This window comes from Lepisosteus platostomus, chromosome 3 (assembly GCF_059453375.1).
Source record: "Lepisosteus platostomus isolate fLepPlt1 chromosome 3, fLepPlt1.hap1, whole genome shotgun sequence".
Lineage (NCBI taxonomy): Eukaryota > Metazoa > Chordata > Actinopteri > Semionotiformes > Lepisosteidae > Lepisosteus > Lepisosteus platostomus.
Window position 1 is genome coordinate 61,432,997 of NC_142613.1, and position 144,179 is coordinate 61,577,175.

Below are 144,179 nucleotides of genomic sequence, written 5' to 3' on the forward strand. Positions count from 1 at the left end.
CACTTTTGGGATGAAATCAACGAATGGGGCAACATACTGAAAGGTGGCCAAAAGTGTCCGAAAACTAAAAGTGCAGATAGGAGCAAATTATCACTCATCCTAAAGATAACTGGGGGCCCGGAATGCAGCACTGACAGTAAAAAACATCTACGTAGTGTGGGATCGCTAACCCTAACCCTAGCTAGGGTTCAAAAGTGTACATTCCTGCATGGTGTCTCAGATGCCCTCCAATCATGAGATTTGATTTTTTTTCTCAAACCCAAAAATCTGAGTCTCAAACAACCCAAACGGTTTCCAAAACCTCTTGGAAATGTATCTTCTTTAACAATCTGTCTTCTTTAGGCAAATTTTCATTGAGGTGAAAAATGCTGTCAAATGGTACATACATCGGCATGCTTTTAATGCCTGGCTAGGGTTAGGGTTAAAAGAACCATAGAATTTTGCCCAAAGTTACACTTCTCGCTGCACTTTAAATGACAAAATGAAGAGAGTTTACCCCTTAGAACAGGTATTCTTCACACTTTTCATCTGGCTCACTTTTGGGATGAAATCAACGAATGGGGGAACATACTGAAAGGTGGCCAAAAGTGTCCGAAAACTAAAAGTGCAGATAGGAGCAAATTATCACTCATCCTAAAGATAACTGGGGGCCCGGAATGCAGCACGGACAGTAAAAAACATCTACGTAGTGTGGGATCGCTAACCCTAACCCTAGCTAGGGTTGAAAAGTGTACATTCCTGCATGGTGTCTCAGATGCCCTCCAATCATGAGATTTGATTTTTTTCCTCAAACCAAAAAATCTGAGTCTCAAACAACCCAAACGGTTTCCAAAACCTCTTGGAAATGTATCTTCTTTAACAATCTGTCTTCTTTAGGCAAATTTTCATTGAGGTGAAAAATGCTGTCAAATGGTACATACTGTACATCGGCATGCTTTTAATGCCTGGCTAGGGTTAGGGTTAAAAGAACCATAGAATTTTGCCCAAAGTTACACTTCTCGCTGCACTTTAAATGACAAAATGAAGAGAGTTTACCCCTTAGAACAGGTATTCTTCACACTTTTCATCTGGCTCACTTTTGGGATGAAATCAACGAATGGGGCAACATACTGAAAGGTGGCCAAAAGTGTCAGAAAACTAAAAGTGCAGATAGGAGCAAATTATCACTCATCCTAAAGATAACTGGGGGCCCGGAATACAGTACTGACAGTAAAAAACTTCTACGTAGTGTGGAATCGCTAACCCTAACCCTAGCTAGGGTTGAAAAGTGTACATTCCTGCAGGGTGTCTCAGATGCCCTCCAATCATGAGATTTGAATTTTCTACTCAAACCAAAAAATCTGAGTCTCAATCAACCCAAACGGTTTCCAAAACCTCTTGGAAATGTATCTTCTTTAACAATCTGTCTTCTTTAGGCAAATTTTCATTGAGGTGAAAAATGCTGTCAAATGGTATATACATCGGCATGCTTTTAATGCCTGGCTAGGGTTAGGGTTAAAAGAACCATAGAATTCTGCCCAAAGTTACACTTCTCACTGCACTTTAAATGACAAAATGAAGAGAGTTTACCACTTAGAACAGGTATTCTTCACACTTTTCATCTGGCTCACTTTTGGGATGAAATCAACGAATGGGGCAACATACTGAAAGGTGGCCAAAAGTGTCAGAAAACTAAAAGTGCAGATAGGAGCAAATTATCACTCATCCTAAAGATAACTGGGGGCCCGGAATACAGTACTGACAATAAAAAACATCTACGTAGTGTGGGATCGCTAACCCTAACCCTAGCTAGGGATGAAAAGTATACATTCCTGCAGGGGGTCTCTGAAGCCCTCCAATCATGAGATTTGAATTTCCTCCTCAACCAAAAAATATGAGTCTCAAACAACCCAAACGGTTTCCAAAACCTCTTGGAAATGTATCTTCTTTAACAATCTGTCTTCTTTAGGCAAATTTTCATTGAGGTGAAAAATGCTGTCAAATGGTACATACATCGGCATGCTTTTAATGCCTGGCTAGGGTTAGGGTTAAAAGAACCATAGAATTTTGCCCAAATTACATTTCTCGCTGAACTTTAAATGACAACATGAAGAGAGTTTACCCCTTAGAACAGGTATTCTTCACACTTTTCATCTGGCTCACTTTTGGGATGAAATCAACGAATGGGGCAACATACTGAAAAGTGGCCAAAAGTGTCTGAAAACTAAATGTGCAGATAGGAGCAAATTATCACTCATCCTAAAGATAACTGGGGGCCCGGAATGCAGCACTGACAGTAAAAAACATCTACGTAGTGTGGGATGGCTAACCCTAACCCTAGCTAGGGTTGAAAAGTGTACATTCCTGCATGGTGTCTCAGATGCCCTCCAATCATGAGATTTGATTTTTTTCCTCAAACCAAAAAATCTGAGTCTCAAACAACCCAAACGGTTTCCAAAACCTCTTGGAAATGTATCTTCTTTAACAATCTGTCTTCGTTAGGCAAATTTTCATTGAGGTGAAAAATGCTGTCAAATGGTACATACTGTACATCGGCATGCTTTTAATGCCTGGCTAGGGTTAGGGTTAAAAGAACCATAGAATTTTGTCCAAAGTTACACTTTTCGCTGCACTTTAAATGACAAAATGAAGAGAGTTTACCACTTAGAACAGGTATTCTTCACACTTTTCATCTGGCTCACTTTTGGGATGAAATCAACGAATGGGGCAACATACTGAAAGGTGGCCAAAAGTGTCCGAAAACTAAAAGTGCAGATAGGAGCAAATTATCACTCATCCTAAAGATAACTGGGGGCCCGGAATGCAGCACTGACAGTAAAAAACATCTACGTAGTGTGGGATCGCTAACCCTAACCCTAGCTAGGGATGAAAAGTATACATTCCTGCAGGGGGTCTCTGAAGCCCTCCAATCATGATATTTGAATTTCCTCCTCAACCAAAAAATATGAGTCTCAAACAACCCAAACGGTTTCCAAAACCTCTTGGAAATGTATCTTCTTTAACAATCTGTCTTCTTTAGGCAAATTTTCATTGAGGTGAAAAATTCTGTCAAATGGTACATACATCGGCATGCTTTTAATGTCTGGCTAGGGTTAGGGTTAAAAGAACCATAGAATTTTGCCCAAAGTTACATTTCTCGCTGAACTTTAAATGACAAAATGAAGAGAGTTTACCCCTTAGAACAGGTATTCTTCACACTTTTCATCTGGCTCACTTTTGGGATGAAATCAACGAATGGGGCAACATACTGAAAGGTGGCCAAAAGTGTCCGAAAACTAAAAGTGCAGATAGGAGCAAATTATCACTCATCCTAAAGATAACTGGGGGCCCGGAATGCAGCACTGACAGTAAAAAACATCTACGTAGTGTGGGATCGCTAACCCTAACCCTAGCTAGGGTTGAAAAGTGTACATTCCTGCATGGTGTCTCAGATGCCCTCCAATCATGAGATTTGATTTTTTTCCTCAAACCAAAAAATCTGAGTCTCAAACAACCCAAACGGTTTCCAAAACCTCTTGGAAATGTATCTTCTTTAACAATCTGTCTTCTTTAGGCAAATTTTCATTGAGGTGAAAAATGCTGTCAAATGGTACATACTGTACATCGGCATGCTTTTAATGCCTGGCTAGGGTTATAGTTAAAAGAACCATAGAATTTTGCCCAAAGTTACACTTCTCGCTGCACTTTAAATGACAAAATGAGGAGAGTTTACCCCTTAGAACAGGTATTCTTCACACTTTTCATCTGGCTCACTTTTGGGATGAAATCAACGAATGGGGCAACATACTGAAAGGTGGCCAAAAGTGTCAGAAAACTAAAAGTGCAGATAGGAGCAAATTATCACTCATCCTAAAGATAACTGGGGGCCCGGAATACAGTACTGACAATAAAAAACTTCTACGTAGTGTGGGATCGCTAACCCTAACCCTAGCTAGGGTTGAAAAGTGTACATTCCTGAAGGGTGTCTCAGATGCCCTCCAATCATGAGATTTGAATTTTCTCCTCAAACCAAAAAATATGATTCTCAAACAACCCAAACGGTTTCCAAAACCTCTTGGAAATGTATCTTCTTTAACAATCTGTCTTCTTTAGGCAAATTTTCATTGAGGTGAAAAATGCTGTCAAATGATACATACATCGGCATGCTTTTAATGCCTGGCTAGGGTTAGGGTTAAAAGAACCATAGAATTTTGCCCAAAGTTACACTTCTCGCTGCACTTTAAATGACAAAATGAAGAGAGTTTACCACTTAGAACAGGTATTCTTCACACTTTTCATCTGGCTCACTTTTGGGATGAAATCAACGAATGGGGCAACATACTGAAAGGTACCAAAAGTGTCCGAAAACTATAAGTGATGATAGAATTAAATTATCACTCATCCTAAAGATAACTGGGGGCCCGGAATACAGTACTGACAGTAGACAACATCTACGTAGTGTGGGATCACTAACCCTAACCCTAGCTAGGGTTGAAAGGGTGTCTCAGATGCCCTCCAATCACGAGATTTGAATTTTCTCCTCAAACCAAAAAATATGAGTCTCAAACAACCCAAACGGTTTCCAAAACCTCTTGGAAATGTATCTTCTTTAACAATCTGTATTCTTTAGGCAAATTTTCATTGAGGCGAAAAATGCTGTCAAATGGTACATACATCGGCATGCTTTTAATGCCTGGCTAGGTTAGGGTTAAAAGAACCATAGAATTTTACCCAAAGTTACATTTCTCGCTGCACTTTAAATGACAACATGAAGAGAGTTTACCCCTTAGAACAGGTATTCTTCACACTTTTCATCTGGCTCACTTTTGGGATGAAATCAACGAATGGAGCAACATACTGAAAGGTGGCCAAAAGTGACCGAAAACTAAAAGTGCAGATAGGAGCAAATTATCACTCATCCTAAAGATAACTGGGGGCCCGGGATACAGTACTGACAGTAAAAAACTGACAGTAAAAAACATCTACGTAGTGTGGGATCGCTAACCCTAACCCTAGCTAGGGTTGAAAAGTGTACATTCCTGCAGGGTGTCTCAGATGCCCTCCAATCATGAGATTTGAATTTTTTCCTCAAACCAAAAATCTGAGTCTCAAACAACCCAAACGGTTTCCAAAACCTCTTGGAAATGCATCTTCTTTAACAATCTGTCTTCTTTAGGCAAATTTTCATGAGGTGAAGAATGCTGTCAAATGGTACATACATCGGCATGCTTTTAATGCCTGGCTAGGGTTAGGGTTAAAAGAACCATAGAATTTTGGTCAAAGTTACACTTCTCGCTGCACTTTAAATGACAAAATGAAGAGAGTTTACCCCTTAGAACAGGTATTCTTCACACTTTTCATCTGGCTCACTTTTGGGATGAAATCAACGAATAAGGCAATATATTGAAAGGTAGCCAAAAGTGTCCGAAAACTAAAAGTGCAGATAGGAGCAAATTATCACTCATCCTAAAGATAACTGGGGGCCCGGAATACAGTACTGACAGTAAAAAACATCTACGTAGTGTGGGATCGCTAACCCTAACCCTAGCTAGGGTTGAAAAGTGTACATTCCTGCATGGTGTCTCAGATGCCCTCCAATCATGAGATTTGATTTTTTTCCTCAAACCAAAAAATCTGAGTCTCAAACAACCCAAACGGTTTCCAAAACCTCTTGGAAATGTATCTTCTTTAACAATCTGTCTTCTTTAGGCAAATTTTCATTGAGGTGAAAAATGCTGTCAAATGGTACATACTGTACATCGGCATGCTTTTAATGCCTGGCTAGGGTTAGGGTTAAAAGAACCATAGAATTTTGCCCAAAGTTACACTTCTCGTTGCACTTTAAATGACAAAATGAAGAGAGTTTACCCCTTAGAACAGGTATTCTTCACACTTTTCATCTACCTCACTTTTGGGATGAAATCAACGAATGGGGCAACATACTGAAAGGTGGCCAAAAGTGTCCGAAAACTAAAAGTGCAGATAGGAGCAAATTATCACTCATCCTAAAGATAACTGGGGGCCCGGAATGCAGCACTGACAGTAAAAAGCATCTACGTAGTGTGGGATCGCTAACCCTAACCCTAGCTAGGGTTGAAAAGTATACATTCCTGCATGGTGTCTCAGATGCCCTCCAATCATGAGATTTGATTTTTTTCCTCAAACCAAAAAATCTGAGTCTCAAACAACCCAAACGGTTTCCAAAACCTCTTGGAAATGTATCTTCTTTAACAATCTGTCTTCTTTAGGCAAATTTTCATTGAGGTGAAAAATGCTGTCAAATGGTACATACTGTACATCGGCATGCTTTTAATGCCTGGCTAGAGTTAGGGTTAAAAGAACCATAGAATTTTGCCCAAAGTTACATTTCTCGCTGAACTTTAAATGACAAAATGAAGAGAGTTTACCCTCTTAAACAGGTATACTTCACACTTTTCATCTAGCTCACTTTTGGGATGAAATCAACGAATGGGGCAACATACTGAAAAGTGGCCAAAAGTGTCTGAAAACTAAAAGTGCAGATAGGAGCAAATTATCACTCATCCTAAAGATAACTGGGGGCCCGGAATACAGTACTGACAATAAAAAACATCTACGTAGTGTGGGATCGCTAACCCTAACCCTAGCTAGAGATGAAAAGTATACATTCCTGCAGGGTGTCCCAGAAGCCCTCAAATCATGAGATTTGAATTTTCTCCTCAAACTAAAAATATGAATCTCAAACAACCCACACGGTTTCCAAAACCTCTTGGAAATGTATCTTCTTTAACAATCTGTCTTCTTTAGGCAACTTTTCATTGAGGTGAAAAATGCTGTCAAATGGTACATACATCGGAATGCTTTTAATGCCTGGCTAGGGTTAGGGTTAAAAGAACCATAGAATTTTGCCCAAAGTTACATTTCTCGCTGAACTTTAAATGACAAAATGAAGAGAGTTTACCCCTTAGAACAGGTATTCTTCACACTTATCATCTGGCTCACTTTTGGGATGAAATCAACGAATGGGGCAACATACTGAAAGGTGGCCAAAAGTGTCCAAAAAATAAAAGTGCAGATAGGAGCAAATTATCACTCACCCTAAAGATAACTGGGGGCCCGGAATGCAGCACTGACAGTAAAAAACATCTACGTAGTGTGGGATCGCTAACCCTAACCCTAGCTAGGGTTGAAAAGTGTACATTCCTCCATGGTGTCTCAGATGCCCTCCAATCATGAGATTTGATTTTTTTCCTCAAAACAAAAAATCTGAGTCTCAAACAACCCAAACGGTTTCCAAAACCTCTTGGAAATGTATCTTCTTTAACAATCTGTCTTCTTTAGGCAAATTTTCATTGAGGTGAAAAATGCTGTCAAATGGTACATACTGTACATCGGCATGCTTTTAATGCCTGGCTAGGGTTAGGGTTAAAAGAGCCATAGAATTTTGCCCAAAGATACACTTCTCGCTGCACTTTAAATGACAAAATGAAGAGAGTTTACCCCTTAGAACAGGTATTCTTCACACTTTTCATCTGGCTCACTTTTGGGATGAAATCAACGAATGGGGGAACATACTGAAAGGTGGCCAAAAGTGTCCGAAAACTAAAAGTGCAGATAGGAGCAAATTATCACTCATCCTAAAGATAACTGGGGGCCCGGAATGCAGCACGGACAGTAAAAAACATCTACGTAGTGTGGGATCGCTAACCCTAACCCTAGCTAGGGTTGAAAAGTGTACATTCCTGCATGGTGTCTCAGATGCCCTCCAATCATGAGATTTGATTTTTTTCCTCAAACCAAAAAATCTGAGTCTCAAACAACCCAAACGGTTTCCAAAACCTCTTGGAAATGTATCTTCTTTAACAATCTGTCTTCTTTAGGCAAATTTTCATTGAGGTAAAAAATGCTGTCAAATGGTACATACTGTACATCGGCATGCTTTTAATGCCTGGCTAGGGTTAGGGTTAAAAGAACCATAGAATTTTGCCCAAAGTTACACTTCTCGCTGCACTTTAAATGACAAAATGAAGAGAGTTTACCCCTTAGAACAGGTATTCTTCACACTTTTCATCTGGCTCACTTTTGGGATGAAATCAACGAATGGGGCAACATACTGAAAGGTGGCCAAAAGTGTCAGAAAACTAAAAGTGCAGATAGGAGCAAATTATCACTCATCCTAAAGATAACTGGGGGCCCGGAATACAGTACTGACAGTAAAAAACTTCTACGTAGTGTGGAATCGCTAACCCTAACCCTAGCTAGGGTTGAAAAGTGTACATTCCTGCAGGGTGTCTCAGATGCCCTCCAATCATGAGATTTGAATTTTCTACTCAAACTAAAAATATAAGTCTCAATCAACCCAAACGGTTTCCAAAACCTCTTGGAAATGTATCTTCTTTAACAATCTGTCTTCTTTAGGCAAATTTTCATTGAGGTGAAAAATGCTGTCAAATGGTATATACATCGGCATGCTTTTAATGCCTGGCTAGGGTTAGGGTTAAAAGAACCATAGAATTCTGCCCAAAGTTACACTTCTCACTGCACTTTAAATGACAAAATGAAGAGAGTTTACCACTTAGAACAGGTATTCTTCACACTTTTCATCTGGCTCACTTTTGGGATGAAATCAACGAATGGGGCAACATACTGAAAGGTGGCCAAAAGTGTCAGAAAACTAAAAGTGCAGATAGGAGCAAATTATCACTCATCCTAAAGATAACTGGGGGCCCGGAATACAGTACTGACAATAAAAAACATCTACGTAGTGTGGGATCGCTAACCCTAACCCTAGCTAGGGATGAAAAGTATACATTCCTGCAGGGGGTCTCTGAAGCCCTCCAATCATGAGATTTGCATTTCCTCCTCAACCAAAAAATATGAGTCTCAAACAACCCAAACGGTTTCCAAAACCTCTTGGAAATGTATCTTCTTTAACAATCTGTCTTCTTTAGGCAAATTTTCATTGAGGTGAAAAATGCTGTCAAATGGTACATACATCGGCATGCTTTTAATGCCTGGCTAGGGTTAGGGTTAAAAGAACCATAGAATTTTGCCCAAATTACATTTCTCGCTGAACTTTAAATGACAACATGAAGAGAGTTTACCCCTTAGAACAGGTATTCTTCACACTTTTCATCTGGCTCACTTTTGGGATGAAATCAACGAATGGGGCAACATACTGAAAAGTGGCCAAAAGTGTCTGAAAACTAAATGTGCAGATAGGAGCAAATTATCACTCATCCTAAAGATAACTGGGGGCCCGGAATGCAGCACTGACAGTAAAAAACATCTACGTAGTGTGGGATCGCTAACCCTAACCCTAGCTAGGGTTGAAAAGTGTACATTCCTGCATGGTGTCTCAGATGCCCTCCAATCATGAGATTTGATTTTTTTCCTCAAACCAAAAAATCTGAGTCTCAAACAACCCAAACGGTTTCCAAAACCTCTTGGAAATGTATCTTCTTTAACAATCTGTCTTCGTTAGGCAAATTTTCATTGAGGTGAAAAATACTGTCAAATGGTACATACTGTACATCGGCATGCTTTTAATGCCTGGCTAGGGTTATAGTTAAAAGAACCATAGAATTTTGCCCAAAGTTACACTTCTCGCTGCACTTTAAATGACAAAATGAGGAGAGTTTACCCCTTAGAACAGGTATTCTTCACACTTTTCATCTGGCTCACTTTTGGGATGAAATCAACGAATGGGGCAACATACTGAAAGGTGGCCAAAAGTGTCAGAAAACTAAAAGTGCAGATAGGAGCAAATTATCACTCATCCTAAAGATAACTGGGGGCCCGGAATACAGTACTGACAATAAAAAACTTCTACGTAGTGTGGGATCGCTAACCCTAACCCTAGCTAGGGTTGAAAAGTGGACATTCCTGAAGGGTGTCTCAGATGCCCTCCAATCATGAGATTTGAATTTTCTCCTCAAACCAAAAAATATGATTCTCAAACAACCCAAACGGTTTCCAAAACCTCTTGGAAATGTATCTTCTTTAACAATCTGTCTTCTTTAGGCAAATTTTCATTGAGGTGAAAAATGCTGTCAAATGATACATACATCGGCATGCTTTTAATGCCTGGCTAGGGTTAGGGTTAAAAGAACCATAGAATTTTGCCCAAAGTTACACTTCTCGCTGCACTTTAAATGACAAAATGAAGAGAGTTTACCACTTAGAACAGGTATTCTTCACACTTTTCATCTGGCTCACTTTTGGGATGAAATCAACGAATGGGGCAACATACTGAAAGGTACCAAAAGTGTCCGAAAACTATAAGTGATGATAGAATTAAATTATCACTCATCCTAAAGATAACTGGGGGCCCGGAATACAGTACTGACAGTAGACAACATCTACGTAGTGTGGGATCACTAACCCTAACCCTAGCTAGGGTTGAAAGGGTGTCTCAGATGCCCTCCAATCACGAGATTTGAATTTTCTCCTCAAACCAAAAAATATGAGTCTCAAACAACCCAAACGGTTTCCAAAACCTCTTGGAAATGTATCTTCTTTAACAATCTGTATTCTTTAGGCAAATTTTCATTGAGGCGAAAAATGCTGTCAAATGGTACATACATCGGCATGCTTTTAATGCCTGGCTAGGTTAGGGTTAAAAGAACCATAGAATTTTACCCAAAGTTACATTTCTCGCTGCACTTTAAATGACAACATGAAGAGAGTTTACCCCTTAGAACAGGTATTTTTCACACTTTTCATCTGGCTCACTTTTGGGATGAAATCAACGAATGGAGCAACATACTGAAAGGTGGCCAAAAGTGACCGAAAACTAAAAGTGCAGATAGGAGCAAATTATCACTCATCCTAAAGATAACTGGGGGCCCGGAATACAGTACTGACAGTAAAAAAATGACAGTAAAAAACATCTACGTAGTGTGGGATCGCTAACCCTAACCCTAGCTAGGGTTGAAAAGTGTACATTCCTGCAGGGTGTCTCAGATGCCCTCCAATCATGAGATTTGAATTTTTTCCTCAAACCAAAAATCTGAGTCTCAAACAACCCAAACGGTTTCCAAAACCTCTTGGAAATGCATCTTCTTTAACAATCTGTCTTCTTTAGGCAAATTTTCATGAGGTGAAGAATGCTGTCAAATGGTACATACATTGGCATGCTTTTAATGCCTGGCTAGGGTTAGGGTTAAAAGAACCATAGAATTTTGGTCAAAGTTACACTTCTCGCTGCACTTTAAATGACAAAATGAAGAGAGTTTACCCCTTAGAACAGGTATTCTTCACACTTTTCATCTGGCTCACTTTTGGGATGAAATCAACGAATAAGGCAATATATTGAAAGGTAGCCAAAAGTGTCCGAAAACTAAAAGTGCAGATAGGAGCAAATTATCACTCACCCTAAAGATAACTGGGGGCCCGGAATACAGTACTGACAGTAAAAAACATCTACGTAGTGTGGGATCGCTAACCCTAACCCTAGCTAGGGTTGAAAAGTGTACATTCCTGCATGGTGTCTCAGATGCCCTCCAATCATGAGATTTGATTTTTTTCCTCAAACCAAAAAATCTGAGTCTCAAACAACCCAAACGGTTTCCAAAACCTCTTGGAAATGTATCTTCTTTAACAATCTGTCTTCTTTAGGCAAATTTTCATTGAGGTGAAAAATGCTGTCAAATGGTACATACTGTACATCGGCATGCTTTTAATGCCTGGCTAGGGTTAGGGTTAAAAGAACCATAGAATTTTGCCCAAAGTTACATTTCTCGCTGAACTTTAAATGACAAAATGAAGAGAGTTTACCCCTTTAAACAGGTATACTTCACACTTTTCATCTAGCTCACTTTTGGGATGAAATCAACGAATGGGGCAACATACTGAAAAGTGGCCAAAAGTGTCTGAAAACTAAAAGTGCAGGTAGGAGCAAATTATCACTCATCCTAAAGATAACTGGGGTCCGGAATACAGTACTGACAGTAAAAAACTTCTACGTAGTGTGGGATCGCTAACTCTAACCCTAGCTAGGGTTGAAAAGTATACATTCCTGCAGGGTGTCTCAGATGCCCTCCAATCATGAGATTTGAATTTTCTCCTCAACCTAAAAATATGAGTCTCAAACAACCCAAACGGTTTCCAAAACCTCTTGGAAATGTATCTTCTTTAACAATCTGTCTTCTTTCGGCAAATTTTCATTGAGGTGAAAAATGCTGTCAAATGGTACATACATCGGCATGCTTTTAATGCCTGGCTAGGGTTAGGGTTAAAAGAACCATAGAATTGTGCATAAAGTTACACTTCTCACTGCACTTTAAATGACAAAATGAAGAGAGTTTACCCCCTTAGAACAGGTATTCTTCACACTTTTCATCTGGCTCACTTTTGGGATGAAATCAACGAATGGGGCAACATACTGAAAGGTGGCCAAAAGTGTCTGGAAACTAAAAGTGCAGATAGGAGCAAATTATCACTCATCCTAAAGATAACTGGGGGCCCGGAATTCAGCACTGACAGTAAAAAACATCTACGTAGTGTGGGATCGCTAAACCTAACCCTAGCTAGGGTTGAAAAGTGTACATTCCTGCATGGTGTCTCAGATGCCCTCCAATCATGAGATTTGAATTTTTTGCTCAAACAAAAAAACATGAGTCTCATACAACCCAAACGGTTTCCAAAACCTCTTGGAAATGTATCTTCTTTAATAATCTGTCTTCTTTAGGCAAATTTTCATTGAGGTGAAAAATGCTGTCAAATGGTACATACATTGGCATGCTTTTAATGCCTGGCTAGGGTTAGGGTTAAAAGAACCATAGAATTTTGCCCAAAGTTACACTTCTCGCTGCACTTTAAATGACAAAATGAAGAGAGTTTACCCCTTAGAACAGGTATTCTTCACACTTTTCATCTGGCTCACTTTTGGGATGAAATCAACGAATGGGGCAACATAATGAAAGGTGGCCAAAAGTGTCCGAAAACTAAAAGTGCAGATAGGAGCAAATTATCACTCATCCTAAAGATAACTGGGGGCCCGGAATACAGTACTGACAGTAAAAAACTTCTACGTAGTGTGGGATCGCTAACCCTAACCCTAGCTAGGTTTGAAAAGTGGACATTCCTGCAGGGTGTCTTAGATGCCCTCCAATCATGAGATTTGAATTTTTTCCTCAAACCAAAAATCTGAGTCTCAAACAACCCAAACGGTTTCCAAAACCTCTTGGAAATGCATCTTCTTTAACAATCTGTCTTCTTTAGGCAAATTTTCATGAGGTGAAGAATGCTGTCAAATGGTACATACATCGGCATGCTTTTAATGCCTGGCTAGGGTTAGGGTTAAAAGAACCATAGAATTTTGGTCAAAGTTACACTTCTCGCTGCACTTTAAATGACAAAATGAAGAGAGTTTACCCCTTAGAACAGGTATTCTTCACACTTTTCATCTGGCTCACTTTTGGGATGAAATCAACGAATAAGGCAATATATTGAAAGGTAGCCAAAAGTGTCCGAAAACTAAAAGTGCAGATAGGAGCAAATTATCACTCATCCTAAAGATAACTGGGGGCCCGGAATACAGTACTGACAGTAAAAAACTTCTACGTAGTGTGGGATCGCTAACCCTAACCCTAGCTAGGTTTGAAAAGTATACTTTCCTGCAGGGTGTCTCAGATGCCCTCCAATCACAAGATTTGAATTTTCTCCTCAAACCAAAAAATCTGAGTCTCAAACAACCCAAACGGTTTCCAAAACCTCTTGGAAATGTATCTTCTTTAACAATCTGTCTTCTTTAGGCAAATTTTCATCGAGGTGAAAAATGCTGTCAAATGGTACATACTGTACTTCGGCATCCTTTTAATGCCTGGCTAGGGTTAGGGTTAAAAGAACCATAGAATTGTGCCTAAAGTTACACTTCTCACTGCACTTTAAATGACAAAATGAAGAGAGTTTACCCCTTAGAACAGGTATTCTTCACACTTTTCATCTGGCTCACTTTTGGGATGAAATCAACGAATGGGGCAACATACTGAAAGGTGGCCAAAAGTGTCTGGAAACTAAAAGTGCAGATAGGAGCAAATTATCACTCATCCTAAAGATAACTGGGGGCCCGGAATTCAGCACTGACAGTAAAAAACATCTACGTAGTGTGGGATCGCTAAACCTAACCCTAGCTAGGGTTGAAAAGTGTACATTCCTGCAGGGTGTCTCAGATGCCCTCCAATCATGAGATTTGAATTTTTTCCTCAAACCTAAAATCTGAATCTCAAACAACCCAAACGGTTTCCAAAACCTCTTGGAAATGTACCTTCTTTAATAATCTGTCTTCTTTAGGCAAATTTTCATTGAGGTGAAAAATGCTGTCAAATGGTACATACATCGGAATGCTTTTAATGCCTGGCTAGGGTTAGGGTTAAAAGAACCATAGAATTTTGCCCAAAGTTACACTTCTCGCTGCACTTTAAATGACAAAATGAAGAGAGTTTACCCCTTAGAACAGGTATTCTTCACACTTTTCATCTGGCTCACTTTTGGGATGAAATCAACGAATGGGGCAACATACTGAAAGGTGGCCAAAAGTGTCCGAAAACTAAAAGTGCAGATAGGAGCAAATTATCACTCATCCTAAAGATAACTGGGGGCCCGGAATACAGTACTGACAGTAGAAAACATCTACGTAGTGTGGGATCGCTAACCCTAACCCTAGCTAGGGTTGAAAAGTGTACATTCCTGCAGGGTGTCTCAGAAGCCTTTCAATCATCAACGTCTTTACTGAAGATATTACTAATAGTATTTTTAATGAATGACCTTGGACAAGCTGCAATCTCAAAGTAATGCCCTACTCCACATTCTTTGTAAATGTCTTTGTAAACAAAAATATTTTATTTTTTCATTGACCGTCTTTGTAAAAGTAATACCACGGTATTTTGTTGATCCAATCACGCATTTGTTTCCAGTCATGCAAAGTACAGTAATTTTTGTGAATCTCCGATTAACCATGCCTTTCACATGCTCATAAAAGACATTGATTTAGGAATATAAACATATTACTGTATACAGTATGTATATGTATATTTAATGTCTTTACTGTGTACGTTTTAGTATTGAATAATTATATGGAATTTTCCACTGAAGGGAAATTTTAGTAGCATAAAAAGAATAGGAGCATAACGCGTATGAACGTCATATACGATATTAATTTTGGAACATAAACATACAGTATTATGTTAACTGTATATGGCTGGTCTCGGTACTTTAATGAAAAAATACACACCAGTGTTCCATTTCTCCCTAAACATTTTAAGCATCAAAGTCTTTAACTAACATGTGAAATAACATGTGTATAAAAAGTGGTAGTTTTAAGCTTTTCTGCGAATATGCTCGATACCGGAGTAAACAAGCATACTTTTAGAATTTGATTAATAGGGAATATAATATGGAATCACGTATCTAAAGAAATTAATAACGATATAATTATATTAATGTACTGCAGCACAAACTTGATACTGTATGTGTAGGGCTGTTTCACCTCTCATCACACATTTGTGTGAGTGGTGTGATGGTCTAAGTGCCTGACTTCTAAGTGAGAGGTTGGCTGTTCAAATCCAGCTAATGCCACTAATTTTCTTTTAACAAACATTTCTTTGAAAAACTAAAATAGCAATATTATGGACAATTAATTGACTTTTTATATTTCTAAATATCACAACATGTTCGAATCTAAGTCATTTTTTAATAACAACGAATACTTAGCACTGCCTTTCCCTCTGAATTGCTCCAGAAGCAGGAACCGGTATCGTGTGGGGATCCCTTTAGATCTCCCTACAGATTTAAAAGGTTATTAATAATATCTTTGGTGTCGCATCTTCCCAGTTTACACAGCTCCCTGGGTAAATGATCATACTTGACTGAGAAAGCTTTAGAGAACTTAACATTTTTATTATCAACAAATTGTAAATGCGATGTTTACATAGGCATTATTAATTTTTCACTTCAGTGTATGGAGGAGTGTCAGCTGTCAATGAGAGCAGACCCCCCCTCTTAGGCTCGCAAATGATTTTTTAATTTTGTTTTAAAGAAATGGAGGCTGTAAGTGTTGAAATATAAACATTTACTGTCAAACTTTAAATCAACAATTGCTTTAAAGACGATCTGTCAAAGTGCAATAAAAAACAATATTGTTGTTGTTATTGTTGTTTATGCTAACACCTAACTTTCTTAACACACGGCGTCCCCCCGGGTTCCAGTTAGTGCGTGATTATGCATCAATGAAAAACCGGAGGTTTAAAAAAAGAGAATTATTTTCGTGAAAAAGCTACAGGCGTGCCAATTGTAATCCTTATTATTTTTATATACATTTTAGCAAAGTCATCTATACAAAAAAGTTGCATTTAATACCACTCGACAGTGTCAAAAATAGATAAAAACCGGTTTTACAGCTCTAAAGCAAACTTGTGTTTTTGTTAACACAAGTTTATCAGTGAAAAGCCCACAGGCATTCTCAGAGCCCTCGTTAGTCTGGAGGCGTGGAAATTCTGACAACAATTGATTTGAAGACGATCTGTCAAAGTGCAGTGAAATACAATATTGTTGTTGTTATTGTTGTTTTTATCCCGTAAAGCGCTGCAAGGCCCTTTGGCTACAGCGAACGCGAATTCTGTCTGGCATTGCATGATTTTGAAAAAATAACGCTTTCAGAGAAAATGTTTCAAGTGCGAAGAACAGAGACCCCCAATGCAATTTTAACCAAACCTGTCCCCACACACCCTTGTCCCCACTGCGATTAGAATATACTGTACACAAAGCACTGAACTCTTTCGAGCAGATTATCAGGTGTTTCACAGACGTAGGCATAGTACGTAATTCAGGCTTTATGAACTCACACCTGGGATTCGATTAATTAGGGTTATTAATTGTTAGAGTTCATCAAGCCTGAACATGTTTTTATAGCTTTTAAAGTCGTGCAATGTCTAAGCAGGAACACATCATTATATCTTATATATGAAAAATACATAATATACAGTAGCACCCAAATGCAAACATGTTTGTAATAAAATGCTTTTATTTATTCATAATCTAACTCAAATAACTCACATTCCCAAATGCCCCCCACCCCGCTTAACAATTTTAGGAAGACTGAGGAAGGACTAAGGAAGTTGTCATCTGTTGTTGAAGCTCTGTGAGCTCAGTGACTTTGAGACCACTTGTTATCCCAAGTTATTTGAATCACCACAATTCAAATACAGAAAAAAGAGCTGACTGACAAGATTTAAGATGTGCCTCCATAAAAAAATGGAAAAAAAAAGTTTTTATGTGCCTGAAAGATTTTCATCATCACCATTTCACTGATTCCCAGTTTTAGGTGCTCTGGGATATGTTCAGACACAATCAAGTTAGTATGTGCCAGCAACCCAAAACTATTCTCTGAAGACATGTTGGCAGTGCACAAAATGTTGTAGCTAAAAATCATTTCTAGCACTCATGGGCTGAGAAGTATAACATGAAATAGGTGAGTGTTTAGATCTGCATTTGTTCTGAAAGTTAATGCTAATTGGCTAATTGGTTAATGCTAATTTAATAACATTTATTCCTTTGCGTTTTTAGAAGCATTTTCAGACACATTTAGTACGGACTCAGAAAACAAAAACTACTTTTAGTTGTACTTAAAATCAGCACTGTTCAGATTTTGTTCACACAGGGAATCTTCACAAGCGGAAATAGCTCTGTCTTCGCATGAATGTGAGTGTTTTGCGTCAGGGAAGACAAATACGAACCTATTTCCCTTTGAAATTCATCAAAAAAGGATACACTCACCAGAGCTTGCACAACTAAAACCTCTTCACTGTGTGAAAATACAACCTTTATAAGTTTATGCAGGTAAATAATTGCTATTAGGAATGATTTTTTAATCTATCAATGTTAGATTAAAAAAACACATTGCCCGATGTTAGAAAACATATTGCGTTACATTGCTTAAAAAATAATTTTATTTTGAGAAGCTGGATAAGTAATTCAAGTGTTTTTTAACTTCCTGAAAAACAAGCCAAGCATTCAGTCATCTTTACAAGACATGTTAAGAGAAGAAATAATGTTTTTGGATGTTGATGTAATGTGATTGGAAGACAGCAAGTATGTTTTTTTTACATTCTCTGGCGAGCCTTGTTTTGTCAAAGAAGCAGAGATCATCTTGCTTTCAAAGGACAGAACAGATAGACTTTCAAAAGACCGCAAAGATACTAGCAAAGGTTAATTGCACTATGCACTTTGCTTTCATTGAATTTCTTCATGAATCATTACAACGGGGAAATCAACTTGACTTTTTAGTGAACATTACAAGCATAGACTTTGTATATTATCTTTCAGCTTTGGGTGTCTTTAACAGCTGATGTGCACTCATCATCTGCTTGTTGAAGCAAAAGTGCTCTTGAAGGATTAGTGTAGATACAATGTCACATAGTAGCTTTACTTGCAGTTTCTTCATGTACGGATATTAAAATGGTAGAGAAAAAGAGGATTTGCAGCAGGATTGTAGATATCAATATCCAATGAACTATAAAAATAAGCCTATTGTGATAAAAAATCTGACTTTTTACAGTTTAATTCAATGTGAAAAAGAAAACCATAGTGAAGTCCTGATAAAGACTCATGTTTTGCCTTTATTTCTTGATAAATTTCTTACATTGCTTACAAATCAATTTGAAATAACTGAATGTTTTTTGTTAATCGGAAAAAAAAATCTCTAAAAGTACTAGTATTGACCTGTTCATGAAGGTCTGACTGTCACGATTGTAATCCCTCCTCTTAAGGATTCTCCCATTGTGGTGTTAAAATGCATATTTTTGCTACCTTCATGTAACATATTAAACTTATCCACATTAAATTTCATTTGCAAGAGTTAATTTTGCTCTTATTGAAAAATAAAATAAATGCATTTTATCCAGCCTTTTTCGAAGTGCTACTTCCAGTCTCGAGTTGCAGGGGACCAGGATGCAATCCTGGAAAGCAAAGGAGGAAGTCTATCACAGGGCAAACAGAAACACTGACAGAGTCAGTAATCACTATAAGGACTAATTTTCCTAGAATTCCATTAATCCATTAATCTGCCAGTATGTTTTTAGACTATGGGAGGTAACCGGAGTACCCAGAGGAAGCCTACATACACTAGGGAGAACATACACATTTCATATACTATAAGTCCAGCTCCAAAATTGAACCCAGGGTTGTAAAGCAGCAATTCTAACCACTGAGCTACAGTACCATGCCACCCTACTGCATTTTCAGTTAGAGTATATTTATATTTGTTTCATCTGAAAATCTGGCATGATATAGTTTATAAATAATTATAATCACCCCCTGTAGCACATCAAATAAGGTGTTAGACACTAGGTAAAAGTTCTGCAAAGTAAAGTACAAATATGTCAAAATATCGTTGAAAATATTCCTGAAAGTTCACTATAAGACTATATGTCTTCCTTGGGTGACAGAATAAAATACAAATAAATATAAAAAACACAGAGCAGTCGAATAAAAGTAAAGCTCTGCAGGCAGGATTACAGGTCTATGCAAATAACAAGAAAAGCACAACAAAAAACTGAAAGTGCAATCAAAAGATAAAGTAATAGGTATAATGATACCCTTTCATGTTTTTGGAAATGTGTGATGTCCAATTACTTGAAAGTTGTTTCCCTTCTTTATTCTTTTTATGAGTAATTCACTTTTCTTTGCATGAATCATTGACCTTTACAGTATTTTTAGCTTTTTTTCACTTATGTATCTTCCTTTCTCTTGTTTTATAATATTTTCTTTTTCTTTATACGTCTTACTATGTTCTGTATTTCTATGACAGTCTAATTTTGCTTTTAGATTTGTATGCTTCTGTATTATTATTAAAAGTATTGAATAACAGTGGTTCTCTATTCTTTTCCTACTATTTATTTCACATCCTTTTTCTAAATTGCTTACCTATACAGTATGCTTAGCATTAAAAGAAACATGTTACCATTATTAATGCAAATATGGTTTTAGAACAATACCATACACTATATGTGTATTGAATATTGATTGATTGAATGTTTCTGGCCTACATTTGATTGCATGAAAATGTGATTGTGATTTAATTTTAATCAGGTATTCATGACCGAACTTGATACTCTGGAGTGTTTTCGACTGTTGTATAGGCACTAAATCACCTTATCAGTGAGAGAGTGATTTAATTGGGCACAGGTGATGAGTATATTTAACATATTGAATGCCACATTTGGTGAAAATCTAACACAGAAAGGAACCAAAAAATGCCTTTGTGCTATTGGTATTGGAAGTTGGACCAGTCATTAGATATGATGCTTGTCATCTGGAATATTTTCAGAGGGTCAATTTCTAATGTGGCAATACATTACATCCCAACACAATGCTTTCATGATAGCCCATAATCTAGCAGACCATGAGTGCATGCCTAGTAGGTTTTAAGCATGTTTTGCTTCTGTAGAAGGTTAGTTTTAAATTCTAAATTCATATTTTAATTTTAAGTTCATTCCATGCTGATAGGTAAACAAAGAAATTCAACGTTTCAGCTGTGGAGCCTTCATCAGGTTTTCCTTTGCAAACTTGCATGCTGACACAGCTACCTACTCGATAGTTCCTTTATGTTACATAAGCAGTCATATAAAAGCAGATACCACCCCTTTTGTTTAACTCATATAGTGAGAAGTAACTGTATGCTGACTGAAAGAATTTGTTATATTCTAGAACAGCTGGGCATCCGAATGCACATTCTGTGTTGGTGTTTAAAATATTACTTTACCATTTGTGTATTTTTACATTCTGTGTTTAATTTTATGTTGTATTTTTGTCATAAACATGAAATTTATGGTAGCCAGGGCTGTGATTAAAAATTACTATTTTAGAGAAGTCGAAATTTCTTTTGTTTTGCTCTGTTGATGACCATTCAAATCAGCTTACTTCAAAACTGCACTGAACCTAACTGTGACCTTTTGCATCTTCCAATGGTAGCCACTGGAATTGCAAGATTGCTAGACTATGATTTTCATAACAGCCTAGATGGTGACAAATATTAATCAACCTAATGAAAATATTAATGTCATGTCTGTTGCAATTACATGTCAGTGCACCTGGTAAAAAAGACTGTCATTGTCCTATAAATCTCTATATTAATAATGTGAATTTGTTGTTGATGAAAGAGAAAGAGCTTTTTTTATGCTCCATACTGTATATTGAACCACTAAACATTAAATGGACAGTATATTAAGTATCTAGCCAAGCCTGTTAGTTCCAAGGGAATCCTAGCTATCTCTGCCTTACTCTTCTAAGACTGCTTCTTTTTGACCTGAAGTAGCAGGACCCAAGAGTTTGAAGTACGTAACTTCATTAAAACTAAATTTTCTTCATAACTCACATTGACAAATATCCTAAATTTAGTTTATTTTTAATTACATCACTTACAGATCTTAAGCTGCATCAGTAGCTCTGTTACAAAGCCAGAAACTCCAAAAGGCACAGAGACACATAGCTTACCCAAGACTTTGGTATTATATAATAATAATAATAATAATAATAATAATAATAATAATAATAAACTTTATTTTATATAGCGTCTTTAAAGGTGGCTTCTCAAAGCGCTTTACAGAATGTCAACAACAATAAATAAAAATAATACATAAGATAAAACAATTACAATATACAGAGGAGACTGAGGATGGTGGTACTAAGAAAAGCAGAGGGGTGAAGAATGGAGCAGTTAAGTAAAGGCTTTTCTAAAGAAGGTTTTGAGTCTGGATTTGAATGAGTTTAGAGAAGGTGATATCCTTGGGCAGAGAGTTCCAGAGCTTGGGAGCATAACAGGAGAAGGCCCTGTCACCCATACAATGTAGACATGCTTGGAGGACAGTAAGGAGACCAGAATTTGAAGAGCGAAGGTTGTGAGGTGGGGAGTAGGGCGATAATAGTAAAGACAGGTATTGAGGTGCCAAGCCAACCAGAGCCTTACAGGTGAGCATGCGGATTTTAAAGTCAACATGGAATTTGACAGGAAGCCAGTGCAAGGACTCCAGGATAGGAGTAATGTGATCACTTGCACTAGACCTGGTCAGGATTCTGGCTGCTGGATTTTGGACATACTGCAGTTTGTTCAAAGTAGATTTAGATACCCCAGCGAGTAGAGCATTACAGTAGTCAATTTGGGAAAACACAAATGTGTTAATCAGCTTTTCAGCCACAGTTAGTGATAGCATAGGTTGTAGTCGAGCAATATTTCTGAGGTGAAAAAAAGATGTTTTGACAATATGCTGCACATGTGGGTTGAATGTTAATCCAGAATCGAATATCACTCCAAGGTTTTTCAATTTAGACTGAAGCTCAAGTACAAGATTGGCTTTACGAAGTTGATGGCGGGTGCCAATAAGCATGACTTTAGTCTTGTCACAGTTAAGAAGAAGAACATTTTGAGTCATCCAAGTTTTTATGTCAGAGATGCAATTAGAATAGAGACAGCCACATCAGTGACAGGTTTGGTGTGGATGTATATTTGAGTATCATCAGCGTAGAAATGATAGCTGAGGCCATGTGATCCTAAGAGCTGACCAAGTGGAAACATGTAAATGCTGAAGAGCAAGGAGCCCAGCATTGAGCCCTGAGGAACACCAGACTTAACAAGACCAATTTCAGACCTATGACCATTAAGAGAGACATAGTGACAGCAATCAGTGAGGTAAGACTTGAACCATTTGAGAACAGTGTCAGAAACTCCAAACACAGTCTCAAGACGGGACTGCTCTGCAAAGTTCTTGTTAATATTCTTTTTGTCAACTAATAAATGTTGTGCATCATAAAAATACTTTTCTGTACAGTATTGCGGTATTGTGATCCTTTATCCAATCCAAAAATTAAAACAAATGCATTTTTACACACCCCACATATTGTATTTCTTCTCTTGTTCCCAGTGCTTTCTTCCCCACTGGAGTTTCCAATCAGGAATCCACAAATTTATATCAGACCGTCAGACAACAGAAGCTCATAAGAAGTCTTAGTTGTGCAACAGCAATCCAAGTCTCCACTGTTCCCCCACTGGCACATGAGTCCAAGCACCAGAAAGCTCCATATAAATGTTATCAATTAGAACAGGTTTCAATAAAGCCAGCAGAGGGAATGTGGAGGTACACATTACAACACCAGCATTTTTTTAGCTGCAATTACACCAGCCAACAAGATTGTTTTCTCTCACTGGGAGAAATCAAGATTAGAATCATCATCTAGCAAGAATCTGGGGAATATTTCTATTTAGAATAGTGGACAAACAAAAATGAATCTGTTTCTAGAATGTAACCACCTCTGTACTAGGAGCATATTCATATGATCTTATGTTCAGGGCAGTTGAATACTCTGTGCGAAGACAATATAAATTAACTATTTAATTATAACTACAAAAAAGGTTCAAAGAAATAGCTTCAGCTGTGCTATACAAGTTTTTGTTCCATATTATATTCCAGATATGTCTTTATTGTCACGATCGCAAACCCCTCCTCTTAAGGGTGCTCCAGCCCTTCCTTGTTTGCCTCATTCCCCACACCTGTTCCTTGTTCCAGCCCCTTTTCAGTTCCCCCTTAAAAGCCAGACGCAGACGCTAATCTGGGTTCTGCATTGGTTCCCGTATCATGCAAGCCTGGGTCCTGGATGCGTCTGGCTCCGTCATGGTTTTAAGTTTCTGTTCCTGTTCCCCCTGCTGGTCCCGATCCGGTTCTGGTTTTTAATCTTCTGTCTTGGATGGATCACCTGGCCATGGACTTTTGCCCTGTTTTAGGACTTCTCTTTGGACTCGTCCCTGGATTGTTCGCCTCGCTACACCTTCCTCGACCACCAGCACTCCTTGGACACACCCCCCCATTTTTATTCCCGTATCCTGCATGCTTTTCTCCCCAGTGTCTCCTCACTCAACCCCGGATAGTGTAGTCTGCATAGGGCCCGGAAAGAACTGTTCATTACATTTACAGTATACTGTATGGAGTCTGCAATCTTAAGACATACTGTAAATGGAGACATACTGTAAACTATCTCTTTGTTTTGCCCCTGAGGTCAGATACAGCTATTATGAAATGAGTCCACAGCTACCGTCAGTACCGAGGGGACTTCAGAGGAGGAAAGTATTGCAGAACGGCTACTTGAGTGCAGAGAGTCTGGTAACTAGAATTGTAGTTACAAGTGCCAAGAAAAGCAAAAACTATTCTCATTAGAAATACAGTATGTGCCACAAGGTCCTTTGCCTTCCTTCAAAGGAGAGAGGAGAATTGCATCTAAGATTGGAAAAGAGCAGAATGGGTTGTGTGCTAGTTGTGTGCTCCGTGTTTTCTTGAGTCTTTCAACTAAATGCCAAATCTTAATTATTTGTACAATTATGCTTTCAAAATACAATCTGCGGTGTCCAAGTGGTACCATAGTATAATCAAGTCTTGAAGTCTATACAGTGAGAAAAGACTCGTTGGTTTCCAAGATACAGAAGTGTCAGGGTTAAACTTAAACACAAAATGAACACAAGAAAGATGCAGAAGTAAAATTGAAACTGACAAATCCAGGACTCCCACCAATGTTTTGCACTTTATAATGGATAATTTTATATTTGGTATCTTCACTTTCCATGTGAATTTTTAAGTTCTAGAATGCATTCTATCAAAAGAGCCTTAGGCGGAGAAGGATTAATCGTAAACTGAAAACAATTCAGACAAGGAAGCAAAATGTATTTTTACTATGAGGATATGAGCCTGAAGACAATTGAGCAAATGTATCCATCTGACCAGTTGCATTCCCCCCACATACAAGATAAATTAATACTGATAAAAAGGGAATATAATCTAATAAGTTTAGTATTCATTTTACCCCTGACAATTTCTCTAACAGAAGCATCAGGGACTGATACTAGAGGATGGTGTTAACCTTGGGTCTCAGTAAGCTAACTCCTACTGCACAGACTTCATAACAGTATGTCTGTCTTTGCTGTAACATAAGGTATATTATCATATTGAACTGAAATTTCTGGTTAAGTATACATCCTTAACATATTGTATGGTATTTGAGAATGTAGGTTATGCATTGTAAATTAACAGATAATTGGACGAAACTGAATTTTTAAATTAAAATGTATTTTTATAAAACCTCAGTGCACCATATTTGATGTATTTGATGTCTGTATGAATTCTAGACACAGTATATTTTATGTAATTAGTCAAGTTCTGTGAAAATGTTAAAGTATGGTTATATTTTTGTAATTAATTTAAATGCAGTAATGGGCTTTTATTAATAAAGCAGTCAGTTATAATAACATCTTATGCTTCTGAGGATGGTGTATTAATGTATTATACAAGAATTTCATCTTCTTGTAATTTGAAACCTAAAGAGATCAACACTAAACAAGTTGCTCATCCTTAGTCTCAATTACAGTATTACAAGACTACTGTGTACTTTTAAGGAGTTATGAAGCTATCTTTTTTATTATATGACAAATGATACATGCTACAGTAATTGCAAAGCAGTACGTATAGGAATATGTAATTGAGTCTCCTTTTAAACTGTTTAACAATAAGTACCCTGTGGCAAAGGATTGTGTTTTAATTGGCATCAGAGTTATTTGAAAAGGTATTCAGTTGGTGAAAATTGACAAAGCTGGTCAGGAAACCACAAGGATGTCGTGATTCTGAAAATTCACACCTGGCATATCTGTGTTTTATATCAAATTGAATATTATTGGCATCTAAAAACATGATTCACAATCCTTTCCTAAATAACAGTAACATAACCTTCACTTGGTTCTGAGGAAAACAGTGACAATTAGATATTTTTTATTAATGACCTAATGTGTGGGAAGATCAGAGGAGCATGTTTCCACACTTCCAGTGTACAATACAGGATGATGTTAGGAATTAGTAGTGAGGACCCTATGCAGAAAAGCAGAGCGATCTCCAAAGGCCTAGTCGATAGAACAATCCAAGGTCCGAAAGCCGAAGGGAGACAAACCGATGTGTTGTTATGAGTAGAGAGTTCTGAATCATTCATTCATTTCAATAAAGTCTCCTTAACCAACTTCTTAAAAAATAAATCTGTTATTGAGTCTTATGGTAAATTGTAAAGTTCATCATAATCATGATTCAGAATTAATTTTTGTTTTGCAGTGGATTTTATTATGCCGTACAATATGTAAAATGAAAATGAATATCTATATCTTCTAACCTAATTGACTTGTAAAAGTCATTACATAAAAACAAATGGATTTTATTTTTTGTGGAAATATTTTGCTGTGAAGGACAATGCAATGCTCTCATATAGAAATGTGATAATTACCAAAAATACATTGCGATGTGTTTTTCTCATAGTAATTGTTTAAAAATATACTTACTGTAATTCTGGGCTGATTATATCATACCAGATTGAATCAATTTAATGTAAATTTTATATTAAATATATTACATTATATTAATCTAAATATCACACCTACTAGTTGGTGTAGGTGCATTAATGCATTGATTGCCTGCTAAATCAAATCACTCAATACCATTATTGAAGTGAAAATTTGAAGAATCATAAAAGATGACAAATGGAAATTTACAGTGATTACATAGCCCTATATGCCCACGTTGAGACATAAAGTGATCTTAATTAGAAAACATAAATTGACAAATAGTGTTAGTATTGCACCTTCATTGAGTTAAACATTGTTAAATATCATGAATAAGAAGGCAATACAATAATACACCAATCCTTACACCCGAAGAAGGCTCCACAGCCGAAACGTTGTGTTTTCTTTCTTTTTTTTTTTAGCACGGAATAAACCTATTTCTTGTTCCAACACAATAATATGCATGGAAAGCGATTATTACAGTTTCTAATCTGAGAGACTGGGTACAAATTAGTGTGAGTAATTAAAAAAGGTATAATTACTAGATAAGCTAGTGAAAAATAATTTTAAGTATTTGAGAAACATGAAATATTGCTTAAAGTATTAACGTGATGCCATGTTCTGCACAGTAATTAAAACTGAATTGACAGCAGTTAATTTACATGTATTTTTTCATTTAAAGTTATTTCATTCTAGGTCTGTCTCACAGTATCTGGAGAATATGGAAACATGCGGTAACTCTGGTAAAAGTATTTATTGGAAAAGGCCAGTTCATAATATTGAGCATTTTAAAAAAAAGTCCATACAACTCACACAATATCACATAATAAGGTAATCTGTATTTCAAATAAACTTTTAATGCAAAAACTTTAAATATGATTTAATTTACTTTGAAACACCATTTAACTGAATATAGCAATTGTCAATATATAAAAGAAGTAATTACTTTTTTCACCTAGTGTACCTTAGTTGTGCCCTTAAACCTTTCCACTTCAATTTTCAATTAAAGTTGTGGTATACCAAAGCAAAATACACAGAAAAAGAAAATAAAAAATGTGTTTTATGTACAATTAAATGTTAAAAAATATAACAAAAACAAACTGCACTTTTGTTCAGAACAGAATAAAGGCTTCAAATATTCAAGTTTTAGTAAGCATAATGTGAGACCTGTGAATGGATCATTTTGGGTATGATCTGGAAAAAGATTTGTCTTTTAAAAGTAAACTGCATTAATTGTTATACTTTGAAATTCATGTTACTGACTTGCACCTAAACAAGGAAGCAGTTTTGGTGTTTATAAGTAAATATTGATTAACTGAAACTGTAATTTAATAAAATGTCTGTCTGTTTTAAATATGTGTTTCAGACTCAAAGGTGTGCTTGCTCGTCACAGCAATTTGACTGCTGTTAACAGGTTATCAGGTAACATAATGCAATGCATTTTCAATTCTTCTTTTAAAGAAACAGATGGTTCCCACCTTTCTACAAGAGACCTTTTTCATTAGAAAATTGTCTCCTTTGAGCATTCTTTTATGTTCCATTCAACTCCAATAAAAATAAAATTCAATTTGAAAGTCCAGTTCTTTTTAGTCAGTAATTGTGGGATGGTAAGCTGTAATTATAAAATGGCAATTAGTTATCCTCTCTAAGTTATCTATGTAAGCCATAGAAAACACAGCCTGTATACTGTATTAGTTCAGGCGGGTAGCTGCGTCAGCATGTGTAGGCTGCAAAGGAACAAGTAATAGGTTCATTCCATGCTGAAAAAAAGAAGAAAGAGAACACAACGTTTCGGCCGTGGAGCCTTCTTCAGGGGTCAACACCTGAAGAAGGCTCCACGGCAGAAACGTTGTGTTCTCCTTCTTCTTTTTTTCAGCATGGAATAAACCTATTACTTGTTCCTTTGCTGTATACTGTATGTATGCTGACTGATACAAAGACTATTTATCTGGGTGACTAGTAATGTTACTAAACTCATCTTATGAAATTATGTACAGTAAATAATGAAGAATAGAGTAAGTATATAAGTAAGCATTAGTGAGTGCAAAGGAACCAGTAAAGGTTTATTCCATGCTGAAAAGAGAAAATAGAAACACAATGCTTCAGCTGTGGAACCTTCTTCAGGTGTGAGAAAGAGAGGAAGTGGGGAGTGGAGAGGAGGTCGAGAGGTGAAGAGAGGTGTGAAGACAAAACCTAGAAATGAATAGAGAGGATTAGGAGGAAACGAGTCTGTCACTGAGAGAAGGAAGAAGGTGTGATCTTAGGTTCCGGATAATTTTTGGTTTAGGATGTCTTTCTGCAATAGGAGTTCTGAAACACCTCTTTGAGAATGTAGATGGAGAGATCAGTATGTTACCTGAAGCGGTCACCCAGTCTCCTTCCTGTTTCATAGCTGGGCATTTTCTGCAAGAGATGCAGTAAATAATAAGGTTTCTGGAGGTACAAGATGTAATCTGACTGATCCCGAATTGTCAAGAGGGGCCTTGAATGAGCGTGGTATTGGATATATGGTGATGCAGTGAGTTCTGTTGCAGTGGAAAGTGCCTGGCGTGGATGATTGCTGTCAAGGGAGCTGTGAGCAAGAAGGTTATACAGATTAATTGGTCATCAATATGAGATGATGGGGCAGTCAGAAAAAAGGGTACCAGTGGAGGGATCATCTTTAAAATGGGGGAAGCTGTCGTTAATGGTCCCGGGGTTAGAAATGATGTTAGGATGGTAAGGAAGCACCAATGGGATGCAGTTGTGAGGTCGGGAGTTCCTAATTGAGTTGATGATCCAAGGGCTGTTTTTGGCTCGGGTGAGGGCCCTGTCAATAACACGGCTGGGGTTTCCTTTGTGGATGAAAAAAGAGTGCATTTTGAGGGCTTGCTTTTGGAAATTCATGTCGTCACTGCAAAGTCGTTGAAGCCTGAGGAACTCTGAAAAAGGGAGATAATTTTTAGTATGTAAAATAGTGAGTGCAATCCTTCTTAACTACAGGTACTGTATGTTGGTGTTCAAAAGCATGAGGCTTAGTGATACCTAGAGTTATCATGAGTCTAGAGTTAGCCTAGCGTTATCTCTGGGCTACCATGAAGACTTGGTCAATCTATGTTGATGGAGAAACAGTTTAGGTTTTTCAAACCTTAAACACATTTCCTTAGGTTTTATTGAATCTTGGAATTTAAATTCAACATTCTGAGCCCATTTTATCTTTCTCAATAATATATAACAGGTGAGATTTCAAATTGATACACACAACTGTGTTTCAAAGCAATTATGTTTTAAAAAGTTATTTAAAAAATAAATTAAAGATGTATTTCAGGAATTTTCTTCACAGCACATACTGATCACACATAAAGTAGACTACAGTGAAATTGACTAGTATCATTTCATGAATAGAGAATGAATATATATATATGTATATTACATTTTTAATGAAAAAATATTTGTATTCTCCCTTGGGCATCATTGAAAGCACGGTGATTCATCTCAGTTGAAATTTTTAAAGAAAACAAAACCTTTTCAATAAGTCTGTGATATGGGACATAGACCAGAACACACAGGTGTGCCCTTGAAACATATGATTAAACTAGCACTAATATGAAAAAGGAGTACTTGACATTTAAGTGATATTTGGCCTTTATGTATTTAGTTAGATATAACAGGATAGAATTTGTTTGTGTTTGAAATACTCATTTTAACATCAAATAAATCCTCCACTTAATGTACTATTTTCTTTTTTTCTTAAATACAATAAAGCAGGATACATCTCTGCAATATCTTAATATTTCTTGTGTTTATATAACACTTTTTATCCCAAAGTATCACAAAAGAGGCCCACTCAGTTCACAACAGCACCACCTTTTACACCTTTACTGTGGCATTGGTTTGGAAATTCTGGTCCACAGGAAATAGTTCCATTCACTGGTCCACCAATACCACCTGCAGAAGCAACATGTATTTCCTTGGAGGTTTCAAGGCCCATTCTTAATTAGCTCATGAAGACTGAGAATGTGATAACGGGTCGACTTAAAAACAAGATCCAAGAGTTCCTATGCCAAAAACCTATCCACACATCTGGGGCACAACCTAGTTTCCTAATGTGGCAACACCATATATCTTTAAATTGCAATGCCCCGGTGCTTTTTTTTTGTTGACCCATAAATGTTGGCAGTTCCTTTCTGTTTGGCATATAATCCATTATTTATGTCTGTTTAAAAAAGCTACAATAATCATATTTCTTATTTGTTTAGTGAAAGTATTTATGGACTGTGGACTTCCTCTTGTCCTGAAGACATCAGAGGTACAGTAAGTTACTAACAGAGCAGCATACAGAAACCTTTTCAGATTAAAATCCAGTTCACTTTATTTTTGAATAAATTCCATTGTAATATGGTAATTCATAATTAAAGTGGAAAATAGCTAGAACTTGTTATGCTCCAGGCAAGAACAACTCACAATCCACTGTTGCTACGTGAGTCTAGAACTATCCCACAAGGAATTATGGTAATTCTGCGGCACAAAGGATTTCAGCACCTTTCAGATAGCTCCTCTGTAACGAACAGTTCTTTCCAGGCCCTATGCGGACGACACGATCCAGACTAGTGAAGACACAAGGGGAAAAATAGTCATGCAGGAGAAGGGTCTGGAGACGGCGGGGGGAACCAGGAACTAGAAACAGAAAGTTAAAAGCATAACGGAGCCAGACGCAGCAAGACCCCGGGCTCTCATGATGTGGAAATCAATGAGGAACCAGGAGTGAGGTCCGCGTCTGGCTTTTAAGGGGGAACGGGAATAGGGATCAGGTGCAAACAATGGGAGGGAACGAGGAAGGGCTGGAGCTCCCTTAAGAGGAGGGGTTAGCGATCGTGACATCCTCCCTCTAGCACTCAGACACTCAATCTTCATTCATCGGCTATTTAATCCTGAAGCTCCACAGAACGAGTGCTCTGTTGTTAAGATCATTCAGCTACCAATGGCAGTATCGACCACTGTCACAATCACCACTGGATGTGCTGGAACTCTCTCTAAGGATAATAGATCCTATTACAGTCTATTCTCTAGATACAAGAGATTAAAGTCTGTACCTTTATGCAGCACATTTGACATTGAAATGAATTTAAATGGAGAAAGAAACAGAGTAGCAAAGGATTTTAGGGATTCTATACAGGTTTATATTAACATAAATTGTGAAACAAAAATTAGGCATCTGAAAATGAGACCCTCTAAACAAATTCACAAGATGACTAAACGAATTAAAAAGGCAAAAATACAATTGGAATGATCATCTAGGGGAGCTATTGCGCCTCCCTCTTACAGGCATGTTGCTCAGTCACTAACAGATAATAAGCAATTATGATCCAGAAAGCCTGTAAAATACAGTGCATCAAACCAAAGTCAAGACTTCAAATCATATATAGCTAATTTAACATTTTGTCCCTAAGCAACAGTCACAGATGGAGCTTGAATATATTTCAATGTAGATAAGAGAAAGAAAAAATCTACCTGCAGATTCCAGTAAACAATGACTGCAGGGACAGCCCATGGTCCCAACAGTATAATGCAGTATTGAACAGCATTTAGATTTCCTCAGAGGAGCATGTGTTTCAAGTCTGTGTCATTCTTTTAGATTTTTCAAACAGATTAAAGTAAAATAAGGCATCTTTAAAACACTTATTTTTAGCAACAGCTACAGATTCGTGTTTATTGACATAAATGGTTTTATGTGCAACATGTTCTTTAAAGTATTTAAGATGTTTACTGTCTAATACACATTAGACACACTAATATAGTCTACTCTTAATCATTTATCATTCCAAGTGGCATTCACTTTTTGATAAATTGTCCAAGGGAAAGCAATTACCAGAGGTTACCTATTTTAAGCCTCTTACAGGCATTCTGCAATCTCTGCATCACTGCTATGTATCCCTTAAAATGTTTCTCCTATTATATGCATTACTCATATTACTTGTATTTGTAAATGTCCTTACAATGTGTTATAAAAAGTTGGAGTTAAAAGAACATATATATTTTTAATGAATAGTTCTTAGCATTAGAGAAACAGAAGTGCTCATCTGTGGTAAAATGAACTATCTGCATATTTTTAAATGTATACAAATAGTTTGTGACAATAATGTCTCATAAATTAATCTTGGAAAATGCATAAAGAGTAAATCTCATAAATTATTCTTGGAAAATGCATAGAGTAAATCAACAGCAACACTGAAAAATGGCAAATTGTCTGAGATGATGAATTACAGATGGAGCCATTCAAAGTGCGTGGCACAGACACGTACCGCGGGTAATTGGCTACATCCTTGCGCATCATGACACGCGATGACGCGCAATACCGCGGTATGTGATTGGTTGACCGACAGGGGCACTCGTGGTGCGTTGTGTGTTCAAATTTTCTTTTCTTTTAACAAACATTTCTTTGAAAAAATAGAATAGCAATATTACGGACAATTAATTGACTTTTAATATTTCTAAATATCACAACATGATCGAATTTAAGTCATTTTTAATAACAATGAATAGTCACCTTCTTTCCTTCTGACAACTGTCCCTGCTTCTGCTTCCTGCTTCTAACTTGTGTGTGTGTGTGTTTGGGGGGGGGATCCCTTTAGATCTCCTTTCAGATTTAAAAGGTTATTAATCATATCTTCGGCGTTGCATCTTCCCAGTGTAGCTGATTTCAACAGACATTGTACAGCATGTATCACTCTGTTGCAGTACACGGATATAATTATATTGTTATTAATTTCTTTAGATACGTAATTCCATATTATATTAGCAGAAAAGCTTAAAACTACCACTTTTTATACACGCTATTTCACATGTTAGTTAAAGAATCAAGATGGCGCCGTGTTAGTGGCAGCCTGCTACAGCAGCTCTGTGTCTTTCTGTTGTCTTTTTGTTTCTTTCAGTTAGTTAATGCTAGTGTGTTAGTGTTTTTTCTTCATACCTTTGCCGGCAACTAGATTTGCGATCACAACATGATGGATACTAGGAAGCTGAGAAACTTTTTCTTGTTCTTTCTGATACTCGGACCTCTGTGGCTATCGAGTTGCAATGCCGATAGCCAGAGAGGCATTGTCTACATGCGGGACCAGCTGATCGCGCTAGCGCGTCTGGCTCTACTCACTGGAGAGAAGCCATCGGTGCCGGAGGAGCTGAGGAGGAGAAGCCGAGGCTGTAGGGCTGGTGCGACGCGAAAGGCGAAGAGAAGGAGATTTAAACCCTACCTTCCTTCGATCATCATGGGAAATGTGAGGTCCTTAGGGAACAAGATGGATGAACTGGGAGCATTGGTGAGGAGCCAGAGGGAGTATCGTGAATGCAGTATCATGTGTTTCACCGAGACGTGGCTGCAGGAACTTATTCCGGACTCAAACGTTACCATCGGCGGCTTTCAGACGGTGCGGGCGGACAGAAACACCGAGAGCGGTAAGAGGAAAGGAAAGGGGCTCGCGGTGCTTGTCAACAACAGATGGTGTAATCCTGGACATACTCATGTTAAGGAGCGCGTCTGTAACCCGGACATCGAACTGGTAGCCGTAGGACTGCGTCCGTACTATCTGCCGCAGGAGTTTACATGCGCCATCTTTGTTGTTGTTTACATTCCACCTACGGCAAATGCAGAGGTAGCGTGTGACGTCAAAAACACAGTCACAGCCAGGCTACAAACAAAGCACCCAAGTGCTTTTATAGCTATTTCAGGGGACTTTAACCATGTATCTATTTCCACCACTCTGCCTACTTTCCACCAGTTTGTTAAGTGCCCGACCAGAGAAAACAAAACACTGGACTTATTATATGCCAATGCTGAGGATGCATATAGTTCCACAGCCCTTCCCCCCCTTGGCAGATCAGATCACAACCTTGTCTTGCTTACACCACTATACAAGCCTATTGTCCAGCGCCAACCTGTGACCATGAGGACTGTGAGGAGATGGTCTCAGGAGGCTATGGAGGATCTACGTGGTGCTTTGGAGGCCACCGACTGGGATGTGCTGTGCGAACCGCATGGGGACGACATAGACAGCATGGTGGACTGTGTCACTGACTATATTAACTTCTGCGTAGACAACACCATCCCCACCAAAGACGTACACTGCTTTTCAAAAAACAAACCCTGGATCACCAGCGACCTGAAGGCTCTTCTGAATGACAAGAAGAGAGCCTTTAGGAGGGGAGATAAGGAAGAGGTCAAGCGTGTACAGAGGGAGCTAAAGCAGAAGTTAAGAGAGCGCAAGGACGCCTACAGGAGGAAGGTAGAGGACAAGCTGCAAAGGAATAGGGTGAGAGATGTATGGAGCAGCATGAGAGAGATCACTGGCTTCAAACAGGCTGGGGGTGCAACAGAAGGGAACCTGGAGATGGCCAACGAGTTGAACCAGTTCTTTAACAGGTTTGATTCTGGGTCCTCTGTGGCGCAACACCCATCCCCCCACAGCCACACGCTCCCTAACCCTTCACAGCTGCAACTGCCCAACACCTCCTCCATCCCCCCACAAACATGGCCGCCTACAGCTACAATCCCCGACGCCTACTCACCCACCCATCCCCCACAGCTGCCACTCTGCAACACCTCTGCCATTAACACCTCCAGCACTGAAAGCACTATGAGCATCATCCCCCAGGCCAGGCTGACCATCACAGCTGACCAGGTGAAGAAGGAGCTGAAGAGGCTGCACGAGGGTAAGGCCACTGGACCAGATAACATCTGTCCCAGAGTTCTGAGGGCCTGTGCTGATCAACTGAGCGGAGTGCTCCAGCGACTGTTCAACCTGAGCCTGCGCTTGGAGAGAGTCCCGGTGCTCTGGAAGACATCATGCCTGGTCCCGGTACCAAAGAAAGGGCGCCCCTCTGTCCTCAACGACTACAGACCAGTTGCACTGACTTCTCACATCATGAAGACACTGGAGAGGCTGGTCTTATCCCACCTGAGACCCCTGGTCAGCTCATCACTGGACACCCTACAGTTTGCCTACCAGCCCAGTGTTGGTGTGGAGGATGCGATCATCTACATGCTGCAAAGGGCCTACTCACACCTGGACAGGGCTGGCAACACTGTAAGGATCATGTTTTTCGACTTCTCCAGTGCCTTCAATACCATCCAGCCCTTACTTCTAAGGAGGAAGCTGGAGGAGATGCAAGTCGATGCCTCCACGATCCTCGTGGATCACTGACTACCTGACAGGCAGACCACAGTCTGTGAGACTTCAGAACTGTGTGTCTGAACAGGTAGTGAGTAACACAGGGGCACCTCAAGGGACAGTTCTTTCTCTATTCCTCTTCACCCTCTATACTTCTGACTTTAAGTACAACTCAAAGTCATGCCACCTGCAGAAGTTCTCAGATGACTCTGCAATTGTGGGATGTATCAAGGGTGAGCAGGAGGAGGAGTACAGAGGACTGGTCAGCAGCTTTGTGGAGTGGTGTGGGGTGAACCACTTGGAACTGAATGTTACAAAGACAAAGGAACTGGTGGTAGATTTCAGGAGGAAAAAGGTCAAACCTACTCCTGTCTATATCCATGGGAGTGGCGTGGAGATGGTGGACTCGTACAAGTACCTGGGAGTGCACATCGACGATAGACTGGAATGGTCTAAGAACATCGAGGCCATCTATAAGAAGGGACAGAGCCGACTTTACTTCTTGAGAAGGCTCAGGTCCTTCAATGTGTGTAGTAAGATGCTACACATGTTTTATCAGTCGGTGGTAGCGAGTGCCATTTTCTACGCAGTGGTGTGCTGGGGCTCTGGGATTAGAGCAGTAGATTCCAAAAGGCTGAACAAGCTCATCAGGAGAGCAAGCTCTGTCAGTGGGTCTGACCTGGACCCCTTGGAGGTAGTGGCTGAGAGGAGAATGATGTCCAAACTAGAGGCCATCATGGACAACTTCTCCCATCCCCTCTATGACAGGCTTGCAGGAATGAAGAGCACATTCAGCAAAAGACTGATTCACCCACGGTGCGACAGGGAGCGCTACAGGAGGCCATTCTTGCCGTCTGCCATAAGACTGTACAACGCATCCACCTTGCGTCTTGGCAGAGGCAACATCGACAGTGACCTGTTTCTGGACTAAACGCATATACACATCTACTGCTACATCTGTTCTCTTTCTTTTTCTTTTTCCCGTTTACAACCACTTTTGTGCAATATATGCCAGGGACCTGTGCAATACATTTACATCTATATTTCTATCTATATCTATATTACATCTATATTTATATTCATATGTGTGATACGTTTTTCTGTGTACTGTTCTGTTCTAGTTTGCTCTTGTGTGTCCGGACTGTGAGTAACTCTTGTATTGTTTTGTATGTATTGTACTATTATTATATAATTCGTTACACTGTGGCTGTGTTGTGTGTGTTAAGCTGCTGTTGCACTGCAATTTCCCTCACAGGATCAATAAAGTATCTATCTATCTAAAGACTTCGATGCTTAAAATGTTTAGGGAGAAATTGAATATTAAGTACCAATTCCTGGAATCTGACTGGCTGACACCCTTCTGAAGACCATAATCTCTGGTCTATGGAAAAGAAAGCGTAGATAAAAAAGCTTGGATTCTCATGTATCTGATACAAGTATCTTTTAATACAGTCTTTGCTGTGCTCTTGAGGATCCTTGGGATATTTTGAGCTCTGGTTGAATGATAAGTGTTGCAGTTTAAATAATTTTCGTTGTTAGAAATTATGAAACGCTCTGTTAAAAGCAAGGGAGTTTTTATGTCCGTTACAGTAAAAGAAAATGCCTCACAAAGTAGGGCTTGGAAAGATTCCAAGTGCTTGTACAAATGTGCTAAAGAAATGAGCAAAAAAAATCATTTATTCATTTATCATATTGGCTAACAAATGTCCTGTCCTCATTAGTTAGATCAACGAAATGCTGTGGTGTTTGACAAAGAAAAAAATAAAAGTATTTTAGTTTAAAATGACTTTTAGAAAGAACGTGGACCAGCGTAATACTTTGAGTTTCCAGCTCGTCCAAAGTCATTCATTATTAATACTATTAGTTATATCTTTGATAAAGGCTTTGATGCATAAAATATTTCTGCAAAATTAAAATATTTATGATAAAGGTAGGTTGTGTACTTTTGTCCAACTGAGCAATCTTGCTTTCATAAAATATACCAACTTTTTAATGACTGATGATTAACATGCTGTAATACACAGTTTAAATTTATTATGCTATACATGAGAAGTTAAGCTTTATTGGCTCCTGCTGGCGGTTTTACAAGGTGATTCCAGATACTTTCCGGCATGACGTCAAATGACGCGTTACACCGCGTGATACTGCGACATGCCCACTGCGGTGTACCGCGAAATACCCCACGAGTTTTGAATGGCTGCATCTGTATTTTGTAAAGGTTTTTAATAGAAAGTTTGATGTAGAGCTGAAATGTCTGTGAATTAAATAACAGTGATGGATTTCCCCATTGATGAATTACTGAAACCTTAATGTATATTTAAACATATAAAGCCTCAATGGCCTTGTAACTGTGTATGCGGTTATATGCTTAACTTTTTTTTCTCTTAAAGTAAATTATTTTGTCACTTTAACCTCCAGCACTTACATCTGCAACATGTCACAATTGTCATAAAAAAGCAAATATTTCTCTTACTGCTAAATTTTCAACAATTCAGACTCTTTCTGGCCAAAGACCCTACTGATGTATCCTGACAAAAAGATTATGGTCCATTAAATACCTTTCCTGTTTGCATTAATATTTGAATACAAGCTGGAGGCCAAGCAGTCTTTAAGAGTAATAAAAGCATAGATTGTATCACATGCAGTTTTACCATTCTCAATGAAATGTATCATGTATCTTCAATTTTTAGTTCATATTAAATTCCCCATAGACAGATACAAAAGTCACAAAATGCTAATATCCAGGCTATTTTTTGTGTGAAATAGTTTTAGTGAATCTCCTTTCATAAGCATGTTTAATAAAATTTTGGCTTACCTGAAGACTACTTCTTATTTACAATTCATCTTTAAATAGATTTTTATGAATATGCTCATTCCTCCTTACAAACCAACTTACCTACAAGTATTTGCTCAAACAAGTGGTATGTACACAGTACATAACAGACCTAGTCTTGCTATACAAGTTAACAACACCTGCTAAGATGAGCCCAAGAGTGTAGCTACAGTAGTTCTTCTATTTATAAGATGAGATCACGTAATTGGCCATATACAGTACAATTTCTTGTATTAGGAATTAGTCTTTTGCATACCCCAACGTGCTCTTCATGAGAAACATAGACAGGGAGAGAAACTTGGGGTCAGAGAACAGGGTAAGCCATTTACACAGCACCCTCGGATCAGTTGGGGTTAAGGGCCTTGCTCAGGGGCCCAACAGAGTAGGATTCCTCTGCCAGCTGCAGAATATGAACCAGCAACCTTCCAGCCACAGATCCTTAGCCACAGAGCCAACGCAGTGCACCACATATTTTCCGTTCCTGTCAGCTGTTGTTGTCTTAACTGTGTTAAGATAAATTTTTAAGGGTATTATGCATGTTATATCAGTAAATATTTTGAATGTATCATTTCTAAACATAATATGTACAATAATATTTTTTTAAATAATATGAAGTCATGAAGCACAATATCATTGGTTAGCATTATGCTCTTTATTTTGTGTCATGGCACTTATATTACAGTATATCTTTGACTGCACAAGATTTATTAACATTATAAAAAATATTACGAAATTTGGATTAGTTGATGTTGTATTTATTGTTCATGTTCATCGACTCTGTAGACCATGCAATTTTATATTTCTTAATACATTAAACTTTACAGCTTGCATAAAACAGATGTGATGGTCAATTCTATTATGCATGTTCTAACATACTGTATACTTTGCAATTTATGGTGTCAAGCCATTCAAATACATCAGAAAAGCACTTAAACACAACTGGTTTATGTACATTTATGAGCACTTTGGATGAAACAAATATTTTTATGATATTTTAGTGTTGCCTTTATGGAATTTCATGTATGAGCAGAAATGTTGGAACCAATCATGCTCGTACAGTAAGGAATGAGTGTTCATGGTTTTACAAGACAGTGCACCTACGATGAGATGTGGTTCAAGATGTGTCCTGCTTCATATACTCAGACTGACTTTATCAGAATCCTAAAACCAAATTATGTTTATTCTGAGCTCACACCTTTCTCAGGAGGAAACAAAGATTCTGAAGTTTCACTTAATAGTACCTTTGAATTGCCCCACTGTGTACTGGCTATTTTCCCATTTTCCAAATACCTACCAACTCATTAATACCAGCTGGATTTGTAGTGACTCTGATTTAATTTAACTACTGAATTTCTTTAGCCTCATATAAAAAACACAACAGGCTATTGTTTGTTGTACTGTAGGTACTTTATGGGTCGTTGTGAGTGTGCTGTGTAATTTGTACTTTAGAACATTTCAGATTTTATTGTTTTTTTTAATTACATCATAATGTAAACTGAAAATCCTATAAGAATATATCAAACAAAATGGTGTCATATAGTTTTATTAACAGGACTTTCAGCATATGTTTGTAGATCACAAAAGAAAGAAAGTCATCTGGTAGCCCTGTAACCTTACATTCAGCTTCAACAGCATGATGGAGTTGTATTACAAAATTCCATCATTTATTATCTTTGGTGTAATTTATTAATGTGAGGTCCTAATTTTGTATTTTTTTAATTTTATGTATCATTTTCAAAATTAATTAATATTATTAAAAATAACTCACACTGTATACTGGATTTTTACAGCATATCCTGTTCTTCATTGGGTTACATGAAAGTTTTCTGAATTATTTATATTGTACTGTACATGTCAGTCACTATGACAGAAATAGCAATGGTGTACACTGAACCATATGAAATTATATTGACTGCTGAAAAAAGCTAAACAAATAACAAACTCTATTTTTTACTGAAGGATGGATAAAAAATAAATGGTAAAAATGGCCATGTCTTATTTGTAACATTTTTATGTTAATAAATAGAATAACAATTACTATATGTGGTATCTTCTGTTTTACATGTCAACTCTCCTTTCCACATCGACATTTATATTATTTTCCAAAGTATTTACACATTTGTTCTCATAGAATCTCAATGAATGATACATAAAGTGTTTTTTATATATACTGTATATTATCCACATCATCGTTTGTCTTCTATACAATTGTTTAATTTAGTCCTTTCATCGGCCTATAGAAAACAAAAATAATTACTGTACATATTGCTTAAGCTGCATACTGTACATCCATGCTTTTGTGGAATGGAAGCAATATTTTTTTCTCAAAGCATTCGTGTTTGGAAAGTGTAGAGTTATGAAATACAATAGTAGTGCTTGTATCAATCACCCTCACATGGTCACCTTTCGCAGTAGTATTATAAATATGGGTAAAGTTACGCTCCCTCTGCAAAGTGCAAACAGACCACTGAATGAGAATACCCTGAAAAAGTAACTTTATTGTTCTTATATGATGTATGCATATGCAGCAGGTCAGTCAGAGCAGGGATTCAGTACACTATCTTTTAAGCGTTTGCTAAATTAAAATTAGCAGTGAGTCTGTTACCTCCATGGTACCTGGGCAGCAGTGAATTTTTCTGAAGCAGGAGGCCTGGTCTTTTTGTATTCTCTGCTGTCAGGGGAGTGACCCTTCGCAGCCATATGTGCCATAGGACCAACTGTGATTGAATCCTAGAGGGGAAAAGCTGCACTTGCCACATAGTCCCCAAGCTGCAGAGCCCATATAAGCAGTAAACAAACTTAAAGGATGTCCTTCTTTGTGGTTAGATATTTCCAGAGAAGCAGTCTGTTGGAGCATGAAATTAAATTAAAAAGTTAATTTTTCTTATGGAATGCAATCATGTTTCTAATAAGAAGAGTATTTTAAACATTGGGAACTTTTGTAATCTTATCCACAATCAAGACCTTCAGTTACTGTTCCTCATAAGTTACAGTACAGTATATCTCAAATGAGGAATTACCTTTAAAGTAGTTAGTTGTGTCAGTGTATAAATCATTTGAAAAAAAATATCAATGTAGCAGATACATTCATTGTTCTAATATGCATGATGACAATTTTACCATCTGCATTCAGGTCAATATTATCCAATTAATTATAGATTGCAATGCAACCCATGTTATATATAGTACCCTCCAAAGGCATTTGGATAGACATGTCAATACTAGTTTGACTGAAGTCTGTGATCCATTGAGATCAACAAACTCTTGGTGTAGTCATGCCCCAAACCTATTTATTTTAATTTCCTGATTATTCTTTGTCATGTTCTGACTTATTTTTTTCAGTGTGATAAATACATGCTGTACCCATTTGAATTTAAATCTGGAGACTTGGCCAGTCTAACATAAGACATATTTATGGTCATTGTCATGCTACAGGGTGAAACATTTCCCAATAACTACAGTATGACATTTTCTTCTTCTACATAAGTAGATGCAATGTTTCCCTAAACTTCAGAATTCATTCTGCTGTTGCTGCCATCATGAGTTACAGTACATCAACAGAGATGAATGAACCAGCTCCAGAGGAGGCTGTGCATGTCCAGGCCATGACATTACTTCTGCCACAGATGTGGAGTATCTGCAGGTCCTTTCTTTCTCCACACTTTAACCTACAGTATCCACTGCTTTGTTAAAGCTTTATATTTGTCTCGCTTGTACACAAAATGTTATTCCCAATTATCTTCTGGCTCATCTGTGCACTTTTGAGCAAATTGTAACCTGGCTCTTCTATTCTTGGGTTTGATGACAGGTTTACAGCTATACACCATATAGTTATTACAATACTGTTATCTTTGTATAATACCTGTAGATTGATACCTTTACCCATGCATTCTGAAGGTTGTTGGTGATTTCACAAATGGTTATTAAGGTTTTTGTTCCTTGACAAAAGTTGTTCCAGAGCTGTCAGCAGCTAAAGATCTTTTTCTTGGGTGACTCAGTTTTGACTGAATAATAATTATTCCTGTGGTTTCTTCTACTGATGTCTTCATTTTGGTATGCCTAATTTCTCTGTATTCATTTTGACTTGATTTTACTTTAAGCTTGAGGAGTTTTTAGCTTTTCTTTAACAAAAGTTTTTTTTAATGATTTTCCACTATGGACTCCAAAAGTGAATTTAAAGGGAGACAGGTTAACCTGCTGATTTGGGCTAAAACTATTATTATTGCTATTATTACTGGCCTTAAGCCTGAGGTCAGAATTTTCATTGAAGACTTTTGACACAACAGGGAGTGTAATGAATCTAATTATTTCCAGAAATGTATTATTTAAGCACTAAATCCAAAGATAAATGGAAAGTAAGAGAAATTACAAGCTATAAAGGTACTAATAACAACTACGATAAGGTTAGTGGCTTTTTTAAAAGTCATTAGTTTCTATACATTTTGTTTGCTTTATCATATTCAGGGATTTTTATAGATTTACTACTATAAAAATATGTGATACCAAATATTGCATAATATTAATATTTTATCCATCCAGCCATCACGAAAAGGCCATCTATTCCTGATATGTTTTTAAGCAACTGTTTCTGAATCATTACAACCTATGAAACAAAAGAAAAAAGAGTACAGAAAGAAAGTCAATTCATCTATGTATTTTCTAATCGTTTAATCTAATTCAGAGTCAAGGGGATACTAGAGCCTATCCCAGCAAGCAATAGGCACAAGGCGGGATATACCCTGATGGTACGCCAGTCCATAACAGGGTACACACAAAAACAAAATATATACTTTAAGACAGTGGTTCTCAAACTGTGGTACGCGTACCGGCAGTGGTACGTGGCGTGCCGCCAAGTGGTAAGCCAAATTACCCTGGAACTGTGTTGTGTGCGCTGAAAAAATCGGGACGGGTTTTCATATTTTGTATTTTTATACGTGTCGAATACGCAGCCTACGTACTACGATACAGTGCGCTAATACTTCGGTGGACACTCGAGATACTCTGTAATTCTATATCACTTTATAGGAATGCGTGCTACGGACGCAAGTGACCAATTGTATTTAAAAAAAGCTACTGTATCTCCAGCAAACAGGGAGAAAGGAGAATGTGCGTGATTTTGGAACAATGCCAACGTTGTAAACACGGGAATGCATAGAAATGCGTGCTACGAACGCTGGTAATCTTGTGAGCACAGGAAAGCGTGAAAAATAACAGAAAAATATTTAAGAACTGTTCTAAGTTAATTTGAGAAAAATACACCGAGCGTCTTTGTGTTTCTCTCCCATGCGCATGAAATATTTATTTTAAGTATTTATACTTAAAATAAACTCTGAAATAAAAACGGAAACGTGGAAAAATGCAAGCTTGCGGATTGCTAAAGCAGGTAAGCCCCACGCTATTATGTGTGGAGAAAAAGCTGCTGAACAGCTCGACCTGCTGCCTCCCCCCCGAAAGACACAGTCATTCATAGAATTATTGAAATGAAGGATTATATTAAAAGTACGCTGACAGAGCGCGTTAAGATGAACAGATGTTTTTCACTGCAATTAGATGAGTCTGTAGTCGATTTGGCCAATTTGCTCATTTACGTTAGATACGAGTTTGAGGGTACGTGCCGTGAGGACTTTCTGTTCTGTAAGCCGCTACCAACAGGAACTACAGGAGAGCACGTATTTTAGCTTCTGAATGAATTTATCGAAGAGAATGGCATCGACTGGATAAAATGTGTTGGAGTTTGTACAGATTGTGGACAAGCCGACACAGCGGTGTAGTTGCACGAATTAGAGAGGTTGCTCCAGAAATTAATGGTTTCATTGCAACATCCACCGCGAGACCTTTGCCGTCAAGAAAATGCCTGACGATTTAAAATCTGTTAGACTGTCGTGAATTGTATCAAGGCTCGAAAAATTAATTCACATCTGCTTTGGTCGACTAAACAGGCTAACCCCTCTCACTGAAATGGTGCTTTTTTATTTTTATGTGTTTTTTTTTCTGTAAAACACTTTGAGAAGCCACATTTTAATATATCAAACAAAGTTTATTATTATAATATTTATTATATGTATGTGTGAGTGTGTGTGCACATGCGCTCATGTTGGTCATTGATAATTTCTGGGGTTCCTATGAGATGATGACTTGTAGGTGGTACTTGGATACTTTGGTTGGATTAGGGGTGGTACTTGGTCCAAAAAGTTTGAGAAACACTGCTTTAAGATATGTTTTAATTCTTTGAAGTTAACTGTTATCTGTTTTCATCTGTTTGTTTTTTATTTGAAATGCATCCCTTCCACCTAAGCAATCTGAATCTAGAAAATACTGTTCAATTTTCTAAAAGTCACCTGTAATCAATAAAAGGCAAACACTTCCAAATTAATTCTATAAATAACTTTTATGTGAATAATCCAAATCTCACAATTAGTTTTTCATTTTTTTTATTTTCTTATTTACACACTTAAATAGTGGTAAAATTTGTATTTGAAGTTCAAGATTAATATGACAGATTCAGAATCACTTTTATTTCCCAGTACAGTACGTGTCAGGTACAGGAATTTGCTTTGGTACATTTGGAACCTTCTCAACACAATACCCACACAGATGCAAAAGGAGCATTAACATTACTGACATAGTTACATTGGACAATATACAAAAAATGGAAGAGAAACAACACATTCACAATACAGTATGTGCTCACAGTACGGATCATATAGACATTACAGTATATGTAAAACACAGGCACATTCACATTTAATGCAAATATACGAACTAGATCTAGATTTGTAAAGCACAGCGAGGCATGGAAGACTGCAGCCAATCACTTTCTCATCACACTTGATAATGCGCTGCAATTGTTTTTTGGACTGTGCAGTAGTGGAGCCAAACCAGATGATAATAGAAGAAATAATAACACTTTCAATAAAAAGTAAAAAATAAAAGTAGAACTGTATGAGAACAGATTGTGCAATGCCAAGCTTCTTGAGATGTCTCAAAAAGTACATGCGCTGCTGTGCTTTATTTATAATGTAAGCAATGTTTTAATCCCAGCGGAAAGTGTTTGAGATGATGGTGCCCAAGAATTTGCAGGATTCCACCACATAGACAGCAGTGTCCTTGATTATTAGAGGGGAGGGTGCTTGGGGTAAGACAATATAGTGTAAGACAGACTTATATCATCAATGCAGTTTCTGCCACATGGAATGATTGTTTATTTCCAGGAGAGTAATGTGACAACAGTGAGAATGGAAAAATGAAGCTTGTCAATTTCAGAAACACAGAACTGCTATTGGGGCTCCAACATTGTAGTCATAATGTATATCAATTTTGGACATAAAATCTTATGTTCAGCATCTCAGCTATATTAGTTTGTCTCATGTACTATTAAAGTAAATTATATGATATTGTTACGAAGCATTTTTCAGGATCCTGTGCAGACAGCAGAATTCGGAAGGGAGTGAACAGACAGGGAGAAGACGAGGACCTGGGCTGGTAGATGAACAGGGGGGCATGACAAAGGTGCACAGGTGCTCAGGGGGGTGTGGTCCAGGCAAACAGTCCAAGGGGAGTCTGAAGGGAAATCCAGGGCCAGGTGGTCTAATCCAAGACAGACATGACAAAGTTAAAAACAGGAACGGGATCTGGCGAAGGGTAGGGGAGATAAAAAAGGGGTAACGGGACCAGGCACTCCAGGTCCTGGACTCGGCTGGTTTAGGATTTAGGCCTATGCCCTTGAGCTGCGGACGTAGGGCGACTCGATGGTAGATGGGCCTCTGGGCATCCATGTTCCAATGCAGAGCCCAGAACAGAGTGAGCGTCTGGCTTTTAAGGTGGGCTGGAACAGGGAGCAGGTGCACAAAATCAACTTAAATGTGAAAGAGCCAGAGCGCCCTTAAGGGGGAGGGATTACAATCGTGACAGATATAGGATGTAAAGAAAATAAATTTTAAATAAATTAGCACCTGGTCTGCTGTTCATGCCATCTTTTATTCTTAAGTTACACCACTGAGCAAACAAAAAGAATCACTGAAATAAGAAATTAAATTATTTTTTAGATGAAAGATTGAACTACAACAAAAAATTCTTAGACTTACCTGTTTAACACAATATGTATTAACATTGAAAAACTCCTTGAAATGTGCATCTCAGTTTCAGGGATGTCCTGGCAATTCCAGGCAGTAGGTGATAAAAATTGTTAAAACAGTTTTAAATGGCTACAAGCCTGGTGACCTACTGTATATAAGATCAAAGATGGTTCTCCTGCTACCATCCAGGTTAATGTCACTGAAAATAGTACAGAAGAGGCTGTAAATGATTTGATCATTTCAGCATTCCCCTTCAGTCCCCAAAACATATCTTTCAAGAAATGCCAAGAATTATTAATTTGTGGATAATGAAATTTTTATTAATGTAACCAAAACTCCATCTACTGACAGTAACATAAACTTACTGGCCAAATGTTATATCCTCAGATTTGAAGTAGATATTGCATGACTTTATACAGAAAGATACATACAAAACAAATCTTTTAAATGAGACAAACTGAAACTGAAGACATTAGGGAAAAAGAGTATGATAAGGGCTACAATTTGCATGAATTGTAAAGCTACTATACAAATTGGAATATCATACATTGAGTCCATATTTGCAAATTAAAGGGGAACTGCAATGCTATTTTTATTATTTATTTCAGGGTTATAAAGAATTGGCATTGATTAGTACATTTACAACAGCAATGAAAGTACACAATAATGTGTAAAACCTTCAATTTACATAACGAAATACAGTAGATCAAATTTCCAGGTATGTGCTGCTCCATATTCTGTGATTCAGAATAAGGGAAGTGGTGAGGAAGTGTGAAGTATTGCTCCTGACTTTGAGATGTTTTTTCAACAAATCCAACTTGTGAACTCATGCTGAGTTGAAACATTTTTGCCGTGAAATGTCTGCTGCACAGACTGTACATATTCACTTATACATCACATTACATTAGTCATTACAGTGACTACTGAGCTTGTAGGACTGCTTCATGTTGCAATTCATGTGGCGAGACCAAGGGTTTTCGGCAATATGGAAAATTGTTGGTGACTATACAGTATTTTCACAAACTTCATGATTTTGTGCTTAATTCAGAATTTGTAAAATTTTACAATGAAATCAATAATTTTGTTACCGAGAATTAATAACCGGTCTGAGAAATTAGGACTGCAGTTCCCCTTTAAGGTTTTAGAAATACTCCAACAAATATCGTGATTAAGATAGTGGTTTCAGTGTCTTACCAGGAAGCTGAAACAAAGTAAGGCTGGCAGTTCTTCTTAGCTCTAAATACATCTCTCTAGCTCTAAGAACATCACAAACAAGAGGGGTCCATTTTGCTCATCTACTTGTCATGTTCCTCATGGTAAGAAATTATAATTCCCGTAATTTTATTGAGGGTTCACAAATGTTTTATCTGTAATGTATAATGTTAAGGCCTATTAGTGAATATGCTCATCCTTGTTATTGACTGCTTATAACAGCCAGGTGCATCCAGGTGGATGCTGCACATTGGTGAGGTGGAGGGGAGTTCCCATTACCTGTAAAGCGCTTTGAGTGGAGTGTCCAGAAAAGCTCTATATAAGTGTAAGCAATTATTATTGTTATTATAACAAAGAGCCATAACCTTCCATTCACAGCTTCTCAGTTTACCGAGTATAATTAAAATTTGCCTTGGCTATTTTCAGCACTGCCTAGAGAATAGAAATACCACTACATTTTGAATATTGTGCCACTCTTGCTCTATGTTTATGAAAATGTTATACTTTAAATCATAACTTGCCAATACAAAAGAATAAACACCTATTTTTTAACATACATTCAAGAAATAAAATGTGATATTGTGCTATGAATGCAAATGATATGCATTGACAGTGGTGCTCAAGCTAGAATCAAGTACAATCTGTTGTTCTTGAGTTGATTAAATCTATTCCCATGCGACAATTGCCCTTTGAAGCAGCAGCATTACTCCTAGAAGTTCTATTTGACCATAATAAAATAAAAGCAAAAGCATTTTGCTCTCATCTTTGACTTACAACAGCTGCATCTTGAGCAGAGACGTAAGTTGATAAAGGCTTTTACGTCTGAAGCTCATAGATCTATACTTTCATTGATGAGTCACAAAGCATGATTCTTTAAGTCATTTTCTGCTAATGTTACCTCATACCTATTTAACTTAATGTTATAAATAAATATAGCAGATTTTAAATTTTAAATTCAAATAAAACATACAGTATATGATAATATAATAAAATATTTAAAATACAGTACAGTACATGTAAAAGTATCATCATATCTACTAAGCTAAGTCAAAACCTGTCTGTATTACTCATTAGTTCTTTAAATTACTATTAAATTGACTATTAAGCATATCAGTCCAGTTTTACTTGCAAAATGATTTTGCCCTAATTATAACAGTATGCTACCATGAAAGGCTACAGCCTTATTAAGGTAATTCACGGGGCCTGAGCACATTAAAATGCATAATGATTTGCAAAGAATCTTAATTGCTAAGAAATCTCTCCTGGGAAAAATAAACTGAAAGCAGTTTACTAACTGGGCATTATTCCATGCTATGCATCTTTTTACCACACTAGTATGTTAAGTAAATACCAATTGCAACAAATTAAGCTACTGAAAGTAGTCCCCATGCTCAGTACTAAAAATGTTCTCATTGTAACAGCTGTGTCCCTTTACAGGATACTAATGTACACAAATAAGAACAACTTTTGCTGCAGACAAAGTAATGTAATACCATACTAAGCAAAACATTGGGAAATTCCAAATGCGTTAGCAGCTTATTATTGAAATAATATTGTCACTATGAAATTATATTTGGCATTCATCACTGGGAAATGTATTGTGATATTCAACTAAAATTGCATTCCAACTACAATACAATACACCTACTGTATGTCACATGCACTAATGAAGGAAGGTGTCATCAGTATTACAGATTAAGCTATTTAGAATGATTTTTTTTTAAATAATCTGATGCAGGACTGCACTGCTCTGTAAAAACTGTCAGGTGGTTCAGTGAATCCATAAAGTACCACAGCTAAGTGTGGTTGTTAGACAAATCATGAAACTATTAAATTCAGTAAACTATTAAATGTTTATTAAACAGAATATCTTATTTGTAATCATTTGAAAAAAAGCACACAAGTTGTGAGAATAAAAGGCATTTTGCAAAGACAAACTTCCATAGTTTACTTACATTACATTACATACTTACATGAAACCTAACATGTTAAATTTCTTGGAGATGGAAAAGATGGTTTATGCCAGTCCATAGTTAGCTTGGGAAGGATTGCAAATAACACAGAAATACTGCTCGACTGGACTGGCATATAGAACATATAAATAACAAGCAAAACACTTTAAAATTCAAAAGGTTTTCTCAGTGAAGGTTCTTGCTTTTTATTGCTGTTAATGTATATCTGCCATACCTCACTATCTCTCTTAATCCTTAGTACCATAGTAAGATTGGATTTAGCAGATTTTCAACTTTGTTCAATAGGTTTTTATTCACTACAATTGTAACTGTAGGGTTCATGCGAGGGTGGTTAAACCCCCTGCCTGTAAAGATGGGAACTGTATACTGTAGACACAGATATCCTTTTTACAATTTATTGCTGAACAGCCACATTTACACCAGCTGTGTTCTCGCTCACTCTCTTCCTGATCGCCCATATTTCCCAAGCATGCTCTCCCCGCAACCCATCAGAAAACACAGAAGTCAATCCACTAACTGAAACAGAGAACTCCATACATATCTCAAAAATATTTCAAGCAGCTCAATCAAATAAAACAACAATAGCAGGACCTAAGCTTACTTTCTTACCAGCTAATACTCCCCGTGTATGCAAGCTTCATATAAAACCCACACGTTTGTTGTGATTGACCCATAAAGTTTGCTCATCAAAATCTGTGAAGACCTTAATATAATAAAAAGACTCAATTATACCCAAGTGCAAAATGTGACCCTTAACCCTTTACCAATTGTCCATTAATCAGTACTTTAATGGACAAATTGTCAAACAATGGACAAAATATTTCCCCCACGTTACTATTCACAAAATTGGAGGCCTTTAGTGGCCTCTAGTGGTAGGTTGGCTATAATACAGTATGTCTTTTTTTATTTCTGATAGATGAACTACAACATTTCTCATAAGTTATATTTTTCATTAATGGTATACTTCCATGCTTGTTTACTAGTTATTTTTTACTGTGCTGTGTATAAATGTAGACAGAAATAATTTTATTGCTTTATTGATACTAAAAAACTAGTATAGGAAGTATACTATGAATTGGCTTCATTACTCTCTGCTCTCCTCCCCACTAATAGCTGATGTGTGGTGAGCGTTCTGGCGCACTATGGCTGCCGTCGCATCATCCAGGTGGATGCTGCACATTGGTGGTGGTGGAGGGGAGACCCCATTACCTGTAAAGCGCTTTGAGTGGAGTGTCCAGAAAAGCGCTATATAAGTGTAAGCAATTATTATTAATTATTATAAGTAAGCACAAAAGTATGTAAATAACATATCTGTTACATAACTTATTATTGGTGTCATGTCAGTGTGTTATTACTACTGATGTAACAGAGTATTTCCTAAAAAGTATACTGTAAGTATTGTTGTAAATATTATTACAACAAAGTGGTAGTAAAGCTTAAAGAATATGGAAAAAAATGTGTAGAAACCAATGTGTTCACCTAGCTATAGGTGGACTAAGAGATAAGTGATCAATGGGAAGACTATGGTGAATTACTCTGATTAATTACAATAAAAATGAAAATTCAACACACCGGAAGCATAAGAAGACACAGGAGATGTAGGAAGAATGGAGAGAGAGACAAAGAGGAGACAAGAAGGAAGAAACAGACCAGAATTTGTGCCAGGTTCCTGCTCTGATCATTTTTGGACACCAGATTCTAGCCATAGTAAATAATTTGAACCTTGTTTTAGATGGTTTACTGTCTTGCTATTAAGGAAATTATTTTAAGGAAATGTCCTTTTATGTGGAATCCTCAGGCTAAAAACATTTTTCACCTAGCTAGTGATGCATCTTTAGAATACAGAAATAGAGTCCTATCACTTTTAGGCATCCACATTATAGTATAGTATTTAGCTTTGGGACACATTCTTTGAATTTAGGATGCAAGGTATTTCTCCTGTTGGCCTCTTTAAGTATTATATAGGATTTCAGATTATCACGTTAATATTCTGGGTTTACTGGGTCCTAAAATGTACAGTATGCCTCTGAGATTCCCTGCTTTGTCAGCTGTGTCAGGGAACTTGCACAACTTGATGTCTACCTTCTGCTCCGGTATATCTTTGAAATTCAGGTTTATTTTAATCATTATATTTCCTGCTTAATATTCTCTATTTTCGTGAAATCCCCAATTTATAACAGTATATAAATACATATATATACAATTATTTTCTATATAGCTCTATAGACAATGTTACATTGTTTTTACTACATAAGTCTCTCAGACCCTGTCAAAGTTTATATTGAAGAAAGAATGCAATTTTTTACAGCACACCAACACAACCTTATAGGATGTCAGGCATGGTACATTTTAAAATGCATGGGTTAATCTCTTAATCCACACTTCAGTCTTTCATGACAACAAACACCATCACAAGAACCCAATGCTTAAATATTGAGAAATGTCACATATGTTTTGATCTGGCAAAGGTTCAATGCTTATGAATAAATAGTGAGAAAACTAAGGCAGATCTGAGCTTGAAACCCGAAGAATATAAAAGGGGAAATGTCACAGATTGAAAATGGGTGTGACACAACAGGTGTCAGTGGCTGCATTGACTTTAATTTTGCATAGAATAACTAGTGTTTCTATAAGGGTGGTGCATTCACACATTCATCTTTCCTTGTTCTGGGTCTTCTTATTGATCTGAGATCCTTCTATAGGCACTTGTTAATTACTACACAGCTCAAAGGTGACAAGTGTGATTGCAAGACACATCTAAGATGTCTGCAATCTTAACTATAAATGTTCTAGGTTTATTTGTGGTAAGATGGCACTTTTTATAAGATGCCATCAAATTTTAATGGTTTACAGTACATTAAATCTGGAAAGATGGCAATTAGGACCATTAATTGTTTGGAAGATTGCATGAAAACAATGCATTCATCCTTATATTAAAATGTTCCATTTTTTGAACATTGGAAAATGGCTATTACAAGCTCATAATATTAAATATTATATTTAATAGTATATGTTTTATATCTCAAAGCACTTTATAATAAAACATCAACACTTGAGTGAGGTGTACACAAATATACTATAGATACTGTAAGACAGAACTTGTGCTGACAGACTTGCAAGATTTGATATGAGTTGAGAGATCATTCCACAGCCTTGAAGCAACAGAACAGAAAGCATGGTCTACTGTACTTTGGAGCCATGTTTTAGGAACTGAAAGAAGGGAGAACTCCAAAAAGTACAAATAAGGTATGTGATTATAGGTGCTGGAACAGTTCACTGATATTGTCAGGAGAAAAACCATTTAAACCCTTACAGGTAAACAGTAGATTTTTGTTTATTATATTGTGAAATCCAGTGCAATGAAGCTAAAAGAGGTGATTTATTTTAATGTATTTTAGTTTTGTAATACTGTACTGTATGTTTGAAAATGCCAGCAAGCAATGCACAACAAAAACCTGGATTTTTAGTTTGTTTACATAAATGCTCCTAAAATCTAATTTTCCCAGTTCTAAAAAAATACATTATTGGAAGAAATATGCATAACTGAAAATGCTGCCTTACCTTTAATAAAGGACATTTGCACACATAGCACTTTGTAACTTCTGTCATCCAAGTTTTAAGACAGTAATATGAAGAAGTAGACAGGAATCTTGCACTTTTTTCCTGTGGTGGAAGTGTTTTTCTTTGAATCTTTGAATCTAAGTTGTACAGTTAGTAAAATTTATCTTCACAAGTTGTGCTTTTTAGCAAATTTTGTTTTATGCTTCTATCTATGTAGGGTTTACTTCAGGCAGTCATCCCAATCGTCCACTTTATTACTTCTTCCCAGACAGTTGAATTCACTGCTCCAGATATTCAGTAATCCTATGCTTCTTCTAAAAAGTTAACTCATTCATACATATACAGTATATTGGCTTTGTCTTGGTACATATATTGTTTCCTTGCTTTAGCAGTGTTAAGTGAACAGACAAGATACTCTTATCTCACTAAACTTTGATTTTCCTTCTCCACCTCACAAAAGTATTTTTACCTTTGCTTTAACAGTACCAGAATGATCACACATTTGTGTTGATTAATGATTTATATTCACCAGTCTTTTGATAGTGGGGTTATCTCCTTCACTGTCAAACTATAATCTAACTAAAGAACAGAAAAGTCAAACAAAAAGATTTCCTAAAACCTTGAACAAAGAAAGTAATTACTTTTTTTCTACCAAAAAACTATTTGTAATAAATACTATATGAGTTTTATAACTTTTAAATATACCAAATTACTTATTAAAAACAGACAAAATCAGCCAGCCATCAAACGTTGAATATTCAGATACAAAGCTGTTTCATTCGCAAGCTCAATCTTATTGGGTGGAAAAGTAATCTTTGTACAGTTCTTAAGTCTTATTTGCTCATATGTTTGAATTTGTGTATATTTATTTATACATTGATTTTGTTATTTTTGTAAAGAATAAACATTGGCATTATGTTTGCAAATATACAGTGCCTTGCGAAAGTATTCGGCCCCCTTGAACTTTTCAACCTTTTGCCACATTTCAGGCTTCAAACATAAAGATATAATTTTTTTATTTTATGTGAAGAATCACCAACAAGTGGGACACAATTGTGAAGTGGAACGAAATCTATTGGATTTTTGAAACTTTTTTAACTAATAAAAAAATGAAAAGTGGGGCGTGCAAAATTATTCGGCCCCCTTGCGTTAATACTTTGTAGAGCCACCTTTTGCTGCGATTACAGCTGCAAGTCGCTTGGGGTATGTCTCTATCAGTTTTGCACATCGAGAGACTGAAATTCTTGCCCATTCTTCCTTGCAAAACAGCTCGAGCTCAGTGAGGTTGGATGGAGAGCGTTTGTGAACAGCAGTTTTCAGCTCTTTCCACAGATTCTCGATTGGATTCAGGTCTGGACTTTGACTTGGCCATTCAAACACCTGGATACGTTTATTTGTGAACCATTCCTTTGTAGATTTTGCTGTATGTTTGGGATCATTGTCTTGTTGGAAGATAAAATTCCGTCCCAGTTTCAGGTCTTTTGCAGACTCCAACAGGTTTTCATCCAGAATGGTCCTGTATTTGGCTGCATCCATCTTCCCCTCAATTTTAACCATCTTCCCTGTCCCTGCTGAAGAAAAGCAGGCCCAAACCATGATGCTGCCACCACCATGTTTGACAGTGGGGATGGTGTGTTGAGGGTGATGAGCTGTGTTGCTTTTACGCCAAACATATCGTTTTGCATTGTGGCCAAAAAGTTCGATTTTGGTTTCATCTGACCAGAGCACCTTCTTCCACATGTTTGGGGTGTCTCCCAGGTGGCTTGTGGCAAACTTTAGACGAGACTTTTTATGGATATCTTTGAGAAATGGCTTTCTTCTTGCCACTCTTCCATAAAGGCCAGATTTGTGCAGTGTAAGACTGATTGTTGTCCCATGGACAGACTCTCCTACCTCAGCTGTAGTTCTCTGCAGTTCATCCAGAGTGATCATGGGCCTCTTGGCTGCATCTCTGATCAGTCTTCTCCTTGTCTGAGCTGAAAGTTTAGAGGGACGGCCAGGTCTTGGTAGATTTGCAGTGGTCTGATACTCCTTCCATTTCAAGATGATCGCTTGCACAGTGCTCCTTGGGATGTTTGAAGCTCGGGAAATCTTTTTGTATCCAAATCCGGCTTTAAACTTCTCCACAACAGTATTACGGACCTGCCTGGTGTGTTCCTTGGTCTTCATGATGCTCTCTGCGCTTTCAACAGAACCTTGAGACTATCACAGAGCAGGTGCATTTATACAGAGACTTGATTACACACAGGTGGATTCTATTTATCACCATCAGTTATTTAGGACAACATTGGATCATTCAGAGATCCTCGCTGAACTTCTGGAGTGAGTTTGCTGCACTGAAAGTAAAGGGGCCGAATAATTTTGCACGCCCCACTTTTCATTTTTTTATTAGTTAAAAAAGTTTCAAAAATCCAATAGATTTCGTTCCACTTCACAATTGTGTCCCACTTGTTGGTGATTCTTCACATAAAATAAAAAAATTATATTTTTATTTTTGAAGCCTGAAATGTGGCAAAAGGTTGAAAAGTTCAAGGGGGCCGAATACTTTCGCAAGGCACTGTAATAGTTTCTGGAAATATGATACATTGGCATAACCTCAAACTGAGAACTCACAGGGAAAAATATAACAAAGGACCAGGAATTTTACTTATATATTGTATTTAAATTGAACTTATTAGTTATATCTAGATGCCAGGAATATTAGCAAACATGAGATAACTACTACCACTTTATGGCGCAATTATGATCTTATCTGAATCACAGGAACATGGTTAACTAAACATGATAGGAATGCATGCAACATTAGCGGATACACATTGTTCCAGGGAGAAAGGGAAGATAGAAGAGAGAGAGACGTACTGTATAGATATCAAAAAGAGTATTCAGGCTCATGAACATAGTCTAAATGAATCAAGAGTCTAGGACTTCTATTGTATTTGGGACAGTATTTGTGCTACTATTACATTAATTAATTATATTACATAATATAATACTGGACTTATACTAAACATTGAGCTGTCTAGTCCAGTTTCCCCAGCCTCTCCAAAGGACGGGCTGCATTGGAAGTCCTCCCGCAGGTTGCACTCTGTTATACTGTTCAGTATTGGCTCTCCCAGCCTGATGCTCTGTTCCTTCTCCCCAGGAAATCAAAGTCCCAGAATAATACCTCAGTTCTGCTGCCAATGTCTCTTTTGGTCTATGGTTCCTGGTCCAAATGTTTCTCCCACCTGTGGTCTCTCACAAAGTGACTTCCCTTGTTCTGTCTGCCTTGTGTTGAGGGGCTCATGAGAGGAAGTGGGAGCTCTCTTCTGTTCAGGCTCATATCATTATATCATTTTATCCCTTTACATAGCCAATCCCCCTCGGGGGGGGGTTACACTGTCCCTATCAGGGGCAGGAGTGACCAGTTTATTATCGAGAGGAAGTATGGGTCATGTAAGAACCATAAATATCCAGAACTCCAGAAGTCATGGGGCCCTATCACTGATTTGTTTCCTTTCTTGCTCCCTCTCTGCCAAGGTCTGGTCGAAATTGGCTCAGCAAATCCTCAAAGCTCCATGTGCAAATGTACTGTATTTGCATCTTGTCTGTGTTCTTCAGTTCTTGCTATTTTTTTTCTTCCCCACTGTCTGATTGAGAACTTTGAAGTTAAAGACTTGGGGCGAGAAAATAAACACTGGAGAAGGACAGACACGCACACACACATTGACACAATCTTGGCCACCAAATGCAAACTTAATTAATCACAGCCTGTTCCTCCTTAACCTGATGGCATTCTGTGACAAATTCTCTGGCATTTTGCTTCTTTCAGCCTTTTTTATGTCTGCCTGACTTGGGGAGTGTAGGCTGCTTTCCTTCACTTATCCACTTTCCTTAAGATGTATCTTAGAAAATCTATCAGTATTCATTTTTTGCTTCAGGGCTGTGGGTATGTCTTCCATTTGCTCCATATAGCCTCCTTTGTTCATCACTTTACAGTGTTTCTTTCTGTTTCTAACTGTAAACTACTGACTATAAGTTATGCCCATGGCTGCTATTTCTCATAGATGGAATTATTTTTTATATGGACTTTTTATGTCACCTGGCGTTCTCCAGCACTTTGCAGTTACCATCTCTTTTGTACGATTCAGCAGTTACTGCCAGTTTCTCTCCTGCTTGCCAAACTCTTCAGTTTATCACCTTCTGTTTACTTATTTAACCTGTTTAGGTTATACATTTATTATTGCTGAATTACTTGGAGACATGATTACATCTTGGGAGCAGCTCTCATTCATTTTCATCATCATCATCATCATTATGTCATTAGTGTTGTATTTAAGAAAACCTCTTATCCCCTCCTTGAAAGTCATCAAATTGATGATGCAATTGACTATCTGATTTCACTAATCTGTCCAATGAAAGCAACTTTTCCTGCTAGAGAAAACCAAAATTGACCAAACCGAGAAAGGATGATCATACCTTCATTTTCAAATAAAATAATGTAACAAGTAATTGCTTATGTTTTAGTTATGTTTAAGTGACATAGTCTCTGTTTTTTCTGTATAACTGAATGATCATACTGTTTCTAGAAATTGGTTTCTTTCACTGGGAGAGATCCTCATAAAATCAGTATCCTTGCCAAATGTTTCTCCAGCATTTCGAAATTTGCTTTTCTAGCTGCATGCTTCAGAATCAAAAATGGTTTGTTAAAAGCTCTAAGGCACTCTCAAGAAATTAGGCACTGAAATTAAACCATTTTTGTCTCAGGAAAGACATTATGGACCGAAAGCTTGTTTTTTTGCAACTATTCTAAAATATTCTATGACAGTCACTTCAAATTTAATTAATTTAATTTGGAGATTCTTATCTGGACCATATTCCGCAGAATGCTGTGGGGAATGAGCTACTGTCCTGACTGCTTGGAGCACGGCAATTAGTCAGGTGACAATCTAAAAAGCATATGCATTAGGCTTGAAATTGTCAGTTCCAATATGAATTGATTGTCACTGTATGAGGAAGGAGGGCCTCTCCACTGCCTTATGAATCAATATTCAGATATTAACTTATGTGCAATTTAGATGCTGGCACATAAGTTAATATTCATGATTGGCAAGATGAGGCATTCATTTATATATCCAGGTGGTCACCATCTCTGGCTAAGGTGATCAACACTTGCCACCGCATGTTTTTGGATTCCACAACTGACTGTAAGCCACCCATATGCCTATAAAATATTCCTTAGTTCTGCATCAGTGGTCATGGGTTCTTATTTCATACGTGTCTTTTCATTTGTATTGCTTGGTGTCACCACTTTATCCATGCAGGGTAAAGGTCAAAGATCACATATGCATGATATAAGATTTTTCTTGGCTACTGCACTGACATTTCAGTTTCTTATGTGTGTTTAATCTAACTCCTTATATGAATATAATACCTTTGTTCCTTGAGAGTGATTAGAGGTGACGGAGATATCTGAAGCAGGTCGGAGAGCGAAGGCAAGCAGACATTGCTGATTTGAGAGCTGCTCAAGGCTGGGGGGTTGCGCCACCACACAGGGTTGTAAGACTGGAGGGCTGGTTCTGTGGCACTGGTCCAGTCCTTGGCTGCAAAGACAGAGTGCTGAGAGGCAGAGGGGGATTGAGACAGAGAAATACTCTGACTGAATCAGGCTGTGTCGTTCTGGAAAGCATTTGTTGTGCTGAGAGCACCACCCTGGTGAGGAGGTAGCTCAATGACAAAGAAAGACCAGTGGCAGATCAGGGTTTAAATATCCTGTGCTGATGGAATGAGCACCCGTTAATTGGAGGCAGGCTGTTAGGACAATCGGCACGAGCGAGTCCTCACAGCCCTGGGAGGTGCTCGATTCCTTGTGCAAATGTGCCCGGTTTCCATGGAGACAGGGGGCTGTGAGTTCTGGCTCGCCCGGGCTGAAAAACCTTTCAAAGAAAATGCATTTCCTCTAGTTAAATCTGTTTCCATAGGTCACCGTGAGATGAACCTACTTTTAAATAACAGATTAAAAAATATTTCAGCACTGCCTAAAGGGGTTTTGCCTCTTGGGTCAGGTCTACACTATACATTTGTATTTGTATTACAAGGTGAATGAGACACTTGGGTTCTGCTCACAAAACAAGTTATGCATTTCTATTGTCTTAGATTTAATGTAGGTCAAAGATTGAAAGGTAAGCTTAATGTTATTAATCATTGTGAATGAAAGCAACACACAAAAGTACAGTGTATGCTTTTTTGCTATCCTGTTATGAGCTTGAATGCCTATGTGACGTCCAGGAAGCATTTCTGTAAAACAAATTGAAAAATGGTTGGTGACTACTTTATAAGTGCTTATCATTCTGAGTTTTTAATGCACATAGACTTACATCTTGCATTAATTGTACATCTTTTATGGCTTCTTTTTGCACATTTCCCCAAGTTTACACAACTTTGTAAAGCTTTTCCAAATGGTTGAAAGAAATAAACTTAATAAAATAAAATAAATATGATTTAGTAAAGCTTTCAGGTCTGGATATTCTCATTTATAATGGAAGTAAAAAATAAAATAAAAGATATTGTTATAAATGCTAATACAATAAAAACTATTTCCAATTAAGAAGAGATAAGATACTTTATTAGCTACATACAATTTCTTGCATTAGGAATTTTTCTTTTTGCACACCCCAGCTTGCTCTCCATGAGACACAGGCACACAGATGGGGAGAGAAGCTTGGGGTCAGAGCTCAGGGTCAGCCATTTATATGGTACCACTGGAGCAGCTGGTGTTAAGGGCCTTGTTCAGGGGCCCAACAGAGTAGGATTTATCTGCCAGCCACAGGATTTGAACTGGCACCTTTCCAGCCACAGGCGTAGATTCTTCGCCACAATGCCACCACTATGTCCAGCTTATGTGGGTATTATTACATAGGCAAGCCTTCATATTGAAAGTGAACTTTTTTCTTTGTCTTTCATCAAGAAATGAGTATTACATCTTAAGGTTTATGATTGACTAATGGACTCAGAGGTTTGCACATTTTCAGAAAAAAAAAAATATTTTTTCTATTTAAAGCTTCTATTTAATATTTCCATTTATATTTCTGTAACATTTCCCCGAGTACCATAAACGTATTTTTTTTTCATTCTTTGCTATTGAGGAAGCAAAATCATACCAGCTTTGAGGTTTCAGTACACAGGTCCAACTCATTCTAATCAGCTGTGCTTAATCTGTGCACTAGTTCACCAGAGCTGAGGTACACCACTTCTCAATTTTAGTCTGTCCTGGACTTGGAACATCTAAGCACTGCACGGACCTCCATCTTGTAATACAAAACATTTAACATGCATATTTACAACTTAACAATGACTTTGAATTAGACATGAAATGTGAAAAGAAAATAACAGGATGCAAATTCTCAGAATTAGCTGCAAATGTTATTAAGTACTTTAGCCCTACATTAATATGATATATTTTGTCAATGTATTTATTTATGGAGTATATACAGAGTTTAAAGCATATAGCTCTGTTCTGCCCTGCCAGGATTCATCACAGTCACTGACAGATTTGGACACAGTGTCATTCCCTAGACAGTTGTGAACAGTTTTGGCTAAAAAAAAATGGTCACTGTTACATACTGTATACCATATAGGCTAGTGGGAAATTGTTGAGTCAGATTCTGAAACCAAAGACAATTCCATCTGACTGGAAATGTTTAAAAAATACAGTACACCTAAATGCATACGATTATGTTATTTGAAATTTCGAATCATGTTTTCATGTGTTATCAACAGTGGTGGCTAGAAAATGTGTTACATTGATTTTCATGTCCCATTACATGTTCATGTCAGGGTTAAGTGCTCTGTGCCTCCATTACCCCTCATGCATTTGCTCTCTGCCTACATCATCTCTCTGAGCTCCCCAACCTTGTGATTTATAGTAGTACTGCTGATCAGGTGAACAAAGTTTTGGAAATTATGACATTCATTTTTTTTCTTAGACTTAACTCTTCAGTTCAGAAACAGCCCATATTTCATTGAAGGATTCATATGTAGGTGATTTACCAGTGTCTTAAAAAAATTATGCATCTAGCCCATTCTGTTTTCATAAGTTTAAAAATAAAGATAAAAAGCAATTAAAAACAACATTAGCCCAATCATAAAGTTTAAGATGTTTTAAGACAATATAGAATTTAAGCTATTCTTTATGATGGATTTGACAATGCTATTATTCTAAATGCTTCTGACTGAAAGAAACTACCCTTCAAAAAACTCCATAAGAAAAAAAAACACATAACAGTACCTGAGATACTGCTTTAACAAAAGAGTTACTGTATGAAAATATATTTCCCTTTAGGAAAATTGTTATAAATGACACTTCACAGTCAATTGCTTTATATCAATGACATCAAAGTCACCATCTTCATTTCAATGCATTTTAGAAAACATTTTAAGATACAGTATGTAAGTAGCATTTTATACAGTATGTTCTGGTTTAAGATTCCTTAAGGTCAGCAGCCTTAATAGTCATTTTGGTGGAGACAGCCTCTGAACAATAGTAGTGCTAAGGGGAGTCTTTTCAAAACAGCAGTAAGTAAGTCTCTGTAACACAGCTTGTTTACTGAAACACTAATCCCTTTGGCATAAAAAAACTTCTCAGCCTTGTTAGTTCATTGGCTTTGAAAAGAGTTATAAATGTTTGTCAGAATGCCGATTTTTTGCACATGTTCCTATTCTTTCTTGTCTTTATTGTAAAATAAAATGTTTAAAAGAATGCTATGATATAAAGTAATTAAAATATTTTTATCAATGCTTTAATTTACTTTTTCTTGAAGATTATAATACTTCATGTTAATCATCAATTACTCCTAAATTACTTCAGCTCTTCATCAACATATTTCTGTTTAAATAACTTCATTCAAAATTACATGATTAAAATAGTATTGTAAAGCATTTTCTGGCAGACAGCATAGTAGCTCACTCTGGATTGTTCTGACATTGTCCATATGAATATGACCCTCTTGGTCTCATTCTTACATCCATCAGAGTTTATTGCTCTTTTATGATTTCCATAACACAATTATTGAAAATAAGTCTTATTCACCAATATATTTCACTAAGAAACCATTGTTATGAATAGAATTTCCATTAAATTTCCTCTTGATGCAGAAAGCATGATACATAAGTAAAAGCCTTAGTCATCAGTCAAGAATGACTGGAATTCCCCATCTGTCTGTGCACAATTGCTTCAGTTCCACTCTGTTTGGGTGGACATTTGCTGATTTTCTTAAGTTTTACTGCAACAGGTCCAGGGAATTCTGGTGCCTGGAAGTCTGCAATTACATTAATAGTGACACAATGTTCTTCTAGTCTGCTCTAAGTCTTCTTAAAGGCACTTTGGGAATTAGTGGCACATACGTTTGCTAACGAGTGACGGTTATTTAGATGGCAGTAGGTAATTAAGGCAAGGGTCTCACTAAGCCATTCCGTGAAAGAAACTGGGGTATCAGCTTTGAGATCACTGCAACTCCACCTGTTCTCAATACCCAGAACTCCATAGGTTTGGCTTTGTCAATGCTTTTCAGGATTCTGTTAATAGAAGAATGGTTCTTAAATATGAATATGTCAGAGGAATGTGTGCACAGCTCCTTATTTTCCTGATTTCTGTATAGGATTTACAGCTGTAAAGCTGAGAAAACTGAGTGGGTATAAAATATGAAATTATGGGGAACTCAAAACATGAGTCTGCACAAGTAATGCAATAAAAAGCATTAATTATAATGGGGAAAACCTTTGAATTGCCCAGAAATTTCAGGAAACAAATTAAACAATATCTACTACTTGTAAAAATTCAAAAGCTGAAATGTGTCTTTCTGCATTTCAACATGGAATTAACCTCCTTTTCAGCCTTCCTGATCATGCAGCTCAAACTTCTCATAAATCTGTGATCTTGATAGACAATCTCAGGCTCCTGTAAAATAAAGTAGATAACTAACACAAGCTTGCATTGACCTCTTGCAGTACTAGAGAACCTACTTATGATGTTTAATGAGAAAAGAAAAGTGTTTCTGGACATTTGTTAACACTTCTGGTGTGTATATCAAAAGAGCCTATGTGATTTCAAGTTATTGACAAAAGAAAATGCAAAAATATAAACACAGGCAATACAAGGGACAGGTAAGAACCCTTCCTGAATGGTCAGAATTTGCAGAATGACAGAGGTAATTAATGCATAGAGGTGATTGCCTCTCAAGTTTCTTCGAAAAGTCAGTGGATGACAGAGGTCCTTATACTCCCCAGATCCAGCGGGAGGATCATGATCAAGAAAGTAGCACTGAAGCTCTGATTTTGACAGCCGATCCTTTTCAACCTTCATTGTGACTCATACAGTAGTCTTTGGACGATAGAGCTTTATCTGATGCAGAAGGCTATACCTGGGCTACGGAGTCAGCAGATTCTACACACAATGTAACTATGGATGGCTGTCAATCCATGGAATCAAACTCGTCATCAGAACTCTCTAACGACTGAACAAACTGTTTGGAGAGTGTGTTTTTCCTATGAAAAATGGGGAATAGGAGCTTTTGGTTCTGGAAAAATGACAGGGAGCACCTACAACTACATTAGCTGCTATAACAAAGGAATTTAACAAAACTTTGAGCAACCCAAAGGCTCAGTCATGTAGGGAAATATAGCAGAACATTATAGCATTTTGAGATTAAAAAATGTCTGTTTTTTTCTTCCAAGAGTCTTTTCTTTTCACCTTCATGTATATGTGTGTGCATGTGATACACAAGAGGAAATAATTGTTCTTTCCCATATCACTTCAGTAAGAATCCATACATGGAGCTTTGTTTTTCAATCCTATGCTGGTTTCCAGGTTAACATTATGAGGGACAGAGATGTGTCAAAGATGGTTGGCAATAACCATCAGCTAGAAGATGGATGATACCAACAAATCTGCATTAACAAGATTAATTCTGACCTGGAAGAGGTTACCGGGTGCTTATTCTTTTTGATGTTCTCATAATGGTCATAAGTGGTCTATGTATGGCTTAAAGCATTAAAGCACACAGCGCAATAACTGTACAGATGCAAAAAGCACTAGAAAGGGAGGGCACATAGAGACAGCAAGTGCTTAGAGGGAGTTCAAGGAAGGCACAAAAACATATGGAGGCACAGAACACAAAGCCAGAGATACTAAGTGGCAGCATCCACAGGGGCAAGCAAAAAAGCAATGGAAAGGCTGTGAAAGGGGCTGCACCACAGCCCGCATTTTGAAGTCTATTGTTCCTTTTCTGTTCCTTGTCCTCTTGATTGTTTCATGCTTAAAATTTGAAAGAAAAACAGATACTGTACCTGTAGTTAGGAAGAAAGGCATGATGTGCGTGTCAAGAGCTGTACAAACAACCAAAAAGGGGGAGTTAGCTCCTCAGATGGAGAATAAAGGTCTTTCCTTTTTCATTTTTTAAAAAGAGAAAGTGGGGGGCAGTGGGGGGCTGACAGATTTGGTTGTATAACTACAACATATCAAAAAGGCAACTGATAAGGGACAGAGTGTGATGCTTTTAGTTTGCCAAAGACTGAGAAAAAAGGATGTACTTTTAGAAGAAAATGGAATAGGGTGGGTGGGACAAAATGAACATACAGTACAACAAACTAAGAAGTAAACAGAAAGGAGGTAAAGGACTCTGACCCCATGGTCAAAAGAAGGATACCACTATGGAAGAACTTTATTTCTTGTTTTCCCTCACTAGAGACACCAGTTCTGGATCAAACCAGGGAAAGAGCAAAAGCCAGCTTCTAAACTGGAAACACATTCAATTATATATAGTAAAACAATAAATATAAAAGATACAAAACAAGCTCAATCTCTTACCCACTGTGAGGAAATGAAAGAGATAGGACAGGAGACATGTCTGCTCTATACACATAGGGTAGAGGGCATAATGCTCCTGACTGGTCTATTGGTGAAGCTAATATAAATGTTTAGTCTCACACCTCTGGGTGCTTTGAAACATAAGTGAAATGTTTTATGGTGAAGTTGTATTACCTTTCCAGTAAAACTGATAAACAAATTGCAATTACTTTGAAAAGGTCTTTGTGTAATAAGCAAAACAATTAATTCAAAATGTATTATTTATTCTGTATTTAAACATTTTTTCTATATGATAAAATAGAATTTCACAAACATGAAATATTTCACAAAAATATCTGTTACACATGATCAATACTGACAATTCTTAGCAAATATCAGAAACATACGTACAGATGCAGCCATTCAAAATGCGCGGTAAAAACCCGCGGTACGGTAACCTACCCACAAGCCACCGCGGGGCACCGGAGCATACCGCAGGGCAAGTGATTGGCTGGCCAAAATGACCGACAGGGGCACTCGTGGTGCATTGGTTGGTAGTGCAAAGATTGAATCATTTAATGTCTTTACTGTGCACATTTTAATCCGCTTAGTTTTGAATATTTATATGGATTTTACCACTAAAGGGAAATTTTAGTAGCTGAGCATAAAAAGAAGAGGAGCATAACGCATCTGAAGGTCATAAACGATATTAATTTAAAACATTACTGTATGTATGTAAACTGTACTGTGTATGGCTGGTCTTGGTAGTTTAAAGAAAAAATACACACCAGTCTTCCATTTCTCCCTAAACATTTTAAGCATGAAAGTTTTATGAAACGGTACCCAAATATGCGATTGCTGTATAGAATGAATTTTAATTAAAAAAAAATATTTAACACGAACATTAAGCTGTTTACATCTTCCGCCTGAGAACAGTCACCCGTTGCTACCCAACGCAGAATGGTGATTGGCTGACACCATCTGACACCCCTCTGATTGGAGAAAAAAGACGTGCTGGCGTGCTATACCAGGAAGAGAATTTCTTTCAATTCTAAACGTGTATTTTAAAAGTTTAAGAAGTAAAAACCTTACAGCGTACACAGATTTCTAAACTGATCAGGATCGTTATCTTTGTCTTATGCATAATAATGTTCACCGCTCTGTCCAGCAAATTAATAATAAACTTTATTTTATATAGCGTTTTAAACGAATAAGTAATTAGATTGCTCATAAACCTAATCACTTGCTTTTTCTTTTTATTTAGGCTCAGATTACAACTATAGATCGAATTATTAATAACCATAATAACAACCAACCAACAAAAACAACCATATAAACATAATGGTGGTGCTGGACCTTCCAGTTTTATTTATTTATTTTTTAATCGCGTAACATAAACATATTACCGTATGCAAACTGTACTGTATACAATATGTACATGTATATTTAATGTCTTAACTGTGCCCGTTTAAGTATTGAATATTCATATCTAATTTTACCAATGAAGGGAAATCTTAACATAAACATACAGTATATGGCTGGTCTCGGTACTTTAAAGAAAAAAATACACACCGGTATTCCATTTCTCCCTAAACATTGTAAGCTTCGAAGTCTTTAACTAACGTGATACCGGAGTCAACAAGCATACTTTTAGAATTTGATTAAAAGGGAATATAATATGGAATCGCGTATCTCAAGAAATTAATAACGATATAATTATATTCATGTTGCAAAAGAACTGCAACGGACATAAAAACTCCCTTGCATGGTTTCATTACGACCAGAATCGGTCTTGAGATATTTTTAACTTGATTTACAGTATTTGAGAGGTATATCTTAACACCGATACTACAGTGCTTAAGTACTGCTCACGTATATGTTTCTAGGTTTATATTATGCATTTCATACGGTCAAATTACTTTTGAGCAATAAGAAGCGAGAAACGGTATGCGTTTTACTTTCGTTTTGTGCTGGGACCCGTGGATTGATTAGAGATATCAAGTACATACAAGTCATTTTTTAAATGTTGTAGTTCGTCTTGAAAAAATGTTACGAGTACATCATCTATCAACAATTACACAGGTTCTGTTTCCATATTGCGGATTTTGGTTACGTAATATTATTTTCTAGATTTCACGTTGTGAATATGATGGGATGTCTGATGGGATGTTTCTAAAAATCCACCCTCTGTAAAACGTCTTCTCTAGTTGTCCTACATATGTATTCGCTAATGAAGCTGTGTGTTCTGAGCCTAGATCTCTACATTTCTGTATGAACCAGCTTAGAGGGCTAAAGACAGCTTGTGTTTAAATTGAGTGTAAGGCAATTTATGCTTCTAAAGTCATGGTCAGCATTTATCTTTGTACTGTGTTGTAAACTTGTTCTGTGCCAAGTCACATTATTTTATAGCGTTTTTAAAGCGTTATCAAATACGGTGTTACTGTAGTTTACTGAGTCCCATGTCACATGGTCTGTGATTGAAACCTGTAAAACCGGTTTAATTCGTCACAGCCAGCACTCTTCAGGTGTGAGGGTCTTCTGCTCAGAATGAAACGCTAAAATGTTTGTGTATATTCTAATGGTAGTGGGGGCGGGGTGTGTGGGAATAAGTTTGGTTGAAACATTTTCTCTGAAAGCATTTTCTTCTTGTAACCGATCTTGTTACAGCATGTTACAGTTTACTATTATTAACCATATTAATTTTAAGTGCTTAATGTAAAATCTTGTAAAAATATATTTTCATTGTTCAAATATACATTAAGTCTGACTATCATATAATAAGTTAAATACAAAACTAAAGAAAAAATAGGGTTAAATATAATTCAAAATATTTTGCTAACAATGTTAACTGTTTATGAATAATAAAATGTATTAACTAAGGAGTAGGATGGCACAGTTGTTAGTATGTTTTTTGTTTTTTTTTAACCCAATCTCCGGGAAACCATTAGTACGATGGTGAATCGGAGATTCTCAACCCTTGCTGCGTACGACTGGAAAAGAATTCGTGATCGGATCAACGAAATGCTTCGTAGGAGGAGGCAGTCTTTTCCTCTTGTCTAACAGTCTGTCCACAAACAAAACATTCCTGTTAGACAAGAGGAATTGAAAAAAAAACAATGTTGTCAATGAAAACCGGTGTGTGTGTCTCTCCCTGCTGGATGTCCCTCTCACAAACTGCTGAATGAATAAAATAATTTTATTGAAAACGAGTTTGCGATTGTCTGGTCTTTAAATTCTGTAGATACGCGATTCCATATTATATTCCCTTTTAATCAAATTCTAAAAGTATGCTTGTTGACTCCGGTATCGCGTTAGTTAAAGACTTCGATGCTTAAAATGTTTAGGGAGAAATGGAATACTGGTGTGTATGTTTTCTTTAAAGTACCGAGACCAGCCATATACTGTATGTTTAAGTTCCAAAATTAATATCGTTTATGGGCTTCACACGCGTTGCAGTATGCTCAGGCACTAAGTAAAAGGAGATGCTTCGTATTGCTTGACTAATTTTAAAAACTAAGTTATAAATATAAAAATTGCAGGCGCTGCTCTGGTGCGTCGGCTCCTACACAGTGCCTGTCTGCCGTAAGCGTTACAATATACATACAGTACCCAACACTGCTTGTACCCATCTGTCATGTAAATAAAACACCTTGAATTGAATTGAATTGAGGGGAGAAGGGGGGGATACTAAAGCCAATACTGGCTCAATGGGCTTTGACGTGCTAATGCGTTAACGGTCCGGGTGTGGCAGGCTTCCAATGTCAACTCGACTCGATTAGAAGACAATGAACGTATTTTAGCCCTAAATGAATTAATAGCAAACATGGTTTACATAAAATACATTTTTCCAAGAAAGTTTATAATAATACGATCTATAGTTGAAATCTGAGCCTACTTTAAAAATAAAGGAAAAGCATTTTCAGAGAGCAATCATGCTGTGTTTATGAAGAAAAAGTGATTAGGTTTATGAGCAATCTAATTACCTATTCGCTTAAAATGCTATATAAAATAAAGTTTATTTAGAGATGAATGATCAGTGTCGCAGTTTAAATAATGTGAGTCAGGAAACTAACACAGCGCCACCGGATTTAATAACGCAATAAAAACGCTATAAAATAATGTGACACAGTACAGCACAGTACAACAATACTGACCATGACTTTAGAAGCATAAATTACCTTACACTCAATTTAAACACAAGCTGTCTTTCTGTATGAACCTCTAAGCTGGTTCATACAGAAAATGTAGAAATGCATTAGCCTGATCATGATTAAAAAACACATAATTAAACACGCGTTTGCGATTTAAATCAGAACACGATTTAAATCAATATAAATGTTTATATTGTAACGCATACTGTCCCGCCTCCATTTCTCTATAACAATTTACTGTTGCACACACACACACAATAGAAGCAGGAACCACTGTCAGAAGGGAAGATATATTCAAAATATCGCAAATATCGATCATGTTGCGATATTTTGAAATATAAAAGTCAATTGATTGTCCATAATATCGCTTACCTATTTTTTCGAAGAAATGTTTGTTAAAATAAAAGTCCAGCACCAGCTGGATTCGAACACACAACCTACCAGTTGGAAGTCACGCACCTAGACCAGTAGGCTACAAGACAGCTCGCATGTTCAGGTAGGCGAAACAGCCTTACACAGTCCTGCCGCAGTACACGGATATAATCATACCGTTATTAAATTCTTTAGATACGCGATTCCATATTATATTCCCTTTTAATCAAATTCTAAAAGTATGCTTGTTGACTCCGGTATCACGTTAGTTAAAGACTTCGAAGCTTACAATGTTTAGGGAGAAATGGAATACCGGTGTGTATTTTTCCTTGTGATATTTTAAGCTCTAGTTGAATGATAGGTGTCGCATTTTAAATCATTTTCGTAGCTAGAAATTATGAAACGCCCTGTTAAAAGCAAGGAAGTTTTTATGCCCCGTTGAAGTAAAACAAAATGCCTGACAAAGTATGGCTTGGACAGATTCCAAGTGCTTGTACAAATGTGCTAAAGAAATTATACTTTGAGTATACAGCTTGTCCAAAGTCATCCATTATTAATACTATTAGTAATATCTTCAGTAAAGGCTTTGATGCATAAATATTTCTGATAAAGGTAGGTTGTGTACTTCTGTCCAACTGAGCAATCTTGCTTTCATAATATATACCAACATTTTAATGACTGATGATTAACATGCTGTAATACACAGTTCAAAATTAAAGGCTCAAATGCTGTACATGAGAGGTTAAGCTCCCCCTGGCGGTTTTACAAGGCGACGCCGGATAGTTAGTCACGTGACACACGTGAAATGCGTGATACCGCGTGATACTGTGACACGCCCACCGGGGTATGCCGCGAAATACCTCACCCATTTTGAATGGCTGCATCTGTATGATACCACAGTAAGATAATAGTATCCGGAATCACTGCCTGGTGGAGCTAATAAAGCTTAACCTCTCCTGTACAGCATTTGAGCTGTCGCCAGAAAACACCATGTTTTGAATCCCGATCACTGCTGAGGGACAATCTTTATTCAATTAAGAATTTAAGTTGCATACTCTTTAGACTTTTAAATTTAAGCTGTGTATTACAGCATGTTAATCATTATACATTAAAAAGTTGGTATATTTTATGAAAGCAAGATTGCTCAGTTGGACAAAAGTACACAACCTACCACCTTTATCATAAATATTTTAATTATGTGGGAATATTTTGTGCATCAAAGTCTTTACCAAAGATATTACTAATAGTATTAATAATGAATGATCTTGGACAAGCTGTAAGCTCAAAGTATTACCCTGGTCCACATTCTTTGTAACCATGTTTGTAAACGAAAATACTTTATTTTTTCGTTGACAAAAAGTAACACCACAGCATTTCGTTGATCCGATCACACATTCGTTTCCAATCATACAAAGTAAGTCTTGAGAATCCAATTCACCATGCCTTTCACATGCTCATAAACGATATTAATTTAGGAACATAAACATATTACTGTATGTAAACTGTACTGTATATGGCTGGTCTTGGTATTTTAAAGAAAAAAATGCACACCAGTATTCCATTTCTCCCTAAACATTTTAAGCATCAAAGTCTTACAGTAGATGTGGTTATTTTGAAACGTTTTTACCTGCTCCTTCTGACCATATTACTGTACGTTTATATACTTTGTGAAAAATTGATCATTTTAACCTTTTAAACCTTTGCGAATACACTTGTTATCAGATTAAACAAAAGCATACTTTTAGAATTGGATTAATAGGGAATATAATATGGATTCATGTATCTAAATAAATTAATAACGGTATAACTATATTTCTATATTGATATGTGTATTATTGTTTCAGTGCATGTCACATGACTGGCCTGGGTGGCGTGACAGCTTAAGTGACTGATTTACAAGCATGAGGTTGGGTGTTCAAATCCAGCAATTTAAAAAAAACTTTTATGACCTTTGGATGCGTTATGCTCATATTCTTTTTATACTCAGCTACTAAAATTTCAATTTAGTGGTAAAATTCCATATAAATATTCAATACTAAGCGGATTAAAATGTGCACAGTAAAGAGATTAAATTATTAAATCTTTTCACTACCGACCAATGCACCACGAGTGCCCCTGTTGGTCATTTTGGCCAGCCAATCACATACCGCGGTACGGCACGGTGGCGCATGCGTAGATGCCCGTGGTACGGGTTTGTACTGTGGATTTTGAATGGCTGCATCTGTATACTGTACAAAAAATTTCAGTGTTGACAATATAACCACAACATTTAATAAATAAAGTTTTATTTTAATAAATCAAATCAAGTATGTTTTACATATTTAAATAGCAAATAATAAATAATTCTAGTTTCTACCAATGTTTTTTTTTCTGTGAATACATTCCATTAAACAGTCAGAAGTTAGGATGGATAGGATAATTAAAAAAATCATCAGTACTTTTTGTTTTTGGGTATGAGGACATGTGCAGTGGCTTTTAAAAATTTTTTTCAATCTCTTCTGTCATGTTCAGTAGTGTTTCTGATCTTATTTTAATACTAGAAATAGATTTAAATCATAAACAAATTATGGTTAGCTGCATGAAAAATCGCAGTACTTGCTTGAATGCACACTATGTACAAATTACATTCTACAAAGAACATGAATATACATGAATAATTTATTGTGGGTTTTTGCTTGGAATTGCTTGGATTTTTAAATGAAATGAAAGGCCACTGTAAGAAAGCAATATCACAAAACATAGTCAACAATACTTCACCAGTAGGATTCTAATTTATTGAAACTGTGTTATTCTTTCAGGGCCATGGAGAATGACAATCACAGGTGCACAGAGGAGCCTCGGGAGTCTTCGGGAAGGCTCGGTGGGAGTGAAGCTTAATGAGAGAAGACAAAGTAATAATGCAGGCTGATAGAAAAAATGGAGCTGTATAATTAATGTGAGCTGGAAATGGGGCTCCCTTGATGTAATGAAGAAGCTGGCTTGAACACAGCTATCTGAGCAAATGCTAAGCTGGGAAAAAAGCTGCCTTGATGCAGCAGAAAGACTGGCTTGAGCATACCTGTCTGAAAAAATACTAAACCATGAAAAAAGCTGCGTTGATGCAGTGGAAAGTTTGGCTTGATTACAGCTGTCTGAATTGGAGACTCTGGCTGAAATGAAGCTCTCTGAAATAATGTTGAGCCGCGTAGAGGAATGAGACTATCTAGAAAAGACAGCGGAGAAGGCTGAGGAGTCATTAGCCAGGAGGAAAAAGCTGAAAAGAAAAAGGTTGAAAAAGTGGGAGCCGAAAATAAGCAGTGAGGGTTGCGAAAAAACAAGGCGTTTGTCAGATGAGCGTTTCAGTTCTGCGAAGCTTAGCACAAAGCGCATAGCTCAATGTCATAGCACTGAATAAGTGGAGAAAAACCCTTTACTAATCTGCTTAATTATCAGATAGATTTTGTGATGGTCCACCTGATTGAAAGTTTAGTAGACTTTCGGAGATGCATTATGAGTGAGATCGCACAAGGTCAGAAGGAGGCTGAGAGCCCATGTGAACGGGCTGGTTGCCTGGAGCAACATCAAATTCCCAGTTTGAAAACTCCTGAAAGATTAGACTATTTTTTCTATGGAGACCTAAGGGGTTGTAGTGGAGCAGCCAACGTAATCTAACACTATTAAAAAAGCAAATGGTAGGTAGGTCAAATATTTTATAATTTCATTTGGTTTCTTCTTTTTGTGGATCTTTATTGTACACACCATGAACAAACTATTAACCTGATGTCTGTGAAACAATATGGCATCTATTTTAGCTTCAAGTTCATGAACGTCTTACTGAGACACTGGTTCAGAATTTTTGATCCAGCAGTAATTTGCAATTACTAACCTGACATGGTCAGGCGTCAGTGTAATTGAAATGTTGGCAAGGTAATTATCTTTCCCTATCAGGCAGTTTTGCATCATGCTTCTTTTCCTTTTCTGAAATAAATTTACAAAAATTGAAGGGGTCCGTATGGCATATACTTTCCAATGAAACGTATGACGAAGTATGAATACAAAGATGTAAACAATCTAGATGCACCTTCAGAATATTAAAGGAATAAACTGTTTTTTAATTGCTTAAAGCAATTTTTTATGTCACCTGTTGACCTTTGCATCATTTATACGAGTCTTCCTTGTTGTATGTGTGATTATCAAAGCAAACAGAGTGTTGTATATTAATTACATTGGCCAAACTTTCATCTGTCACACCCTCTACATCTGAGGGCGGTCTTATTCTGTCCTGTTACTAGTTTCTCTGTGTTTTTCTTATCCTTCCGGAGTGTCTTTGTGCAGGGCTATATATTTCCAGGTCACCCTTTGCTCCTCCCTCAGCATTGATGGGTTCAGATGTCTTGAGACCCGCCCAGCACCAGGTCATCTCCTCTCCGGCCTGAGGGCATAGGTTTCTTCCTGACATCGTCTGACCTTCTGGGCCTGGGCTAACCTCCGGGTTGCCCCATTTGCCGCTACACATAGGGTCTTTATTACTCTCCTGGCCATTCCACGGCACGCCTTCATGACTTCCGTGACATAATTTCCATGATCTACATTTTTTTCAGAATAATCCATAATTTGAACTCGAACTACATAGTTCACACTTGGATACAGATTTGTTGGAAAACCCAAACAATTTAACAACAAACTATGTCTTCTACTGTATATGAAAGCATTAATGCCACTCTGAACCCACTTTGGTATGGTGTTTTGTTCAGCATTCCTGTCAATATCTGCATATATTTCCTTAAGCTTCTGGTTGCAGAGACTGAGTTAGTTATCAGGAATTTCTATTTCTATCAAGTTTTGACACCCCTTGATTTCTTAAAATATACATGATGCTATCAGAAAGCCCCCCTCTGATACAGCACACATTATGCAATTCATATCAAACTGTGTTGTTCTATTCAGAAAATGTAGTACACCATTTCTTTTCTTCATTTACATTCTGAGAGGCTCGTGTTTTAATACCTAATTGTGCACTTTACAGGAAATCCATTCTTTGCAATTCCAGAGAGATGCCCACTTCATTTGTTGCAGAAATTAATGAATCAAAAAGGACATTTTAATTCCTTAAAGTCAAAATTTTCATTAGGTTTCTAATAAAATAAAAGTAATTATGGTATAGTTTATTAAGTTTGGCTAAAAATGAAAATAAAAAGAATTATTCCCAAGAAGTATTAATTAATATGCACATTACTTTTTGATTCTTCACAATAGTTTGATTGGAGTTGTAGAAGACCTTTGCAATGACAACAAGTTATTGAAAATGTTTACTACTTTTTTTTAGTTAAGTTCTTTAATGCATTATTGCAGTCAGTCCTATGTTATTAATGTTAGTCTTTTTTAAATAGTTTCACTGCTGTGAAAACTAATTTAAAGGTTGGATTAAGAGGATGTTGGAGATCACTTGCATGTACAACACTTTGTGAAACAATTTCAAGTTTAACTTGAGGATGTTGTAACCATTTTAAAATTCTGTAAAGACAGAGACATCTGAAAATTCTGCTAAGAGGTTAAATTGTTCAATTCTGATTACACTTTTATAAGAGATTTTTAAGACATTCCGTATGCCTACATACAGTAATTCAGCAATGTGCTCTATACTTTGAAGCATGAACCATACTAAACATAACAATAATTTCATTTTCTTTTCAGTAAAAATGATCAAACGATATATCAACAGAACCATTATATACCAAATAGAACCTATAAATCTACCTAATCAATCTAATCCTAAATTAAATTGCTTTTATGTTACCTTTAAAAAATGTTCAGTAGTTTTCTGTTTGTATTTTGTATTAAACCTGGAGGATTTCATACCTCAGGAAAACCTACATGCCTGGTTTAATCTTTAGAAACTGCATACAAATTATATATAATATCTGCAAAGTAAAAACGGTGATGAATTGTTGCAGTAAAAAACAAGATAGACAAAATCATATGCAAATTAGATTTACAGTATCAGTCTATAATCTTTCTGTTGCCTTGACAAAGCATTATGGGCTTCTGTGTAAAAGCATATGAATGCAGCTAAGTGGTCTGTTAAGCACAGAGGCAAGGGCATAATAAAGCTGTGTTCATTCTGAAACTCCTTAATGCAGGGAGACTGTCCCCCTCAGTCAGCCACCCCCTTCTGTCTAAAACAATAACAATGAGTCAGAGGTCACTGTCCAACATCTAAGGGATGACCAGTCAATGAGGGACCTGGACAGTGGATATCAAGATTATACCTCATGACTTCCTAAGAAATCACCTCCTGTGATTTCCTAGTGTAAAATGTAGTACACAGCTTATTTTTTAATGGGTCAGTTTGTTGGCTTGATCCTCTTTTCTCAGATCTAACCAGGCAATCTGTTTTTACCAACAACATAACTGCAAGCAGTCCAAGTCAAGACTTTAACTTTGTTCAGGATGCAAGGCTGAGAATTCGGCCCAAGATATTCTTTCTATAAAAGAGGAATTCTTGTGTTTTGTAAACCGATTGTTGTTTTGGTCTGATCAAAGGAATTAGTATTATATTCAGTGAAAAGCTGACATGAGCTGAGGTGGGACCCAAGCAGACGACTTTTAAAAGACCAAAGTTCAACAAGACACTAATTTCCTTGGTGAGCTGACCTCAACAATGCTATGCAGAGCTCCTTACTCTCTTTGTCTTGCACTGGCCTACTCCCAACAATCCCAGCACAGGGCAAGCGGCTGAAGAACTTGGATGGACCAACCCAACCAAACACAATCTTCAAAAGGACGTATAAAACTCATCAAGAAACCTTTGGCCAATGGATCTTTGAGTATTGAACTTCTATATCCATCCATCCATTTTCTATCCACTGCATCAACTTCAGGGCTGATGGGGAGTCAGAGCCTATCCTGGCAAGCAACTGGCACAAGGCAAGGAATACCCTGGACCTGTAGCTGGCCACCACAGGGCAGGGATACAAACAAAACACAATCAAATGAGGGCTAATTAACCAATAAAGCCAATTAACCTACCAGTATATCTTTGGACTGTCAGAAAACCCATGCAAACACAGGAAAAACATACAAACTCCAAGCATCCCAGGTATGGTATTGAACCCAGGACACCAGTCCTGCACTAGAACTTCTATCTTCACATTTTAATTCTTTACAGTTAAACTGTTATGCCAAACACTTTTGATGAAGTTTAGTTATCGATACTAAGTGCGTATTTACTTATATTTAAGAATATAAATGTGATTAACTATATGTATATGAAACTGATATAACCTATAAGACAATATTATCTTACAGTCAATATATTTATTTGTAGAAAGCTTTTTTTTTGTATTGGTTAAGTCAATGATTTACCAGATGTATCTCAGCAGATCAATTCACTTTATATGTATATTCTTGATATTGTTTTTTCTGCATGTTTTGATGTGGTATCAATTCATTAGACAGCACTGTTGCATATGTAATCTGTGTGTAAAATATTGTTTTTATTTGATTACTAACAGTTGTCAAAGCACTCTCCCAATTTACTGTTTCAGTTTATAATTATTTCAGCACTTACACCTCAATACAAAAATTAATATTTGGCTTTGTAAAAATATTTATTGGGAAATAATTTCTGAATATAGCTTCTCATTAGCATTCAGGGTGCAACTGCTCAAGGATAAAATGTACTAGTTGCACTCCCATCATTTGTGATGCTGGCTGAGGTCCATAATCTTCTTTTCTCTATACATGGAAAGTAAGCTGCTGGAACCCACAGCATTGACTATAAGCTGAATCAGACAGAGGTTTATTGCATTAGTAGTTTTTTTCTCATCACAGATGAGAGTGCACTACTTCAGTATAATACATTATAAAACCAGGAAGGTCTGAACATGGGACTGGTTCTCAAAAAATATTGTATTGCCACAATCTACAGAAATCTTGGTGCCCTGTAATTCTTTCGTACCATAACTAGTTTTATATGTAAGCAGATGCTATACTGGATTATACATTTTATTTCAAATGACTTTTTCAGACTCAGGTGACCTAGAAAAACAATATTCTGAATAGCCGGAACCAGATGATCCTTAGTATTTGTTGAAAGCCAATATTAGACATTTTCTGAATAGCTTTAAAGTAATAATTTACACAATATAGCACAGATGCCACAATATCTGTCCCAAAAATGTTTGTTAAACCTTTATTACAATTACTCCATGAGGTATCTTTGTGGAAATCATTTATAATACTCCAAAAACTACTGGAAGAAAATATCATTAAACCAAGGTGATTTGATGGACAGACAAAGGTGATAAAGGTAATAAAAATCCATTTAAAAGGGTGTAGCATATTAACACAAATTCTGCTAACAGACCTGCTTGTGAGAGCAAGGTGACTTTCTGCTCAATTAAACTTTTAAATTCAGATTTTAAATTCTTTATGCACAATTAACTGTTTGTCAAAATCAGCTACTTTGCCAGCATTACAGGACTTCTGAAAAGGTACCTTTTTCTCTCGTGCAGACTCGTCAAAGTTTATTATTTTATAATTTCAAAACTTTGGATGGTATGCTTCAGGGACTCATTCACAGTATAATCTAAACAAAGCCCCACTGGGTCTCATCTCCTGATGTTCCACATACGCGAATCCCATGAAGTCAGATCCACAGATATACCGAAAGAGTAGCGCACATGGCAATGAACGGCAGTGAGTTTGTATACGGTATAAATATACTGTATATACAGTATGATACCATATGGTTTTTAGGCCACTACAATACTTTATGTGTGAAATATTTTTCATGATCAAAATTTAAAGATAAATTGCTGATTTCTTATTGCTACAGATTTTCTTAATGTGGATGTAAAGCTGAAAGAGACGCATCACATTCACAACAAGCTATAATAATGAACTCTTCAGTTTACAGAACAATTCCCCCAGGGCCACACAACATCGTCCATGCACTTCTTGTGTCTTATTTCCAGGGAGTAACCCTATAACAAAAGGGAACAGAGCATCGGTCCTTGATTATGGTTAAACACTACATACCATGTCTGGTGGAGTTTCAATTTCTCTAGAAGCATCCTCCCAGTAAATCGTTGGGCCGCGCAGTACTGTACAGTACAATATATGGTTTAAAGTTTTAAAATTAAAGTTACATTGTTTGTTGATTACTGGTTGCTGAAATTTGAATTAAGACAAAAAATAGATTTTATCAATGCAGATTTAAACCTAAAAGAGGCACATCGTGTTTGCAACACGCAATAATAATAAGCTATTTTTATACATCCGGCTATGTAAGAAGCAAGCCATACATAACACTCTGATCGGGCTTTGAACTGCCTGGGTGCAGCGCTCTACATTACTGTCCATGAGCGTTTCATTGTCCATTACCACTATAAGGACAATAAAAGGTTTTTGAAAAAATGTCAGTTTTTTTACAAAGAATACTACATATTTAACATATGTAGAATACTACATATTCTTAGAAAAGGATAAAACATTATAGATTTTTATGAAGTACAGTATATAAACTTTATATTGTAAGAACAAGCATGTTAAAACTTTTCCAAAATACCCACCATAAGTTACCCAGTTTAAGACTTTGATGTATAAAATATTTATGAAGAAGGTGGAATACTGTCGTGTACTTTTTATATTTAGCTACCACTGCCATCTACTGCATGTGCATTAGGTATATATTACGTTATACTTCTGTTTTTATTTTTCGCTACCAAAAATGTATCTTTAGATTTTCTCGATACGGATGTAAACCTAAAAGATACAGTATAATAATAAACTCTTATTATATACCCAACTAAGTATTTTTGTTTTTTTATAAGATAAAGTTACCTTTTAATTAATGTAATATTTAATATTTGTATACACAGTTTAAAATTAATAAGTCTAAACAGCATATAACTTCTATAATTGGAAAAAGATTGTATAAAGGGGCTCAGTATTGACTGGATTCGAAACCAGGCATTTTCAGGCGATAGCCCTAATGCTTCCAGACGCCACGTTAAGCATTCACTGCACCACCTGGCGGTTATACAAAATAGTGCAGTCTAAAAACAGAGTTTTTTAAAAAAATAGTCAAGTTACAGCATGGTGGAGCATGCGTACCTCAAAGTGATGCATTATCCGGGATCATTCTGAATGGCTGGATCTGTATATAGATCTGCCACTTCACAAGGTCCTGGATACCCTTGTAATGCTGATGTTGGCTGTTCACTAAACCATTCTTATGGATTGTCATATCCAAAGTCCTAACCTGATAGAAAGAAACAAAGGTAAAGTGCTTACACTATAATACTAACAGTATCAGAAACATGATATTTCTAACCCATTAGTAGACAATTATGATGTTATTTGAACCACACAGAATGATGCATGCACAGGTTTTCAACTTAATGTTTAACTCAAAGCCTGAATGCTCAAACTGAAAACTTCTAAAGGTTAGATAAGTTGTTAGAGTAAAATAAAGAGACAAAAAATCAAATATTGACTGCATAATTATTCAGCCCTTTGAACTCAATATTTAGTGGAAGCACTTTTTTGGTAGAAATGAGAATCACAAGTTTTTTTGTATAAGTCTCTACCAATTTTGCACACCACCATGGTTCAATTTTTTGCCCATTTCTCTTTGAGGATTTGTCAAGTTGCTTGGGGCTCACTTATGGACAGCTCAAATCTTTATACAGATTCTAAAAAAATATTAAAATTGGGGCTTTGATTGGGCCATTGAAGAACATTCACTTTATTAATCTTAAGCCCCTTTAGTGTAGCTATGACTTTGTCAAAAGTTGAATTTTTATTCTAGTTTTAGACTTAGCAGCTTTTCTTCCAATATTTAGTAGTAATTTTCTCCACTTACTGGATTTGCCCATAATTTTTGGACAAGCATTCCAAACCCTGTTGATGAGAAACAGAACTAGAACATAATGCTGTCACCACAGAGAGGTGCTATTGACCTCATTGTGGCATCCTTTATCAGTGTCCTTCTTGCCCAGCTGCTCTGTTTGGAGGAGCAGCCTGATATCAGCAGTGTCTAGGTGGTATGATACAGTATGTCTTCAATTTCTTAATAATCAGCTTCACCATAGTCAAAGGGATTGTCAGTGTCTTTGAAATGTTTTTATACCCTTCTCTTGGTGCCTGCCTTTCTACAATGTTATCCCTGATTTGTTTTGAAAGCTCCTTAATCTTCATGGTTGAATCTTTGCTTGAAATTCAATACCTGACTGAGGGGGCTTACAGAGACAGAGTATTTATTATGAAATCATGTGAACCACTATCACTGCACACATACAGAGACCACTCATCTAATGTCGTATCTCCTAATTTTGTGCACATGCATTAATTAGGTTTGCCACCACAAAAGGTTTAAATACTTATGCAATCATGATTTTTACTTTGATATTATTTGTCCATTTCCCTTTTTCTTTTTGGTTTTTGCGTTGAAAAATTGTCGTAGGTGGTGTATATAACAAGTATTAATTGCTACGTCTGAGTGTCATGGCTATAAGCTATAAAGCCCTTTAATAATACTGTAGAAGCAGTAAAATATTTAGTTAAAATGTAAGACTAGGCAAACACCAGAAGATGACATGTAAAGTAGACAAGTGCGGTGTTTTGTATGTGGGTAATAAAATAAACTAAAATATAAAACTGGAAACCCTGAGCTAGAAGAGACAGACTTATTTGTTTTTGCTGACACATCATTTACATTTTCATGACAAGATGGTGACGCAATTAAAAAGGCAAACAAATGTTACAATATATAGATAAAAACATAAAATGTTAATCAAAGAATGTTAAGACAAGATTAAATAATGCGTTAGAAAGGCCTCATTTAGAAAATTGTGTTAAACTTTGGTCACAGTGTTACATCAAAGATAATGTTGCTCTAGAATCACTGCAGATAAATGCAACAATATACAGTACATTCAAAGGCTTAAGGCAATTTCCAACACTGATAGACTGAAGGAATAAAAGCTTTTAGCCTTGACCACAGGAGATTACAAGGGGACCTGATACAAGTACTCAAAAATCTTCAAAGGCATTGACAAAAACAACAGCAGATTTATACAGACTGAATAGTGAAACATGAACAAGAGCACATACTGTAGGTGGAAAATACATTGAACTGAATTTTAATGAAGCACACTTCTTTATCCCCAAGGGCTGTGGGTGTAAAAAAGAAACTACCATGTTGTTGAAGCCAGTGTCCTAGCTTCTCTCAAGGAATGGCTGGAGGAGATACTTGGATCAATTAACAACTGATTACCTTAAGGACTAGATAAACTGAGTGCTCTCCTCTCATTTATAACCTTTCTTTTATTCTTACATACTTGGTAAATGTCAGTTTACACTTTTTTACCTACAATTTTAATTATACAGTGCTTACAATGTAAATTATCCAGGGAAGGAAAAACTGTAACACATTTCAACAACCCTTCTAAAACTTTTTATTATAATGCCCAAACTAGGAAGTACTGAAAGGGAACTTTGCAATAACAGTATGAGCTCAAAAGGCATCATGAGTTAATCTACACACACCCAACAGCGCCTCATATAATTGTGAAAAATGTAATTTCCAATTAATACTAATATACTGTACTAGAGATGCTGTTAGTAACTTAACTAACTGAATAGCAAGCACATTGCTTGGTGTTTATGTAATATACAGTATATATACTGTATAGAGTGCTTCAGGCTCAGATAAAATACAAGGACTCAAGAGCATAAATGGAATTTAAGTGGAAGTACTGTACATTTAGGACAATACATTACCCTGCCGTGCTCCTAAAGCCAATTTTCTTTGATCCTTTAAGGAACCGCTTTATTAGATTTGATGTCAATACTCTATGAAAAACAAAAAGAAAGACAAATCAAATCACTTTCGCTGTAACCCTTTACTTATACTTTCCTACTGTAAGTTTTTGTCACTGACATGAAACAGTACTGCGAATATTCAATGTCCTACATGGTTAAATGAATAAAAAAATATCATGATGAGGTTTTTCTCACAGATAGAACTACAAAAAGGTGATTTGTACATTTTGGTCAAAAGTTGCTCCATCTGCTATGTGAACTTGCATGGCATTCAGAGATTTACTGTTAGATCAGATCACTACAGATTGATTGGGAAATTCTGTAATACCATTTTAGTAAATTGTGTAATATCAGCATATTTGTAATATTTTGCACTAACCTTCTGGTGACATCAGTATTTTTTTAATTATTAAAGTGCCTATCTTATAAGTGACCCATGTAAATATCTGTCAGTCTCCCAAATTCTACCAAAGAGATCTGTTTGTTTAAATTCTCATGTAGAGATTTAAAAATGTCTTGAGGCAAATGTTCAACAAACTACTTTCTTTCAGCTAAAACATTTTCGTGTGTGACAGGAGATTAATGCTCAGTTTTATTTGTATTTTATCATGAAATATAAAATACGAGAGAGATGACAACAGCCAAGTTCAATCAGCCTCAGCTGTCCTAATTCATTCCATGTAAAATAATATTCTAAATACTACATGAAAGTTCCTTCTCTCCCTCACATTTGAATTTTTCATCCCTCCTCCTCTCCATCTGTACCTTTGCAACACCTGCTTGGTCACTTTTTACCCTTTATGGGGATCCTATGATCCTTGGCTATGAAGATGGCCCTCACCCAAGAGGGTTGAGACAGATTTATTGTGACTAAAATACACAATAAACCTTTCAACATGCTTTATTATCAGATGTTGTTATTTCCAGTGAACAGGTTATTATTGTGAATGTGCCTATATTCTTTTACAACATGAGCTGTAAAAAATATAAAATTATTTTTTTAAAATGTCCTGGTGGAAATTCAGCATCTGAGGTCATTGGTTTTAATTTACCACTGTTTACCACACTGTATAGTGAGAGGTCTCTTACCAAGGCTGAGTCTATTGTTGATCAGTATCGTCCTCCTTATCACTTGTTTCTGCTTTTACCATCTGGCAAGTGTTATAAATCAATATAAACTAACAACAGTCATTTCTGAAACAGATTTCATCCATCTGTTATATGAATGTTGCCATGCTAGTGCTTGTTAAATGCTTGAAATGTCTGAATTGTGCAGTACAATGTAAATCTTGTAAATGAATGGTGGTGCGCAATATTATAGCAACTGAAGCAATAGTATCTGCATCTGTATGTAAAAACTAATGATGTGTCCATCATGATTAGAATTCACCTCTTAAGCCTTTGTCACACTACAGGACTCAACACGACTTCTAGTCAGAGAGCATGTCAAATTTAATGGGTTCAGAACTGTTGACTGTGAATCTCTTGTATTGACTCTAATTCTGGTTGTTTTGGATTGAATCTACGCTCAGTCTATTTTGGTCTAGACTGAAGAGGTTTAAGGTTAAGTAAAGGGATCATTGTTGTTGATCTTCTTTGAACTAAAAAGATATACTGTATTTTTGTGAATATAAAACTGAAGACAATATCCTGAATTAGGTCTCAGTAGTGTATTGTAAGGCTTGAGTATAATGCCTTTTGATTTAAAGTCAACATTTTTGCATCATACCTAAACATTTTCTTAAAATTGTAACAAGCTGGTATAGTAGTGGCTACATCACTCCCATCATATTAGGAGTAGCAAACAGCTGTTTGACAGTTTTTCTCTGTCTCTCGACATCACTATCAGTCTTTTCTTTGGGTATTAACAAGAGGTATGGAATAGAGAAATGAAGATTGATTGCTTTCTCTTTTAATGGCTTACACCAAACTTCAGTGAGTCACTCTATCCCTTCATTCATGCACCTATACACAAGCATGCATGCACATGCCTGTACACGAATACCAAAATTGACAAACTACAGCATAAGAGTTCTTCTTGTTGCAGGGTTGCTACAATATGGATGCGATTTAAAATATCACATGAAAAACACTTGCTATATTCACACGTAATGAGCTGTGAAGATGCTATTTATCACATTCTATTATATCAAAATTCCTGCTATCTAGTGAAAAATACCCATTATTACATTTGGCATTTAAAACCACAGATTGATTAATCCTGGAAACATTCTTGTTTCTGAGAGTGATAATGTATGAACTCCAATTACAGCAACAAAATTAGTTTCCTTTTTAGCTTTTTCTCCTCCAATACACTTCTTAACCATTAACAGTGCAAAATCATTCTGTAAATACAGTATATTCCAAAATGTATACAAATACACAAATGAGTCTCTATGTATCTCCTACTGAGCCCCCACCTCTTGGCTATAGCTTTCTCTCTCTCATGGAGCACCAACACTCCTTTGTGAAAATGTATCTCCCTTATGGTAGCAGCTATTGGCTCACCTCATATTCCTCATATCAGTTTACAAGCACTGGCACATGCGATCTGCACCACAAATGTATATTCACACATCAAATATGTATTTGTACATCATTAGGCTTTGTATTGTGACTTGCAGTGATCCTAGGTATTTTCTCAAAAATGCCACTAAGTGAAAGTGTTTTCGGTGAATATTCCAAAAATTAACAGCATAGTACTTAATATTTTCCAACACAGTCAACAAACATAAAACATAAAATCAAAATGATTTAAATTTCAATTTGTGCATTTAGAAAAATACTTTTTAATTCATAGATTTGTCTTCCATGTTTGAAAATAAAATTGTTTTCCTTCTTGTTGAGGCTTTTTTATGTCTTATTTAATGTACCACATATGTGAATAGTCCCTGAAGATAATTGATATAATGTATGATGCCACATGGTGTGGCACTTACTAGGGGCAGTGATCCAGCCAGATCCACAGCGACAGACATGCCTGTTACAGACAGTTTGGGAAACCTTTCACACCTTTTGTCCTGTTTCTACACACTCTCCCCTAGAGAGTGTGTTGTAAGTGTTGTAAAGCGCCCCCTCATTAGGAAAATTCTAGGACAAAAGGTGAACAATGCTTCTGCTTCACCATTGAAGACTCCATATAGCTTTCGCCCTCTTGCACCATGTAAGTGAGAACCTTTCTAAGAAACTCTGAGCCCTTCACTTGTACTATCGCAGGCTCAGATATTTGTTTGCACAGTACATGAGCCCCGGTGACATGATATAATCCCTGGTCCTATTGCTCTCACGCCTCAGTCCTAATTATCACAACCTCCCCCAAAGTCATACTTAGTGGCCCAATAAAAATCAATCAGCTCTTTGCTCACAGTATCCCAGGCTTAGCGAACCAAACGCCTCTGCAACTTTTAGGATTGACACTGTACATATCCCTCTAAACCCTTACTTGCAGGCTCTGGGCAATAGAACATGAACAATTTCCTCTCACACTAGTCTCTTTGGGGTAGTAGCTGTGGAATCTCCTCACTTGGTCATTCCCCATTTGGCTGGAAATTCTCTACCACCCTCTTTATCTCACCGGTGGCCCAAATCAGCCACAACTGAGGCTGCTGCTATTGTGGATCCTACTCCTGCTCCTTGTTGTCACATACGGAACCTACTCTTGCTCCTTGATGTTTCTCCCACTGAGCCCCCTCCTCTTGGCTGTAGTTTTCTCTCTCTTATGGAGCACCAACAGTCCTTTGTAAAAATGTATCTCCCTTTTGGTAGCAGCTATTGGCTCACCTCATATTCCTCATGTCAGCTTACAAGCACTGGCACATGCACTCTGCAGCACCAGCTGTCTCACACACTCATTAACACACTGGTTTACTTATATTCTGCCAGTCCGTCTCTCAGACATCTCAGCTGGCACCTCAACCTTCCACCCTCAGGCTGTGGCCACTAGCAGTTGTTGTCACACCTCCCTCATACCCAGTCACCACTACCTTTACACACGTGTCTCTAACTAGCACCTACGGAGCACCTCACTCATGCCCGGTCCACTGTGCCTTCACACATGCATTGCTGTCAGCCCTCAAGCTTCCACAACATGCCTACACTCCAGTACTAACACCACCAAAGGTCAGCAGCTTGACACTCTTTTACTACTCAGGGCTTCATGTATTGAACTGAGACCCTCTGGCAGCACACCTGCTCTCTGGACTTCACTCACATAGAGTCCTTTTGCTCACACTAGATAACAGACTTTCATTGATTCAGGCATGACAAATAGCTAGAGAGACCTTGCAGTCAAACAGCCTGTACCATCGGCATGCCTCTGGAGTAGGATGTTGTTAAGTGCTAGTGGATGGATCCCCTCCTAGGTTTTACAATGCTCCCATTTTTGGAGAAAGAGTAATCTGCGGACTTCTTGCACAAAACCACACTCATGCAACCACCAGCCTTCTGCTGAATAAGGTCTTTCTCATACAAACAACAGAAAGATGCAGTCTGTGTAGCTCGCTGCCTTTCACACACAATGTGACAATACAGAGCCTGCTCCTTCACCGCACAGACAGGCTCACTCACCACGCAGATCAGCAGTGCCTTAAACACTGCTGCGGCAAAAACACTCCCCTGCGCTCTCATAGCTGTGGCATGGTCAGTCTTATTGCCTTGGGTCCACATGGGTCAGGCGGAAAATTCACACACGTCAATTGCTTTGGCTCGGCCAGATCTATAGTCTCTCCCTGCATATGCCTGGCAAAATATTCTCAATGAATATCTGTGAGGACACCTGCTCACCTTGGACCCCTCTCCAGACCCTCTCCTGCATGACTTTTCCCCCAGTGTATCTTCACAATTCCGGATCGTGTCGTCTGCATAGGGCCCGGAAAGAACTGTTCGTGACATGACTACATCTCCTGTTGTAGAACCGTCTCCAACCTCCTGCAGCATTACAAAATGAAATGTATTTCGCTTCTGTTCTTACACAACAATAACAGTGAAAATCACAATCATGCTTGTTTCTCATTCTCAAAAACAGTGAAAATAGACTGGAATGAAACTTATTGCATCCCACATGGGCACACAAAACATGTAACCAAAGTAGTCCTTGGGTCTCAAGGGTTAATGACACCTTTAGTTAAATGCAGTTCACAGACTAAACTGAAGAAGCAAGCTGACAACTGAGATATGAAATGTTTTCTCTTCCCGCAGTTTTTTCACAACCTCAGATCATTATGGATGTGGGTTTCCTTACAGGAAAAAAGAGTAAAGAGGCAGAGATAGGTTTATCAGGCAGGTTCCAGACCTGGCTGGGCTTATGTGTTCAAAATAAAAGGAATACATAAATGATTTCTTTAGTTGAAGCCATTTCTTTGCAAATATTTTCTATTGCTTTAACATTAGTTTTATATCCAGTGCCTTACAAAAAAATTCAAACTCTGGGTTCCCCTTTTGGTAAAATTACAAAATGAATCATACACTTTATTAAACTTCATGTTTTATTCAAAACTTAAATGCTCATAATGAAAATTTCTAAGGGTGCAGTAAGTTACAGTAAATGTCAGCAAATGCCAAAGATAAAAACTAAAATATATTTATTGCATAATTATTCAGACCCCATGAAACCAATATTAGGTGTAAGCACCTATAGTATGGCAGCAGTTAGAGTCTTAAGTGTTTAAGGATGTGGGTAAGCCTTTACAAATGTTCCCCAACAAGTTTTGGTTCAAGTTTTGTCCATTCTTCTTGGCAGATTTGCTCAAGCTTTCAAAGTTTGCTTGGGGATTTATTACAGACAGCAGTTTTCAAATCCTTCCAAAGATTCTCAGCAGAATTCAAGGAATAACTTTGTCTCTCATTCCTAAGCCACTCCAATGTAGCTGTGGCCTTGTGTTTTGGCTCGTTCTCCTGCTGAAGGTGAAACTCTGAAAGCTGAAAGGTCTTTAGACAAAACTTTTTGCCACATGTTTGCAGCATCACTTACTGCCTTGTTGCAGACATAAAACAGAATCTGAGTAGTTTTGTTTTTCAGTGATGCTTCACTTCTTGCCAGTTTGGCGCATAATATATGCCAGCTTTTGCTTAAGGACATTTTCTTGTATCTCAGCCACTATACTTAGTAGCTCTTATAAAGTCGCTATCGGCCTCAGTCATCTCTAACCAGTTTCCTCCTGGCCCATTTTGTTCTGATCCACGCAGTGTTTGGGTGATGTGATGTGCCTACCACATCTTATTGATTGATGCCCCTGTGGTCAAAGTGGTAGTCGGTGTCTTTAAAATGTTTTTTACCCTTCTCTTGATGCATGCTTTTTTACAGCTTTATTCCTAAATTGTTTTGAAAGCTCCTTAGTTGGAAGGATTGAAACTTTGCTTAAAATTCACTATTTGACTGAAGGGTCTTAGACAGACATATTTATTATGAAATGATGTGAATTACTAAATGTACACTGATAGGAGCCACTCAACTGATTCTGTGGTTTGGTAAAGTAATTTTGTGTAACTGTATTAAGTTAGATTTGCCACAGCAAAGGGCTTAAATCATTATACAGTCATCCATTAATCCATTTTTAACTGCTTCAAACAATTCCGGGTCGTGGGGGATCATGAGCACGTGGATGCAGCAGGTCACAAATCTCATGTGGACTAGGTCAGATCATTTATCAATTAGGCCTAATATCTTTCAATCAGGCAGTCAAATCACTGGGCAATTATCCCATTAAACAGAATATACAAGGCATGATTTTCTCCTTGGGACAGGTATAGGTTTATTCCATGTTGAGAAGAAAAGAGACACAATGTTTCAGCTGTTGTGCTTTCTTCAGGTCTGTGATGATACAGGTGATGATTCTCTCCTTAATCGACACTTGGACATTAGAGCTACCATATTAGCTTCTGCTTATGCAGTTTCTTTTCTGCATGACTGAGTTAAACTATCTGGTTAATTCAAGGTGAATCTACCACTCTCCACTATTTTCGGACACACTACTACAATATTAAATCTTAAACGGCCTCATTGCCTGCTCTTACTGTAGTTGCTCGCTTCCTGCCAACTGCTCATTTCTCTGGGATCTCTTAGAGCCCTGTACTTGGGTCTCGACCTGTCACCTGCTGAAGCTCTGTATCCAGAGCCTGCATTGTAACAGCTCCATTTTAAATTGGCCTGAATTATTACTTCATAATCTCTCATTATCCTCGCTCCCACTGAGCCTTTTCGAAGACACCTGAGGCTCCTCTGTGAACCTGTGCTTGGAGCTCAGCTTGTCTTTTGCCACGGCCCTGAAACCTCAGGGACCACAGCATAACAATGTGCTACCGTAAATACACAGTTAAGCAAATTCTCCAATGCATTGATGAAGAATGCATGGGTCAAAACAACAAAACAGACATATGGGTGATTATTCTTTTTTGTTGTTGTTGTTTGTCTATGATCATCAATGGCAATTCTTTAATTGTGGCTTGCTGAATTTATGTGATTAAAAATTAAGGATGAAATGGCATGAAGAAGAGGTTACTGAACTAGATTTGTTTTCTACTCTCCACAAAAGCCTCCCACTGGGAAATGAGAAAAAAAAATCTTCAGTCTTAACAAATTCCAGTACCCATTAGATTCAATGTAGTCTGCTCATATTTTATTTAGAAAGGAAGGATAGCAACTGTCATCACTCACTTTCACAATAAAGTATATTAGTCAGGCATTTGTCAAATGGAAATTGTAATATTAACAAAAGGTGCAGACCGGTAATGAAAAAGTCTTCCCCATTAATTTGAGTGTGAAATCATGACACCAAACATTTAAATTTCTCTTTTGATTTTTTTCTTCAATGATCTCTATATTAATTAGGCCTTGAGGAAAGCTACTTATCATGCATTAGCACAATGACTAAAAGGCAGGATGATTAATTATCTTTGAAAATAAAAAAATGAGTTTTTACTTTGAAAACTGACAATTCCTAATTTCATTTTACATCACAGTCAGACATATAATGGTGGTAAGAAAAAGCAAAATTATGTTTTCAATAAAGCACTAAATGACCAGGGACTGAGTCATTTCTGCTCACAAAGTACATTGATATCTAAACTGTTTTTAAAGTTATATGCCTTTGTAGAGCTTTTTACATTTTGTACTCAAAGATTCAAAGTGAATTCAACCTTTTTATATCTGTCATTATCATTATGACAAGGATATTTCTGTGAGATCAAGAATTTCACATCCTCTTCACAAAAATAAATTATATGACATTAAAACTTCTTAAAAATGTGTGCAGTGCTTTTATATTTTGTAAGTTAACAATATATTTTTGATTCTTCCTTCAGCTTTTATGAGGCAAATTGCCAGTTACCACACAATAAAAGCAATTCCATTTCCAGTTATACTGCAGTAAATTCCTCTTTGGTTCATAATTCTAACAAGGTCAACTGCTCTCACAATGTTGTGTTTGTACTACAGTATGTATGGAGGTGTTGCTTATGTATCTAACAACAATCTAACCATACCAAAAACTAAGAAATTTTACAAATAAGATGAGACAACTAGGTCATTTGATTATTTGCAGCTAACTGATTAAAAAAACTGAATTTTATTTATATTATAATTGAAGATATGTTTTAATGTTCCTTCTTTTTAATAGGTATTAGTAAAAACATCACTATACTGTAGGTAAGTGCATTCAAAACTGAGGAAAGGAGGTTCTTCTTTATACAAAGAGATGTGGAAGTCTGAAACAAGCTATCCAGCCATGTTGTTGAAACTGATGCCATTTTTTCTTTAAAGAAAATTTGGCTTTGGTTTTTTTCCAGTTTTGAAATTGTGCTGCATCATGAGTTGTGTTTACCACATTACATTACAGTAAAGCAGCATATGATATTGATACCATCATGAAGCAAGATTCTTCAGTGACATTTGCTTTATCATTGCTAAAAGTAATCGAATTACTTGGACTCTGCTTTTCCTGTGCCACTGTTTGTGTGCAAAAAAAGAGTGTGCAATGATATTTATCTCAGATTGATTTCTATCATTGTCCATAATAGGCTCCCAAAACCTAATGTGACTGCCATAAAAAGTCTGAATAAATATGTAATGTTATTTCGTGTGTACGCTTTAACATTTCCAAAATTAGATATAGACACCAAAATAATTCACCCTTTGCCAAAATGAATTTAAATGTACAAATTGATCTAATTGAGCCTGGTGATGTTCACTTTGCTATTATAGGAGTGGCTGCATTGGCTACCTTGCATTATTGCATTAATTTGCTATAATTAGGTTTGTGGGTCTTCTGTGATAATTACAGTAAGTGTTGAAAATAACTTTGTTTTGCTATGAATGCATTTAAAAGCATGGTAGAGAAGTGGCTAACTGTAGTTATATTTGTGTTACAATTGACTGTGATGTGGTTGTGTATGTTGTGTGTGCCTTGTGATGGACTGGCATCCTGTCCAGGGTGTACCCTACCTGGTGCCCACTGCTTGACAGGATAGGCTCCAGCACCCCTGTGACCATGAATTGGATGAAGTGGTTAGAAAATTGCTGGGTGAATTTTTTTGTTTTAGTTTACTGAACCTTGTCAAGGAAAGTATGTTTGAATTTCCTTCTCTGAATGCTTCACCACATTATAACCACACATTAAACCAGAGCTCTGTTATTGCTGACACATTTCTCTTTGTATTTCACTGGCATTAAGACATTACATTGTTATTGAAGTGACATAAGCCTTAAAATTCATGAAGTCACAAATCTTATCTTATACCCTGCATCTGGCACAACTCTCATCCTGTCTCCTCTCTTTTACACAATGGCATAGATTTTCAATCAATAAAACACCAATTCCTAATGCGGATCCTTTTCTTTTGCCTGTGTAAGAGAAGTTTAGAAAAGCTGTATGTACAGTATACTGCATTTGGAAGAAATATCTTGCTGAGTCTGAGTTGCTCTCGATTGAACCTTCAAATTGAGCCAGTTTTGGGAACTTACCTCCAGCATCCTAAAAAGAATAAAGTGTTTGTCCTCTACAATAACTAATTGCATTTGCAGTTGTAGTTGCTGCTGTGAGGAGGTGATCCCATGTACAGTCACTTCTGAGATTTTGACCAAGTTTGAATCAATAGTATTCCATTCAATTCACTAAAAGAATTCCTGCCAGGAGCATTCCAAAACCAGGTTTCCTCTTTTATTAATGAGCTGTGGCAGCATTGCAATGTGACTACAATGGGCAAAGTGGTGTGCTTTTTACATGAGGCAATATCAAACTAAATTTATTCATGTAGAGCCACAGTACATAATTAATTATAAGGCTTGAAAATGTCTGTGATATTTTTAAAGAGTTCCCCTACACAATTTGTGACCTTATTATTATGATGTATACAGCATTAATTCATGTAGTGAGGACCCTCTTTCAAAGTCGCTGACATGCAGTAATAGTTTTGCTTTAGAAGTGCATGAACCTTGCATTTTGATCATTACTAATTAACAGCAAAATAATGTTCATTACCTTAAAAGTGGTGCAGGCTTTTTATGTTTTTATTTACTGCTGATTTTATTTTATTAACAATAAAATATAACAATTGAATAATATATTTTTTCATTAATAAAATATCTATCATTTTAACAATCTCTCAATGTTCTCTGCTGGCATGCAGGTATTGATTTTCTCAGTAAACTAAGCATCTTCTGCCTTTAAGAATTCAGAGCACCAGTAGTGGTAGGTTACCAGAGAAGTGGAAGTCATGTGATACTGTACATTGATTGATTTTCCCACTTTAATAATATAACCCATCTCAAACTCATTTCAAACCTAACTAAATAATAGTATCTATATAATTATCTAGTCCTCATGTGGCCATTTTTTATTGAGGAGGTCATTTAATCTTTGTCCATTCAGGCAATCATTTTTAACACAGAATGTTTATATACACAAGTTTTATTGTCAGTTAACTTTTGTTATAACATTTTTATTAAATGCCTTCTTTTAACTATTAGTATTTTATTTAAGATCAGTTGAATAATTAAAAAAGTTCAAAGATAATTGCTCATCTTTGGAGGGTCAAGCTACTCAGCTCTTTCTTGTGTGCTTTTATGTAGCAACTGCTAGATTTTTGTTAGATATGTATATTCACATTCTTCAAGTCTTCAAGTATTTTTCTTAGGTAATGCTCAATGCAACAAGTTCACAACATTTTTACAGAGCATGATGAATAGCACCAAATATATGTGTTCTATTTCAGAGTGAATGCAAATAATTTAACAATTCATTGTGGACTTTGCTCTTTCCAGATATCAACACATTTCCTGAATTCTAGGTAGTCCTCATTATCCTATAGTTGAGCAGTAGTTCTGATGGGGGCAGACGAAAGCAGAAAAAGAAATGAATCACTCTTTTAGTGCATGTTTATTTTTAGAAATGTATAGCATACATATTTTAGAAATGTATTACATGTTTTTGGTGTCATTTTGATAAATTAACCATTCATGATTGACTGTGATACACTCCAGTGACTTTTACTGTTGCAGTATAAGCAGTAAATCACCTCATTAGTTAGTGAGGTGATTGGGCACAGGTGATAAGGATTTAAATGGTTGAATGTCAAATCTGGTGAAAGTCAAGAATGAAGAACACAGAAAGGAACCAATACACCACACTAATATAAAAGGAGGCTGGGCTTAGTCTAAACAATATCACTCACCATCTAGGGTGTTCACAGCTAGTAAGTTCCAACCGGGCAAGAAGATACAAGCAAAAACAGACTAATAAATTACATGCCTTGATTTGCGAGACCATGAGTTACTACTCCTCTCTAAGACTGACCCATTGACCTAAATTATGATGGTCTGTGTAGGAGTATCTAGTTACTATAGAACTCCAGTTGTAGAGACTTATGAAAATTGACTGCATGGCACTACATCTTTTAAGTCCTGGGATCTCTTTAGGATATATCAGGATATAGCCAAGGCAAAAAATGTATAATAAATTAATTTTTGACCAAAGAAAATGTTGCTCTAAGTTATCTGCATAAATATGAGAATTAGGGGGCAGGCACTAACAGAGTGAACTTGACCTGTTCAGGTTAGGAATGCTTAGCTGAAAGTATGTTAAAATATGGTAGTAAAATCAATACAAATAAAATTATTTATTTAAATAAATAGTTCATGTTATGACCTTTAAAGATAATTTAGAACTACTTAAATACTTAAGCAACTTTGGACTAGACCGGCATTTTTTGAAAAATGGATTAGTATTGCAGTAAATTCTCCTTTAGGCAATCTTAAGGATCACCAAAAGTAATCAGCAAAGTTATTTGCAATGAAATGTACTCTTATTAATCCCCACATTGATATAAGCTTCAGAAAAACTTATATGAATTTCAGAGAGAGCCCAACAGGTGCATTTGACTGCATGAATACATGCTACAGTATATGTTCCTTTGGTGCCACAGACTGACGTCTTCATGCTGTGAAGAAGAGTATGGCTGATTGTACATGGGAAAGACAGCATAATAACCCTGGACGGATAATGTCTGGGGCTTTAAGAATACTTAAATGCACATCTTTGTCCTAGTACTTATCTGGAAAGAAATCATTAAAGCCTTTGGCATAGTGCTGAAGTAGAGTGGAAAACAAAACATGTTAGATAAAGTGTTGAGAAGTATCTGGGGGGGAATGGAATACAAATAAGGAAGATAACAAGCTCATTCTTTGAGAGTGAAGAGGCAATATCAAGGTGACCGAACATCATTTTAAAGTTCTAACAACAGAAGTCTCTCTAGGAAAGTGAGGATAATGGGGGAAAAGAGGACTGGTTGTACTTCTGATAAAGTTATTTTGGACTATATCACTGTACGGAATGCATAATATCTTGTTAAACGAAACAGGAGGGATAGTACTCCTGTTACCTGCTACTTCTTAAACTTCAGGGGTCCTCCATTGCTAGTTCTTGACAGCCCCTATCTAATTAATCCTTTAGCCCGCCTGCTTGTGAAAATGGAAATCCTGTAATATATTAATCAATTAAGCAAGTAATCTGTTTAAATTACGAGCTGTATTGTCCTTTAGGGCTGGAGGGTACTCAGAATGTGGTCCCAAGTGATCACTTAATGACTTAATTTAACAAATCACCTGCTTAATTGATCACAATGGAATTATTCAAAATCTTCGGAAATTGATGATCTAAACCAAAACCTCCTAGACTAACGTTGGTTGGAGACCCATGATAGAAATACAACATATACATTTAAAGGAATTCTATCTGTTTAATTGAATCACTCAAAGCACCATTCTACTTTAATGTAAGTAATCCCAAACATACCTACTAGAAATGATGAAAAAGAATACATCCAGTATCTACTAAACATCAATAGAAAAAGTATAGTCAATGTTATACTTCTTCTTTCACAACTTTTTAATGACATTGTCACTTTTGCAAAACTATATCTAACAGGATGTGTAACATTTGTATAATCTCACTTGTTTGATAAGATATATCAGTGTAAAATTACACGTGATAATATATTTTAATATATTAGAGTGTGGGCAATACGGTGACACAGTGGTTAGCATTGCAGCCATGCAGCACTGAACTGGGTTTAATTCCAAATCTGGGGTTCTACATGCATGGAGTTTGTATGTTTCCCCCAATTAGATTATATAATATACATTCAAGTTGGGGTCTGAATTGCTTAATGCACTTAGAAAGTGAATGTAAATTGTTGTATATATTTAGGATGGGGTATAAAAAATGTTCATTTTTACATTCACAATCGATTTCTAATGTAGAATCACAGCTTTGCCAGATGCTGTAGGAATTGTTCCTCAATATTTTTAAAAAATTTTAGACTATTATTGAGCACCATTATGAAAATTGTGAATGTATTTAATTCAAATAAAATATAAAATAAAAAAGCACAAATTATATTTAATAAATTGATGTTCTTCTGATTCTACTTGCTTTTATTGTGTTTTTATACAATCTACCTTCATTACCTGTAAAACTGACTAAAACTGCTTAGGACTCGTCTTTAAAGCTGAACTAAAAGCTACTGTATCAGTGGAGATCTAATGCCATTTAAAGGAGAAACTGTTCTGACTATATCTATTTAGTTTGAGACATCATTACTTAAGTGTACAATACAAAGGAATCACCAACCTAATTGCAGTGCTGTAATTAGATGACCAGACCACACTTAGGTTTGTTCCTGGTTCATAATGTTAACATTGCTGAGGGTGGAATATTATTCTCTTAAAGTTCTGACCAACATAAGGTCCTTATAACTCAGAGTTTGTGATTATTTGAGATTTATAATCACTTGTACATACACTTTAATAAGATAAGGCAGTTGAGAATAAATTCTTATTTATGATGACTACCTGGCTAGAATTTGATGGAAATGCTTAGGACCACCAAATTAATGAGGTTCTGAAAAAAACTGAAAGTGGAGCCAAACTCCTAAAATACATGGGAACAAGTAATAGGTTTATTCCATGCTGAAAAGAGAAGAAAGAAAACACACACGTTTCGGCCGTGGGGCCTTCTTCAGGTGTGAGCCACCCTCACCACACCGCACCTGGAAGCTACATAGAAGCTGTATTTCTTTGTCTCAGATCCTAGCTGTATTACAGCTTCGAAATTCACATCAAGATAAAAGCTAAATAAAAGCATTAGTAAAATAGATTATATATCATAGAACAATTGGAAAACCTGAAAACACGTAACTTAAATGAATAAAGCACTCTGTAACGTACTATAGGTCAAACTCCTTAACTTCTTTTATAAACTATCAAATATGCAAACTGCCAAACAATGACATAAAATGCCAGATAGCAGTTGCTAATGTTGCAGTATGCATTCAGGCCCTTGCAGTTTTCACATGTTGTTGCTTTGATTTGCAGTCATGACACTTTGAAGTAGCAATTAATATTGTTATAATAATATTGTTATATACACATTAACGACAACTTTCCCATCCTACAGGATGATCCCTCCATTGGGGCCCTCTTTTCTGACCGCCCCATCATCTCATATCGCCAACCACATAATCTGCGTAACCTTCTTGTTCAGAGCTCCCTTGGCCGCCCTCAGCAACCATCCACACCAGGCACTTTCCCTTGTAACAGAGCTTGCTGTATCACCTGCAAGTACACATCTAATACCACACTCATTCAAGGCCCCTCAGGACAAGTCCGGATCACCCAGATGGCATCTTGTACCTCCAGCAACCTTATTTACCGTATCTCTTGCAGTAAATGCCCAGCCATCTACATTGGAGAAACAGGAAGGAGACTCGGAGACCGCTTCTGAGAACATGTTAGGGCTGTGAAGATTAAAGACCTCTCCAACCCCATTGTTTCTTATTTCACCTCTGATGGCCATGACCACTCTAATCTCTCCGTCTGTGTTCTCAAAGATGGTTTTCCAAACTCATACAGTACATCAGAAAGACTACAGAAACCAAAATTATCCTGCAGCTAGGATCACACCTTCCCCATTCTTTTAATGACAGAGTAGTTTTCTTCTAAATTCTCTCTATTCATTGTACAGTAAGTTTCATTTCACACTTCTCTTCACCTATCCTGACTTCACACCTCTTGATTGGCCTCTCTTTCTGTCCCCTGCTCCCACCCCTCGCTCCTCCTCTCTCCCAGCTTTTGTTCTCCTGCTATATTACCTTTGCTTGCTTACTATGACACCTAAATAAGCAAAACAGAAAAATCCTAAATCCTAATAAAATAACGAAATCTCCTTTCTACAACATGGATACCAAAAAGTGAAAGGAAATCAGTCTCTCTGTTCTAAGAATGCAAAACCATAATAGGGGTGGCACAGTTGTTAGCATTGCTGCATCACAGCTTTGGGGGCCTGGCTTCAGTTCTGGACCTGAGGTGCTATCTTTGTGGAATTTATATGTTTTCCCTGTTTCAACATGGGTGTTTGCAGTCCAGTTTTCTCCCACAGTCCAAAGAAGTTCATTGGGACTGGGAAGATAAAAGAGAATTTAATTGACTTCTTGGAAAATAGGCCCTGGTGTGAATCTGTGTGCTTGTTTCTGTGTGCGTCCTGTAATGGACTGGTATCCCATCCAAGGTGTATCCTGCCTTGTGCCATTTGCTTGCTGGGATAATCTTTGGCTTCAAAATGTGCCAAAATGTAGGTATTTGTGGAACTGAAAAACTGAGAAAAAAAAAACTAAAAAAATCTCAAATACCAGATGGTGTTGGCAACAAAGCATCTAAGTGACACTACAAATAGGAGCCAAAAGCTTTTATAGATAAAATAGATCAAGTGTGAACATTTTGTTCCAAATGCAAAGCATTACATCTGACTCAAATTCAGCACAGTGCCTCACTCAGTCAAACCTTCACTACCGTCAAACATGGCGGTAGCAACATTTTATTCTGCTACTAATCAGCAAGAAGCTCGTGGAAACTGAACAAAGATGGAGCAAACTATTAGCAAATCTTACAGTAAAAACATGCTTCAGACCAGAAATTGGCACAGAAATTCACCTTCAGCAGGACAGTGATTCAAAGCACAAGGCCAAAGCTTCCGTTGAAAAAGAAAGTGACTGTCCTTTGGTGGCCCAGTCAAAATCTGATCTCTATCTGAACACTTACAGTATGCAGTCACCATATTTCAGTTTTTTTCTCTAGTTTTTGCTGATATTTACTGTGACTTACTGTATCTTATCCTTAGAAGTCTTTTGTTTGAGCATTCAGATTTTGAATAAAATATTTGGTTTAAGAAAATCTGTATGCATCATTTTGTAATTTGTAAAATGTGACTGTATAGGAAAGGTCTGAATATTTTTACAAGGCAAACTCAAATAAAGATGATTTTCATAGAGTATGACACCTTTGGAAGCAGATAATGACATAAACAGTTGAACTCAAGATTTAGTGTAAACTTATAGAAAAGCTGGCCCAATAATGATATGTAGAATTCATACGTGGATATGCTCTGGAATTCATAACCATCAGGTGGTTTTTCCATTGATTTCCATCTATTTCAAGAAAAACATCTTAAAATGTAAAATCCCAGAAAAGGTGAATTAAAATAAAAGTACAAAGAGATAAACACATATTAAAGCAAATAATTTTTTCAAATTCTCAGTAATATTAACATATTCCACAAAAAGTTATTTAGAAAACAAATCATAAAAAATAAAGGTATTAGAATTATATTAAAAAATCCTTGAATAAAAAAAAAATAGTTTACCTCACTGTTTACCTCATCGGATTGAAAAATATTTTATTGAAGGTCTTTTAAGGAACACTTACTGTACATGTTGTAGTTTCAGGTACAGGTAATTGCTTAAATTTTTATCCACAACAAAATCAACCGTCTTCATCATCATTAGTCTGTTTATATCTTATATTTCTGCACTGAAACATTATCAAAAGCTCAGGAATTGTGGCATTAGTCATCCATCACAACAATGTGGCAACTGCGAGGCAAATGTGTTCATTTTGGTTGTTTAATAGCTAAGCAATCCTAAAAATTCATTTGACTACAGCTTGGAGGAGCCCAAAGTTTGGTCCGTTAGAGATGTGCAATGCAGAGATGTCATAGACTTACTGTAACTCTTTAATTCTTGCACATTAAATGGTCATTGAGAAAATTAAAAGGTGGGAGTACCCTAGGAAATCAAATTAGCTGCCAAAATGGTATTTCCTAAGGTGAGGTGCTTATTTAAAGGGATTTTAGTTTTAGACATATCTCCCATTCAATATGTATTAAGCTGTAAATTATCAATTAAAACAGAAGTTAAATTGTTGAAGAATACAGTATTAATTTATAACAAAGTAAAACATGTTTTTGTTTTTTTAGAGCTGTGTATACATCTTGTAAGCATTGAGATGTACGTCATTAGCAGTCATATGGCTTTAGCTTCTGCTGTAGTCCAACAATCAGCATGACAGACAAGACACAGACAGTATTTACACTCTAGTCTGAGCAATGCCTGGGCTTCGTGCCAATATGCTTGGCAGACAACAGTTTCATTATAACTCTCGCACACTCCAGCAGCAAACCTGTCAAATAACTAATGGAGTCTTCATTTTATTTAAATGTGTTTCTTCTTAATTTCTTTAGATTTTTATGAATGATCAATATACTGTAGTCATAAAAAGAAACATTTTAAACATCAACATTTCAGAATCATCAAGGCATTCCTAACAGTTCCTGTTTGTTCCAGGATCGAAATGCAAGCTGATAGTCTTGTCTTTCTTTTTGTATTTATGACTTGGTTCCAGAAAGCATATCTATGGTATCCCCTTGTGGGTGAGGCTGTCTAACTAAATTTAAGCATTTTGCAGGAAGCATATATCCATTTAACTAATTCTTATCATCTGGAGTAAGGACATGATTTATATAGATGTTGCCAGTTCCTGGAACAATATCTATAATAATACATTTTATGCAAACATTTTGGAACTGGAACTTTTTTGTTCCAGACAAGCATCAGTTGTATTTGGAAACCGATAACAATCTGAACACCATCTTTCCTCCTGACACTGTACCTGACACTGTGGCATCTGATGATTTTAGAGCAAACTGGACCCATTCAATTTTCAAATACCAAATTTGTCATGCCCAGTTATCCTAGAGGGCGCTCTACTTCTGTCCTGTTCCTAATTCCCTGTGATTATTCATGTCTTTCCGTTGTGTGTCTTGTTGTGTAGGCTATTTACTTCATGTGTCTGCTCTGCTCCTCGCTCAGCACTGGGGATACGGATGTCCTGAGACCCGCCTAGCACCAGGTCGCTCCTATAGGTGGCCTGAGGGCATAATGTAGGTTTCTTTCCAACATCGTCTAACCCCCATGGGCCTGGGCTAACCCCCGTGTTGCCCCTTTTTCGCTACTCATAGGGTCTTTACTGCTCTCCTCGTCATTCCACGGCTTGCCCTTCCAACATCCATGATAAAAATGAAATTTTTCCAATGCAAGACAAAGCCATATCCAAGGAATAGCTATGAAAAAGAAAAAAAGATAAAGCACCTTTGTACTACTGTTGTATAATATCTCAGCTCATTTTCCAAGGTCCATGGTATGCCTGTGCTGCTATTCTCTTGAGACATCCCATGTGTTGGCTTGTCAGAAGCTGGTCTAGCCTGACAGATATAACAACTCTAATTGCAATAAGCTTCTTAGATATAATAACCTTATTAGATAAGATTATTATAAGAATAAGAAACCGCTGACAAAACCAATAGTGGTAACAGTGATAGTGAAACTACTGTATACTGATTACTCTGATTACTCTGTATGTCGCAAAACAGAAGTACATTTACAAAATAACTTCTTGTTGTCAAAATGACCTCTTTCACAGTTATATTTGCACTCAACAGAATATATCTTCAGCAGACCTATTGCTTTACCACCTGCCTTACTTTGAAAAACAAGTGATAAATCAAAAATAATTTGAATGCCTATTCTTGTACTGATTTAAACGTGGAATTTTGAAGTGGAAAATAGACTTGACATTATCATTGCTATTACAAAGTTGGTACAGCTCAGTCGTCAATATGCATCAGATATCAAAGATGTTCCTGCATGCTCACAGAAATGAGAAACTTGAACCGGATCAAGTACAGTATGATGATTCAGACATGATTAGACTGAACAAGGAAGTACACAGCATTTTTCTTTAATTCTTCTACTCATCAATTATCGTGCTCTAATTAATAATTGAGATTAAGACTGAGTAAGAGCACACACAGTACATACAGTTTAATTGGTATTCTTGAGTCAATATACTTTTGTATTTGCGGCTACTGATTTTATTTATATCCCCATGAGAACTCTATTAAAAATTAGGAAATAATTGCTTCTGGAGTCCAAATGTTTCCTGGCATTCATTTGCTCAATTGATGAGCAAATGGATAACTGCAATTCCCAGCTCATGCTTCACATCCTTGTTACTTTTTTTAACTACGAACATGGAGACACCGTGTCTTAGAATTAGCAGCATTATGGTGTACAGTGGGAAAACAAGTCAGGAAAGGAGCATATATTTACTCTGTACTGTTGAAAATATCTGTTGTCTTTGCATGTTTTCTGTAGCTGTAGATGGAAAATTTGTACAATGCATGTTTAATATAATTAAGTCATTATTGTATCATCATTTGAAAAACACTGGGTTGATTCTATAGGTCATTACATTTTTCAATGTTTTTTGCCCTCAGTGACAGGAGCAAACTGTTATATCAGAAAACGTCATGTCAGTATTGTATGGCAGGTCTTGGATCTGATCACATTTTTCACAGGTTTAATTTGGGGGCTTAAAATGGATGCTACAGTACACATATTGTTTTGTCATAGATAAATGTATGTGTTGTTATTAAATCAGACTATTTATTTTGTCATGATGATAGCAATAAATCTCAGTTTTGAAAGTTTGCATTTTTTGTAATCCCCTGATTCCTCTATTATGAATTTCATGATTTAGTGTTCTTATTCTTTATTCTTTATTTGTGACTTTTCCAACTAAGTCAATGTAGAGCACTGCAGGATTTCATAGCATTACATTCAGTGTCTGTTGCTTTCTTAAGAACATAATATGTAGTTTTTTGTATGAAGAAAATAAATAAATACACTTTACATTTATACAGATAAGTACAATTTACTGGGATTAAATATAGCAAATGTACAGTACAGTGGAAAGGACAGGAAATACCTTGAAATTCAATGTGTACATAAAGCTCATTTTAAAAGTATTTACAGTACAAATACTGTACATATTACAGATAAGTTAACTTTCTCTTACAACTTAATTGTAAGTAAGCACATGAAGATACTCTAAAATCAAGATTTCACTATTTCAAATTTTATCATACATTTTAAATACAGTTTTGATTTTAATATCACCATTTACTATTTTTAGCATTTTAAAACATACTTTCAAAAAACTCCAGTGGAAATTGCACTTATGACTTAAAATGAACTGTAACTAGCACTAACAAAGTAGTACATCCACGATAATCGTGTTTATAGTAATATACTCATTTGTTTTGTCCAGGCTTATATTTGTTTATGGTGGTGTAAGATATTTTTTCCTATTTTTAAGTTTAGTCATAGGACATATGATGGAGTCTACCCTGATGACCACACACAAATATGCTACATCCTTATGATTGGTGATGAAAGTGTCATTTTGTTTGTCATTAAAGCATATCATGCCATAATATTTATAATTATTATTTCTGTCAAATGTTTTCTTTTTATTTTATTTAAATAGGTATATGCCTAGCAAACAAGGGGGGACACAATCAATCAAGACAGGATCTTGGGTCTTTTTTAACAAAAAGAAAATTTCTTTTACCAGGGGAGTTCTGTTTCAATTTTGCAGAATTATTTTGCAGCAAACAATGAACGCATAAGGTGTAAGAGAATTCCTACTGGTACTTTAACATGAAATATATAACTTAAACCTTAAGTTATTTGTACCATAAACAGAATGTGTAATATAATTCATGTATGTAACAATATGTATAAACACAAATACTCAATTTATAGCATCATCATGTATTAGTTATTGAGAAGATTCCATATGTACACTGGCTGAAAGCTTACATACTAAGAGGTGGAATAATACATTGCTTGCAAAAGCATTCATCCTCTTCCAAAGATGTTCCATTTTGAATGCTAAAATTGAATGTTCAAAAAGCTGATATTTAACTTCTTTCACTCATAAAAAAAGTTCAGGTTTTACATTCAAGTTAAAAAAATAAATTTTAAAAATGAAAATGTATCATTTGTAAATCAACAAATTGGGAGTTCATTGAAAAGGAATAAACACTTTTTCAAAGTAAGTGTTGTACTGTATGTCTGTCACTGGCAAAAGTAAAGATTTCAAGGTAATATTTGTCTGTGTAGCCTAGAAAAATAATAGCAATTCAAGGTAGAAATAAAAAAAAATGACACTAAGAAAACAGTCATGAGGAAGTTTTCTATTAATAGTAAAAGGTCAAAATTTCAAGAATCCCTGCTGAAGGCATGATTTGACTTCCCATGCAATATGTTATATAGTGCTTAAGGAAAATTATCTACTGTTCAGAATAAGAGCTTTACCAAAATAATTACCTGCAGCAACGCTCAAGTTGTAGATTAAACATTTTAAGGTTTTCACAGGGCTGAAGGCCTTTTCTCAGTGTTTTCATTTAGTCCTGCCTGTGTTGTGTGCTTGAAATCCAGAAGGAGAATGCAGATCCAAAGATGTTGACATTTTGATTGAAATAGCAGTGTTTGTGGTGACAGCATGGACAGCAGTTGCAAATACGAAGAGAAGTAATTACATGCTGGACAGCAAAACCTCAGGGTTGGGATTTTTGACCTTTGATATACAGTAAGTACTGTGAGAAAGTTGTATACTGACACCTGACTAACCATAGTCTGTCAATGCTGTGGTGGGGAGACAAAGTCCAGGGAGCTAAATAAATGTACTGTACTATATATCTGGGTCATAGAAAGTGAAAGTGGGTTGTCATGGGTGACAAATTTATACATTATGCTTATTGGACTTTCAAAGACAATGAAATTGGGAATTTGAGGTGACCTTTTCCAATAGATTAGGCTGGACAAAGTTTCTGTTTGATGTACAGCTAACTGTGTCTGAAGTCTCTTTCCCTCTTGTTCCCCTCATCTCCTTGTCTAGGGCATCCTCTTAGTGGTGCTAGTGAGAGAGGGGTAGAACCATCTGGTCCTGATATCATCAAGGCACAATTTCTCTCTGTAGTCCCTTTGGCATGCCTGTGGATAGAAGAAAATAATTGTGTTTAACTGTAGTTGGAGTGCTGTCTAAGGAGACTGTGAGACTGTATACAGATGCAGCCATTCAAAATTATCTGCATTTTAGCGTGTTATACCACAGTAGGTATTTGGCTGGCCAAAATGACCGACAGGCAGCACTCGTGGTGCATTGGTTGTTAGTGAAATGATTGCTTAATTTAATCTCTTTACTGTGCATGTTTAAATATGCTTAATATTGAATATTAATATGGAATTTTAAAACTAAAGGGAAATTTTAGTACAGTAGCTGAGCACAAAAATAACAGGAGCATAACGTGTCTGAAGGTGATAAACGATATTAATTTAGGAATATAAACATATTATGTAAACTGTATATGGCTGGTATTGGTAGTTTAAAATTAAAAATACACACCAGTATTCCACTTTCTTCATAAAAATTTAAAGTCTTTCATTTGGTTACATACTGTGGTTAATTTGGAAAAGTTTTATGTGCTCCTTCAGACTATATTAAGTTTATATACTTCATAGAAAGTTATAATGTTTTTCTATGAATACTTGCACTCTTAAATAAACACATACTTTTTAGAATTTGACTAATAGGGAATATGATATAGAATAGCGTATCTAAATAAATTAATAATGATATACTTATATTCATATACAGTAGCTCAAATTATCACAGTACTACACTTTCTTTGTAAACTAAGTTTTTTTTAAACTTTTTACTTAAACATTTTAAACACTTTAATTTTGTAAACGCAACATGCATTTTGTACAGATACAGTACAATCACATTCTCCTGTCTTCCCGTTGTGTGAAGCAACTTAGCAGGAAGCTGAGAAAATAGCACACCGCCCACTGAGCTCAGTCAGAGAAGAGGTGGTAAGGGGACCGTTCTGCAGCTTGCAGTGTTTATGGGACTGAGCATGTCCGCCTTTAAAACATAATAATTGAATGTAAATAATTTCATTTATCTTGAAATCTTTTAATTATCATTAAACATAGTTTTCTCACCAGTTAGTTTTACAGTATATCTGAACCTCTCTGTATTTGCTCTACATGTTTGACTAGTTCATTTCATTAGAAATGGAATTTCTCTCATTAGCACCAAGATTTGTGTTCTTTCTGAATTTCAAGAAAAAAAATAAACTTGAAGACCAAGCAACTTTTAAAATAACTCAAGGATAAAGCTGTATGAAGGCAAATTAGGAGGAAAATATAAACATTTCACAGACATGTAATATTACTTTCAGCATGATCAAGTGAATCATTTATAAGTGGAAGGCAGACAGACATTGCCTTGATCAGGCTGTACCACCAAACTGGGCATACAGGCAAGAATGAAACTGGTAATGGATGTCACCATGAGTTGGAACTACAGTATGAAAGAGCTCAGTAGCTGAAATGGGAGAAAAAAGTCAGACAAGACAAAATTGTAACTTTTTAGAAAAAATGCACAGCATTACATCTAATGCAAATCCAGCATAGTGCATCACTCTATGTTTGTGTTGTACATACTGTATGGCACCACCATCCCCACTGTCAATAATGGTGGTGGCAGCATAATGTTAGTTCTGCTTCTCATCAACAAAGCCTGGGAAGCTTGTCACAACTGCCAGGAACAGAGATGGAGCAGTGTACTGGCAAATCTTAGAGGAAAACCTCTTCAGACCTAAAACTGTAACAAAAATGACAATTATTCAAAACATAAGACCAGAAACACTGCGGTGACTTTAAAATAAGACAATGAATGTCATTGAGTGGCCCACTGAAAGTGCTGACTTGAATTCTATGAAGAATCTGTAGATGTACTTGAAACTACTATCCAAAGGCAATCTGTAAGCACCCTACTGAAGCTTCAGCAGATCTGCAAAGAAAAATAGGCTCGGCATTTTGCACCAAGTCAGTGTGCAAAATTAACAACCTACTTACCCAAAAATACATTTTTAATTTTACTTTAAAAAAGTGTATGCATAAATTTGTAATATCACATAATAGGATACCATAGGGAGGGTCTGAATACTTTTGAAAAGCGCCATACAGGTAAGCCTTTTTGGCAGGCAAGGTTTAGAAGGGGCTGCAGTTACAGCCAACGTGCCACTAGAGGTCACTACGTGGCCTCTAAATACTTGTAAATAGGCACACAAGGGGTAATTTACTTAATGTCTGGATCAGTCTTCTAGGTAAAATGAGTGTAGAATTTCACTTTCTTATACGGATGGAATCAAGTTTTTGTTAATGAGATTTATAAGGATTGTGCACATGGCTGGTGGTGTTTGGGGTTTTGAGTGCTGTCCTTTTTCTTAATGGATGCTGAAATGGCCTGGAACTAAAGACTTCTGGGCTTCATATCTACTGGTTGTTGTATTTTTGTATGTGCCTTGTGTGTTCCTTTGAAACACCTATTGTAAGTGCATTCCAATATCTATAATTGATAAGGCTAGGGGTATTATGTCTTTTGAGAGCAAGCAGTCACTGTGAACCATCAGTATGAATTTGAATTAACTCTTCCCATCTTTGTGCAATGGAAATCACAGTAAAATAATTTTCCTCATGTTTTTTCAAATAAATATAAAGGTTAAGCAAAAACCTTTAGACTGCAATGGTAAAAATATGTTTATTAAAAGTTCTCACTGTGTCAGTTTTTTCATCTTATTCATACCTGATAAAAGTGGTTTGTCTTGCTTTGGGCTCTGGAGCAATGAATGTAACAGCCTCTGTACATATCATTAGAATCTTTCCCACCACTATTGACATGACAGCATGATACTGGAGCAATGTGAACTTACTAGGATTAAATTCTATTTTGGTATTTCTCAGAGATCATCACACCTGCAGTTCATGTTAGACCAGAAAATAACTGGTGAACAACTCAAGAAAAAGATTAGGACAGTCATTCACACAGAGTCACAATGATTCATTTTTATGTCAAAGGAAGTGGCAAAGCACATTTGCATTTTTGGTGTTCAGAAGTCAGAGAAATAGGAATAAGTAATATATTTTAAAAAGTCCAATACCTGGCACAGCATGTACAGTAGCATGAATGCCTCTACATGGTCCATGACAAGTTAAAGAAGTGTTTTTGACAATCCAATCAAGATACAAAAAAGGTTTTGTATCAGATCTTGTGGAAAAAATAGTCATTAGCTGTGTTAGGATACTCTCTATGATATCACACACCTTTTAGAATACCTTTTTTTCATTCTGTACTGTGCAACAGAGAACAAAGCACTGTTGTTCTATTTTTACCAAAGGCAATTAAAGTTTTTTTTGTTGAATTAAGGACTATGTGGGCATGTATCAGAAATAAAAATGGAAAAAATAAATTATAATAAGACTTTCCTTCCTGTCGCTATATTGGTTTATTCTCTCTTAAAGCTCATTTTTAGGGTGGTGCTGGGATCTGGAGAAACTGCTCAAATTTGTGCTAAAGTAGCTGCATAATGTTGTGTAGCAGCCATCAAGCATGCAGCAGTTCAGAAATCCAAAATCTTCACAAGTAAGAATGTGCTTAATGAAGGCATTGTTAACTTGTATTTCCATTAAATAAAAATTAATGACTTGTAAAATGTGAGCCTTATATATTGTTGTTATTTAATTAACATATTACAATATAATTATTGTGCAAGAGAAGCATTGGGCTTCTGTACACGCTTTTATGTTTATCTTTGCAATGTGTCAGCTTCCTGCATGTAAACTGAGTGAAATGTACTGATGTCTAACTGCATGTCTATCAATGCCAGCAAATGTGTGTGGGGTTCAGTTGTTGAGTTCTAATCAGAGCTTGTTGTAAAGGGTGGTCTTGCTGCTTAAGGCTATGTTGTCAACATCTTGACCACTACAGTTGTTTTTTTTTTTCCTCTCTGTATTGCAATGATAATCTCATACATTTATTTGCCATATGAACCTTCTTTGAGTTATTGTATTCTTTTATTCACTGCTTTTTTCTATTGCCTCTCAGTATATAAACACAATAACCATTCAATAAACAGTACATGATTTAAAAAACCTCTTTGTTAAAGATCTAAGCACTTACTAAGTAAACATTTAGTAATAAACAAAAGTTACTTAACCTTCCTGTGGCAGCTGGAGGCAGAAAAGTGATTTCGAGGAAGTAACACACAGGGACAATAACTCCTTCCAAAGAACCAAGAGAATCAGGTAGAACTGTGTCATTTCACATGAGAATGTAAACCTTCTTACTGTTAACAGTAAACACATGGAATTAAAAAGGTGCATAACCCTTTGGAAGGTGTATAACGAATATTGGAGACAAAGGAGTCTCTTAGAGACAACGGAGTCACCAAGCATTGGAACAGCACTAATGGAGAGAAGCACTACTGGAGTGAAAGGAAACTAAGTCCTAAACCCTTGCTGAAGGAGGGTGGTGCTATCCGAAAACAGTGTTAATTACTATAGAGCATTGAAGAGTAGTTACCAAATTGCAAGCCAGCCAAATCTGAGACACCTGTGATGAGAGAATGGAGGTTAGGTGACAAACAAATCACTTCTCACCAACATACTACGGTGAGGCTGACAAAGAAATGAAGTCAATAACGAAAGTGAAGTGGTTTCTTTTCCCTCCCCTCCCTCTGACTCTCATACTTTGGGGGGTGTTCTCTTTCCCTCAACAGAAGGTATGCTGGAACCAGCACAGTAATCCCAGAGGAGATTAGTGTTAATGTTCACAAATGTACTGAAGATTTAGAGGAGTTCACTCAAGGAACGCTGCTAAGGAGAAGTGAATTAAAGGCCTGTGTTTACAAATTGACCCTGAGTTGACAAAAGAAGTTTTGATAAACCTAGAGTGCAAGACCAACTACATTGGTAGCTGCTATCAATGGTGAATTCCAAGCAAAAGTTCTGTTCAGAGAGAACAAATCAAAAGGGCAGATCAGAACTTTAGATCTACTGCTATGGAGGGAACAAAATACACCCTACTGAGGAGGCAGCTATTACACAAGACATGTACTGAAAAACAGTACACAAAAATATACTGTAGAAGTTCCATCATCCTGGAAGGAAAAAAAAGAGAGTTTACCCTTCACAGAACAATGAAATAACTCAGGGTGTTACAAAATAATGAAAGTTACATACTGGAGGAGACATGAACCAACTTGCACTACAGGAGGCTTCGGGGTGGAAGGCTAGGATGTACAGTATGGTCTCCGGGAGTACTGGAGCCAAGAGACCATAGAAGAAATTAACAATAAGTCATCTATTCCTGAACATAAATTCTGGTACTCTGGAAACCATGAGTTGCAGGAAGGGTGGATATTCAAAAAGCAAGAGGTGACATACTGTACCCACACCTGATGATAAGCTGTGACCGTTCTACATTTTCCTTTGTTTCAGGGGAAAATTAGATCACCAGTTTTTACTGTATAGTCAAGAATGCTGCAATGCTTTTATGATTTTGTATTTATCGCAGTCAGGTTTCTAATTCAAATACCTATAATATACAACTGCATATTTTGTATTGGTGGTTTTCTCAAAGAACTTCAGCTGCCCTGATATTAAATCTTATCAACACAGCCATCAACCTTGTGCTTTTTAGTTCCATAGGAAATATATCCATAAATGACAGTCATGTCATGGGTTAGCTCTTCTTCTGACATTCTTTTTTGAAGAGTTATTGAGCTGTAAGAGATCTTGTGCACAGGTACATCTGCCTGCTATTTTATCTCACAGTATGTGTTAAGCTCAAGAGTGACAATGAAACCATCCCCTGTTGTCATTAACCTACTGTGAATGAGTTATGTGGACTATTTCCCCTTGTTTTAATTGGGGTCAGTGTGTATTAAATGACGTGCAATTTTATTGAAGCAAATTAATGGCTTTCAGATAGAGTGGCTTTCATACATTATTCTTAAGAGGAAACCTGACATTTTCATTCAGAAAAGTATGTGAATAATATTAATACATACAGTATGAATGGTACTCAGAATAGGCTTATGGTTTTCTGCAGTCTCAGCAGTTCCCACTGCAGGTGGCATAAAACTTACTCATAATGTGCTGTCCAACATCACATACTGTGCCATCACCATTACCCAGTTTTGAACTTGGGATCTCAAGGTTGCAAAATGTCTGCACAAAGAGCAGCCTTTCTACAACTGTATAATTATAATCTGACAATATTTAGGTTTTCCTTAATTTTGAGAAATCTCTTCAACAAAAGTGAAGACTGGGAAAATAACCAATATTGAACTTGGATTTACTGTTGATATGAACTGGAGAAAAGTTTATATTTTGTATTATAGTTCAAATATTTCTCCGGAGCTTCTGCTGTTTCCTATGAATAGTGCGATGTGATTTTCTATACTCTGAAGTCAAGCAAACAAATCAAAATATGCTGCGTATATTGTGCATTATACTGATATGCTGAATACCTAATTATAATAGTATTTATTATTAACCTTAACAATGAGAATAATTAATCCATTATAGGAATTGAAGTTTTTAACAGAAATTCTGAAGTAAGTAACACTTCATCTTCTCCAATCTCCTTAAGTCATGCCCATCAAATGAGATGAATATGTTCTTATTTCATACAGTTCTCTTTGCATGTTTAGTTATTTACAGTCCCTATTATTCACTTCTTACATATTAATCACTAGCCAAGACATAAAACTAGTAATTTTCTAATATGAACATTGCAAAATATAGGAACAAGTAATAGGTTTATTCCATGCTGAAAAAAAGAAGAAAGAGAACACAACGTTATGGCCGTGGAGCCTTCTTCAGGTGTGTGGCAGGTGTCTGACACACCTGAAGAAGGCTCCACGGCCGAAACGTTGTGTTCTCTTTCTTCTTTTTTTCAGCATGGAATAAACCTATTACTTGTTCCTTTGCAGCCTACGCATGCTGACGCAGCGACCCACCCGAACTATTGTAAAATATAGATTATTCTTGCTTAGTTTTCTATTTAATTTGTTGACTACTTACAATGTAAAACAAACAGATGTCTTTATCAGTGCAAAGGTGCCTGGGCACTTCAGTTTTGTTCTAGTTTTTCATTTTTTAATGTAGCCACATTATTTTTTTTTATCATCAGTAATGTTTTAAGTGCATGTAGAACTACAGGAAAGTATTTCTTGGGTTTCTGCAGCTGTTCATTTTCTTATCAAGCTGCTCTAATTGTCTTAATCTAATTGGAACAGTGTATAAATAACATTGTTTATCTGAATATCAATCAATTAACATAAATAAGGGACCATGTCATATGTGGAAAGGACTGGAAATGAGGGACTCATACAAAAGAGATAAGGAGAGTAAAAGACACACCCTTATACTGTACTTGCCAGTCGTCACACAGTAGCAGCCCTGAGGCACTGTGCAATCCATATGCAGTCAGAGCTCTAGGATCATTCAATTCAACTGTATTTGTCATTATACTTACACAGGTGCATAGTATAGTGAAAAGTGTTTCTCATTAGTCACTCAGGTGCAGTATATACTGTAAATAGAACAGAAGACAGAACACAGGAGGAGGCAGAACATAAAGCACTGCCAGGTGAGATTTCTTTGCTCAAATTAATCTGAAAAGACCCAATTGGAGTGAAGCGTTTGAACCTTGCTAACGGAGCTTGCTATTCTGTAGTTTTAGGGAATCTTGATTTCCTGAGTGAAGAATCCCTTAGTTAAAAATGGTCTCTCCTGCTTAGCCCGTGCATTTTACAATAGGGAGTTATATTCCCATATATTTTGTGGCATCCAAGTTTTCAAAAAGAGAGATTTAACTGCAGGTTGTATTCTATTTAGTTTAGAAGGCAGTTTATCTCATATTCTAGGCTTGTAGTTGTTACGAATTGAGTACTTGGTAAGACTTTGGGATTTGTCTGGGTGGTTAGGGCGTTAGGCCTCTGGAACATCTTGTCTGTAAATGTGTACTGTACATAGGGAAATGTGTGTATTGTATGTTTATGTAGTGTGCAGTATAGTGTGTGTCACTGTCATTGATAATACAGTACATTTATTTAACACACTGTACCTGAATTATTACTCTTTTCATCAAAGTCCTACAAGAGAACAAGAATTCATATACCAACTGCTTGGGTGTATTCTTAGCAAAATCTTTACTAGTTGGGGGTCTTGATTATTTATTTTACTTTTTGATTTATCCTCTCAGTCATTTCTTGTTTTTCTACATTTTCATAACCTTCCATTTGTCCGAGTACTTTTCCATTTATTCTCTAATTTTCTCTTTCCTGCCTGTTGTCTGAAGCATACATAAAATGTAGTGATTGCGATTTAAAACACCTGGGTGAGATTGACTTTGTTAGTTTGTCTTCTGTTATATTTCCCAATTTTCAGTTAAGTACTTCCGTATATAGAACACCTCAAGCCTATGTATGTCTTCAGTTTCAGTTTATTTTTATTATTTTAGTCATCATTTAATTGGAAAATACAATGTTTAGTTGTATTATTTGTAAAACAACAAAGTGCAGCTCATGTGAATCAAACTCTGTGAATCATGGTATTGAAGGCAGTAGCAGTCATTGTCCTCTATGAGTATTTTTTTCGTCCACAATTTAAGCCACAAACCTACTCAAGCTCAGAATATTGCTATTTTTTTCTTCTCTCCGTCCTAATGAAGAAAGGGGTGAGCAGTGTTTTAGTGAATGCTTTTATTTGAAAGTCACAATGAGTGTTGCGTGTAAATGTACTTTTTTCTAACTGACATTTTAAAACTAAGTTCCTGCTGGTTATGCTTTCCAAGGTAATGAATTGGTGGTCTTAGCTTTTATAGGCACTTTCACTATTAATTTATTTACTTGAGCAGCAGGTAAAAATTAAAATCTTTCTTAGATTACTGCTTCCATAGTGTTCACAAAAAAGCTGATTTTTTGTAGTATGATATTCTCCATGGATTAAATTATCATGCACTGAAGCAAAATGATTTTTTAACAATTATATTTGTTAGATTTTGATGGGTATGTTGTAACTTTATGCAACATATGTGGTGCAACTGTAGTGTAAAATAATAATTAATTTTGAAAATATAATACTTTTTGGTGGTCAGCATAGTGGCACAATGGTTAGCATTGCTGCCTTGCAATTCTGGATCTGGGGTGCTATCGACATGGAATAACATGTTTCCAACAGGTGCTTTGGTTTCATCTCACAGTCCAAAAACAATTTGGTAGGTTAATTGGCTCTAGGAAAAGTAGCCCAGGCTTAAGCATGTGCATGTCTGTGTGTGTCATGGACAGGCATACCATCCAGGATGTACCCTGCCTTCTGCCCATGGCATGATGACTTCCTCCACACAGCCCTGACTGATTAGAAAATGGATGGATGGATACTTTATTGCTTTTTGTCATTTAGTTACATAACACATAATACATAATCAAAATCTGTAAAATATGGAATTGCATAGTGTCTCCATTTGGGCAATGTTTACTGAACATTCTTTAACTTTGGTGTACTAACATAAAAACTTAGAAATTACTCGTATACAGTACATACTGTGACAGAAAATATATTGAGTTTGATTGTGAGGGAGGTGGAGCATCTTGTTAGTGAACCATTGCTTTCTAGCCACAGCTGTAGAAACTTTGTAAAGTAACAAGCAACAACAGTGGGAAGTCTTATAATTCAACTGTGTACTTCACATGAGAGACACAGCAAGGCAGTCAGTCTGAACTTACAGTAGCTAAACCAGAGAAGGAAGAAGACTGTTGTTCCCGTGTTATATGTAGTGCCTGAAGCAACAGAGACCGTTGCACACTACATTCATTTTTGTGTCAACATTGTCATACCTCTTCAAAAAAACATAACAGTAACATCTAAACAAACTGTATATCACAAAGAATACTAAAGACTGTATAAGCCATAAAAGACTTGCTTTAAAAAGCAGGATGCCAAAAATATTTAAACTAAAGCTCAATAACGCAAGGAGACACAACAAGGTGTTAATGGATAGGGAGTTTCAAACAATGAACCACAGGAAGTTGTGGGAAACAATTAAATGCGTCACAAACTTGAATATGTCAGGAAATGCTTCCATACAATAGATGGACTGGCTAAAGCTAATGAGCTGAATGACCAAATAAAAGGGTTTTTTCCATGTTGAAAAGAGAAGAAAGGAAACGCAACATTTTGGCTGTGGAGCCTTCTTTGAGTGCGAGAAAGACAAGGAGGTCAGCAGACATTTTATAGTATAGGAAAAAACCCGCTAATGTGGAGGAAGCGGGAGCAGGAGGGAGGCAGAGTGGGCACTCAGGTGGTGCAAAGTTGAGAGAGATGAAGAGAGGTGTGAAGTCAAAACCTGCAAAGGAATAAAGATAATTAGAAAAAAAGGAGTCAATCATTGAGAGAAGGGGGAAGGTGTGAACCAGGTTTCAGGATAATTTTGGTTTGGGATGTCTTTCTACTATAGGAGAAACTCCTTTGAGAATTAGAGGTAAAATGAGAATCTATGGGCTTGGAGAAATCTTTGATCTTTACAGCCCTGACTTGAATGACTTATCTGAGGTGTGAAACACAGGACCTTTCTGGTGCATGCAGCAGTGTTTTAAATACTATTAGAGTTGATACCAGTGTTAACTGGCTAGAAATTAGACCACAGATGATCACACAATCGTTTAAACACAAATGTGCAAAAAAGGCAACAAATCCTGAAGACATCTCAGTTTTCTTTTAAAAATGTGTGCTGTGGAAAATTACTTTGGTATTCAATTAAATTTATTTTTATATAGTGACTTTCAAAACAAGGTTGCCCCAAGGTGCTTAACAATGCAAGTAAGCATAACTTTTATTAATACAGAACACAAAAGATCAGAAGACAACAGAGGAGAGAAACCAAAAACTCCTTAGTAAGGAGAAATACAATCTCTAGGGGTCCAAGGTCAACCGGCTGCACAACCCCTTTGGGCATGCTAACATTATATAATTAAAATACAAAGGAAATAAATGAATGAGAGCATTAATCCATCCAACCATCATGTTTTCTGTATGTCAGTCCTCCATGCAGATCTCTGTAGACCAGCAAAATCTTCCTAAATGATGCTATATCAACGATTCCCTCTGGGATCCATGGCAGTGATGCAGTATCCAACTCAGCTGGTTCCCATTCTTAGAAATAATTATGATATCTATGCTCTGTTTAGTAGTGAACACTCTACTGGATCCATAGTGGTTTCCATACAAACAGACATGGGCTGATGATGTTGTTAACAGCAATATGAATCTTATTGTTAAACACCTAGAGAACACCAACATCTATGCATGACTGCTGTTTGTTGAATTTAGCATGCTTCAGCCCCATCTTTTGATTAGCAAGCTGAAGCAGATGTCTGTTAATCTTATTATTATCAGATGTAACATTCATTTTAAATGAACTGTACACAGTATGTCAGAGTCAATAAGGCTTTAACTGTCTGAGTTATAGATTATTAGCACAGGGGCCCCTCAAGGCTGTGTCAGTTCTCCAATTCTATTCACACTAATATACAAATGTACAAGCAGGAGTCAATGCAACTGTATTTTTAAATTTTAGGATGGTAATAGAGCTGTGCCTGGCTTAATGTATGAAGAAAGCAGTTTGGCTAAATCAGAAATTCATAGGTTTGGGCAGTGAGGGTTTAAAATGACAATTGCGGAGGGGACTGGGAGACAGTTACAGTATGTTAAACGTATTATATATGTACCCCTAAAGAGTACTGAGTATCAACAGCAGTGTTGAGTTATGTGTTGAGAGTTTAAGACCCAGTCCGGTGGTGCAGAGTGGAGATACTATATTAGTTGCTGGAGGCAGACAGAAAGTCTGCAGGCTGATTGGTTGAGAGTGAGAGAGCTAGCTGTCATCGAGCATGAGTTATAGCACAGAGCAGGAGACTCTGTAAGAATTTGGAGCAACAATAGGCACAGAGTAAGAGAAGGAGCAGGAGGCATGTGTGGTGTCCAGAAATAGGGAGGCTTCTAAAGGCAAAGAATCACTGAGAACAGGGGAAGGCTCCCAAAAAGTAGCAGCTGCAGTCGTCGCCATGTTGGCCCACTGGTAAGGTAAAGAAGGTGGTACAGTGGGTGCAGTTGGGGTAAGTTCCACTGCTACTACCCAGAAAGGACTATATGTACAGTATGAACTAACCAGGGGAGTGAGGTTCGCTAACCTTTGGTATCTGCGAGCAAAGGGCTTAGCGGTGTGATAGAATCTTTAGGTGATCACTTTGAAGGTCAAGAATAAATGGACAGAGGTGTGTGAGAGTTCTGTGATGACACCAAGGATAATGTGTCATGAGTATGGGACTCTGAGCCTGAGAGTCCTCGAGCCGAGGACTCAGAGGTCCTTAATTAGTGTTCAAGCTCAAATGGTGTGACAGTGATAACAGTAAAATGTGCTTTGTGTCCTAGTTAATCCAATAAGGGGGTGTTTGAAGGAGAGGCCATTTAAAAGGAGAAAACTTTTAAAAAGTGCAGAAAAGCAGCACAAAACCAAAAATAAAAGCCAACTTCTTATTTAAGGGCCTGAAAGATTGTGTCACATCAGTGTTGCCAAACTGCTTACTGTCTTAATAAAATGTTAACTATGCCAAAACAAACACCATAGGTCACAGTCTATAAAACAAAGTTCTTTTAGCTGTGATTTGTTGGTCACTTCCTCTGTTGCTCTCTTGTATTTGCATGGGTGGAAATCAGAGTAAGTGAGAGCTGCTGCCTGTCCATTTACAGTATTCATCTTCTTTTGTACAAGTTTTCACACATACTGATGTAGGTGTAGAATGGGAAGAATCAGAGACAGTTTGTTTTTGCTATAGGACAATAGTAGACTTGACAGGAACAGCGGAGTGAAGCACACTGTTGCAATTGTGGGGGAGAATAAGTAGAAACACCCAAATGTGCAATTGAACTAAAAGAAAATAGAGGGCTGTGTAATGAGTGAGGCAGAACTGAGGAAAGCCTCTAGTCTTAAAGAGTCTCCACACTCAGTAAGAGCAGAGACTGTGTGGGGAGAACTGAAAGAGAGTAAAGATGAAGTCAAACAGTAATACATGATGAGTCCAAAGTGATGAAAACCCAGAAGATATCAATTTACTGTATATTGAGTTTTATCTGCCCTGATATGTTTATAGAGAAAGAGGCTTTATTATCCCCAAGGGGCAATTTATTTCGAAACCTACAATGAACTTCTAAGAAAATGCCAAATCTGTTCTAAAATCAGGTCTGCCCATTTTTTTTACATCCATAGTTTCACTCACTGCCACTTAAAATACTGCCATAAATACATTCGTATTCAGCAGAATGGAAATACCTAATCTTAGAAGAAATATTTGAAAAAAAACGGCAGCAGAACTAGTACTGCAAGTTGTTAGTGCACCTGTGCCTCAGGAGAGCTGAGTTGGTGACTTACTAATGATGATAGTCTCGTGTTTTCCACATTCCAGTTGACATGGTACATTCATCAAGATATGTTTTTTTTAAAAAAACGTACTTGTACAGTTCATTATGCAGCTATACAGAATTCCATATTTTTGCTGGATCCCCATTAATTCCGCTAATCAGACAATGCACGTATTGATGTTGAAGGTGACCCCAGGACTAAGTGGTGGAATGGATTTTAAAGAAGTGGGTACACTTTGGATACAGAATAGCCCTGTTCATTCAGGCTTGCAGGACTGCAGATAGAAGGGGCCTCTCTGATAAGCCCCTCTCTGATAAGAAGAATAAGCAGGAACACAGACCAGGACATTGTCAGATTGTGCCCATTCTTAACCTTCTTAATGATGGATTGTCCTTCATGACTCCTTTCAGTCTGGAACCCACAACTGGAGACCCTTTTTAGTAACACCATGGGTCAGATGACATGGTCGATCACCCAAAGAATGGCAGGCAAATGGGAAACCTGTAGGGTGTAAAAAAAACACTACACCTGATGACATCACAACACCAGCCATGATTACTGGACACTACAACCTTCTCTACTGCTCTCTACTTGGCGATTTGACAATATAAAACCATTTAACTGCAACCACTTTTGGCTGAGCCCCAGGGTTAAAAAGTTTGTCCAGGATGCCACGTTAAGAGTGATTTGTATGTAACAGAATTCTGCCCACATTTCTCAACTGAGTGAGACCCTGTAAATAGCCAGATTTTATTCTAGTTTGATCATTTGAGTCAGTACATTTTGATTTTGTCGACATGCCTAAATATACTTGTATTCAGAAGTAGAGGCTTCACCTGGGATCAGACTTCTCCCCAACCATCTGATTCACCTGAGCCACAGTTACTTTGTGGATGGATGTTTAAAAACCTAGTTCAGATCAATGTTAACAAGGAAGTCCTTCCTAGAGAACTATTTGCCAGTACAAAAACTTAACAGAATCCTCTCCCACTCCCCCCAAGAGGAAACAAGCGAGCAGAAGAGGATTGGACATTGCTTCGGCAAACTATCTGGTCGGGAGTTAACAATTCATAAACCAACTACTATTGGATGAGTATTTTAAAGTTCACATTATGGAGAATTAGCTTGTTATCTTAAACATGTTTTGATAATATGTAATTCACATTAGTAAAAGTATCTACTTGTTTTTGAGTATCTAAATGCCCAATATTTACTGTATATGAGACTGATTAACAAGCAAGACATTAAAAAATTGTATATTGTGTACTCATGCAATTTATGGTCATATTTACTAATTGTGCCAGTAAATTAACACAACATGTTATACCATGTATTTGCAGGTGATATGGAAGCTCCTGTTACAGCAAAATGTATCTGATGTAAATGGAGGCTGTGAAAGATTAGGCATTAGTGCTGGGTGATATTAGTTTAACTGACACAGAGCTTCTACAGGGGCTAGGGTGGCTCAAGACTAATAACAAACCATTCCCGACTGGTATTTTTCCAGTCATATTAAAGTAATTTAGGGAAATTATTCATAGACCTGTAGGCTAACTGAAAATGTGAATTCTCTCCACGGAGTACTGCACATGTTCTCATCCTGGTAAAGTTATAGAAACAATAGAGCTATACTAGAAGAATACATGCAAAATAATGGCATTTTAAGAAACATGCCAACATACAGTACCATTCTTGTTCTCCCAAAAAGCTATACTTCAGTATCTTTTATGGATTTGGCTTGCCTGTTCTTCTTTCTTTAACACTCCTTCTCTTGATATGCATTGGAGGCTAAAAGAGATTTTTCTCAAATGAGATCTTTCATTTTTTTTCATTGAGATCACTATTCATTCACTACAACCCTATAAAGTTTGCTATGTGCATATTTTATTTTTTTAATTACTGCTTCTTATGACAAAAACCCTGCTGAGAATGTATCTGAGGTGGTTTCTATGACAACTTTTATCATCTGACTAACCAGTTAAATGTTCATATCTTTTGCTGAAACAAGCAGTATATTTAACCTTATTCTGGTCTTTTGGGTCCAGTGGACACAAGCAATTTTAATATTTGATAACTTTGTTTCCACTATGGCCTGGGGCTCAACTTTCATTTGCAATAATGATCATCCATCCAGTTACCTATAAATGTAATGTAAGGCAGCTGTCCTAAGACACCTTCTATCTGATGAATTACTTTAAAGTCTAAAGTAAAAAACAAGCTGAATTGTTTAGTTGTGGATTAATGACTCTGAGCATGTTATTGGATTTTATTTAAAAAAATGTCCAAATCAATTTATACAGTAGCTTAGGACAAAGAAAAATTCCAATATTATTATAGATTGATATTTTAGTTGTTGTTTCTATTTTTATAAGGCATTTTTTTCTAATAGATAAACTTGATAACTGAGGTAAATATATGATACATTGAAAAATAAAGTTATTTGTAATAGTTGTGCTTTGGAATGCAGTTTTGTGAGCAATATATGTTGTTCATCTTTCGGAAACTGATACTCTACACTAAGGTTATCATTACATTACATTTATCTTCTGTATTCCAGAGTCTACTCTGAAACAATAGGGAGTAAAGAAGGACTACACCCTTGATGCATCACAGACCATATGCACAGGCACATGCAGAAGACAGGTGAAATTTTGAAGCACTAGTTACTGTATCTTAAGCTGTCTAGCTTTGGGAACTTGAAGGAAACTAAAGCACCTAACAAAACCCATCTCCCACGAATGGGGAGAACATCCATACTCAGCTAAAAAGATGCACCAGTCCAGTAACTAAATCTTCAATGCTTACCAGTATTATAAATTGATGTAAAAATTTGTCCATTGTATCCTAAAATAAATAAATCATTAACATAAGAAATAATACATTTCTTTAAAAAAATAAACTCTAATCATTTGTGAATCATTGGTGAAATCTACTCAATCACTGATGAAATCTAAATATTCACAACAGTGAATCAAGAGGGTGGCCCAGTGGTTAGCATTGCAGCATTGTAACATTGCTGCTTCACTGCACTGGAGCCCTGGTTCCAATTTCCCTGTGTTCACATGGGTTTCCTCTGGCTGCTGTGGTTTACTCTCAGTCCAAAAACAAAATGACTTCTGAAAACTGGCCAATGTTTGTGTCTGCTTGCCCCGAGATGAACTGGTGCAGTGTATAGCCTGCTTTGAAGCCATTGCTTACTAGGCTCTGCCTCTCATATGACTCTGTATTGGATAAAGTGGTTAGAAAATGGGGGAATCTAGAATATCAGGCATTTGTGCTTCCTTTTAAGGTTTTTTAAAGTGATAGCAGAACATCTTTGTCCTAATTTTTTTTTTGACTTTGTATCTGCTTATCACCCTTGGCAGGAATTAGTGGGTTCCTGATATTGAGATTTCAGGCATGCACTTGTAGACCAATCACTCCCAGCTGCAAATGACTTTGGTAATTACTAGCTTGTTAGTGTGTCCTATATTATATCTGCCTGTTTAATCAGGGTTTCTGTCTTACACCATGATAGCCACAGGCAAATAGTGGAAAACAGCTTATGTGAGGTCTGAAAGTAAGAATGTACTATATATAAGCAGACTGACTGAGAAGGCAAAACATAACTGAAACATCCTTCAGTTTAATGTTTATTAAGTGAGTTTGCTCTATGCTACAATATGTGTTCAATATTTGTGCTCTACTTTAGACCATGCCAATATCCCAGGGTCCTGCAGAAGATAACTATTTTTTGTTTTAATTCAACAGACCTTGTAAAGAACTGTGACAAAAAGGAAGGTTTATAAGTTAAACTTACTTTTTTTGTTTGGGTTTGCAGTCAAAACAACTGAAAAAGATTACCTTGTCACATTGTGGTGTCTATCATGGGACAACACAAGCAGTTCATGTAACTGAAAATATGAATGTGCAAGACCACAGGAGATGAAGTTCTTAGCAATAGCAATAGTTGAAACTCCAGTCACAACAACATGCCCTAAAAAAGACCACACCCTCACCATCAGACAAGCTACAGTTTAATGCCAAACAAAATCCGTTGGTCCATCCACTGGGTCAATCTCAAGATTTCCTCTACCCTCATTCATGAACAAGACTTCAAGGAACTTAAACTCCTCCACTTGGGTCAGCTTCTTCCCTTTCACCTGGAGAGAGCATGCAAGTCTTTTCTGGGAGAGAACCATGACCTTAGATTTGGAGGTGCTGATTACACCTCACTTGCTGTGAACCTCTCCAGTGCATGCTGAAGATCACACTCCTATAAAGTAAAGAGGACAATATCATCCGTAAACAGTAGATCTGCAATCCTCAGGTCGCCAGACTGGATATATTCCAAACCTTGGCTGCATCTCGATATCCTGTCCATGAAAACCATGAACAAAAGAGCTGACAAGACACACCCTTGGCTGAGTCCAAAGCCCACCTTGAACAAGCTCAACTTAATCCCGAGAACTGCAACAACTCTCAGTCTGCAAATAAAGGGACTAGATGTCAAGCAGCATCAGCCCCGGAACTCCATTCTTCCACAAGATATCCCAGGGTACATCAGGTTCCCCCACGTGAGGGGCATGGGGATACTCACTAGTCCCTGGCTGGGTGCTGTACTGTTGCCACCCTTCTCACAATTTTAGTGAAGGCTACTGCAAGAGTATAATCTGCCACAACATTAGATCACATGGAGAAGAGACAAAGAGATTTGAGACCTAACAGTCTTTGCTCAATGTGTCCCTACACACTTGATCAATAGCTTCAAGAAAGTTTTCCAGTTGGAAATGTTCATAATGTCATATCATCATTTAGACTTTAAGGTAATATTTCCTAGCTCATTTGTAGAGCATAAAATTCATTGTGTTCCTGTGACTGCTGGAGACATATAGGATATAAGGATTTAATTTTCCTCTGATAATAGAATTTAATTATCTTTCAAGATTTTTAGGATACTATGCAATCTAAAAACACTGACCTCATTTCATTACACAGATGCATGTCAAACAACGCTCTTCATCCACATTTGTATTAGTCAGGTTCCTCCTCACAGGTACAGTATATAAACTTTAAGTAAAAAGTATTCATTTTTAGTATCAATATAACATTTAGTTGGGGTTTGAGAAGTCTGGAACAGACAGCCAATCAAAGTTTGGAAGTTATCATTGTATCAATTAGTTAATAAATGCAAAATGAGCGATATGGGCCAAATTGCAGCATCGCATTTGTTAACATTCTTATGTGTTTTATGATGACAACAGTTAATATTAAGTTGAATATTTATATGATCATTCATTTTCAGTAGTGTTGTGTTAGTGAAAAACTACTCATTATTTGTTGTGTCAATAAACAATCATTAATTTACAATCCTTAACAGTAATCTGATCAAATTGTCTTTCTCTGCCTGATTACAACACTAATATGGGTTTAACATGTGCCCAAAGCCATTTTTCACAACTTCATTTATCTTTTTCTGCAGCAGAACAATAATTTCAGTAACATACAGTAGCAGCAAAGTCATATTTCCCATTGGAGTAGAGCACCATTGTACTGCCTTTACAGCTATTTAAATGTACTTAAATTAAATTAGATTGCAGAAATGAACCTTTGACCTTTTTAGGTTTCTGTATTAGAAACAAAGAATTCTGCTACTTCATTCATTCTTTTTGGACATACTACCTACACAAGATAAGATGAAGGTGACCTGTATGTAATCTTTTCCCCCATAACTTAAGAGAATATGAACAAATTATGCTATTTAATACACTATTATCAAATTCTCCCAGTATATTAATTAATTTAAATGAATCTTGTAATTAAAAGTCAACATCATTTATTATCTCTTTCTAAATTACTCATACAAATAAGGCAAAAAAAATAAAAACTCATCTTGTTTTGCAATTGAAGAATTTTAATACTTGTATTTAATTAAATCCATTCAAAACATATTTTACATGGTATAATATATGAAAAATAAATGTTGAAAACTATTTATAAGGTCGTTGTCTTCTAAAAGTATTCCCCCTAGTTTCTTTTTATGAAGCAGTTAATATTAGTTTTCTACAATATAATAGTAGGGGTAATTAAGGATATTAAATGGATTTACTGGATAGTACATTTACTGGATTGTAAATTTCTTGTTTTTATAAAAGTTACATTATGTGTTTAAAGTGCTAAATCTAAAGACAGTACAGGAGTTTAACATTATTTCACTTTGCCCAGAATAGAAACAATATTTTTATCAATTTGAATTATGAACCATAGAAAAGGTTTGAAAATATACACGTAAATTGCACTTTATGAAAGGATATTGAGATTTGTGTTCCAGTTTTAATTTTTTTTTATTGGAGTTCCATAAATGAAACCACAACTCTGTACTGGAAGCATACAAATGTAATATTTAAAAAAAATTATAAACTATTTTCTACACTAGGTCTAGGTATGTTTTTCATAAATACTGTATACCATTAAATGGTAAAGAAAAAATATTCTTAAAGAGTAATAGTTGCGAGATAAATATCAAATTTTTAATTCCGAAATGTGCCCCTTAATCTGCTTCAAATTCAATACCCATTGAACACTTAACTGCTCCATTGTAACAACTGCAGGGTACAAAGGCAGAAAATCTTTTTGCTGAATGCAACCTGAGCAGATGCAATAAAAGCAGTCCTTTGAAACCCAAATTGAGAATGAAAAGCAAGCCTTTGTGTAATGCACCTTTTTTCAAGCCTCTATTTGTGATGCCATTGAAGTTTTTCACCTTTATGAAACCTATCACTAATTCCAAGGTCTTCTCATCTGACGAATCTTTAACTTTCTAAAAGGATAAATCTATATAGTGGTTGCTGTATTTTTCTTTTTAGAGCAGTATATGTTTAGATTGTTTTTTCTTCCCACATTTAAAACTAAACAACTGTATACTAGGCAAGTATACTAGAATGGGAAATCATTTAAATTTATGACAAACGCTAGAGTCCTGCACCAAATAAGATGGGGCCTGACTCATGTATTTGAAAATTGATCCTGTTTAAAATCTGCATGTCCATTTAATTCCAGACTTCGTAAGTATCATTATAAACAGAATATAATTGATATAAGATGCACTGCCCTACATATAGGTCCTAAGATTTTCTCCTAAGCACAATTTTATTCTTACTAATGAAACTGCCTTTTTATACAGTCATCCTTCCTTTTGCCAACACCCAAAAAACAAGTGACGTGATGATTGAGATCTATTTCCCTCTCACGCTGGATTATTAATTACTTAGAAATGTCTTTTAAAGCAAAGTCCTCCTCATCAAAAACTGAAAGGCCAATCACCTCCTGTAATAGGCGTCATCTGAGTTTCACTTAGTGTATAGTGATCCTGCATAAATCAAGACGTCTGTCTCGCCAACATTTTTTTTTTTGAAAATTCAAATAGCTGCTTTCTTGATTAATTGAAACTTGACAGGTTTCATCAGCCCTTAAATGTACTCCAGGTTTTCACCTCTTTTAGATATGGGTTCCATACCACAAACTGGTCCTGTACAACAACGTGGTTAGACAACTTACTCCAAACTCAGTAGGTATCATTTGTGTGACAATATGGCTTAAACATTGCAGGATGGTGTTCCTGCATAAATCAAGACAGATGTCTCTCTGCAATTGTTTTTGAAAATCCCTGTCCCTGTCTTCTGTATTGCTACACTGATCAAATTTAATCTTTGCAACTTTCGTCTACAGTCAAACACACAGAGTATGGACCTCATACTGTATCTTGCAGCAATATTTAAACACTCAAGCAAAGTCATCTCCTGCATGTAGAAACATGGTCAATAATGCAACCCTTTCCTAGTCCATGAAACTGCTTATAGCTTTGTATTTTTCCACCTTTTGTAACTGGTCATGCTACAGTATGTAAGTGAGTGGTTGAGTATCATCAAACTAAGTAAAAATAAAGTACTTGTAGAAATAAGCCATTATACACATTGTGACAAAAAGTCCCTGAATCAAACAATAATACCATGAGGTACCACACAGAATTTTCAAGTGATTATAAAATTAGCATCTGACACATTGTTTTTCCTGCATATACTAAGTTATCCAGCAGTATGCCAGCTATTTATTCTCAAAAACTCAAACTGTTTCTATCTTGGGAGATGTTGCATCAATTGAATTGAAACTTGGCAGATTTCATTAAAAACAAAATCTTTTTCTGAATTGCACTTCACAAGTTGCTGCAAATATTATACCCCCAATAGTAAATTAGAAACTGCTTGGCACACTTGGCACATTGTGAAAAGTGCTCTTCAAAAACTGTAAAGCAGATAACCTCCAAACTTGATAAGCATCATTCTTGTGATAAAAAAAATTAGATAAGATTAATTAAGTTTCTTCAGTAAACCAAAAGTTAACAATATATTTCTGTAATTTCAAAGTACTGCTGTTTTAGGAACTACAGTTCTGATTTTATTGAAACTTTATAAATTTCATCAACACTGCAAAATATGCATAAACTAATTTTTGTTCTGAATTTTTTGGGACCCGAAAATGTGTGAAAAGCCTGTATCTGCATAAACTATCACCTTACCTGATCTAATATAGACCAGTAAACATGGCCAAAAGCCAAAGTGACCAGAAAGTACTAAAACTAAAACCTATTGCTGTTGTATTATTGCTAACCCTCTCAGGGCACCCATAGCAAGCACACAGGAGATCACAGTGAATAAAAGAAACTGAGTGAAAAAACCTCCAGCAAAACAAGAGACCAGAATCTTTCTAATTATTTTGAGAATTTAGAGGACCAGAATCTAGACCATAAGAAAGGCATGTGTTATATCTATGGGGATACTTATTTGTTAATTGTTACCTTTCATGCTAAAATACTTTTTTATGGTTTAGTAATGCAATGTTATCCATTAAGGAAATATTTTTCCATTTGTTTGTGCTATTTAGTCCTGAATAGTTCCATTTTATAAAATAATTGGTACCCTCTTCACCCTTTTGTGTATTTACATCTTTTACAAGGTAGAGATCTTTGTTTTAGTGTCTGTGGAAGGAAGAACTCTTAAACATGCAGACCTGTAAATATCTGTATGTACAGTATTGTATGGAAATGTTGCATGTCTTTTTTGTACATAATTTGTTTGCCCTTGCTACTTTGATATTACTTAACATGCTGTGCAAAAGAAATTCAACAAAGAAACATGTGAAACAAGAGGGAGGCTGTGTAAATGTTAACTTTTAGAAATTTGATTATACAGCAAGGATGTCAGGATGTGCTATTGGTTTGATTGACATTTCTCATTTTGTCATTTTACCACTCCCAGTTGTAAGAATACAAACCAGTAGTTTGACAAAATATAGCATAACTAGCAGAGCTCAATTCTGTGACATACTCCACTAAAGATTCATCCGATTCAAATTCAACTAAACAAGTTGAATTACAGTCAGATGTACTTAGAATCATAAGCAGAAGTAGTCAGTAAAGTACAGAGCAGCAATTTTGTTCAAGTCAACAAACCAAGAAGGAAATTAGTAAGAGTATAAATTAAAAAGGAGGTAAGTAATAATAATAATAATAATAATTGCTTTCACTTATATAGCGCTTTTCTGGACACTCCACTCAAAGCGCTTTACAGGTAATGGGGTCTCCCCTCCACCACCACCAATGTAAATTCAATAAAGATGAGAAATGCTGCTACTACCACCTCCTTTATTATATACTCCTTAATATAACTCTGAAATCAAGAAGCTCTACAAATCATAAGCATGTGGTCAGACTTCTTTGATCACTTCTTTTCTTATGACAGAAGACAGACAAGAGACTGGCTGAATTGCACAGAAGAAAGGAACTAGAAGAGATAGCAAACATTCTTAACAACCCCTGTTATCACTGAAGTGTGGTAGGCATGACTGAAAGGCATTGAAGCAAAGAAAAAAAAATTGCCTTGAATGTACTTTCATGCACATAGCGATTAGCCAACACCTGTACACTTTGTGAATCGTTTACATTTGACTGAATCTGAACTAATAGTTTTAAAGTTAAAAGACATCATTCACTCTAAACTACAGTTAATTGATTTTACAGTTTGTACAGTATATTGCATCATTCACTAGTGGAATTCCAAACTGAGTCACATGAAATGTTGGAAGAAAACATGCTCAACTAGATAGAATCTCTTACTTTTGTCATTTTACATGCAACTGGATGTTTAACTGGAGATAACATTTAATGGTTCTTGTTACCGAAGCCCTATTGTGGCCCAAATTGCACTCTCACGTTAATATCACTTTTACAACATTTTTCACCAGATTGAAAATTTACCCAAAGAAGGTACATTATTGAAGGGGAAGCCCTTCCAAGAGCATTTTCCAATAGTTTTGATTGTTGTAGACCCATATTTTGTGATTTGAGGAACACTTTCAAATCTGATGACTGGAGGGCTTCAGAGACATATTGTAGAAGTGTTGAAACTGTTGAAACCCCAGCTAGTGTTAGGGTTAACATTCCCTCTCTACTTACACATTTTTTGCACTCAGTGCTGGATTTTGGGTCCCAAGTGAACTTTAGGATGAGTGATACTTTGCACTTATCTGACAGTTTGTTTTCAGGAAATTTTCACTGCTTATTTTGTATATTGCACCATTCAGTAGTTCCATTCCAAAAGTGAGACAGACCAAACGTTCTCAGAAAACGTGTTCTACTTGACAAACTCTCTTAATTTTGTCATTTAATGTGCTAATAAATGTATAGCTGGAGACATTTAATGGTTCTTGTAATCCAAACGATACTCTGGCCTGAAAAGCATGCTCGTAATTATCACTTTTATAGCATTTTTCAGCTGATTGACATTTCTCCCAAACAAGGTACATTATTGAAGGTGTTACATTTCTGAGAGCTGTTTTTCAATAGTTTTGATTGTTGTAGACCCATATTTTGTGGTTTGAGGAAAACTTTCAAATCTGATGACTGGAAGACTTCAGAGATGCATTTCAGAATTGCTCCGTTGAAACCCCAGCTAGGGTTAGGTTTAGCATTCCCACATTGCTTAGACATTTTTTACACTCCGTGCTGGATTTGGGGTCCCATGTAAACTTAGTGTTAATTTGTGTCTATCTCAAACGTTTTTTCCCCCAGAGACTTTTGGCTGCTTGTATTGTATATTACACCATTCACTAGTGGAATTCCAAACTGAGTCACATAAATTGTTGGAATAAAACATGCTCAACTAGGTAGAATCTCTCAATTTTGTCGTTGTACATGCAACTGGATGTTTAACTGGAGATAACGTTTAATGGTTTTTGCAACCGAAGCCCTACTATGGCCTGAATTGCACTCTCACTTTAATATCATTTTTATAACAGTTTTTAGCTGATTGAAAATTTGCTTAAGTAAGGTACATTATTAAAGAGAATGTGTTTCCAGTAGCATTTTCAACGGTTTTATCATTGGGTTCTCTTCCCATAGGCAATAAAGAAAAAAGAAAACAGTTAAAAATGCAAAGGATTTTTCTGTTTTCGAACCCTTTTCAATTCAACCACGTCAGTGGTGTATTTTAATATGTGCATGGAGCTGGTAATTATTTAATTAGATGTTTACATTATTTTTGTTATAAATACAGATTCATGAATACATACATTAAAGTAGGCAAATTACTTTATTTTCTGCTTGTACTATAATTCATTATCATAAATGCATTGCTTTGAAATGTATAATAATGGACCAGTACACTTTTATGAGACTTGTTCTATTAAAAACCCAGTAGTGAGGCTTTAGTATTGCTGTCATTTCAAGCTTGAAAGTGTTCTGTGACTTTAAAGAGAGCAGCTTTATTTAGAAACATTTAAAATGACAGTCTAAATTATGGTTTCAGTTTTGCAACACTATTTGATTTTCATATGATTGTTGCTTTCAAGGGAGCAATTCTGCTTGGTAAGATGTGAAAATTGCAGGATGAAACAATTACATATTTTTTTGCAGTCCAAGAGCTACAGTACATATTGTACCATGGTACTTATTCTAATTATCTGTATTCTTTTCATTCTTGCATCTCCAATCGATTTAAAATTGTAATTCAGCATGCTTCATTTTTCCATTTGTCATCTTTGCTACTCACATATGCAGCATTCATTCTATCAGTATCATCCATCCTTTATCACAAAACAGCCAATCCTGATTGTCGCTTCACACCTGAAACATTTCAGCATGGAATAAACCTTCAGTTGTTCCTTTGCAGCCTACGCATGCTGATGCAGCTCCCATCTTGAACTCTATGTTCTTGACTGAGAAAGCTTTGGAGAGCTTTACAACATTTATTTTCCTTGTGATGCACGGTTGAAGTGTGATGAGAAATTAAACTAAAAATATGACATTTACGTTGATGTTTTTATGTTATATATAAAAGGAGATGCTCCCCCCCACCACCACGGACAGACTGACAAAGCAATTTGGAAGGTGCAACTGCAGCAGCCACAAATACGTTTTTCTCCTGATCATAACTAACAAATTGTCACAGTTCACTTCCTTGTGTAACAATCATTGTGTTTCCAAAATATGAAAACTTCTTAATTTTTTAATAATTTGCTACCAATAAGTTTGAGTGCCGTTAACAATATAGATACATGTATTTATCTGGTTGTATCAGGGTATTCCTTCATGTTCTCATGGGGATCCCCATCCCCCCAGACAGACAAAGTGATAAAGGTGTTAAAAATTCAAAGAGATGTCTGTGGCAGAGTGTAGCACATTTTAAATTAATGAAAGGCAATGAATAGCAGCAGCACATGTGCTGATATTAGTGGTTTTATAGTAAATCTAATAATAAACAAATATAAGAAATCAAATTCCAGAAAGATTAACTATAGAACGCCTTCTTTTTCGGTTTCAGCTTAATGACGCAAATAAAGTCAAATCAGTCAGGATCTCAGAGTTGCAAAAAAAACATTTTGCATAAAACCGTGAGAGAAGCAGACCTTAAATTCTTTAAACAAAATCAGCTCTTTTAGGTTTGTCAAAATCAGATGCTTAGCAATCAATACATGACTTCTCAAAAGATACACATTTCTCTCATCCAAACAAAGGTTCGATTTTTTTCCATTTCAAAACCTTAGATGATGTGTAATAAAGTGATATATGAATGTGTTAAGTAATATTGTAATTATATGTAATTGCCCACCAGGTGGCTCTACCCATTTTCCTAGGTTGTAGGAGTCACCCAGACATTATAGTGTTGGCGCCAGAAAGAGAAAATCGGAGAGAACTGGGGGGGGGGTAGTTGGAGAGTGCTAGCGTACTGTACAAACAAACTTACTTTAATACATAGTTCATTATTCCACACCTGCCTCCCTGTCATTTTTTACTTCATGCAAAGATACAACATATTTTGGTGACAAGAACGAAAGTTAAAGCATGAATCCAGGCATTGCAGACAAGAGCAACGGCTTCTACTGACTAAATTCTCCAGACGAGGCAGACAACAGAACCTGGTAGGACAGTTTTCACTAGAAAAGGGTGGTTAAAAACATAGAAGAATTGGCTAGGACAATAGGCTCACTCTGCATTTGATCAGAATGTTCAAACACGGGAGGAGTACTGCGAGATGCTGGAGCACTTCTTTATTGCCAACGTAATAGAAAATGTCAATGCGAAAAGAGCAGTCTTCATCAGCATGGTACAGACGTACAGTTTGATAAGTTCCGATAAGCCAGGAAACAAATCATATAAAAATCTAGTTACACTACTTAAAGGTTTAAATTTGACTCGCACACAAGGAGGCCGAAAGAAACCGTAGCTGAATATGTGGCAGGGCTCCATAAGGATTGCAACTTCGGCAGTTCACTCACAAATGCTCAGGGATAGGCTGGTGCGTGGAATAAATGATGACCAGACTCAAAGGAGGCTATTGTCAGAGACTAATTTAACGTTTGAAAATGCACTACAGATAGCGCAGGTCATGGAAGCAATTAACAAATGTGCAGGATTTGGGAGTAAAAGCTACCACACAGCCAGCAACAGTACAAGGGGACGGAGCGTCCCACCAGCAGTATACCAAAATAAGCACGAGAGCAGAACTGCATCCCTGAATAATGAATGCTACTGCTGCACAGGAAAATATCCACATAGATAAGGCATGATGAAATAAGCAGAAACAATTGGCAAGGAAAAACAAAGAGCACAGGCAAAAGAATAGCGTGCTATGAAAGTTCTGGAAACTCCTCACAGCACGTAACTGCAGATACAGATAAAGCAGAGAGCACAGTGCAAATCCCCCCCCCCCCCCCGTGTACAACGTCCAAGACAGATATGCAAAAGTGAAACTAATAACGGTAGATCTGAACATTAATGGAAAACATAACATTTGAACTAGATATGGATTGCAGCATCACATTAATGAATCAGACAGATTTAGAAGAAAACTTTAAAAGGGCTGAAAGGCCCAAATTAAAGCACATCCCTCAGATTGAAAACATACACTGGGGAGAGCGTTAAGGTGTTGTGAGTAGCCAAAGCGAAAGTGCAATACAACGAGCAACTGAAACTACTACCACTTTGCAGTAGAAGGTTCAGGTCCAAGCCTGCTAGGAAGAAAGGAACAAGTAATAGGTTTATTCCACGCTGAAAAGAGAAGAAAGAAAACATAACGTTTCGGCCATGGAGCTTTCTTCAGGTGTATGAAGAAGGCTCCACGGCCGAAATGTTGTGGAACAAACTTATTCCTTGTTCCTTTGCAGCCTGTGCATGATGACGCAGCTACCCACTTTCTAGGAAAACTGGTTACAAGAAATAAAGCTGAACTGGGGAGAAATTAAACACATGAAAGCTGAGAGGTTAACCTTACAACAAGTTCTAGCAAAGAACGAGGAAGTATTTAAAGACAAATTGGGAATTTAAGACGGGTTAAAGCTACCATTCATGTCGCATCCAACGCTATTCCAAGATTTTACTGCCCCAGATCAGTTCCGTTTGTAATGCACACCAAAGCAGAAGCTATTGTACAGGCTACTGAAAGAAGGAATTTCTCCTGTTAAACATTCAGAGTGGGCTGCACCCATAGTATCCATTCTGAAGCCAGATGAAGCTGAAGCTCAATTAGACTTTGTGGAGATTATAAACAGACTGTCAATAGAGTCTCTTGGCTAGAGCAGTACCCGAGACCAAGAGTGGAGGACTTATTTGCAGTGTTGTCAGGGGTCACCAATTTTCCAAAGTTGGACATAAGTCATGCATATCAACAAATACTTAAGGATGAAGGATCCAAGAAATACCTGACAATACACACGCACAAGGGAATGTTCACTTATAACCGACTGCCTTTTGGGGTATCCTCAGCACCTGTGATATTCCAAAGAATGATGGAAGGCTTGTTGCAGTGCATACCAAAGGTTACAGTATATTTGGACGATATTCTTGTAACAGGAGCGAATGCAGAAGAGCATCTAAGAACCTGGATGAAGTGCTCAGTAGGCTGAAGGAAGCAGGATTGCATCTAAAAAGAAGCAAATGCACCCTGCTGGAGAAGGAAGTTCAGGATTTAGGACAAAGTGGACACCAAGGGGCTGCATCCTCTAGAAACGAAAGTTAAAACTATTGTGGAGGCCCCATCGCCCACAAATGTTAGAGCTCAAGGCTTACCTAGGGTTACTCTATTGCAATCGCTTTCTTCCGAATCCCTCCACGCTGCTGGCACCATTGCACGAGCTGCTTAGAAAGGATGCTGAGTGGAAGTGGACCTTAAGACAAGAAAAAACTTTCAAGAAATCTAAAGAAATACTCCAGTCAGCAAAAGTGTTCATTACTCTGCAGAAAGAGAGTTGATTTTATCATGCGATGCCTCACCATATGGGGTTGGTGCAGTGTTGTCACACAAAATGGAAGATAGAACTGAGAAACCACTTGGATTTATGTCCAGAACACTGACACCTGCTGAGAAAGGATACTTGAAGCTGGATAAAGAAGGACTACCAGTTATTTTTGGAATTCAAAGATTCCAGAAGTACCTATATGGTCGAACATTCACCATTTCCACAGACCACAAACCTCTAATTTCTTTAATGAGATGGAACCAGTTCCTCAAATGGTTTCACCCAGGATCCAATAATGGGCAGTTCTAGTACATGCATACAAGTACAGAATTGTTTACAAACTGGGCAAATACCACAGCAATGCAGATGCACTTGGTAGACTTCCAGTTCCAGAAAAAGTTGAGGACGAAGAGTTACAAGGCCAAGTCCAAATGTTGGACATGATTGATGACGCACTAGTAAACGTGGCACAAATCAAGAAGTGGACAGCAAAGGACGTCACGCTGTTGCAAATGCACGAAAAAATCTTACAAGTATGGCTTTGTGTAACGGATCCCCAACTCACACCATATACTACTCATGACGGCTGGCTCTGAGTGTGCGTGATGGATGCATCCTGAGGAGAGCGAGAGTAGTCATCCCTCCATAGGGACAGTCTATTCCTATAAAAATGTTGCATCAGTCACATCCAGGGATGTCCAAGATGAAAGGCTTAGCTCGATCTTTCTTGTGATGGCCACAGATGGATCAGGATATAGAGACAGAAGTTAATAGTTGCAGCAAATGTCAGAAGAATAGTTAAGTGCCATCGAATGCACCACTACACCCCTGGGAATGGCCTGAACAGCCATGGTCTCGGATTCATGTGGACTACGCAGAACCATTCCTTAGACCGATGGTTCTAGTGATCACCGAAACCCACTCAAAGTTGATGGACATCTACCCCATGAAGACTTCCACCACACAGGTGACTGAAAAGCTGAGACAAAGCTTCAGTACCCAGTACTCATTCATAGTATAATCAAAATACCCCCCCCCCCCCCCAACTGGGTCTCACCACTCGTTGTTCCACACACACGACTTACATTAAGTCAGATCCACAGACATACCGAAACAGTGGCGCTGTTCGTATACTGTATAAATATACTGTACTGTATGTACAATATGAGACTGGATGGATCCAAAAGCCACTACAGTATGCATGAAATTTTTTTCTTTCTCCAAATTTAAAGTTAAATTTCTCATTTCTGAAATTTATACTTAGACAAAATATAGATGTTCTTGATGTGGATGCAAACCTGAAAGAGGCACATCGCATTCGCAACAAGTTATAATAAACTATTCTTACACATCTGGCTATGTAAAAAATATAGCCCAAATGATCACTCTAAAGGTTAAATTCCATGCTGAAAAGAAGACTCTTTTACAGTTTACAGCTCGTCCATGGTCATTCATTATTAATATTAATACTAGATTTTGTATTGTGTTTAAATTGGAACGTTTTTACAAATATAAAAATAGGTGATACACAAAGCGCTTCCTCTATAACTCTTCAGTTTACAGAATAATTCCTGCAGAGCCACACAACTTCATCACAACATAATAAATAACTGTCTCTGGCTCACTGTCATGGTACATTTCAACATATTGATAAGCTGTTCTCAAGTTATTGGCAAATGTAAAAATAACCCTTCTTCCCTTCCCTTCTTCTTAGTTTTCTGTGAAGAAATCCTTAATCACAAAACCGTCACTAATAATTAATTAAGATACACACATTCATGCCAGAGCCAGAAACAACCTCCCAGTAAGTCTTTGGAATGCACAGTACTGTACAGTACAATAACCGGTTTAAAGTTTTACATTTAAAGTTAAATTGCTGGCTGATTACCGGCTGCTGAAATTTGGATTAAGACAAAATAGAGATTTTCTTAATTCAGATGTAAACTTGAAAGAGGCACATCACGTTCACAAGCTACAGTATAATAACAAATGCTTTTTTATATCTCCAACTGAGCAATCTTGCTTTAATAAAACATGCCTACTTTTTTCAACATTTTAAACTGTCTATTACAGCATATTAAATTAATAAAAGTCTAAACATTATACAACTTCTATCATTGAATAAAGATTGTCCCTCAGCATTGAACGGGATTTGAAACCAAGTCTTTTCTGGTGACAGCCAAATGCTCCACAGGCCACGTTAAACTTTCACTAAATTGTTCTTTGTACAGTATAAGCTTGTGCCTGAGTATTTAGCTATTATCAAGCAACAGTGTGCCATATAATTGACACACATGCCAAGTAACGTTAGGTAATTCTTGATTTAGTGATGGCATTCTTTTTCCTTTTCTCGCATAGCAAGCTGGTGTCAGGACTTGTTTTTCTATTCATTCGGTAATCTCTCCATTTCTTATTTTTAACACCACTGGGTTCATGATATAAATGCCTAAGAACAGAGTAAAATTTGAGATTTGTATTTGCTCTGATGTCAAGGGTAAATTAATAAATAAAAATAATAATCTGTCTGGCTACACAAAGGGGAAGCTTTGGTTTTTCTGTCCCTTACAGTTGTCAGGACTCTAAAGATTGTTCATTTTTTTCTTGTGAAAGCATTTATTTTTTGCATCTTGCTTTACTTTATGTTACAAATAAAGTTTATGAACAGTCAGACAGCCTTCCAGCTGCGAATTTTTAAAACAGATGAATTGTTCCCACAGGATTATTGATTCATCTTATCACCTAGTGAGAGCCTGAGGCTGATAACGCTGTGATAAAGCACTATCCTGAGACTTGAATCTGTCTTCTGCAATCCACAGCTGCCCTGCCCTCAATATGTGTAAAGAATTGTAGATGACATTTGGTGGTTTATTAGGACATGGAAAGTGCTGCAGGCTTGCATCTACCAGTATGTGATACCTAGTGAGAGGCTTGTGAAGTAACTGTGAGGCAGAACTGTCTCCAAGCTTCTATTCAAGCCAAATGGGTGAACTTCTGACCACTGCTTCTGTGAAGCATTTTTTGCAACTAAACAAAATTATGTTTAAAAAAGAGTAATGAAACAATCATTGTTGAACATTATATCCAGGAATTCTAAACACATTTGGTTTACAATAACCCAGCATTCTTCCAGAAAAACACAGGGTAATAGTGGTTTGTGTAAAATAGTCTTAGGGACGGCTGATATACATTTTGATGTAAAAACAGTTGGTTAGCTGTGCCTATTTGGAAGTGCAAGACCAAATCAGTAAATAATATACTCAGATTGAAAAATTACTAATCATTGAAAAGCAAAAATAATTAACACCTTTGGACTGTATGAAAGAGGTGGGATCAATCTCCTCAATACTGTAGTTTAAACAACAATGGCCACCACTCAGAGTCCAGATTGGGCTCTGTTTTTCAGAGAATACTTAATTTAATTGCCTTTTGTTTCAATGGCTACTCCACAATTTTGGAATTGCTAAATCTTAATAACCACTTATCACCAACTTTCACGTCAATAATCAAGAATATTAAACGTAATACAAGTAGGTTGAAGGACTTTCATTTGCTACATTTTCTTGTGGCAAACCCATAACACAAACAGCAGAGCTAGATGTAGGATTGTTTGTATCTTATATCAGACACATGGCAGGTCCACATAGGTTGCACCTGGCAAGCTAAACAGTCTAATATCAAACCCATTCAATTCAGAAGAACTGCATGCTGCTGTTTTGGGAATCCTGGTTAAAAGGATTTATGATAAAATATTAATTAAATATTTTCAGAAAGGTACAGTATATATTTCTATAGTCATTACTCTCTATATTTCCATGAACCACAATCAGATCAGCTACCTCATAGAGAAATATAGAAAGCTATGCATATAATTAAGCTGGACCTAGAGGAAAGGATCATTTCTCCTACTACAGAACTGGTATGGTAGATTAGAAACTGCACTATGAGGAAAAGATAATATGTAATCAGCATTATATTAGGATGTTTTTGTGATGTGTTTTGAAATTAATCTGTTGTCCTCCACTTTTTCTTTTACACATGTCCTAGCACTCTCATTCAAAATATAGCAGGGAAGTTGTGTTTCTCAGTTTTCCCCACTTTGTTCAAATCTTGTACGTATACCGAGTGTCAAAATCACTTTTCACTATATCTGTGTGTGTTTTAGAAAAGTAAAGAATACTTTATGTTTTGGTTCTATTTTTATTAATTGAGAATTTATGACTGGCTGTCACTTAAGTGACTTGAGAAACATAAGTATTTCAAAAGCACTAAATAACCTTATTTGTGAAAACCAATTTGGAATTAACAAGTAATGAGATGATTTTACATATCGAATGTTACTACTGGAGAAACCAGAAAGAAAACAATATGCCCTGCTTGCCAAGAGAAAAATACGTTCTTAGCATTAGTTGTTGGAAGCTGGATAAGGTCAGGCCACAGTCCCTTACCACCTGAGCTGATCACAGTCGGCAGTTTCTAACCTGGTGAGAAAGGCAATGATTGCTTCCAGCAAAACTGTCTAGTCACGTCACTACAGAACCCTACACGTAGAGATAAATAGCATTGTGAATGCAGGCAACACATTGATTAAGTCTGTGGACGTCACTTGTTGCCCTTAATGCAGGGTCTTGATATGACAACACTCCAGAAACAAAACACATCTTTAAGCTACTTGTGCAGTGATGGCTTTCTTGCTAGATAAGAATGTAACATTAGGGATTTACCAATTGCCAGATTTGAGCTACAGTACATTGAACATTTGTGGAATTAACTGAAACAATGTGTATCACCTAGGTCTCAGAGACCAGGGACCAGGCACATTCTTGTCCCAAACGACATCTGCAGCTTGGAACAAAACGCGTATGATGACCCCGCAGGGTTTTGATGACCGCTGCTAGCAGACTCAATTCCACTACCCCTTAAAACTAGGTCCTCCCCTCTGTCAAATTCATCACTATCATAATTTCAAGGGTGTGAAGTCACGTTCTGGAACAGGCTCAGTGCTACTGATCTCCGCTAAACATGTACTGCTACCATTACTAGTCACAAATTTGAATAGCCTTCACAGTTGACCTCCTGTTGATGACAAATGGTAATCAATGTAATGTATTTACCCGTGTCATGTCAGTTCAATAAAATGTATACTTTTATAAACCCTTGGATTTCATTCTGTCAACCCATGAACAGTGCACAACACAGCATAATACCAGCATGAGCAATATAATTCTCGTGATAATAACTTGGTGAAATTGATACAATTTCAAGTGATGTCAGATGTGTGTTTGTGTCTTGTGTGCCCTGTATTGGACTGGCCTTGGTGTATCCTGCCCAGCACCTGTTGCTTCCCAGGATAGGCTCTGTCTCCCTGCAACACTATTGGATAAAGCAGTTACAAGATGGATGGATAATTGCTTTAATTTTAACTAATTAAAGTTTTTGTTAGTTTATAACTTTGATGTATGTTTAAACAATTAACTAGCTGTCAACTATGTAGAATATATACAATAAGTGGTCCTTCCTTGTAAATTCCGAACATGATTTTTAACATTACACTAACAGGATCAGTGTGTTTGTTCAGCTGTTTGAAAACTATTTTGTATGTGTATAATAAAGCAATTGTTGAACAGTGGATATTGGTCAGCTTTATTTTGCTTATTAACAAGCTATTTTGTGGGAAAGATGAAATACTGTACATGTAAGACCTTTAATAAAAGTATGAGTTTTAAGAGATTGCAAGTCCAAAATATATTAACAGTGTTGGCATAGAAGTATACTTGCGGTGTATTTTTCAGATATGTTTTACTATTTTGTAGAAAACAAAAGGAAGTGCCTAAATAAACAACTCTTTGAAAAAAGAAAGCAATTTCTGCCTTAGTTAATTGATAAATGTAGTGTGAAAATCAGCAATAAACTCTAGGAAATTTAATGACACCATAAATCACAAGACCCTGCCCACATAGTAATAACAATAACATTTTTGTGTTTTCACATTTTGAAGACTAGTTTTGCATGTGTATAATAAAGCAATTGTTGTACAGTGGATATTGAAAAATGAATCAATAAACATCCTTAGTGCTTAAGGTATTGTATTTGCTTCTATCAATTACAGTAATATGCCTCAGAATAATGAGGATTTGTTTGCTTTCTGCAATCTGGTTCAGATAAAGTATTGATTTATCTAAAAAAAACTACCATTTTCATGACGATCAGTAATGATTGCAGCATTATGTCATTAAATTCAGTACATGCCCAGGTTCAAAGGAATGACCATTAGAATATGTTGTACAATTATGATCACCATGTTACCAACTATTGCTGTTTTGGAACCAGACGAAAGAGGACGGGCTAGATGTGTGATTCCAGGACGAAAGGAATAGGCTGCTCTGACAGGATCAAAGTAGGAATCATTATATTCTTTACCTGAAAAGGCAACCTGATCCATGTACTCAAAATCTTGAAAGACATTGACTACATCAGCCCTATGGCTTCTTCAGAATCAACATTAAAACAGTAGAAGACACAAATGGAAACAATTTACATTTAAAACTGAGAACAGGAAGCACAAATAGTGAGAGGCTAGACCAGACATGTTGTCATGACTGATACCTGTACTTTGAAGAAATGAAAAGGGTCAGATGAGATCCTCATGTACTTGCATACTAAAACCCAAACAACCAATACGAGCCAAACGGCCTTTCGGCATGTTTTCTTATTATGCTGGGTGTTGAACAACAGAAAACTGTTCCACTAAAAGTGGATTTTCATCATGCAAAAATATGAGCTTAGTTAATTTAAAGCAAACAATGTTTTTTTCTAAAAATATTAGTTCAAGAAATTAGTTATATATATTCTTTGCCTATAAAAGTGATTAGGAAGGGATGTTTGTGACTAGTTTAGCTATTTAATTGTTTACTAACCTGTTGCATTTAAATATGAATGTATTGTTTAGTCAAGCAATATCATTAACTATCAGCTTTAGACTGTCTTACTTATTGAATGGCTTCAAACTGACAGAATCCCTGCTCCAGGCATACTGTTGAAAGGCAAGTGGCTAAGGAAAAGTTAGATAGCACTTACTGTAGGTGCAAAAGTTGTGGTTTACTTGGACAATGCTCCCCACAAACAACTATAGATAAAGCAAAACACACACAAACCATTCCTCCAAGAGTTATAAGCCAGACATCCGACCACACTTAGACCCCATCGCCAACACCAAAACATCTAGCCTACCGAAGAGGCCTCCTAAATAGGCACAGTATAGCCCTGCCCCCTTGGATCGTACCATTCTCACATTATATGAATCTTATCATCTCATTATCATATTATTAAACTTATCATTTCCCCCGCATAACAATCCAATCATAATCTTTTAACAATAGACTATATAGAATGTACAAATAAAACAAAGAATCATGAACAAAACATTTTACTCATTTTAACTGTATCTGTACAAAATGGTACTTCCTATACAGGAAGATGTGTGCATGCACCACTCCATGTTGACACTACAAAGCCAAGCTGAAAAGAGGGTTCGGGTTTGGATGCACTACCATACCCAGAAGTCAGGCTGCCCAGGACGCACAGTGACCACAACTCGGAAAAAAGAAGAAAGACGAACGGGCAGACCGCTCTCTCACGCAGATAGGTACAAATAAAAATAAAACATCGTTTTCTTTGAATGTGTGTGTTTGATTCTCTACGAATAACCGGAATTGATTTCTAAGTAAAATGTGGTTATGTTTTTGCGTATATGAAATGAGAAACTGTAAGCTGAGCCCCAAGTGTGTACCCTCGACAGCTAGCTGACTGGAAAATGGAAGTATAATGTAATTTAAGTGGGATAATGTGTTTTGTCTACCCTACTGTCCGCGGACGTAGACGGAGATCCCTCTGTCACAACAAGACAAAACCATTAATAACTTGATTTCAAAATAAGCCTTTCTGCTTTTCATCACGCTAACTTATAATACACTAAAATGTACATATAATTTACACCCAAATATACAGATATTTTATGTTATACTATTCATTTGTATATTATCAAAACAACATGTGCTATCACTGATTTAAAATATGTTTTCTACAAACAAAACATAACGTTAGGTAATGTCAAAACTATTACACAGAGTTACATGTAACTCTATATTGTACTAGCTGTGCTAATTAGTTCCTTAATTATCTAAAAACACAAAACAAAATTGCTTGGAATAGTAATCTAAAACGTAAATTACTCCAAGATGAGAAACATAATGTAAGTAACAAAAATAGTCAGGATCCGTAAACAGTTCAGTTTACCTTGAACTTCGTTAAAGATTCTTGAACATGTACTCAAGAATAAGATAAAGATGTGAAAAATACTGTGGCACACAAAATGTTTTTAATTAATACTGTAACTCACATTCCCTGAAAGACAGGATTAGTCACTATTATTTTCTAATTTATTTGGCTGATGTGCTTATCCAAAATGATTTGCACTGGCACCCATTTACAGAGCTGGGTATTGTTACTGGATCAATTTTGGGCTTGAAATTACTTGCTAAAAGATATAACAGCAGTGTCTCATCTCAGACATGAGCCCACAGCCTTCCAGTTGCAAGTCCAGAACTCTACCCATTGCTTCACACCGCTACCTAACCAAAGCTGTGTCTCTGCCAATGGGAGGATAGATTAAGCAATTACAGCATGTTAACATTACATAGAAGGGCTTCAGGCTGGGCCTGACCCAGCACCTTACAGCTGTAACAAACAAACAGCTAGTTAGTGCAGGATATTGCCCGAGTCCAATCTACATGACAGCACCAAGGCCCACACAGGGCACAGTAGAGGTGCAGTGATGAGGATAGAATGCCATCAAATCCAAAATGTTAAGATAAGATTTACATGGAGAGATCAGATGACTTGTGTGAGGAATGTCACATGAGAGCTTAGTGACAATCTAGAGCCTACATCAGAAAGTCAAAGACAGACATCTTGAACTGAAAGGACACAGGAACCACCTGTGCATACTTCAAAGCAACTAGCAAGTAAAATATGTGTTATAGACAGAAAAGTAACTTTTGCCTGTTGCAGTGGGGGTCAGGAATGCCCAGACTACAACCATTTGGTGGGAAGTCGGTGAGCCCCACGGCTTCTGCCACTTGCATAAATGTAAGAGCTTTAAAGCCTTGAACTAGGCAATGAGCAAAGTGGAAAATTTAGAGAACAGGGACACTTCTTTAAATCTGTCTAGATCAAGTGGTGGGGACAACAAGGGATGCAACAAGTTCTGGGTTCACTGACAATTCTTCTCCATAAAACCACTCATGAGTGTCCATATACTGTATGCTTGGGTAGAGCAGCTTATCACAGCTCATTTCTCCCAGCAGACATAATTTATGTGTAGATACCAGGAAATACAGGTGCACAGGAAATTCCAGTTTTATCAGCCTCAGTGTTATAAAATGTATAATAATTTTATACTCATTTTCCATTGGGAGGGAAGATAAGGGTAGGCTGTGAGGCAGAGGATTCTCACAGGTAATGTTCCATTAACTGCTCTGGAAGTGATGAACCCACTCATTACAAAGCAACACAAATATTACTGAGAAGGAGCTCTCCCCAGTTCTAAATGAGTGCCTTATCATTTTCTGATGAGTCTTATTTCTTCTTCCATCTACTGTATGTACAGTATGTATGCATGGAATTAACCATTACCTATTCCTTGGAGGTCTCATCTTGATTTAATTTGTACAATTTTATCAGTAAGCTATAGTTTGTATCTATTTAAAATATTGTAACGCATATGGCCAACAGGTACTATGTAAGAGCGGTGACGTCGCCACCCTTCCCTGTGATAGCAGGACTACAGCTACTGGGCTGTAGAGAGATCTCTCTTTAGCTCACCGGGCTGGGTCCCTGTTGAGTGACGCGGGAGTCCCGGGTTCGAGCCCCCGACGGTGGGGGACCAACCTAATGCGGCAAGGGCGCCCACCTGAACCCTGTTGCGTTACATTGGTGTCAGCAGCGGGGTGGGATAGCCCTTCACCGGGGATGGCGAGTTAAGCGGGGGAGAGTGTAACGCATACGGCCGACAGGTACTGTGTAAGAGC